This window comes from Schistocerca serialis, chromosome 1, assembly GCF_023864345.2.
Source record: "Schistocerca serialis cubense isolate TAMUIC-IGC-003099 chromosome 1, iqSchSeri2.2, whole genome shotgun sequence".
In the NCBI taxonomy this organism is placed as follows: Eukaryota; Metazoa; Arthropoda; class Insecta; order Orthoptera; family Acrididae; genus Schistocerca; species Schistocerca serialis.
This window is the reverse complement of record NC_064638.1, coordinates 1166092871-1166234279: the sequence shown is the minus strand read 5'-3', so window position 1 is coordinate 1166234279 and position 141409 is coordinate 1166092871. Positions and strand designations below refer to the sequence as shown.

The 141409-nt window shown below is 40.4% G+C and overlaps 2 protein-coding genes and 1 long non-coding RNA gene across 3 annotated transcripts; 2 read left to right on the top strand and 1 right to left on the bottom strand.

Moving 5' to 3' along the window:
* Window positions 1-22605: 22605 nt before the first annotated feature.
* On the bottom strand, window positions 22606-85285 carry LOC126418252 (probable cytosolic Fe-S cluster assembly factor CPIJ010948). The gene is made up of 9 exons (XM_050085178.1): window positions 85079-85285; window positions 84887-84982; window positions 83349-83507; window positions 64936-65044; window positions 62063-62218; window positions 48910-49158; window positions 43165-43384; window positions 34925-35082; window positions 22606-22924 (listed from the first exon to the last, which is right to left on the bottom strand). Exons 1-9 carry the CDS (start codon window positions 85142-85144, stop codon window positions 22683-22685), a joined length of 1455 nt encoding a protein of 484 aa, XP_049941135.1. The 5' UTR covers window positions 85145-85285; the 3' UTR covers window positions 22606-22682.
* A 38-nt stretch (window positions 85286-85323) lies between these two features.
* Window positions 85324-107483, top strand: LOC126418358 (EEF1A lysine methyltransferase 1). Its single transcript, XM_050085186.1, has 4 exons — window positions 85324-85654; window positions 93892-94036; window positions 99472-99681; window positions 107305-107483. The coding sequence occupies exons 1-4, from the start codon at window positions 85505-85507 to the stop codon at window positions 107454-107456; spliced, it is 657 nt and encodes a 218-aa protein (XP_049941143.1). The 5' UTR covers window positions 85324-85504; the 3' UTR covers window positions 107457-107483.
* A 13523-nt stretch (window positions 107484-121006) lies between these two features.
* On the top strand, window positions 121007-121664 carry LOC126418418 (uncharacterized). Its single transcript, XR_007575847.1, has 3 exons — window positions 121007-121059; window positions 121218-121328; window positions 121501-121664. It is a non-coding gene; the product is annotated as an uncharacterized LOC126418418 (long non-coding RNA).
* The last annotated feature ends 19745 nt before the right edge of the window (window positions 121665-141409 follow it).

The window sequence follows — 141409 nt, the reverse complement described above, 5'->3', positions numbered from 1 at the left end:
GTTTTACTGTATTGATACAAAGCCACTTGAAAAGTAATAGGCAGGAAAAAAAATATCCAACAGAAATCACATTTCAAATTTCGGTTAGCAATCAGTTTAACCTTTTACCTGAAGTGGGAGTAGACCTCAGCCAGTTTTTGAACTTAATGGGGTGCAGCAGACTCATAGGAATTACTTCAATGCAAGGTTTTTAAAAAAAGTCACAAAAGATTCTTGCTATTAGAGAGTAGTTATAGGAGAGGTGTAGACCGATTGCTACAGGAAAAGCTGGGCATGGAATACCAGGTCACAAGCATAATGAAAAATAGTGCCAAGCTTAGGCAGGTGACAAAGAATGCAGGTCCTTGTGCAGAGATACTAATCATGGCCTGCACGTGAATGGGGGGGGGGGGGGGGGGAGGAGGAGGAAAGATTAGCTGAGCACCTTGCAGAAGGTGAACAAGTTACAGACAGAGGGTGTTGAAAGAAATGGCAGAGGGCAGAAAAATAAGATAGAAGTGTTTATTGTATGCCTAGAAGATGTCGGAAATTCTGAAGTGATAGATGTTCTGTGCCTCTCTGAACACCATGTAACCACAGGGATGAAGAAGTTAAATATCAGGGATTATAGGCTTGCATCATTTACATGTAGAATTAACATGGAAAAGAAGCTGCAACATATGTAAAAGTTGGACACAGGGTCAAACAATTGAAACAAATAACTTTTGTGTTGATCAGAAGCTATAACCATGTGCTTGTGAGTTGGTACCGCAGAGTACTTTTCTGACAGCTGTAATACTCTACATATCCCCTGTAGGAAATTTTCAGCTATTTATGAGGAATCTAGATGCATTATTGAGCTACCTGTCGGACAAGAAGAAACACTAGTTGTGAAGATTTCAGCGTAGATACCAGAAAAGGAACAGACAGGAAAATGAACTAGAATCATTGTTTAGGTGTTTCAATCTAATTTCAATAGTCAATTTTCCAACTCGTGTGCAGCAAAATAGTAGGAAATCGATTGATAATATTTCTATAGACAGTGCTCAGGCTGAAACAATTAATGTGTACCCAATAGCCATTGAACTAACTGATTGTGATGCAAAATTAATGGAAATAGACAGTATGGCACCTTACAACCCTGAGACAGGTTCACACAAAGCAGTGAATTTTATTGATGAGAACTGGATACAATGTTTTAAGAGTAAGCTAAAAGGAGTGCTATGGGATGAGTTACATATAGAAAGAGATGCTAATGTCAAATTCAATTTATTCTGTAGAAAACTTGTGTCAGTACCTGAATGCTGCTTTCCTAAAAAATTATATAAAAAAGTAGTAAGCTGTGGCTAACTAAAGGCCATTAAAATCGCATGTAAGAGGAAGAGAGAAATTATGTATAGGACAGACTGAGTCCAGATCTAACTTTAGTTGCATTTTACAAAAAAATATTGTAATATTTTAAGAAGAGTTGTTAAAATGTCCAGAAGTATGGATACCCTGACAGAAATAAATGATGCAGAAGATTAAAACTAGATGGAGCATTGTCAAACAGGCGGCAGGACAGCCACCAAGTTACAAGATTCCATAACAGTTGAACTAAATGACAATGTTGTGATTGATAATTCACAATTGCAAGTACTTTTAACAATCACTTTCTAAGGGTAGCGTGAAATATGGTTTAGTTGAAGAAGCAAGAGAATTCATTAAAAATGTCATTCCACCAAACTTCAAGCAACTAGAAGTGGCACCAACATCCTTCGCTGAAATTAATATAATTCTAAAAAACAAAAGCGCATGTGGGGTTGATGGAATGTCAAACAGAATTCTGAAAAGCTGTCCCAACTTGATAAGTAATGTCCGTAGTAATATTTGTAATGTGTCCTAGGCACAGGGAATTTTTGCAGATAGGTTAAGTGTACAATTGTCAATCTTCTTCATCAGAAACAAGACAGACTTAAACAGTTATTGTCCAGTTTCCTACTGACATCTTTTTCCAAAATATTCTAAAAAGTAATGTACTCAAGAGTAGTTGTACACTTAAGTGGAAACAATGTACTTACCATACCACAGTTTGTATTCCAGAAGGGTTGCTTGACTGATAATACTATCTGTACATTCACTCATCAAATAGTACAAGCTCTAAATGATAATATATCACCAGTTGGTATTTTTTGTGATCTCTCCAAGGCTTTCAGTTGTGTAGACCATGATACTCCCTCAGGAAAACACAGATCTTATGGAATTGATGGCTTTATGAACTACTGGTTTGAATCATCCTTGACAAACAGAATGCAAAAGGTTCTGCTGAATAATTCAATATTGTAAAAGTAAAAAATATAAAAAATTAGTGACATTGAGAGGGGGGGGGGGGGGGCAGAGGTCTCAAAGAGAGTCCACACTGTGTTCAGTTTTGGGTCCACTCCTATTCACATTACGTAAGTGAATGAAATTGTCAGGGGCATTTGACTACTCCCTGGAGCATTGTGGGTTCATTTTATGGCTTGGGAGACGGGACTGAAGTTGTGGGCAGCTGCAGAGAAACAAATGGTGAACATAAGCAGATCTTCATTAATCCATTAAACTTAGACAGTCATCTGAGTCTTTCCTCATCTCTGGTGCAGTTTAGTGTTGGCTCATAGAATTCCCACTTGCAGTGCCGGTGAGGCAGAGACAGTGTGCAGTGTATGCATGCTGCCTGTGTGGTGACATGCTTAGCTGGCTTTGCTGGCACACAGGAGTTGAGTCGATAGTTGCAGCCGAGCACTGGACACAAACCCGCTGCAGCACAGGGCAAGGCAGCAATGTTTTCTAACTGTGCTAGCGTTCCACCAGCAGGTGATGGTGTTGCCTAGAGTCAGACTCTTGATCAATGGCCGTAGAGCAATGGCCTCGACGTGGAGCTATGTGGTTGTCTGTTCATGCCTTGGCCACGAGATGACAGCAGGTACATTGACAAGCAGTCTTGAGATAGAGAGCCTAGGTAGTCAGGTAGAGATCTCTGGTTCATGGCCTGGCAACACAGTTACAGTGTAAACTCCAAGGCTGCATCATTAAAACTCATGGTGACAAATGACACTTGGCAGACATCATGCATGGCTCTGCTGTGCTGATTGTAATCTACTCGATGAGGCTGGAGTTTAAATGCAGCTCTCCAGTGCTGACTGCTGCAGAAGAAGCCTCACTTCTGGGTTGCATCAAAATGTTTTGAAATGAGCCAGTGTTCTATGTGTGGGTATTGTCAGGTGGGAGGAGGCTGACATGGATGCAGGTGCATGGCGGGTGGTTGCAGCATTGGCAGATCACTGACAACTGCTGCTGGTGGCAACAGTGGCCTGTTTATGTCTCTGGACTGTGGCAGAGCTTTATTCTACATCTACATCTACATTTATACTCCGCAAGCCATTCAACGGTGTGTGGTGGAGGGCACTTCATGTGCCACTGTCATTACCTCCCTTTTCTGTTCCAGTCGCGTATGGTTCGCGGGAAGAACAACTGTCTGAAAGCCTCCGTGCGCACTCGAATCTCTCTAATTATTTTCTAAGGACTCTCCCAATGAATCTCAACCTGGTACCCGCCTTACCAGCAATTAATTTTATATGATCATTCGACTTCAAATTGTTCCGCACGCATACTCCCAGATATTTTACAGAAGTAACTGCTACCAGTGTTTGTTCTGCTATCATATAATCATACAATAAAGGATCCTTCTTTCTATGTATTCGCAATACATTACATTTGTCTATGTTAAGGGTCAGTTGCCACTCCCTGCACCAAGTGCCTATCCGCTGCAGATCTTCCTGCATTTCGCTACAATTTTCTAATGCTGCAACTTGTCTGTATACTACAGCATCATCCGCGAAAAGCCGCATGGAACTTCCGACACTATCTACTAGGCCATTTATATATATTGTGAAAAGCAATGGTCCCATAACACTCCCCTGTGGCACGCCAGAGGTTACTTTAACGTCTGTAGACGTCTCTCCATTGATAACAACATGCTGTGTTCTGTTTGCTAAAAACTCTTCAATCCAGCGACACAGCTGGTCTGATATTCCGTAGGCTCTTACTTTGTTTATCAGGCGACAGTGCGGAACTGTATCGAACGCCTTCCGGAAGTCAAGGAAAATAGCATCTACCTGGGAGCCTGTATCTAATATTTTCTGGGTTTCATGAACAAATAAAGCGAGTTGGGTCTCCCACGATCGCTGTTTCCGGAAACCATGTTGATTTATACAGAGTAGATTCTGGGTTTCCAAAAACAACATGGTACTCGAGCAAAAAATATGTTCTAAAATTCTACAACAGATCGATGTCAGAGATATAGGTCTATAGTTTTGTGCATCTGCTCGGCGACCCTTCTTGAAGACTGGGACTACCTGTGCTCTTTTCCAATCATTTGGAACCTTCCGTTCCTCTAGAGACTTGCGGTACACAGCTGTTAGAAGGGGGGCAAGTTCTTTTGCGTACTCTGTGTAGAATCAAATTGGTATCCTGTCAGGTCCAGTGGACTTTCCTCTGTTGAGTGATTCCAGTTGCTTTTCTATTCCTTGGACACTTATTTCAATGTCAGCCATTTTTTCGTTTGTGCGAGGATTTAGAGAAGGAACTGCAGTGCGGTCTTCCTCTGTGAACCAGTTTGGAAAAAGGTGTTTAGTATTTCAGCTTTACGCGTGTCATCCTCTGTTTCAATGCCATCATCATCCCGGAGTGTCTGGATATGCTGTTTCGAGCCACTTACTCATTTAACGTAACACCAGAACTCCCTAGGATTTTCTGTCAAGTCGGTACATAGAATTTTACTTTCAAATTCACTGAACGCTTCACGCATAGCCCTCCTTACACTAACTTTGACATCGTTTAGCTTCTGTTTGTCTGAGAGGTTTTGGCTGCATTTAAACTTGGAGTGAAGCTCTCTTTGCTTTCGCAGTAGTTTCCTAACTTTGTTGTTGAACCACGGTGGGTTTTTCGCGTCCCTCACAGTTTTACTCGGCACGTACCTGTCTAAAATGCATTTTACGATTGCCTTGAACTTTTTCCATAAACACTCAACATTGTCAGTGTCGGAACAGAAATTTTCATTTTGATCTGTTAGGTAGTCTGAAGTCTGCCTTCTATTACTCTTGCTAAACAGATAAACCTTCCTCCCTTTTTTTATATTCCTATTAACTTCCATATTCAGGGATGCTGCAACGACCTTATGATCACTGATTCCCTGTTATGCACTTACAGAGTTGAAAAGTTTGGGTCTGTTTGTTATCAGTAGGTCCAAGATGTTATCTCCATGAGTCGGTTCTCTGTTTAATTGCTCGAGGTAATTTTCGGATAGTGCACTCAGTATAATGTCACTCGATGCTCTGTCCCTACCACCCGTCCTAAATATCTGTGTGTCCCAGTCTATATCTGGTAAATTGAAATCTCCACCTAAGACAATAACATACTGAGAAAATTTATGTGCAATGTATTCCAAATTTTCTCTCGGTTGTTCTGCCACTAATGCTGCTGAGTCCCACTCCAATCCATAGAATGCTAGTTTTGTTTCTCCGATGACGGAGAAACATGGGTATATGAGATCAGTAAGGAGGAGCAAATCCTACTGAAAAAGATAGATGATAGGAAGGCGCAGTATAAGTTAGTACACCAAATTGTGTATAGAATAAGAGATCTCATCTTTGTCAGATCCCACATTCAGTCAAAGAGGTCGGTAAAAGGAGCCAACTATTAACCTAGCTCGGTTGTTGAGTGTAACCTCCACCCATAATAATTCACAGGAACTATCCACTTCTACTTCACTACAGGATAAACTACTACTAACAGCGACAAACACGCCACCACCGGCTGCATGCAATCTATCCTTTCCAAACACTGTCTGTGCCTTTGTAAAAATTTCGGCAGAATTTATCTCTGGCTTCAGCCAGCTTTCTGTACCTGTAACGATTTCAGCTTCGGTGCTTTCTATCAGCGCTTAAAGTTCCGGTACTTTACCAATGCAGCTTCGACAGTTTACAATTACAATACCGATTGCTGCTTGGTCCCTGCATGTCCTGACTTTGCCCCGCACCCTTTGAGGCTGTTGCCCTTTCTGTACTTGCCTGAGGCCATCTAACCTAAAAAACCGCCCAGTCCACACCACACAACCCCGTGTAGCCGCTTGCTGCGTGTAGTGGACTCCTGACCTATCCGGCAGCACCCGAAACCCCACCACCCTATGGCGCAAGTCAAGGAATCTGCAGCCCACACGGTCGCAGAACCGTCTCAGCCCTCATCTTTTATCTACTTGATCCTCTGCTGCCTTCCTATTTCGTCTCTCAATGCTACCCATTCTTCTTCTACTATATTCCTTTCCCCTATTCTTGTCTGTTGTTCCCTAATGCCCACTATGAAACTCTCTACAACCTTTGGTTCTTTCAGTTTATCCAGGTCCCATCTCCTTAAATTCCTGTCTTTTTTCAGTTTCAATCCACAGCCCATAACCAGTAAATTGTGGTCAGATTCTACATCAAGCCCTGGAAAAGTCCTACAATTTAGATTTTATTTCCAAAACATCAATACGAAACCTTCCAGTGCCTTCAGGCTTCTTCCACATATACAACCTTCTTTTATGATCCTTAAACCAAGTGTTAGCTGTGATTAATTTATTCCACCAGGTGGCTTCCTCTTTCATTCCTTTCCCATGGGCCATATTCACCTACTATTTTGCCTTCTATGCCTTTTCTTACTATCGAATCCCAGTCCCCCATGACTATTAAATTTTTGTCTCCCTTAACCATCTGAATAACTTTTTTTATCTCATCATACATTTCTTCAATCTCTTCATCATCTGTGGAGCTAGTTGGCATATAAACTTGTACTACTGTGGTGGGTGTGAGCTTTGTGTCTGTCTTGGCTACAAAAATGCATTCACAGTGTTGTTCGTAGTAGCTCATCTGTGTTGTTATTTTTGTATTCATTATTTAAACTACTCTTGCATTACCTCTATTTGATTTTGCACTTATAACCCTGCACTCAGCTGACCAGAAGTCCTGTTCCTCCTGCCACCGAAATTCACTAGCTTCCTCTATATCTAACTTTAATGTATCTGTTTTCCTTTTTAAATTTTCCAACCTACCTGCCTCATTACGGGATTTGACATTCCCCACTCCAATCCATAGAATGCTAGTTTTGTTTCTCCGATGACGGAGAAACATGGGTATATGAGATCAGTAAGGTGGAGCAAATCCTACTGAAAAAGATAGATGATAGGAAGGTGCAGTATAAGTTAGTACACCAAATTGTGTATAGAATAAGAGATCTCATCTTTGTCAGATCCCACATTCAGTCAAAGAGGAAATCATGTTTGCAAAGGTCCAATAAGGATGTGGAAAATTCAAATACCCTGGAACAGGAAAATGTGTGAAGAAGGAGAATTTTTGGTAGAGAACATATAGAAAATGCCTGTGAATGTTATACAACAAAAAAGAAGAGGAAGGAGATGGCGAAAGGCTCAACAATGATACAATCAACGATGATGTATGCCAGCAAGAAGACTGAGGTATTTACAATAACAGAACTGTCAGATATTCATGAACAGGGATTTACCCGGTATTTCATATTTTCTCTGTTAATATACTGTATATGTGTTGTACTAACAGCATTATACACTATTGTTTTATTGAAAAGTGGAGCTTCCTTTATTTTGGCATTTTGTGGGTGTACATTTTTAACTTTAGGAACTAGCATTGAAGGAGTGTTAACATCTTGCACATATTTAGCTTTCTTGTCATGGGTATAGACGCTAAGGTATGCTATTGTTTACTGTACATATTCATTTCATGACTGATGTCATGGAATGGAAATTCAGCACCACTGCAGTTCATTCCCATTCCACATGTAAGCTCGCTGCAGATGACAGGTGAGAGATGGGGGCTACGCATGTGTAGAGGAGCTGCATGCTTGTTCTGTTTACTTATCTTCAGCCTCGCTGCTGCTCACTATGCAACAATTTATGCCCATCACGCTCTAACAGTGTTCTCAGCAGTAGAAAAATGTCTAAATCAGCTGATAAGAGTCACCTGTCAGTGAATGCTCATGTTGCTTAAATTGCCGTGTGGCAAAGTAAAATGCCAAACAAGCATGTGTTTGAGCCTTGTTTCAGTAATATGACTTTCAACTCATATTAATTGTATTTCTTGATGTTTTTCAACTGTAAATACATTTTCTGGCTGTCTTACATTACTTACAAAAAAATAATTCTTCACCTATTTCTTTATGTTACGTTAACCAATATTCTTGAACTATTATTCTGCTATACATAATGATCACATGTTGTTTAGAAATAACCATTTTCGATTTTTTTGTCTCTGTGCCTACGAATATCGCAATGTGCAGTAAAACCCTTTGATTGGAAGTATTATATACTTGTGGTTTTTTTCTAGCTTCTGCACTGACACAACCACAGTAATTTATTTGAATTCACTTGAGTAATGATACACTGATGTACAGTTTTGGGGTAGTTTACCATGTTAGCTATCAATTGGTAACAAACTAGCTATCAGTTTAATAAATATATATGTTTTCTTGATTGCTTCTACTTACTGAGCTAAAGTTATACAAGGTGTCCCAGGAGGAATGGTCAATATTCAGGGATATGACAGAAATCATCATTCAAAGCAAAAAAGGTCAGTAAACGTGGGTTCTACAATGCATACCTTAAGAGCTATGAGCCCTTGTTAATCTTCGCTACTGTGAAACACATCTCTTCTACTGAATAAGTACCTGTAGTAGTGATGAAGAGTAGGCTGAAGTTCAAGACATTAGTCAGGAAGAATCAATACGCAAAGAAGTGGGATACGGAAGTACTAAGGAATGACGAGATACGTTTGAAGTTCTCTAACGCTATAGATACAGCAATAAGGAATAGTGCAGTAGGCAGTACAGTTGAAGAGGAATGGACATCTCTAAAAAGGGCCATCACAGAAGTTGGGAAGGAAAACATAGGTACAAAGAAGGTAGCTGCGAAAAAACCATGGGTAACAGAAGAAATACTTCAGAAGATTGATGAAAGGAGGAAGTACAAACATGTTCCGGGAAAATCAGGAATACAGAAATACAAGGAATGAAATAAATAGGAAGTGCAGGGAAGCTAAGACGAAATGGCTGCAGGAAAAATGTGAAGACATCGAAAAAGATATGATTGTTGAAAGGACAGACTCAGCATACAGGAAAGTCAAAACAACCTTTGGTGACATTAAAAGCAACGGTGGCAACATTAAGAGTGCAACTGGAATTCCACTGTTAAATGCAGAGGAGAGAGCAGATAGGTGGAAAGAATACATTGAAAGCCTCTATGAGGGTGAAGATTTGTCTGATGTGATAGAAGAAGAAATAGGAGCTGATTTAGAAGAGAGAGGGGATCCAGTATTAGAATCGGAATTTAAAAGAGCTTTGGAGGACTTACGGTCAAATAAGGCAGAAGGGATAGATAACATTCCATCAGAATTTCTAAAATCACTGGGGGAAGTGGCAACAAAATGACTATTCATGTTGGTGTGTAGAATATATGAGTCTGGAGATATACCATCTGACTTTCGGAAAAGCATCGTCCGCATAATTCCGAAGACGGCAAGAGCTGACAAGTGTGAGAATTATCGCACAATCAGCTTAACAGTTCATGCATCGAAGCTGCTTACAAGAATCATATACAGAAGAATGGAAAAGAAAATTGAGAATGCGCTAGGTGACGATCAGTTTGGCTTTAGGAAAAGTAAAGGGACGAGAGAGGCAATTCTGACGTTACGGCTCATAATGGAAGCAAGGCTAAAGAAAAATCAAGACACTTTCATAGGATTTGTCGACCTGGAAAATGCGTTCGACAATATAAAATGGTGCAAGCTGTTCGAGATTCTGAAAAAAGTAGGGGTAAACTATAGGGAGAGACGGGTCATATACAATATGTACAACAACCAAGAGGGAATAATAAGAGTGGACGATCAAGAACGAAGTGCTCATATTAAGAAGGGTGTAAGACAAGGCTGTAGCCTTTCGCCCCTACTCTTCAATCTGTACATCGAGGAAGCAATGATGGAAATAAAAGAAAGGTTCAGGAGTGGAATTAAAATACAAGGTGAAAGGATATCAATGATACGATTCACTGATGACGTTGCTATCCTGAGTGAAAGTGAAGAAGAATTAAATGATCTGCTGAACGGAATGAACAGTCTAATGAGTACACAGTATGCTTTGAGAGTAAATCGGAAAAAGATGAAGGTAATGAGAAGTAGTAGAAACGAGAACAGCGAAAAACTGAACATCAGGTTTGATGGTCACGAATTCAATGAAGTTAAGGAATTCTGGTACCTAGGCAGTAAAATATCCAATGACGGATGGAGCAAGGAGGATGTCAAAAGCAGACTCGCTATGGCAAAAAAGGCATTTCTGGCCAAGAGAAGTCTACTAATATCAAATACCGTCCTTAATTTGAGGAAGAAATTTCTGAGGATGTACGTCTGGGGTACAGCATTGTATGGTAGTGAAACATGGACTGTGGGAAAACTGGAACAGAAGAGAATCAAAGCATTTGAGATGTGGTGCTATAGACGAATGTTGAAAATTAGGTGGACTGATAAGGTAAGGAATGAGGAGGTTCTATGCAGAATCAGAGAGGAAAGGAATATGTGGAAAACACTGATAAGGAGAAGGGACAGGATGATAGGACATCTGCTAAGACATGAGGGAATGACTTCCACGGTACTAGAGGGAGCTGTAGGGGGCAAAAACTGTAGAGGAAGACAGAGATTGGAATACGTCAAGCAAATAATTGAGGACGTAGGTTGCAAGTGCTACTCTGAGATGAAGAGGTTAGCACAGGAAAGGAATTCATGGCGGGCCGCATCAAACCAGTCAGTAGACTGATGACCAAAAAAAAAAAAAGTTCTTGAAGTATGCATTTAAGATCCCTTACTGGACACCTCTCACAGTGTGGGAAGCAAACAGCTTGCAGTAGGAGATTTATTCCACAGTATGGCCATGTGTGTGTGAATCGTGCTTGCATTGATGTGTGTGTGTGTGTTGTCTACTATAGAAAAAGGCCTTTTGGCAGAAAACTCAGATATTTAGCAGTCTTTTTGGTGTGCCTGTCTGCGACTCAGCATCTCCTCTATACAGTGAGTAGCAATCTATTTTTCAAAACATTGTCATTATACCATCGTGCATTTTACATTGTTTAAACTTTCCATACCATTAACCATTGGCTGGACAATTCTTGTCACACTGCAGGAGCACTAGGACTACTCGAAATACATGCTGCATGGTCACCTCATCAATAACTACCACTGGGATAGGATGAATTCCTCTTCCAGGTGCACTTGTGTTTTCGAATGTTATCATCATCATCTTTAAACCACTTAATGATATTGGGCCTCTCCTCAGACTTTGGGCTGATCATACTCTCTCAATGTAGCACAGTCATTCCTACCATTCACATAAAACTGTTTCACTAACAGCGCAAGGTCTCACTTCTCAAAAGCCAGACTATTCACTCATGTTGCACTTGTCAAATGACAGCATGGACGTCACAGCTAAATACAGTGTGCAGTAACAGATTTGCACCTGGTGGCCAAAATTGGAACTAATTTGTTTTCCGATATAAGTAAGTTCCATATTAACGCATTAGCATATCTACCAAGTTTCACTGCCACAGAGTACTTTTAGCCCACACTGGACTTTTATGAGTAGCTGTATTTTAATTACAACCATCTGATATATTCTTTGTCTACAGGTCACTTATATAAACATACACAGATTGTAAATTTTGGTCTAGGGTTGAGAGAGTGTGAAGTTCGCCTGATATTTTTATAGTATTATGGTAAGATGACTCAGGAGGGAGCCATCACTGGGTTGCTTGTTGGTGTGCGATTTTTTGATTTTTGGGGATCTTGTTGCTTGTTTAAAATTTTCTTTTGAGTTTCCAAAAAACATTTTGCTGTGGGTTTTTGAAAAACAAATCCTACTGGTGGGTGAAAGTAGTACTGCTGTCTGTGGTGTTACAATATAGTGATATTGTACTCCTTACTTATTGCTGGCTTCTGGAATTTTTGAAGCTGAGCACACTTTTTATCTGTTGGTGGCAATGTCTTGCTGCTAAACATCAACAATGGCTAAGTGCTACTGATCAAGTGCTGAGCATTTGCGCAGAGAGGGTCACTGTTTGGGTTACATACCGAGCAGCTGGATGAAGCCACATCACACGAAAAGAGTATGAAGACTTTGATGGAGGGTATAATTAAGTATTGAAAGTATTACTTTGGTTCATAGGATAAAAGTATGTTTGTGTAATTTTGTTTATTTGCAGAAAGGAGCAAGGAATTATTTAATGAAAGTTGTGGATGAAATGGCTCTGGATTTGTTAATTAGTAACTTTGTTATTGGAATTTATAGCTATACGAACAGATACAAAAGGCTTTTGTGATCAGTGATTACCATTAACTAACGAAGAAACATAATGCAGCAATAGTTATTTCAGTGTGAGTATGAAATGAGTTTAGCTGTTAATGCAAGAGTGAATGGGTTTACGCGTTGTTAGGGAAGTGCATTATGCGCTAAAGACATAATAAAATGAAGTAATATTAATCTGTACTGTTATTATTTTAAACTGACGTTTTACATTTCAAAATTAAAAAACTAACATTTACAAAGCATAAGAGTCAAGTGTTCATATCAAACATGTGGTCACATTATTTAGTAACGAAGCTTGTTCTCTCAGTAAAGCTACTACCAGGTGTAGATGTACAGTATGAAACCGGAATTTGGTTGTAATAATTATACTTCTGTTGTTTGAAACTGATAAACAATATTTTATTCAAAACAATCTCCATTGCTACTTATATATTTCTTCCACCTCTCTGGCAGGCTATGAATGCCATGCCAAAAATACAGTTCTTCTTTTGAAACAAACCAGTCAGTGAGCCATTTTCGTACATTTTCATACGAACTAAAGCATTGTTCAGTGAGAGCATCTCCCACTCATGCAAATAGATGATAATCGGATGGAGCCAAGTCTGGAGAATAAACTGCATGCCCTAGTATTTCCCAACTGAACGTCTCGATTGTTTCCCTGACCCGTTTTGCTGTGTGTGATGGGGCGTTATCGTGGAGCAATATGACTCTGTGTTGCCTTTTTCCACATTCTGGTCATTTTCCACGTAATGCTCAATTTAAATAGATCATTTGCTGTTGGTGGCGATCAGTGTTAATGGTTTCACCTGGTTTTAGCAGCTTAAAATAGATGACATCTTTCTGATCCCACCACACACAGAGCATTGTCTTCTTTCCAAAGTGATTTGGTCTTGCAGTGGATGTCGATGGTTTACCTGGATTCACCCATGATTTACGATGTTTAGGATTCTCAAAATATATCCATTTTTCATCACCTGTCACTATTCAATGGAGAAATGACTTTCTTTCGTACCTAGCGAGCAGCATTTCACAAGTGGTCTTTCAATTTGCTTTCTGTCTTTCACTCAGTTCATGTGAAACCCATTTTCCCACTTTCTGCACCTTCCCCATAGCTTGGAACCAAACAGAAACGGCTTTCTCCATCACATTAAATTGTCCCACAAGTTCCTGTTCAGTTTAAGTATCATCTTCATCCAATAAGGTGTGCAATTCATTGTCTTCGAACATTTCCGGTGGTCTCCCACACTTGTAGTTTCTCATGTCAACATCACCACTTTTGAATTTTTTTAACTACATGAAACGCTTTTGTTTTCCCAACATCATGTTCACCTAAAGTTTTGATAAGCATTGAATGTGATTCTGTAGCAGTTTTCTTCAAATGATAACAGAAAACCAAAGCTGTCCGCAAATCATAGTTCGTAGGCACAAAACTCAACACATTTATGGGTTTGGAACTGATTCCAATGTATGGAACGCGGGTTACTGCATGTTGACATTCGTCGTCAGCCATTACAGAAAGCAGATAGTGCTGCAGACACGGTCTCACGGGCCCTACACTGATGGCTAGCACCAACTATAGGGAAATTCCGGTTTCATACTTCTACACCTAATGAACCTGAGTTGGACAGCTGCAAAAATACAACAAACTACTGTGACAAGTGACACTGTTCATAATTTCTTTACGAAACAGTCTTTTTGAGATGCCATGACCAGTGTCATTTGAACTGTTCTGTCAGAAGAGTCAATTTGGAGTTGGAAATGCTGGTTAGGTCAGCTGCATGATCGCATATCGGTGTGTTTCCTGTTGATTCTGTCAGTAGATGGTATCATACCAGGCATGGCCTTCACCTCAACAGGAAAGGGAAAAGTAAACTGGTTGGGCTATTAGCAGAAAATTTAAGAGGGGGGGGGGGGGACACTGTTAAGAGTGGTAAAATGCCAGTGTTACTGGTGTCAGAGGAACACCTAGGAAAGACACAAAGAAGTAAAGTTTTAAGAGTGATCAGGACTGAAGCAGACCTTCATTTTGAGAAAGAAATTAAGCAACCTAATTCTGGAATACTGCATCAGCACAACTGCTGTTGGTCATAAATTTTCAGTAATCAGCAGAAATTTTACTTCCTCCCAATTTTATCTCAGTCAGTGTGAAATGCCGGCAATGTTTATTACAACAAAATATTTGAGGACCAAGTACTAAATTCAATGGACAACTTATCTGCATTGACAAACCCAGTTGACATACTCTGCCTCTCTGAACATCATGTGGCTACTGGGATAGGCATGTTACATGTTAAGGTTTTAAGTTAGCATCTCACTTTTCTAGTCCAGAAATAGAGAAAGGAGGAATTGCCACACTCATCAGGAATTGTCTTAATTTAAGAACACAGACATTCATAAATTCTGTCTAGTGCTGCACACAGAAGCATGTTCAACAGAAGCAGGTTTCCGTAATTAATTGTTCATAATTATAAATGTATACTGAGCACTTGCAGATAATTTTTATCTGTTCTGAAGCTCTACTGGCCTACTCAGCAGCAAAAAACAAAGAAATACTGGTTGCTGGTGATTTTAATGTAGATTTACCTAAAAAATCTACCAGTAAGATTAATTACCACCAGTAACACTATTATTCAACTTAATTCATACTGTAAGCTTCACAGCTAGAGCAGCTAATTGCTCACAAACAGCCACTGATTAAATGTTTATAGAAAGATCTAATGAACAAAATTACATTGCAAAAGCAATAGTCAATAACCTCTCAAACATGACACACAGTTCCTTTTTTTAATGTTAATACTGAACAGTATATAAAACCTACTAAATCTGAGTTAAATAGAGTATGCAGATATTAAGACAAAAACTAATTATTTTTGGACACTCCTCAAAGAAGTGAACTGGAGTGATGTGTGCAGTGCTCATGGCATGAATTAAAAATGCAACAGTTTTACTAATAAAGTACTTACCTTAATTGAATACTGTTTTCCCCAAAACTAGCCCAGGTTAGATCAAAGTTTATAAACAGGAGATGAATTACCCAAGGGGTGAAGCTATTTTGTAAAACAAAAAGGAAACTGTATCTGTCAATCAGAAACAGCTCTGATGCTGATGGTGTAACTAATTACAAGATGTACTGCAAAATATTAAAAATAGTAATACAAACATCAAAACAAATGCTTTATGAGGAAACTGTTTGGTGACTGGTATCCCCTTTCTATAAAACAACTGCATGCATGTATTAATAGGGTTCTTTATTTATCAGAACAGAAAGCTATTTAATTTAAGATAATTGTTATGGTACAAGCTCTTCCCTAATAGTCCATGTTAGCCTCACTTCTGGTGAAGTACAAGTCCTGCTATGCACACTAGACTGGTCACTATGAGCTGCCTGAGACCGAGACTCTTATTGCGGCAGCGACTTCCACTGGGCTGCGACCGGTGACTCGACTCGGTGACTCACTGGATGACTGGATGCGTCCTCCGGCCCTTGGTGGTGATCTAAATACTGTCTGCTGAGAGGGCATTGGCAGTATGTGTCTTCTGAGTTTGTCTTTGGCCTTGCTCCTAATAGGCTCGCATGCTCCAGTGCTTACTATCGATCTTCTCACAATCTCTTTGCCACCTGGTGTGCTTACGCCAGCACAGATTAAGCTATCAGGCACCATGCAACATGGAACTTATTACATGTGGTGTCCCACAATGTTCCATCTTATGGCCCTTAATTTTTCTTGTGTATATCAATGACCTTTTATCAGTAACATTACCAGATACCAAATTTATTTTGTTTGCATGTGACAGTAACATTGCAACACATAGCAAATCAAGTATAGTATTAGAAAGATCAGTTAATCAAATTTTCATGCACATTATTAAATGGTCCCTTGCAAATTATTTGTCACTAAACTCTGAAAAATACCCTATATGCAGTTTAGAATTTTGAGGGACTTCCTGCCAATATATGCCTAAAATATGAAACGAGCAGATAGAAGTTGAAAGTATAAAATTCTTGGGATTACAGCTTAATAATATATTCAAGTGGGAGGAGCATACTGCAGAACTACTGAAGAGCCTAAACAAATCTCTATTTGCCACGCGAATGTTGTCAGATATAGCTGATATAAAAACAAAAAAAGCTTACTTTCATTCCATAATGTCACAAGGGTTTAGTGGTTATTTTTGGGGGTAATTCGTCAAGCCAAGCTTAAGCTTTCAAAGTCCAAAAATGTGAAACAGGAATTATGTTTGGAGTGCTGCAAAGGCCTGTTTAGAGTTACTGGTTCCCAATATGTCTCTTCAAAAAATTCTGGAACATTCGTAACTTTGCGCCAATGATGTGTTGGAGCGAAATATGGTTGGCATCCCGGCACATGCCTGTGTTTAATGTATAACTGCCAGACGTTTCACTATTGTATGTCTGTTAGTTATTGTTCAGTGCTGTATTGAGTGCAACATTGTGTTGCACAGTTTGCGAATTTCAAGGTGGTGAGTTATAGGAGCAATGCATCTGCATCAAATTTTGTGTGAAACTCAAGAAAACCTTTACAGGGACACAGCAAATGATGCATAAAGCCTACAGTGATGAGTGCTTGAGCCATACTTGGCATAACAAATGGTTCACATGGTTTAAAAATAGATGGACAGAAGTTAAAGATGACACTCGTTCAGTATGCCCTTCAACGTCTACCGATGACCATTACATTAGGAACGTCAATGAAACTGTTAATGCCAACTGAAGATTGACAGTCCAAGAGATTGCAGAAGAATACAACATTTTAGTTGGATCATGTCATTACCTCGCAAACTGTGAAGAGCATTTGGATCGTGCAAATGAGAATCAGATGTTCCTTAAGAGAATCATAACTAGTGATGAGACGTGGGTCGATGGTTATGATGTTGAGACCAAGGTTCAATCTTCACAATGGGTCGGGAAAGTTTCTTCATGGCCAAAAAAAGCTCATCATGTCAGGTCAAATGTCAAAGCCATGCTGATAGTTTTCTTTGACTTTGAAGGATTAGTTCATCATGAATTCATGCAACATGAACAAAATCTTAATCGATGGTACTATTTGGACATGTTGCAACACCTGCGAGAAAATGTAAGAAGCAAACGGCTTAACATGTGGTGAAGCAATTCAAGGATGTTGCTTCACGATAACGCACCTGCACACTCATTCTTGTTGGTGCTTGGCTATTGGACAAACAACGAAATCACTGTGCTGCCTCATCCTCTGTACTCTCCAGACCTGGCGCCCGCAGACTATTTTTTATTTCCAAAATTGAAAACCCCATTGAAAGGACAAAGATTTGCAATGATAGACGAGGTAAAAGAAACTTTGCATGATCCAGCAAGACACGTACTGAGACTGCTTCTGGAAGTGTAAACAGCATTAGGAGCAGCGTATCAGTTGTAGAGGAGAGTATTTTGTAGGAGACCATGCACAATAAGTAAAAGGTAAGCGTAGAAAAATTTTGTGGACAAAGTTGCAGAATTTTTTGAACAGGCCTCGTATATTCATTCTTTGATGAAATTTGTCTTTAAAAATATAGCTCTTTTTCACAGCAACAGCTCATTCATGCAATCAGGGTACTATATACAATTTGACTTGCATAAAAATTCAGTGCACTAATGCAATCATTGTAAATAAATCTCTTTTATGTATAATTTATTGGCATTTTGGATTAAAAATGAGTGTTGTAACATGGTTTTTCTATTTGATTATGCATGGCTACAATAGCCCAAGAATTATCATATGCACTTCAATGTACTGAACATTTGCACGATTTGTGACAAGTTTGTTGTTACTTTTTAAATGAAAATACATTAAACTTTTTTTTTTTTTTACTTATTCCTTGCCTAAGAGTATAATTTCACTTGGGCTCTTTGAAAGGTACATAAGCATATTTGTTTTTATTTTTAAATATTTATTGTGATTTCTGGTTCCCTGACATGTTCTGCATCCTGGAGGATCACAGTCCACACTTAGACCTACTTTAATATATGGCAATAAAAAGTAGTTATGTCCTACTGTTGAATATGACCAAGCAAAACTACAGATTTTCAAGGCAATAACACAGCATAAAGTTGTTGCTGCTAATCAGTAAGGATAATTCATCTACATGATTACTCTGCTATTCACAATAAAGTGCCTGGCAGACGGTTCAATGAACCACCTTCAAGCTCTCTCTCTTTGCCGTTCCACTCTCTAGCAGGGTGCGGAAAAAACGAGCACTTAAATTTTTCTGTGCAAGACCTGATTTCTCTTATTTTATCGTGATGATCATTTCTCCCTATGTAGTTGGGTGCCAACAGAATGTTTTTGCAGTCAGAGAAGAAAACTGGTGATTGCAATTTCATGAGAAGATCCCATCGCAATGAAAAACACCTTTGTTTTAATGAACGCCACTTCAATTCATGTATCATGTCTGTGGCACGATCTCCCCTATTTCGCAATAATACAAAATGAGCTGCCCTTCTTTGTACTTTTTCGACGTCATCCCTCAGTCCCACCTGATGCGGATCCCACACCGCACAGCAATACTCCAGAATATGGCGAACAAGCATGGTGTAAGCAGTCTCTTTAGTAGACCTATTGCACCTTCTAAGTGTTCTGCCAATGAATCGCAGTCTTTAGTTTGCTCTACCCAAAAACATTATCTTTGTGTTCATTCCAATTTAGGTTATTTGTAATTGTAATCCCTATGTTGATGTTGTTGTGGTCTTCAGCCCAGAGACTGGTTTGATGCAGCTCTCCATGCTACTCTATCCTGTGCAAGCTTCTTCACCACCTGGTACCTACTGCAACCTACATCCTTCTGAATCTGCTTAGTGTATTCATCTCTTGGTCTCCCTCTACGATTTTTACCCTCCACGCTGCCCTCCAATACTAAATTGGTGATCCCTTGATGCCTCAGAACATGTCCTACCAACCGATCCCTTCTAGTCAAGTTGTGCCATGAATTTCTCTTCTTCTCAATTCTATTCAATACCTCCTCATTAGTTATTTGATCTACCCATCTAATCTTCAGCATTCTTCTGTAGCACCACACTTCGAAAGCTTCTATTCTCTTCTTGTCTAAACTATTTATCGTCCATGTTTCACTTCTATACATGGCTACACTCCATACAAATACTTTCAGAAACGACTTCCTTACACTTAAATCTATACTTGATGTTAACAAATTTCTCTTCTTCAGAAACGCTTTCCTTACCATTGCCAGTCTATATTTTATATCCTCTCTACTTCGACCATCATCAGTTATTTTGCTCCCCAAATAGCAAAACTCATTTACTACTTTAAGTGTCTCATTTTCTAATCTAATTCCCTCAGCATCACCCGACTTAATTCGACTACATTCCATTATCCTCGTTTTGCTTTTGTTGATGTTCATCTTATATCCTCCTTTCAAGACCCTATCCATTCCGTTCAACTGCTCCTCCAAGTCCTTTGCTGTCTCTCACAGAATTACAATGTCATTGGCGAACCTCAAAGATTTTATTTCTTCTCCATGGATTTTAACACCTACTCCGAATTTTTCTTTTGTTTCCTTCACTGCTTGCTCAATATACAGATTGAATAACATCGGGGAGAGACTAAAACCCTGTCTCACTCCCTTCCCCGCCACTGCTTCCCTTTCATGCCCCTCGACTCTTATAACTGCCATCTGCTTTCTGTACAAATTGTAAATAGCCTTTCACTCCCTGTACTTTACCCCTGCCACCTTCAGAATTTGAAATAGAGTATTCCAGTCAACATTGTCAAAAGCTTTCTCTAAGTCTACAAATGCTAGAAACGTAGGTTTGCCCTTCCTTAATCTAGCTTCTAAGATAAGTCGCAGGGTCAGTATTGCCTCACGTGTTCCCACATTTCTACGGAATCCAAACTGATCTTCCCCGAGGTCAGCTTCTACTAGGTTTTCCATTCGTCTGTAAAGAATTCGCGTTAGTATTTTGCAGCTGTGACTTATTAAACTGATAGTTCGCTAATTTTCACATCTGTCAACACCTCTTTTCTTTGGGATTGGAATTATTATATTCTTCTTGAAGTCTGAGGGTATTTCGCCTGTTTCATACGTCTTGCTCACCAGATGGTAGAGTTTTGTCAGGACTGGCTCTCCCAAGGCCGTCAGTAATTCCAATGGAATGTTGTCTACTCCGGGGGCCTTGTTTTGACTCAGGTCTTTCAGTGCTCTGTCAAACTCTTCACGCAGTATTGTATCTCCCATTTCATCTTCATCTACATCCTCTTCCATTTCCATAATATTGTCCTCAAGTACATCGCCCTTGTATAGACCCTCTATATACTCCTTCCACCTTTCTGCTTTCCCTTCTTTGCTTAGAACTGGGTTTCCATCTGAGCTCTTGATATTGATACAAGTGGTTCTCTTTTCTCCAAAGGTCTCTTTAATTTTCCTGTAGACAGTATCTATCGTACCCCTAGTGAGATAAGCCTCTACATCCTTACATTTGTCCTCTAGCCATCCCTGCTTAGCCATTTTGCACTTCCTGTCTATCTCATTTTTGAGACATTTGTATTCCTTTTTGCCTGCTTCATTTACTGCATTTTTATATTTTCTCCTTTCATCAATTAAATTCAATATTTCTTGTGTTACCCAAGGATTTCTACTAGCCCTCGTCTTTTTACCTACTTGATCGTCTGCTGCCTTCACTACTTCATCCCTCAAAGCTACCCATTCTTCTTCTACTGTATTTCTTTCCCCAATTCCTGTCAATTGTTCCCTTATGCTCTCCCTGAAACTCTGTAAAACCTCTGGTTCTTTCAGTTTATCCAGGTCCCATCTCCTTAAATTCCCACCTTTTTGCAGTTTCTTCAGTTTTAATCTACAGGTCATAATCAACAGATTGTGGTCAGAGTCCACATCTGCCCCTGGAAATGTCTTACAATTTAAAACCTGGTTCCTAAATCTCTGTCTTACCATTATATAATCTATCTGAAAACTGTCAGTTTCTCCAGGCTTCTTCCATGTAATCAGCCTTCTTTTATAACTCTTGAACCAAGTGTTAGCTATGATTAAGTTGTGCTCTGTGCAAAATTCTACCAGGCGGCTTCCTCTTTTATTTCTTAGCCCCAATCCATATTCACCTACTACGTTTCCTTCTCTCCCTTTTCCTACTACCGAATTCCAGTCACCCATGACTATTAAATTTTCGTCACCCTTCACTATCTGAATAATTTCTTTTATTTCATCATACATTTCTTCAATTTCTTCGTCATCTGCATAGCTAGTTGGCACATAAACTTGTACTACTGTAGTAGGTGTGGGCTTCGTATCTATCTTGGCCACAATAATGGGTTCACTATGCTGTTTGTAGTAGCTTACCCGCATTCCTATTTTCCTATTCATTATTATTTTATGTTTATAACCCTGTAAGAAGTCTTGTTCCTCTTGCCACTGAACTTCACTAATTCCCACTATATCTAACTTTAACCTATCCATTTCCCTTTTTAAATTTTCTAACGTACCTGCCATATTAAGGGATCTGACATTCCACATTCCGATCCGTAGAACACCAGTTTTCTTTCTTCTGATAATGACATCCTTTTGAGTAGTCCCCGTCCGGAGATCTGAATGGGGGACTATTTTACCTCCGGAATATTTTACCCAAGAGGACGCCATCATCATTTAATCTTATGTAGTTGAATTTACAGACTTAAGATCTACGTGACTTATTGCATAATCGAAATTTAACAGATTTGTTTTAGTACTCATGTGAATAACTCCACACTTTTCTTTAGTCAGGGTCAACTGCCACTTTTCGCACCATACAGATATCTTATCTAAATTATTTCGCATTTCGTTTTGGTCATCTGATGACATGTACAAGAATTTGCCTTCACTAAATCTGATATTACTGCCTCAAATGATGAGCTCTGGCATGTCCTCTGTTATGTTGGAGTAATCGTTATGGTTTTTCAATGTATTGTGTAATCCTTCTAGGAAAGGGTCCACTTACTTCTTATTTCCTCAACTGTATATTGAAACAATGCTTCGTGAAAATCTGATCACTAATAATGCTTGGATTTTGTAATGTAATGAAAATAGCTTATAATGTTCGCCCATCATCATATGCATAGTACTGGAACAAACTCAACCATGAGAGCTGCTTCAAATAGTTTCCAGTTGCATGTCACAAACAACATCGATCAGAGTCAACAGGATCTTATAATAAATAAAATGGGAAAAAGTTACAGTACTCTGTATTTACAAATAAATACAAACATGTTTACATAAAAGGTATAAAGTATTGTAAGGAACAGTCACCATTTAATATTAAGTGGGGTAATAGTCTTTTCAACAGGATGGAAAGTAGTGTGCAACAGCGACTGACATCTACTGCTTCCTTTTCCACCGAGCCAGGACTCATACAGTGACAGAGCAGCAGTATTTTCATTAGGAAGTTGCCAAGGCAGACTGTGGTAGGCAGCCTCCAAACGCGAGGTCAGGTCTCGTACACTCTGTCCGTCAGCAGGGCGCACCTGGGCTCCGCCGTTCAAACAACCTTTTAAATGGTAAATTAACAGTAATGTTGAAATATTAAAGCAATTTCAAATAAACACTACAAGTGAGTGGAAGGGGAAGAGACATTAAATAGCAGAGGGGTGGGGGTTAATTACATGTTAACATGCATAAAACCCGTTAAAGGCGGAAGGCAGAAATATATCTTTATATGGTCATGAAAGTTCTGGTAGAATGTAAACAAATTGGGAATAAAGGAAACAACTCACCAAATTGTGAAAGCACCGAGTCATCAACAGGTGTGTGTGTGTGTGTGTGTGTGTGTGTGTGTGTGTGTGTGTGTTCCGTTCAGTACTGATCCATGAAATATCTACACATACAGTTATGAGCTTAGACAAAACCACTGGAACTCGACCAGAACCAGGGATATGAACAAATACTGTTTTATTACTAACAAGTAGTAACAAATAAAAATTTCTGTATTTAATATGAAAATAGATACAAATAGCTGATAACTGATTTTTCAGGGGAGGTAACTAGGAAGGAAGAGATGTAAAGATGTAAAGGTGTAAAGGATGTGTCAGAAAGGGAGAAAAGTCACTCAAGCACCGGTATGAAGAGAGACATTTCTGTTAGGGTGGATGGGAAATCAAACAAGGGGGAGGACTGAAGCTGTGGTAAGCTAATAAAAGAATGACACAGAGATGCCAAATGCAGGTGTTAAAACTTTGATACCAGCATTGGCAACACACGCTGCTGTATCGAGGCCTTGTGGATGCTCAGCCAGCAACCCACACCACAGAGGGGTTATGCAGGCACAGAACTCACAGGGGGCAGCTGTTCAGGCCGTGCTCTGTCCAGTCACCAGGTAGCAACCTAAGCAACACCAGAGGTCACTGGTCCTGCAGACCTTTTCTCCTCCGTGGACCACACAACCGAAAATAGTACATGCAGTATCCTGGGAACCGAGCATTATTTAGGTCAACGTCTGGGCTATGCTCCGGCAGTATACTTATTGCCACCTTGCTTCCAGCATGACGGAACCAGACAATGTCTCTCCTAGGCATTGTTACTGCGCCAGCACATGCAGTGCACCCAAAGATTCCTGCCTGAGAGGCTGCCAACCATATTCATATCGCCTCTGCAAATCTCCAACTGCCTCTCCCATTTCCAACTCCATTGTGAAGGGCTTCTGGAAGGTGCCCCTGCCATTCCAGCAGTTTGACAAGAAGATTGAGCCATGGGTGAACAGTGTTGCACACATGGAATGGCACTTCTTAGCCCACAGTTCACAAATAATATCTGGCAGCACGTCTTCGTTCTGGCATACATGGACCCACACATTTACTACCTCCTGCAATAACGTAACCCGGAAGACAAACCCCCACATTCTCCCCTGTGATGAGTTGAGGTCCAGTTTGTAAGAATACTTTCATTCCCAGCTGCACATGGTGGCAGCTCACCGCAAGTTTTTCAGCTGCTATAAACTTAATGAACAGCCTTACCTGAATGGATTACCCACCTCCATGGTTTATCTTGTGACTGTTTCCAGTGTAGTAACCCTCAGTGTAAGCAATCATATGTGGCTTTCTTAGTCTGGGATATGATTCTTGTATATGCAGCTGATGAAGGACTACACATGGATCTCCTTAAATTGAAGAGTCATTCCTTAGGAACAGGTCCCTATTATCGGAGCTTTTGAAGTCTCTAAGATCATCAGCCACCCTGCTGGACCCATTGCAAGTGTTTGTCATGAAACCAGCATGTCAACCTCAGCCCCAGTCATGCCACCCATTGAGGTCAGATTCACATGATGTAGGCAAAGACTCAGTGGCCAGATGCTGCCCTCAACATTTTCCTTCCTGCAGCCTGTGTTTTATTAGTCACCACAGACATAAAACCCATTACTAGTGTGCTAAGTACACCTCTTGCAGGAAATTTGGACAGTAGGCTGAGGTGTGCCAAGCTGCATTCAGAATTAATGCTGACAGTGCACATATGGCTCTCTTGGATGCAGCAGTGGACGACAGGGCGGACCTCTTACCAGACGTGTCCTACATCCCATCTGACCTTCCCCATTCAGAGGAATCTCTATCGCTCACAGCCATCAACAATGTGCCCCTCGAGCTCTAGATGGGCACAGGGTTCTCCACGACCATCATAGATTGGCATCTTATTATCACATGAGGTCTCCTCATCTTCAACATTTGGAGACCTCACTGTATAGCTACAGCAATGACATCACTAAAGTGAATGGCCAATTTACAGTGCACGTTCAGTACCATTTGACTGCCTAACAGCCACGATCTTGGTTGTCAACACTCCTGGAGCCATCAGTCTCTTGGGCCTGGATCTGTTCAGTGTTTTAGACTTAGAAATCCACGAGTCCACCTCCACTGTCAAGTCGCTGGGTGTGCCAACCTCTACCTGATAGAACTCTTTTCCAGTTTTAGTTCTGTGTTCACGCAACCCTCCTCCAGTGTCAAAGATTTCAAGGCACATGTGCCTCTTCTCCCATCAGTGACACTCAAGTACTTCAAAACCAGAAATGTTCCCTTCTCACTCAGAGATAAATTCTGACTGTATCTACAGTGGTTGCAGTATGAAGGTACTGTCACTCCCATTCCCCATGTGTAGGCAAAGAATGAAAGTACAGGAAAACAACTGAAAATTCCCAGCACGCAATGGACTAAACAAACAGATGAAGATTAACTGAACTCTGGAATATATTCTATCTTAAAATAATTGCAACATGCTTCAAAAAAAGTGGCATGGAGATCACCTAACCTACTCTTCGGTGAATTGAAACTGACCATACAGTAGTCTCTTATTCAAGCCACAAAGAAATTATGAATGTTCAAGTCAAAAAGACAGACTCAGACCTTTACTTGACAAGAATGAAATTACACTTCAGACCTTGGAGATTCATTAAAAACAAGACAAGACTGCAGTGCATGTGCAGCATGATTTCTGCAACCCCAGATGGAGACAGTGTCTCTATAAGGTCATCACACCTTGGCCCCCTGGGTCCTCAGTTGTGAAACTTAATTTGAGACTTGTGACCACGCTTGTTCTTGTTGTTGATGTTGATCGGTGAACCATTAAACCACATTTATTTAATGGCTGTGTGTTTCCTTGTGTTCCTAATTGGAACAACTACAGCACAGTAATTAAACCAGAATGTCTTTATTGAAAACTTACAATGAAAATGTTGAGAAAAAGGAATGCAAAATTGTAAGAAAAATTCTAGGCCCAACACTTGTAGATGAACAATAACAACTCAGAAGCAATCAGGAAATCAAACAATACACAAACATCCACAGTGACACTAGAAAATGCACTTTAAGATTCTATGGACACATTAAAAGAGTGAACCCAGACAACTTACAAAACAAATGGTCAATTATTTGATAACAGGAGGAATGCCAAAACGGACATGATGAAATTGGTTGGCAAGATCAAAACTGATCTGAAATTATTACAAATTACTCCAGAAGATGCCCAAAACTGCGAAATCTTCAGGTCCAAAATTAGCAAATGGCAAGCTGACCAAGAGGAAAAACCAGAGAACAATGACATCAGGCAATCTGTATTCAGAAATAATGATTACTTGATTGTGAATAGGTTCAAGCACATAGCATTCACTGCGTTTCACATCATTAAGATGATCAGTTTTGTTTGATTTACAGAAATTAACCCCATTTTTTACAAGATACAGCTGCTTTCACAGGTTGGCCTGCCTCTGATAGGGCAGGATATTCCTGTGAAAAGACTGGCGTATGATGTGCTCAGTTGGTGTTTTGGACAGGCTTTGTACTTGTTTCTTCCACAGGAGTATGATCCATGTAAAACAGGTTGGGAGAAGGTGTGGCATAGATATGGACTAGAGTATTTTGTAAATTGATCTGTGGCAGAATATCATTTTTGGAGGGCTGAGAAGGATTATATGCAGGATGTTCTTCATTTCCAGTCGCAATGATAAGAAGTAAAAGGCCTGGTAAAGGATCCAGATAATTAGATAAAAGTCACCAAAACTTTACTATGTCTACACAACTGGTTTCAGCCTTTTGCTTCTCTACAGCATAATAAATGAGGTCTGTTCAAAAAATTCCCGAACATTCATAATTTAGCACCAATGGTGTGTTAAAGCAAAATGCGGTTGGAATCCCTGTGCACACCAGTGTTTAATGCGTAGCTACCGGACATTTCATTGTTGTATGTCTGTTAGTTATTGTTTAGAGCTGTATTGAGTAGAATGTTGTGTCGCTCAGTTTACGAATTTCAAGATGGCAGAGTTAGAGAGACTACGTATCTGCATTAAATTTTGCACGAAACTCAAGAAAACCTTTACAGAGACACACCAAATGATGTAGGAAGACTACGGCGACGAGTGCTTAAGTCGTACTCAGTGTTATGAATGGTTCACACAGTTTAAAAATGACTGGATAGAAGTTAAAGATGACCCTTGTTCAGGATGCCCTTCAACATCTACAGATGACAAGCATGTCAGGAATCTCAATGAAATTGTGTTTGCCAATCGAAGACTGGTTGTCCGAAACATTGGAGAAGAATGTAACATTTCAGTTGAATCATGCCATGAAATCCTGACACAACATTTAGGAATGCATTGTGTTGCTGCAAAGTTTGTCTCACGGCTCATGAGTCAAGACCAGAAAGACCTTCACCTTGCAATCTGTGAAGAGCTTTTGGATTGCGTAGATGAGAACAAAATGTTCCTTAAGAGAATCATAACTGATGATGAGACGTGGGTATATGGTTATGATGTTGAGACCAAGTTTCAGTCTTTATAATGGGTCAGGAAAGGTTCTCCAAGACCAAAAATGCTCCTCAGATCACATAAAATGTCAAAGCCATGCTGATAGTTTTCTTTTACTTTGAAGGATCAGTTCACCATGAATTCGTACCTCAGGGACAAACTGTTAATCAATGTTACTGTCGGGACATGTTGCAACACCTGCGGGAAAATGTGAGACGGAAATGACATGAAGTGTGCTGAGACAATACATGGTTCTTGCATCACGGTAACGCACCCACACATTCATCCCTGTTGGTGTATGACTATTACACAAAAAACGAAATCACTGTGTTGCCTCATCCTCCATACTCTCCAGATCCGGCCTCTGCGGACTTTTTGTTACTTCCAAAGATGAAAACCCCTTTGACAGGATGAAGATTCCCAACGATAGAAAGACAAATGAAAATGGCGCTTCATGTGATCTAGCAAGAGGCATACCAAGACTGTTTCCAGAAGTGGAAATGGCAATGGAAGCAGTGTATCAATTGTGGAAGAGAGTATTTCGAAGGAGACCATGCACAATAAGTAAATGGTAAGCACAAAAAAATTCTGTGGTCAAAGTTGCGGAACTTCTTGAACAGACCTCGTACACTTGATAATGGTCTAGAGCTTGAAGTCCAAAACCAGCTGTGTGGAATTAATGAAGTTCTAATTAAGTAACTGGAGCAGGTATTTGTGAATTGAATGATAGTTGTGGAATCAGCATCATCCAAACTTGGAGAAACTAATAATATGGTTAACTTGTGCCAGTCGCAAGTGGTACTGAATTATAAGGAAGAGGAGGATGTTCCCTTTACAGTTGGTTCATGGGGGTGGTCTGTGGGTTAGAGGCATGAGTGGATATGGCAATGTAAATTTGTTTTCAGAGTAGGATTGGGGGTAATAACTATCTGTGAAGGCCATGTCATTTGCCCTCTCCCCTTTCTTCTCCATCACTTCATACCCACTCTACACTCACATCCTTCTCCCCAATCCCCATTACCCAAGCCACTCCCTATACACAACCTTCCTGCCTAAGGCCAGAACGGGCCCAGTGGTGTCGCATTCCTATCATATGCACCTGCTGCCTCTCCCTCCCAGAAGTCAGCCGTCCTTCTCAAACCTTACCTCACCTTACCCTCCTCCTTTCTTAACCTTGCCCTCTCCATCCGATGAGCTGCAGTGCCTGCACAATGTAGCCACCTGGGACAATGTCATTGTGCAGGTCTATGCATGTGTATTCTGTTACCTCTGAAGAAGGATTCATCTGAAAATTCAGCAACATTCTCTGTCTCACACTGAAGACTCAGCACCTCAGCGCTATGCAGCTACCTTCACTCCTTCAATTATTTATTTTTAATTAATTTTTGAATTTCCTAAGATTTTTCAGTTTCACGTCTTATATCTATTCTTATACTCCAGGTTGTCGCAGGAAGATTTCTTTCAAAAGCTAGTAAAGTTTTCATTCTCTTTTTTGTTGATGACTAAATGCTTCTGCTATTTGGTGAGTGGTCTAACTATATTTAGTTTCAAAATGATACAAAAAAATATTACACCACTAGAAAGTGCAAATTATTCCAGCTAAGATGGTATTCAAATGTTATAGTTTTGCCCTGATTTAATAGTGGCCTCCCTCCTCCAACCACAAAGTTGAGATATCTTTGTGATCAGTCAAAGACTCAAAGCATACTTATTAAAGGTTTTCAACAAAGAATACTATATTTGACCTCACTAAATAATAAATCATTCCTAAATAAGAAAAATTATCTCACTAATATGGTCCACAAGTTTACAAAGGCCTTTAATTGTGGGGATCATAAAATTGTAGTCAGTAAATAAAAATGTTATGGCATTAATGGCTCCCTCTTGCATGTACGGAGTTCTCCTTTCATAATGGAAAGCGTAGTGTCATTCTGACAAATTGCATTACAGCAGTAAAACTACACACATAATTGGAAAATATAAAATTTATGAATTCACAAGTTTTTGTGTTGGGACCACTCCTGCCCGTAACTGGAAATGATGTTAAGGATTCTTCAGTAACTGTAATGTTTGCCGATGGCATAAGTGTATTAACCCAAACACAACAATACCATACCAGAAATGGTCAAATAGGTCTACAATGAGTGCTTAGCAAATAGTTTAATCTTAACCTCACAGAAACTCAATACACAATTTCCAATAAGTTAAACAAACTTACTGATGCCAAACCAACCACATAGAATTCCAAACCCTCACCTGGTTCAGATTCAGTGATAACATCTTTGTGATCTGGAACAAAGGTGAGAATGCCCTACGCACATTGCTCCAGAACCTCAACACTTTCTCCCACATTTGCTTCACCTGGTCCTCCTCAACCCAATAAGCCTACTTGCACTTCAAGGATGGTTACTTCAGTACCTCCATCCACATCAACTACTACCAACACCTCCACCTCGACAGCTGCCACTCATCCCATCCCAAAAAGTGCCTTCCATACAGCCTAGCCACCCATGGTTGTCACATTTGCTGTGAGAAGCAGTCCCTCTCCTTGCATGGCAAGAGGCTCATTGAGCCCATCACAGAGTGAAACTAACATCCCAACTTTGTTTGGAAACATATCTCCTGTGCCTTGTCTCTCCAGTCTCCCCCAACACTTCCCAATGTCCAGCCACAAAGGAGCACTCTTCTAGTGACTCAGTACCATCCAACATGGGAGCAACTGCATCACATTCTGTGCCTTTTTCTGTCTACCTCTCATTCTGCCCTGAAATGAGGAATATCCTCCACACCATTTCCGCAGTGGTATTCCATCACACACCAATTTTGCCCAATATCCTTAGCCATCCCACTTCACCTCTGCTCCCAACCCCTTGCCTCAAGGCTCTTATCTCTGCAATGGAATCAGATGCCTCCCAGTAGCACCTACTCCAGTCCTGTGATAGGCTTCACCTACCCCATCAAAGGCAGGGCTATCTGTGAAAGCAGCCATGTGATCTACAATTTAAGCTGCAACCACAATGCCACTTCCTGCATAGGCATGGCAACTAATAAACTGATTGTCTGCTTGAATGATCACTGCCAAATTGTGGTCAAGGGACAGCAGGACCACCAGTTGCTGAAAGTGCTGCCCAACATGATGTGCTTCATTTTAATAACTGTGCTTCACAGCCTGCACCACCTAGATTATTCCTACCAACAACACGTTTTCTGAACTGGGCAGGAAGGAACTCTCCCTGCAACATACCCTGCGTTCCCACAACCACCCTGGCCTCAAACCTTCGCTAGTCCCTGTCTTACAACCACCTATCCCCCTTCCCTGTTCCCACTCCCACACTACACACGCTTTCTGTCCCACTCACACTCCTACTAGTCTTATTTATCTCCTTTCCCATCACAACCTCCCGACACTGCACCTAGCAGCCCCATTTTGTCCCCACCACATCCCTAAACGCCCCCACAGACAGCACATCATCTTCCCCCACCACTACCCTGCTGTCTCTCCCCCTCCCCACCTGGTGCCGTCTCCTTATCCCCAACACGCATCTTAACACACCGCTGCTCAAGTCAGACCCAGTCAGCCTCCATCACTCAGAGACAGTGGCCGTATCTGTTTGAGTTGTGCTTGTATGAATATGTGTGTTTTCTATTTCGGAAGGTGGACTTTGTCCGGAAGCTTAATATTTTAGCAGTATTACTCATTGTGCCTGTCTACAACCCAATGCCTCCTCTATGTAGTGAGTAGAAATCAATCCATTCTGTATTGTTGTTATTTCATCCAGGACATTTCATTGTTTAGTTTTGCTTATAGCAAAAACAGACACTGTTTGGCATACATTAAATGGGTCACTGTGTGTAATATTCATTGGTGTGTAGTCAGATCACAAGCTAAATCCAATCAGCATATTGATAATCTAATCAAAAATTCAGTCTCTCATATTGTTCACAAACAATTACCTCTCACTGAGCTGACTTATAAGTGGAATCACATACTTCCACTTCCCATTCTTGAAAGATCTAAACTTGTATGTAATGCATGTAAAGTCAAAAAAGTATTTATTCAGCAAGGGAAAATGATTAAAATTTTGTGGGAAGTAGAGAATAATTCACATCACGAGGGCTTCCACACGGGTAGTTACACTCTTTTACACATACATTTACTCCATGAGTTTATCTGTAGTTAATACTAAAACCAAGTTTCAGATGAACTATGATTTACACAGCCACTATAAAAGACTCAAAAATATAGTGTCCATATAGACTGTGACATAACGTAGATAAATCCCAGGTATTACCTTGTTGCCTTAATTGAGAACATTGATTCCCCTAGCTACAGAAATGTGTGCAGTCACATTGAAATTAAAAACGTGGAGTCACGATAACCATTCACCATATGAAGGAGGTATTGGTGAATAGACACAAACTAGAACGGGAACATTTCAGTTCACCAACCTGCATTCTCCATTATATAACAGGTGCACACAACCCACTCACCTGACCCTTCCCACTCTGTCCACCTTCCAACCACCCACAACTACAGTGTTCCAGGACAATGACGCTGAGAGTATATACCATACTTACTCAAATCTAAGCTGCACTCGAATCTAAGCCGCACCTGAAAAATGAGACTCGAAATCAAGGAAAAAAATTTTCCCAAATCTAAGCCGCACCTGAAATTTGAGACTCGAAATTCAAGGGGAGAGAAAAGTTTTAGTCCGCACCTCCAAATCAAAACAAAGTTGGTCCATTGTAACATGAGACACAATTTAGGTCAAATGGATGAAGATACAGGTACAGTAGTTTGGTTCGTGTCATAAGCTTAACAGTTAAACTTTACCAAGTAGCCATTGCTATGCGACAGGCACTCCGTCCATATTTATACGGGTACCCTTCCTTTCTCACGTTCTTCGTCTGGTTTGAATCGATTGCTTATTTTGCTTTGATCTGATAAATACCATTCTCTTTGTTATAGGTGCTTACGTCACTCTAAGCTGAAAATGCATTATTGTACTGTGTCATGCATTCTGATAATGAGTGTTTACGGACTGTTGCTGCTCGTGGCATGGCTTGCTTTTGTGCGCGCTACAGCGGCTTACAGTAAAAAAAAAAAAAAAGAGAGGAATTGTCTCATAAGCGAAACAATGGCAAGAGACTGCTATTTGTTGTTACTTACACTGCTGCTTTCTTTGATAATGATCAACAACAACCAAATAATAGACTGCATCTGATAGAAGATGTTCAGAACGAGAGTTTAGCGAAAATTTTTCTCTGTTTGAAAATCTTTGCAGATGCCTCTTTAGTACATTACATTCTGCACAGAAATTAGAGTCATCTTAGATTTAAAAATCTAGTCAGTTGCCGTGCTTCATTTCTGACTGTATCACTATTCAGCATAAGAATAATATGAACATAAACATGACATGATATATATATTCTTCTGCGTTTGCTGTTGTCTCACTCTAGTTTCGTAGTTTATTAGGCATACAGGATTTAAATGAGACAGCAGCAAACACAAAAGAATACATGGCATAATGTTTACATTCTTCTACCTTTTCTTTTAATTTATTTACTGACGCAGAGGTTTTGGCACCAGTATTTATCTTTGTGGCTGCAAGGCATGCCTGTGTAGCGCTACAAATATTCAAAGGTAGAAGTTAGTTATGGTGGCACCTAGCAACATTTTTCAGAACTTCCGCTTACTTTGCACTCGATTCTGTGCCGCAGGTGGTTTTTTGGATTACAAAAACCGGAAAAAAAAGTGCGGCTTAGATTCGAGTAGATACGGTATACACTATCTGATCAAGAGTATCCAGACACCCCTATGTAATGTGGAATTGACCACTAGATGTAACAGGAGGTTGAACCACCAGTATAAAAGGAGGTGGGAAGTATTGTGTTGCCAGTAGAGAAGCAGTAACAGAAGAACAGGTCTTTCAGGAGAGCTCGGTGACTTTATATGTGGACGAGTCACCAGGTGTCACCTGAGTAACAAATTCGTAAGGGACATTTCAACCCTTTTAAAATTGTCCACATCGACTGTTGGTGACGTGACTGTGAAGTGAAAACGCAAAGGAACAACCCCAGCTAAACTGTGACCAGGCAGACCTCATGAACTGATTGATAGGGGCCATTGAGAAGTGTGGAGGAGTCACATGAAGTCAGTGGAAGAAATCACTCCTGGGTTCCAAAGTTCTACCAGCAGTCCAGCTAGCACAATGACTATACATACAGAGTTAAAAAGAATGGGGTACACCATTTGAACAGCTCCTCATTAGCCACACAATTCTGTAGTCAATGCTAAGTGATGCTAAAGATGGTGTAAAGAGTGACAGCACTGGACAGTGGATGACTGGAAATGAATGACGTGGAGTGATGAATCATGCTACACCCTGTGGCGATCTAATAAAAGGGCTTGGATTTGGCAAATGCCTGGAGATGATTACCTGTCATCATGTGTAATGCTAAATGTGAAGAACTGAGGAGGTCATGTAACGGTATGATGATGTTTTTCATGTTTAGAGTGTGCTCTCCTTATTTAAGAAAATGCTAAATATGGAAGGATGTGAGTGCATTTTACAGCACTGTGTAGTGCATACAGTAGAGGAACAGTTTGGAGATTATGATTAATTGTATCAGTATGACAGTGCACCCCGCTATAAAGGAACATCTGTGAGACAATGGTTTGTGGACAATAATATTCCTGAAACGGATTGGCCTGCATACAGACCCACCTGAACTGAATGGAACACCTTTGGCATGAGTTAAGTCAACTTCGCTGTAGATCCCAGTATCCGACATAAATACATTCTTTGATTTTGGTTCTTGATGAAGAATGGCCTGCTATTCCTCCACATTCAGATATCCCATTGAGAGTGACCCAAGCAGAGTTCAAAAAGTCTTATATGTGTAGGGTGGACAGATCCTATATTAATGTTCACTAACAGGCCTCCAGATACTTTTGATCAATAGTGTATACATGTGTACTCTGAAGTAGAAAGCTAATTTTACATTGAGGTACTATGTTACAATTCTTGTATTGTGCCTATCCTCTACTCAGTGTCCTCCAAGTGGTTATCTTTACTCATTCCTTTGTCAGTCTACCATACTCTACTTTTTAATATCAACACTGAAGTTCAATAAAATGTAAATGGCACAAACTGCACATGACGAAATGAAGAGCTGGGAATAGGAGCATACTAAAACAACATACGTGCACAAGTATTCACAGTTCAGACACGATACTTTGTGCAAAAGTGTAATTATATCTACCTGATGGACAAGCCATTACTTCCACATAATGGTAATGTGACTTCCCTCGCTTCATTTTCTGGACTAAGTTCTGAATGTTGCGAAAACCATTAGTAATAGCAAAACGCAGAACCACTTTACTGTCCTTTTCTAAGGTAACCTCCTGAAAATCTGGATTTCTGAAAAAGAAAGTTAATTTAATATTAAAAACAGTGAATTTGGCAGAGATGACAAAGAAATTGAAAAAATAACTGAGAGGTTTGCAGAACAGTCTTCAAGTTTCAGCTTATTTTTAATACATTTAACATATACTGTCATTCTATATCTGGTATACAACAGGACGAATTAAAATTATAATTTTCCAAGTTGTGAACAATAAGCACTAATTACCACATTCATACATGCCCCATAGATCGCATATAACAGAGAACAACCCTCAGGTATGAGGAATGTTTCAAAATGTAGATAACCAAAGAGATACAACTAATGTAAACTGTTTTTGCAGTATACGTGAATACCTATCATTAAAGGCATGTGACTTTTATGAAAGACCAATCGCACATTGTACCCTACAGTAAACAAGGCAGCAAATTACTGTCACGCAAAAGTCAGCGAAAAAAAAAAAAAAAAACCACTACTAAAAAAAACTTGGTATTCCTACTAATAACTTGTCCCAATATCTAACAATCGTGTTACATACAGGCTGAGAGTAGGATCACAGAACACTGCATTTCTTTGTATATCACTAAGGGTACCACATCTACATATATGTGATTACTCTGCTATTCACAATTAAGTGCCTGGCAGAGGGTTCAATGAACCACCTTCAAGCTATCTCTCTACCATTCCACTCTCGAATGGCGCGTGGGAAAAACAAGCACTTAAATTTTTCTGCACGAGTCCTGATTTCTCTTATTTTACCATGATGATCATTTCTTCCTATGTAGGTGGGTGCCAACAGAATGTTTTCGCAATCAGAGGAGAAAACTGGTGATTGAAATTTCATGAGAAGATCCCGTCGCAACGAAAAATGCCTTTGTTTTAATGATTGCCACTCTAATTCACATCTCATGTTTATGACACTATCTCCCCTATTTAACGATAATGCAAAACGAGCTGCCCCTCCTTGAACTTTTTCGATGTCATCCGTCAGTCCCACCTAATGTGGATCCCACACTGCACAGCAATACTCCAGAATAGGGCGGACAAGCATTGCGTAAGAGGTCTCTTTAGTAGACCCATTGCAGCTTCGAAGTCTTCTGCCAATGAATCACAGCCTTTGGTTTGCTCTACCCACAACATTATCTATGTGATCATTCCAATTTAGGTTATTTGTTATTGTAATCTCTAAGTATTTAGTTGAATTTACAGCCTTAAGATTTGTGTGACTTATCGCGTAATTGAAATTTAATGATTTCTTTTAGTACTCATGTGAATAACTTGAATAACTTCACACCCTTCTTCATTCAGGGTCAACTCTCACTTTTCGCACCTTACAGATATCTTATCTAAATAATTTTGCAATTTGTTTTGGTCATCTGATTACTTTACAAGACAGTAAATGACAGCATCATCTGCAAATAATCTAAGAGGGCTACTCAGATTGTCTCGTATGCCATTAATATAGATCAAGAACAATAGAGTGCTATAGAAGAATGCTGAAGATTAGATGGGTTGATCACATAACAAATGAGGAGGTATAGAATAGAATTGGGGAGAAGAGGAGTTTGTGGCACAACTTGACAAGAAGAAGGGACCGGTTGGTAGGACATGTTGTGAGGCATCAAGGGATCACAAATTTAGCATTGGAGGGCAGCGTGGAGGGTAAAAATCGTAGAGGGAGACCAAGAGATGAATAAACTAAGCAGATTCAGAAGGATGTAGGTTGTAGTAAGTACTGGGAGATGAAGAAGCTTGCACAGGATCGAATAGCATGGAGAGCTGCATCAAACCAGTCTCAGGACTGAAGACAACAACAACAACAACAACAACAACAACAATAGAGGGCCTATAACAGGTCCTTGGGGAACGCTGGATATTACTTCTGTTTTACTCGATGACTTTCTGTCTACTAAGAACTGTGACCTTTCAGACAAGAAATCATGAATCCAGTCATACAACTGAGGTGATATTCCATAGGCATGCAGTTTGGTTAGAAGATGCTTGTGAGGAACGGTGTCAAAAACCTTCTGGAAATGTAAAAATATGGAATCAATTTGACATCTCCTGTCAATAGTACTCGTTACTTCATGGGTATAAAGAGCTATTTGTGTTTCGCAAGAATGATATTTTCTGAATCTGTGCTGACTATGTGTCAAACCATTTTCTTTGAGGTACCTTATAATGTTTGAATACAGTATATGTTCTAAAACCTTACTGCAAATCAACATTAGTGATAAGGGCCTGTAATTCAACGGATTACTCCTACTTCCCTTTTTGGGTACTGGTGTGACTTGAGCAATTTTCCAGTCTTTAGGTAGAGATCTTTCTGTGAGCGAGCAGTTGTATATAATTGCTAATTATGGAGTTATTGTATCAGCATACTCTAAGAGGAACTTGACTGGTATACAATCTGGACTGGAGGCCTTGCCTTTATTAAGTGATTTAGGCTGCTTTGCTACACCGAGGATATATACTTCTATGTTTCTCATCTTGACAGTTGTTCTTGATTGGAATTCAGGAATATTTACTTTGTTTTTTTTTTGGTGAAGGAGTTTCAGAAAACTGTGTTTCATAACTCTGCTTTAGTGGCACTGTCATCAGTGACTTCACCATTATTATCGCACAGCGAAGGTACTGACTGCGTCTTGCCACTGGTGTGCTTTATACATGACCAGAATCTCTTTGAGTTTTTTGCCAGATTCCGAGACAGAGTTTTATTGTGGAAATTATTAAAAGCATCTCGCATAGAAGCAAGTGCTATATTTCAAACTTCTGCAAACCTGACATGTTGGCTGCCCTACATGACAGGCATGTTGTGCTAGTAGTACTGGCATGCCTTTCGATGGCTACATGTGTCGATGGGCATGGCTGGGCAGAGAGAGGGGGGAAGGAGATGGATAGTGATAGAATGGAGGAGGGGGCAGTGGACAGAGAAAGGAGGACAGGAGGAGACATACAGAGAGGGGGAGGAGGAGATGGATGAAGTGAGGGGATGGAGGAGATGAAGAGACAGAGAGAATGGGGAGAAGGAGATGAACAGAGGTGGGAGGACGAGTTGGACAGAGAGAGTGTGGAAATTGTAGAGTATCTGAGTAGTCAACATCAGTAAAATTCAGTGTTGGCGATGAAGATGTGGAGCACAAATGGAAAAAAAGTCAAATGCATCATTCACTATGCCTTGCATATGTATGTTCCAAGCAAGGTCTTCAGGGATGGGAAAGACTAACAGTGAGTTAATAGCCATGTAAGAAAACTGCTACATAAATGAAGAGTGCTTCATCATAGATTCAAGAGAAGTCAAAACCTAGCTGAGAAACAAAAGCTGAACAAAGCGAAAATGAGCATAAGAAGAGCAATAAAAGAAACATCCACTGACTTTGAAAGTCAAATTTTGTGAACTGATCTGACTAAAAACCGTATGAGGTTTTGGTCTTATGTAAAATCAGTAAGCTCTTCAAACTCATCTACTCGGTCGCTCAGTGACCATAATGGCACCAAAATGGAAAATGAGAGAGAAGGCCAAAATACTGAATTGGGTTTTCTGAAATTGTTTCACCATGGAATATCGTAACATGGTCTCTCCTTTCAATCAATGTATGAACTTCGAAATGACAGATATCGAGATAAATAATCGCAGAATGGAAAAACAAATACAACAGCTTTATAGTGGAAAGGCTTCGATACCAGGTCAGATATGTATAAGATTCTACACAGATTGTGTGAAAGAACTTGCTCCCCTTCCAACAGCATTTCTCGTAGGTCACTGGAGCAACTGAGAACACCTAGTGACTGGAAAAAAGTGCAGGTCATCCCCATATTCAAGAAGCGTCGAGGAACAGACGTACATAATTATAGGCCTATATCATTAACATCAATCTGTTGTAGAATTATGGAACATGTGTTATGCTAATATATAATTACATTTTTAGAGCACGAAAATCTCCTCTATAAAAACCAACACGAATTTTGATATCTTGTAAGACTCAGCTTGCTTTGTTCCTCCAAGAGATCCATAGCACTAAAGACATTGCTGCTCAGGTTGATGCCTTGGTTCTCGACTTTGGGAAGGCATTAGAGACTGTCCCATACAGCCACTTCGTGAAAAAATCACAAGGTTACTCGAGTATCGGGCCAGATTTGTGGACTGTATTCAAGATTTCCTCCTAGACACAACTCAATGCATTGCTCTTAATGGAACAAAATGAGAGATATAAAGGTAAGTTTGGGGATGTCCCAGAAAAATGTGATAGGACTGTTGCTGTTTACAAGGTTTATAAATGATCTGGTAGAATGCGTTGGAAGTTCTTTATGGCTGTTCACAGGTAATGTGGTTGTCTGTGAGACGACAGCAAAGTCAGAGGGCAGTAATGATTTGCAGAAGACACTACAAAGAATTGATGAAAGGTGTAGGCACTGGCAGTTGACATATTGCTCATACACAGCAGAACAACTACACTATTAATGATAATTTGCTGAAAACAACAACCGTAAATATCTAGGGGTATCTATTCGGAGTGACCTTAAGAGGAATAACCACATAAAGCAAATACTAGGAAAGCAGCCACAAGACAGATTCAGAGGCAGAATCTTAAGGAAATGTAATTCATCCATTAAAGAAGTGGCCCACAAGGCACTTGTTCGATTGATTCTTGAGTATTGTTCATCAATATGGAAACCTTAACATGTACGACTGATGGAAGGGATACAGAAGATCCAAAAAGGGCGGCACATTTAGTTGGTGTGAGAGCATTACAGAAATGCTCAACGAATTCCAGTGGCAGATACTACAAGACAGGTGTTGCGCATCATGAAAAGGTTTACTATCAAGGTTTTCATTTGTATAGGAACACTTGAAAATGGATTTAAGATTTCAGCTTTTGCTTTGCTACCCTCAATTTCAGTCCCTGTCTCATTCGTTAGGAACTGGACACTAACTTCGGTGCATACAACCAAAATTTCTTTGGGTTCTGCGAAAGATCACTTGACAATATTCTGCTATGGCAGTCATTGAAGGCATCACGCATTGCTCTCTTGAGAGCCAAACACATTTCATTCAACATCTCTCTAGCTGTAGACCTACACAATGTTTTACACTTATTATGCAGTAATCATTATTTCTTTAGAAGTTTCTTAACAGTGACTGTATAATGTAGAGGCTCCCTCCAATTATGAACTGTTCTACTGGGTACATATTTAGCTAGTGCATGGTCAACTATTCTTTTAAACTTGAACCTGACTTCCTCTACTTGCTCCAGCCCTGTACTGTAAGTTTTGAGTTCTTCATTCAGATATGAAACTACTGATTTTTTTATCTATTTACTAAACATATGTATAGTCTGTCTGTAAACTCAAGAGCGAGCAGCGCTTTTGGTGGGGGAAGTGGCCTTTCCCGGAAGAACCCTGCCTCTGGCCTACAGGGCTACCCAAAATCAGTTGCCCATTACCTGTCCAGCGGCGTAGTTCGGCGTGCAGTGATATACGTCGTTTCTGTTTGTGGGATCTTAGTTGCCAATCTCAGTCAGTTAACTTTGTGCACTCACTGATATACTTCAGTATCCGGAAGTGATGTATAATCGCTCTGAATTACAAGAAAATGTGCAGAATACGAACAAGAGGAGATATTTGCAGAGAACGAGCGTTCGATCGTCTCTAACGTTATTACAGCGTGTGTTAAGGAGGCTACACAAAAGAAACTGTTGGCTAATATTATCAGTCCCCAATTGTTTATGCAAACGTCAGCCTCGCCACAATAGGACGCATAAGGAAGGAACGCCAAAATAAGGCTCATGGTTTACTGGAATAGTCGCAAAAGAAAACTAATAATTTAGGGAGGAAACCCATCGTTATAGACAGTTGCACAAAATTGGTCATTCGACAAACGATGGAGGACTTTTACATAAACCAAAAACTAGTGCCCACATTGCGGAAATTACTTACTGGCGTGAAACAAATATACAGTTTCCTTGCAGAAAGATGTTTTACACAAGACATTGCGTGAAATGGGATTTACCTGGAAACACTTTTCAGACATGTTTACGAAAACAGCGACAAAAAAAGCAGTGCAAATCGAACTAATACAACACACGAAATTATAAATGTCTGGTTACTTTTTAAACATTCTTCGTGTTGCAAGAATTGTTAAGTTTCAATGCAGCCCTTCAAAGAAAACTTCTACCTTTTAGTAGAAACACAAAGTAAGGAAAAGCCTTAAATTCTACAGACTGATTGCACTATATCTGGTTCGTCTTATGAATAGAGGAACATACATTCATATGAATAGGCATTTGGTTCTATGTTTGTAGTAGAATCCTGACTTCCGTTCTTATGTTAATATTATTTACTCTAAAAAGTTTTGTTTCGAAGAAGCTATCGTCTTTTGTTTTCCTTATACTCTTAACGCATTTGTCTAAAAATAAACGCAGCCGGGACGTATCTGTACACGACATCGCCACAGATTTAAAGCGCGCGCCGCGGCAGGGACTGTACTACGTTGTGAAACAGCCTGTAGAAGTGCCCTGTGACGTAGCAGGGTAGGCAGAGTGGGGACTCGTGCGCTCGCTCTTCAGTTTACCGACAGACTATATCTTTCTGCTTGTTTTAGTTGTCCTTTGCACTATGGTAATCACTGTCACCATGACTGCATCATGGTCATTGATACCAGTTTCAATTTGGACATCATCAAAGAGTTCAGGTATATTTGTTGCCATTAGAATCAAGATATTTCCATCATGAATGGTTCCTAACTGTCTGTTCTATGTAGTTTTCAGAGAAGGCATTTAGTGCTGTTTCACAAGATGTCTTATCGCTCCCACCACTGACAAAACTGTAATTTTCCCAATTGATTGTTGGGTGTTTAAAGTCTCCACTGATGATTACAGTATGATTGGCAAACTTACTTACAAGTTAATTGAGATTTTCTCTGAAGTTTTCAGTTACATCAGATGAGTCTGGTGGGCGACAGAAGGACCCCACCTCTGATACTGAGTCTTGCCCAATCAATCTCACATGCAGCTTCCATTTCTATCTCAACAGATTTGAGTTTTTTGTCTACTGTGACAAATACATCACCTCCATTTCCTATTCACCTATCCTTTCCATATACACTTAAATTTTACCCAAAAATCTCACTGCTATCAATTTCAGGTTTCAACCAGCGTTCTGTACCTGGTATTATGTGAGCTACAGTGCTTTTCATGAGCACTTCAAACTCTGGCACTTTGTTGCAAATGATTTGGCAGTTTACCGTGATGATTTAATGCTCTCACCTGTGGGAGGTATTTCTTTTGATCTTACACTGATACTTCTGGGTTTCCTACAGCTATTGTTATGTGGACTCGATGGAGAGACGCCTAACCTAGAAAACCCTTGTGTGCATCCCACACACAGTCAGCTACCTGAGTAGGAGCTCTGATATGTAGTGCACACCTGACCTATTCAGAGGAATCCTACAGTTTTCAATCCTATGGCACAAGTCCAGGAAGTTACAGCCTAGAGTTCTCTTGTTTAGTCCTTCCATTCAACTCAAAACCAAAGGGCCACAATCAGCTCTGGGGATAATGCAGCAAATTGCAAGCTTCATTGAAACTCAACATGCATGGCTGGTCTTCTCACCCTTCTCTGCCAGTTGTTGGAATGACCCAAGAATGACCTCAGAGCCCAGATGACACACATCATTTGTTTAAATGTGCACCACAATCTGCAGTTGGTTGCACCTTGTTCCCTCAATGGCTGACAGAATAGCCTCTTCAACATGTTCAATTATTTGCATCAGTAAAATAATATTCAAGGAATCACCAAATTTCCCTTGCCAATGCAAATGGAAGGAAACAATGGGTAGGATGAAACTTGTGGAATAAGTTTGTGGGTAGCTGATGAATTTGATTCTTGTAACGAATTCTCTACTTGGATATTAAAAAACTTTAGGAGTAGCACTTTGTTAATTATCTGACAATCTCAATTTCAAAGACTTTTGGGATATTATTTACTGTTTGGAACGGGCTAAAATTTGTTTATGAGAAATCTATTGTTACAGTATCTATTACGGATCAGCAGTTTACTTGAGTATTTGTGCATTATTAACAATACCAAGCAATTCTTACCTCAGAGCTTTGAACTCCACATTGGGATGTACATCAAACCCAAACAATGTTGACGCAGCATGAAGAAACACATGTTCTGCTAAACCTCCTGAGCCAGAGCCACGATGCCCCCAAAGGAAGGCCCCTGGTGGCCTCTCTATTTCCCATGGCCAGTCTAGTGGGCACGACTCTATATCTGCCAAGTCACAGTCTTTTTGCTGGAGCATCTGCTGCAGTTCAACTGTGTGGGAGAGAAATCCAGTTTATTGCATACTGTGCAAAAACTGCATGCTTGCAAACACAATGTAGTATAATCAACAAATTAATACAAAATAAAACCACACTGATATGTCAACATTTAAAAAAATAAAGACATTCTTGGTATTTTGATTCATACAGAATTATGTAAGAGTTGTTAACATTTGAAAGTACACTTTTCATGGAATAATATAAGTTCTTGTTGTTGTTGTGATCTTCAGCCCAGAGACTGGTTTGATGCAGCTCTCCATGCTACTCTATCCTGTGCAAGCTTCTTCATCTCCCAGTACCTACTGTAGCCTACATCCTTCTGAATCTGCTTAGTGTATTCATCTCTTGGTCTCCCTCTACGATTTTTACCCTCCATGCTGCCCTACAATACTAAATTGGTGATCCCCCAATGTCTCAGAACATGTCCTACCAACCGATCCCTTCTTCTAGTCAAGTTGTGCCACAAGCTCCTCTTCTCCCCAATTCTATTCAATACCTCCTCATTAGTTATGTGATCTACCCATCTAATCTTCAGCATTCTTCTGTAGCACCACATTTCGAAAGCTTCTATTCTCTTCTTGTCCAAACTATTTATCGTCCATGTTTCACTTCCATACATGGCTACACTCCATACAAATACTTTCAGAAACGACTTCCTGGCATTTAAATCTATACTCGATGTTAACAAACTCCTGTTCTTCAGAAATGCTTCCCTTGCCATTGCCAGTCTACATTTTAAATCCTCTCTACCTCGACCATCATCAATTATTTTGCTCCCCAAATAGCAAAACTCATTTACTACTTTAAGTGTCTCATTTCCTAATCTAATTTCCTCAGCATCACCCGACTTAATTCGATTACATTCCATTATCGTCGTTTTGCTTTTGTTGATGTTCATCTTATATCCTCCTTTCAAGACACTGTCCATTCCGTTAAACTGCTCTTCCAAGTCCTTTGCTGTCTCTGACAGAATTACAATATCATTGGCGAATCTCAAAGTTTTTATTTCTTCTCCATGGATTTTAATACCTACTCCGAACTTTTCTTTTGTTTCCTTTATTGCTTGCTCAATATACAGATGTAATAACATCAGGGAGAGGCTACAACCTTGTCTTACTCCCTTCCCAACAATTGCTTCCCTTTCATACCCCTCGACTCTTATAACTGCCATCTGATTTCTGTACAAATTGTAAGTAGCCTTTCGCTCCCTGTATTTTACCCCTGCCACCTTCAGAATTTGAAAGAGAGTCTTCCATTCAACATTGTCAAAAGCTTTCTCTAAGTCTACAAATGCTAGAAATGTAGGTTTGCCTTTTCTTAATCTTTCTTCTAAGATAAGTCGTAGGGTCAGTATTGCCTCACATGTTCCCACATTTCTACGGAATCCAAATTGATCTTCCCCGAGGTCAGCTTATACCAGTTTTTCCATTCGTCTGTAAAGAATTCGCGTTAGTATTTTGGTTGGTTGGTTGTTTTGGGGAAGGAGACCAGACAGCGTGGTCATCGGTCTCATCGGATTAGGGAAGGATGGGGAAGGAAGTCGGCCGTGCCCTTTCAGAGGAACCATCCCGGCATTTGCCTGGAGTGATTTAGGGAAATCACGGAAAACCTAAATCAGGATGGCCGGACGCGGGATTGAACCGTCGTCCTCCCGAATGCGAGTCCAGTGTCTAACCACTGCGCCACCTCGCTCGGTGTTAGTATTTTGCAGCTGTGACTTATTAAACTGATAGTTCGGTAATTTTCACATCTGTCAACACCTGCTTTCTTTGGGATTGGAATTATTATATTCTTCTTGAAGTCTGAGGGTATTTCGCCGGTCTCGTACATCTTGCTCACCAGATGGTAGAGTTCTGAAAGGACTGGCTCTCCCAAGGCCATCAGTAGTTCTAATGGAATGTTGTTTACTCCCGGGGCCTTGTTTCGACTCAGGTCTTTCAGTGCTCTGTCAAACTCTTCACACAATATTGTATCTCCCATTTCATCTTCATCTACATCCTCTTCCATTTCCATAATATTGTCCTCAAGTACATCGCCCTTGTATAGACCCTCTATACACTCATTCCACCTTTCTGCTTTCCCTTCTTTGCTTAGAACTGGGTTTCCATCTGAGCTCTTGATATTCATACAAGTGGATCTCTTTTCTCCAAAGGTCTCTTTAATTTTCCTGTAGGCAGTATCTATCTTACCCCTAGTGAGATAAGCCTCTACATCCTTACAGTTGTCCTCTAGCCATCCCTGCTTAGCCATTTTGCACTTCCTGTCGATCTCATTTTTGAGACGTTTGTATTCCTTTTTGCCTGCTTCATTTACTGCATTTTTATATTTTCTCCTTTCATCAATTAAATTCAATATTTCTTCTGTTACCCAAGGGTTTCTACTAGCCCTCATCTTTTTACCTATTTGATCCTCTGCTGCCTTCACTATTTCATCCCTCAAAGCTATCCATTCTTCTTCTACTGTATTTCTTTCCCCCATTCCTATCAATTGTTCCCTTATGCTCTCCTTGAAACTCTGTACAACCTCTGGTTCTTTCAGTTTATCCAGGTCCCATCTCCTTAATTTCCCACCTTTTTGCAGTTTCTTCAGTTTTAGTCTACAGTTCATAACCAATAGATTGTGGTCAGAGTCCACATCTGCCCCTGGAAATATCTTACAATTTAAAACCTGGTTCCTAAACCTCTGTCTTACCATTATATAATCTATCTGATACCTTTCAGTATCTCCAGGGTTCTTCCATGTATACAACCTTCTTTCATGATTCTTAAACCAAGTGTAAGCTATGATTAAGTTATGCTCTGCGCAAAATTCTACCAGGTGGCTTCCTCTTTCATTTCTTAGCCCCAATCCATATTCACCTACTATGTTACCTTCTCTCCCTTTTGCTACTACCGAATTCCAGTCACCCATGACTATTAAATTTACGTCTCCTTTCACTACGTGAATAATTTCTTTTATCTCATCATACATTTCATCAATTTCTTCGTCATCTGCAGAGCTAGTTGGCATATAAACTTGCACTACTGTAGTAGGCGTGGGCTTTGTGTCTATCTTGGCCACAATAATGCGTTCACTGTGCTGTTTGTAGTAGCTTATCCACACTCCTATTTTTTTATTCATTATTAAACCTACTCCTGCATTACCCGTTTGATTTTGTATTTATAACCCTGTATTCACCTGACCAAAAGTCTTGTTCCTCCTGCCATCGAACTTCACTAATTCCCACTATATCTAACTTTAACCTATCCATTTCCCTTTTTAAATTTTCTAATCTACCTGCCCGATTAAGGAATCTGACACTCCGCGCTCCGATCCGTAGAACGCCAATTTTCTTTCTCCTGATAACAATGTCCTCTTGAGTAGTCCCCGCCCGGAGATCCGAATGGGGGACTATTTTACCCCCGGAATATTTTACTGAAGAGGATGCCATCATCATTTAATCATACAGTAAAGCTGCATGCCCTCGGGAAAAATTACGGCTGTAGTTTCCCCTTGCTTTCAGCCGTTCGCAGTACCAGAACAGCAAGGCCATTTTGGTTAATGTTACAAAGCCAGATCAGTCAATCATCCATACTGTTGCCCCTGCAACTACTGAAAAGGCTGCTGCTCCTCTTCAGGAACCACACATTTGTCTGGCCTCTCAACAGATACCCCCTCTGTTGTGGTTGCACCTATGGTATGGCTATCTGTATCGTTGAGGCACGCAAGCCTCCCCACCAACGGCAAGGTCCATGGTTCATGGGGGGAGGATAATGTAAATAGAGAGGTAAATTTTGACACACAAGCCTTAAATTTCAACCTGTCAGTGTGATGGGTGCAAAGCGCACCAATATGTTACAGAATCACATCATCCCTAGCCTGCCTGATTTACACTTGCTGGAAGGTACAGCTTTCATGCAGGATGGTGCTCCACCTCATATTGCTACACGAGTGAAAGATCTCTTGTGCACATCGTATGGTGAGGATCGCATTCTCAGTTGCCACTTCCATCATGCTTGGCCTCCCATGTCTAGAGACCTCAATCTGTGAGATCATTGGTTGTGAAGTCACAAGTCTACCGCAGTTGTCCGCCCTCATTATGGATGCTGAAAAACAATATATGAAGGCAATTTTTCACCATGCCTACTGATATGCTGTACACATCATGTGTTCCTTGACTACGAGCAGTCTTGATGAATTATGGCCGACATGTTGAGCATTTGTTATAAAGAAATAGTCTTTGCTAAAAAACAATTGTTATCTTAATTATTACTTCTGTATCATATGAAGCACCATCTGTGGTCATTTTGTGTACTTTTTTGGTTTCAATAAAACCTCATTTTATTTCAAGCATGTGTGTCAACTTTTATTATTCTATGAAATATTGAATTTTCAAATGTTAGCGGATTTTTGGGTCACCTTGTACATTAAACATTTTAAAATGAGACAGATATATCACCACCAACTCTAATATGATTTCCAGTTTACATCTGAGGCTTTCAGGAGATATTACTTATTGTTTCCCTTCTGTTGTTATGGGGTTTTTGGCCAGGCATTCTCTTTCAGAGAGTTTGGCCACCTGGTGCAAGTCTTTTTATTTAACACCACTTTGGCGACTTATGTGTCGATAATGATGAAATGATGGTGAGGTCAATACAACACTTAGTCCCCAAGTGGAGAAAATCTCCGACTCAATTGCGAATCGAATCAGAAGCCCTTGCGTGACATTCCGCAATGCTGACTAATCAGCTACTGAGGAGGACTTCTGTTGTTATAACATACTTTTTTTTTACTCTCTCATTTTAGCACCTGTGTTACTTAGGTTTTTCTCTCCTCATTGCCTTAATATTAACACAGGTTTCTTGTATTCCCTTTTTACTAGAATTAGATTAGATTGAGTCCCTCAGATATACAAACTTCTATAAGTGCTGATGGTCTCCTTGAAAATTTCATACTCCATGATTCAGTTATTCATATTTCACCAAATGTTATTATTCAGTGCTCACAAAGTTGCTCTGTGGTTTCTAATGGTTAACATCAGTGTGGCCCTAAACTATAATACTCTTATGGTCCAAAGACCTTGACAAAAGAGTCAAATCATAAAAAGACACTCACAACCAGGCAGTGTTGCTTCATAAAATGCATATACTGCGTACTATGCTAGAAATTATTTCCATAACATGATGAGAATGTCTCAAAAGTATTCCCCATTTAGAGAACTTTGGGAAAGGGATTGGGTGCAAACTTTTGAGGAACAAGGGTTGAAATATACAGAGGATTTTATGTGACAGGATCTTACGTGGTGCCACACTGATGTAACAACCTGTTTTCATAAATAGAACTATTTTTTCATCAAGAATGACCCACAATCATCATACTGTAATTAAAAGCTGCTAGTATCACAATAGCTTAGTGTGCAATTCAAATGTCAAAATAAAGAGTTAATACAGAATATTATCTTCCAATTACTTAGAAGCTTTCCTTTTCAACTTGTAGGGTGCATTAATACCAAAAACTGGCATGAAGTGGAATACTCACTTGCAGTAATCACACAGTCCACATCATGCGCATCAGTTTCTTTATTGAAAAAGTCAGTCCTTGAGGCTTCCAGTTTTTTGTCATAGCATGGCATGATCGTCACATGATAAATTGAAGACGGACTTATCTTGAGTAATGTAGAGAGATGATCTTTAACCAAAGACCCCATTACTTGCTGTGGTGATTTTACAGATGACATGTATGGCAAAACAAGAGGTCCATGCGTCTTTTCTGCATAACAAACCCAACCTACATTTATGAGAAGAGAAATATATTTGTTAGCAGTAATTAAATGTGTTATATAATGAAATTATATCAGAGCTAAAATATTATTTACTGTTGCAAATTTCACGATAAGCTCAAATTATTCAGTAATCAGGAAGAAAGAAGTGTTCTAACAAAATCAGAATGAATGTGAATGTGTGTGTGTTTGTTTGTGTGTGTGTGTGTGTGTGTGTGTGTGTGTGTGTGTGTGAGAGAGAGAGAGAGAGAGAGAGAGAGAGAGAGAGAGAGAGCAGAGATTTCGAATTAGAAGAAGAAAATTTTACAGGAAAAAAGATTTCCTCAAATCATACTACAGAAAGTGCAAAATTACTAAAAAGATTGAGAGAGTAATAATTGCAATTAACTCTCCCAATTTACAGGTTGTCAATGATATCAGGTTCTGTGGGCTTTTGCTGAAGTTTCACTCCTGCTATTGACGAAGTATCTCTTCTCTAATGGCTGAAGGAATAAGAATTATTATTATCTACTGTAAAATTAAATTTTTAAATATCTATGTAGTGCCATTCACTTGCATTATTAAAACAACGTTTACACAGGCTATAAAACATAACAAAATTAGCAGAAAAGTTATTATTTTAATGTAAAAAAGAAATAATGCTTAACTGTACACATTATGTAGCTGCTGTTCATCTACTGTTGCTTGGTTAATAAAATGACAATCAATACATACACTTTCGCCAAAATGTACACCATTAGGTTACTTAAAAGACAATGCAAATAACTGCTTATTTTATGAATGAAAAGGCATTACTGTAGTAAAAGTTTGTGTCACTTACTACAAACTAATTAAAAAAGGATATTACATGGGCAGAACAAAAGATTCGGCAGTACAATGGTTGAGTAATTAGCTATGACAAGTAAGCCTAAGTAGAAATTTGAAATGTAATGTAGTGGTACAGGAACAGGCACAACAACGCCACAACAGAATGTTACATGTATATGGTTATATAAACAATTCACAGAAGTACAGTTATAGCGAGGTGTGCTTGAGGCGGAAGTGGTTTACATTTGTTCACCAGAGGCACTGAAAATCACCCAATGGTTCTAAACACCTATGAGAGTCTGTGATATTTAGCTGTAGTGCAGTGAAGGTCATATGTCTCATGGAGCTGATTTATCCAACACAAGTTGCTTTCATTTCAGACCCACACTGCCTCACAGATGGATGTTCCAGGTAACAGCAATTATTCACCCCCTGAACTCGCACTATTGTACCTTACAGGCAGATAATCTTATTCTTTAATTTCTTTTACACGAGATTTCTAGTTTCCTAATTATAATTTATGTTTTAGTGAGATTACTTAGAGAAATTTGGAGTGAATAACTGTTCATAAAATCACAACAACCAAATTATTTTTAATTGTGTGGTTTCAGTTTGCTTTAGTGTGGTTCTCTTTCTTTGTAACTACAGTTTTATTTGTTCAAATTTTTCAGCACATAGGCATGTACAGTACTTAATACAGTATCAATTTTAATTTAATTTATTATACATTATTCATTTTCCCATTGTTTCTTGGTTGTTTGCTAATTTGTGAAGAAAGGTAAATACTCTTTTTACAACCCTTTTCATTAATCACATTCAACAAGGAAGTTCCAGCATGTAGTGGTTCCTAACTGAGGCTTTTTTGAGGGCAATGATTGGCAAAATACTGGCAAATGTGTGTAACAGAAGCAGGCAAATTATGCAGATGACAGAGGAGATGTTTTCTGAAGACTCTGACTCTGAAGTTGACTGGTGATTCATAAATTCCTGTTGAAAATGATCTGCCAACGATACATGACACACGCTCAGAAATTTCCAAAAATGAACTGTATCAGAATATTTTGTATGAATAATTACTACTGATGTTGATCAGCATGTTCCTAATCAAAAGGAAGGAATCTCAATTCTGATGATAATGTGCCTTTTTTAATAACATGGAATGACACCCTCCAGATTCACCAAGTGTTCCAAATTCCTCTGTTAAGTTTATCTCAGGACTACTGAAGTGACTCTGTTTATTATTTCTGTATAGCTAAAACATTGCACAAGACTGACAAAATGTGTTTGACACAGATGAATTTCTTTCTGAAATTGAATAAAAAATTAAAATCTTTGAATTTCAATACTTCATTAACTTAAAATTTTCAGGTAAATCACAACATTCAAAAATGGCTTAATACATGCCAGAAAAAAGCCATATTCACCCCGCAGGTGGATCTTCAACTCTCTACAAGCCTCCCACGCAGATGTTCCCCAGAACAAACTGTAAAATCATGTTCCTATCTACGTGCTGTTATATAAATAATACTTACCACACTGAAACCACCCCTAGACACAAAGAAAAGGAATACTGCTGAACATTATGGATTATCTTAGTGCCATCTCATTGCCTTTGATAGAGAAATTGAAAGGATGAGATAATTATAACATATAGTGTTTCACAATAAAGAACTATCTGCAACATGAACAAGTATTGGGATATGTAAGTGAGAAATTACAGATGAAATGAAGGCATGTATAGCAAAAGTAAAGATAATTTTATTTGTTAATTCACCTACTTACATGCATGCCCAGAATACTGGAAATAGAAAGGAAATCTGGGATAAACTGATAGAAGTCTACACAGGGTCTGGACTATCAAGAAGAAGAGGCTTGTTGAGAACACCTTAATGACACGACTTGAAAACTGTTTGTCTGTGGAACACTATGTAACAAAGATAATTTCTACTTCAAACAAGTTGAATGGCTTAAGTTTCAGCATAAAAGATGAATAACTTGTTTCTATTGCATTCACTGGGCTACCTGACAAGTACAAGCTGATGATTAATCAGTTTAGAAGATTTGAATGTTACAGTCACTGGGGATTCATTTAAGATAGGGTCACTGGAAGAGGTGAAGACAATGTCTGCCATAAATCATCTGCCGACTTGGCTCTTCAGACTAAAAGGAGGGCTCATCAGAGTGATAAATGCCACATTTCCATAGGACCAAAATGCTACAGCTGGAATAAATACAGCCTTTTGGAAAACAATTTTCTGAGTAAAAACAACACTTACAGCAAGCTGGTGGTAAAACCAGCAACTGAAACCACACCACAGAGAGAGAGAGAGAGAGAGAGAGAGAGAGAGAGAGAGAGAGAGAGAGAGAGTGTGTGCGTGTGTGCGCGCGTGCGTGTGTGTGTGTGTCGTCTATTGTTGACGAAGGCCTTAATGGTCGAAAGTTTTACTTGTGACACTCTCTTTGTTGTGCCTCAGCACCTCTGCTATATGATTAGTAGCACCTTTACTTTTCATAATATTGTTACATTCCATCCTGGATTTTCCACTGTTTAATCTATGGCAATGGGTCATTTACATTCTGATGCAATGGAAAACTGGTGTAAAAGTATGGCCGAAGCAGGTGCGGCTTGAAATTAAAGGCTCTTAGTGGAGCCACCCCAAAATACACATTAAAATAAATTTCTCAGTAACATATTACAGAATTTAAATTATATGATTGCATTTCGCATATTTCCCACATGGTTTCAAATAGAGCCTGTCAAAGTTTTTGGGACTGTTGATATGTGATGTCATGATATTTTTCGAACAGATAGTAGCTAGTCTTAAGGCTGCACCTTGAAATTCCACTTAGCTCTATGAAGCAGAGGTTTGGAGGCATGGTTTCCTGGGAGTACAGCTCTTATGGGCGAGCCGAAGGCTCCACTGTTTCAGCCCAAGGGTGTACTATCAATCTGCACACAATTTTCACATTCCACTGCTTACATCAAAAGGGAATGAACAGAATTTCTGAAACTTTGCTATTGAATTCCTGTCTCTGTATATCTCTGTTATCCTTTGATGTGTCTTTAATCAACATTTAGTATTATTGTTTTGATAGGGTTTTAGACAGTTTTTCTTATTACTGTCACTGGCTATTCTATCCACCGCTGGAATAAGTTTGCAAACGTCCCGCCTGAGTGCAATAGAGTACGGTAACATAAGTTTCAACGCCTAGCGAGAGTTTCACAAATGATAAGAGGAATAAGCATGTGAAATATACCTTTTGCATGAAATATGTCCAGATATACTTTAATTTCCTTTCTTGCTGAATGAGGGTTGTGTGCGTTATTAGCAAGTTTCTTTCTGTGAGTTATGCACGAGTTTAGTGAGTTTTACTTTCTTGCAAATAACAGCAACATAAAACGAGTTCGAAAACAACACAGTATGAATTCAGTGTGCAATTTATCAGGTAAAATTTTGGAACATGTGGTTAGGATGAAAGTGAAGGAACTTGGTGTGCCCAGCCTCGAAGTAAAACACGAATCAAGAACAAAAACACAAACAGTGTAAATCCAGGCAACTTTAACACAGTGATGTACAATGCAGCTAAGTGGCTGTGTGCACTATATCACTCAAAATGCATATTTTTGTAACACACAAGTGTAAATACATTAAGTGCAGTTCCATGGCAAATTGAACAAGTTTTCATGTCGGCCAGTCACAGCACAAGCTCAGTGACGTAATGGAAACATCACTGTTCTGTCACTCAATTTCATAAACACTGCAGTTTGATTGTACAAAACATTAAATGTCTGAAGTTTAGAACCATAAGCATGCAATGAAGCTAATGCACACTGCATTAAAGATCTTTCCAAAATCCATCTTTTAAAATGATTTGTTGTGGTAAACTGTCGGGAAATGTGTTGTTGGGTGATAAATAAGCTACCTATAGATTTTACATTGGAGTTGGCTTTTGATGTTTTTTCGTATTTGATTATGAAACGGAAAGAACATACAGTACGTAAAAGTTTGGTTTGAGTGTGATATTGCCCCCCCCCCCCCCCCTCCTGAAGTCTTGGTTATGGTGACAAATTGATCTGTAGCATAGCTCGAGCTCTAGGTTAGTTTCGATCAATAAATGTCGCAGCCTTCTCCAGTATGGAGACCACGAGCTGCACCTGGGCCGAAGGTATCACATATAAAGGAGCTATGAACAATCCATAGTTCAGAAGGTAAACAGGCCAGATTCCCTGTCCAGTATTCTACCTCTCAAGTTCAGTGAATACTTGAATTATTATTCAGACCTGTGTGGACCAATGCCTACAAGGTTTTCTTACATCACCTAAGAATAATGATCATTCACCAGAAATCATTCAAACTTTTAAGGAACGTTTGATAACACACACTGTTAAAGGAGTCTCCTCATTAGATTACCAATTAAGTTTCTGCATAACATGATGCTTGAAGAAGCATGGTCAGGAAAGAAGCCAGATCCTTGGCATCTAGGAGATTCGGCATTACAGCGTAAATCCAAATTCCAAAGAACAGAGGTACAAATAGGTCCAAGAAAAGCAACTAATTTATACTTGTAGGGTACTGTGAAGAAATTACAGCATACCACATATTTGAACATTCCCACAAGAGATCAATAAAAGTAATTTTCAAGAGGAAATGGTTTACAAGGATTGAGTGAAATTAAGCACTTCTGGTCATTCACAAGAAAACATACCAATTGTTTATTCCGTTCATAAATAAAGGTTTGCAAGATATTGAAACAGAATGTGATACTACCAAAACAAGTAGTAATTTAAAAGACAACAACAACAAATGAAAGTAGCACACAAGAATTGAGTCTCAACAAAGATGCTCAGTCCACCAGGCGCATTCAGTCACTGAGAAGATCTACAATCTCATCTTAACTTCATTTCTGGCCCGAGCTGCTGGAGTTGGCAGTCGTGTGTGTGCGTGGCGTGTGCTTCGTTGCATGTATGACTGGTGTGAGTTTCTCTTTTGCTGATGAAGGCTGTGGCCAAAAGCTTTGTGTAAGTGTCTTATACTTGTACCTATTTGCAACTTAACATGTCGTCTTTATGGTAAGTAGCAATATATCTTTTCCTACATTGTTGATGTACCACAACTTAAAATTTCATAAAGAATTACTTGAACCAGCTCCATCAATACTGGAAGATGAGTTACGAATGGGAGATTCTGACAAACGACTGCGAGAAATACATGACAAAACAACTGGTGAAGTAAATGCACTATCAACTCATTGGTGACTTTGCAGTAAAAGTTCCAGCAGAAACAACACTGACTGGGATGTTCAAGGTTAAGAGTCTATGCCTGACTGTATTCTTATCTTTGGTGAGCTAAATGTGAAGCTACGAATGATCGGCTCTATATATCATTCTCTGTCTCGAATGTTCACTTTATTTGTGTGTTCACGGTAGGAAGCGTTAAAACGCTAATATTTGCCAAATTGGAAATGCCCTTAGTCATATACACAATGTGCACTGAGAGTATCCTTGACATGGCAAGTTATCTTCGGACCATGTAGACATAAGCCAAGAAAGAAAACACAGTTCTTCAATTTTCTTTATAAATTAAAAAGACTGTCACAAATAAGCTTTCCGCCAGCAAGGCCTTCATCAAAAATTGACCACACCCACACCCACACCCACACCCACAACACACACACACACACACACACACACACACACACACACACACACACACACACACACACACACACACGTCACTTTGAGAGTCTTGATAAGCCAGAGCTTCCTCCCGTGAAGCAAGGACCATTGGCAATGCCAAATGGACACCACCTCCTGACAGATGGCAACACAGAGATCATCGGAGGGAATATAGGAACTCGCTGGCTGAGGTATGAGGACTGCAGCCTTGGCAGTAGCATCAGCAGCCTCGTTTCCTGGCAGACCGACATGACCAGGAACCCACAGAAACATCACACTGCCTACATCAAGAGTGAGAAAGTGACAGTTTTCCTGGACCTGCTGCTGTACAGCGCATTTAGACTTTAAAGGGTGCTGAGTGAGTCTGAGCAGAGCACACAATTGAAAAGGCTGTGTCACCTGATGTACTCCATGGCATGATACAGGGCGAAGAGCTCGGCTGTAAATACTGAACAGTGTGCCAGAAGCCGATATCGAAAGACACGGGTGCTGCAACATCTGAATCTGGATGACGTCTGGCCCTGGGTCGGAGGATCGGGATTAACTGAGAGCATGATCTAGCTCCCTCATGGTAAATGTGGCATGCTCCCTCATAGTAAATGTGGCATTGCAGCACTCACGATTCAGAGAAGAGAACGGTATTGCCTGAGCCTCCACTCGTTTCCAATGGAGGAACATAGGATGATAGTGGGAAGAGCCCGAAACTTCTGCAAAATGGTGGCCCAAGGTGTTGGAGATAGCAGTAGGGTCCACGAGGACATCATCTGCTACTGTCATGCCAGAAATTGGGGAATGGATCTTGGTCCCACACAGCCATCAGGGGTTGGTCCACATGACAGAGGAAGGGGTGGAACTGTTAAAAGAACTAGTGAATGAAATCCAGCTAGCTTTTCTGCTGTCTCGAAGAAAGCGAAGACACTTTGCACACATCTGTTTATAATGAATGCAGTTAGTCATCACCGGCTGACGGTTAAAAACACGGAGAGCACGTCTCCATGGGTGAATTGCATCGCGGCATGCCTCAATTAACCAAGGAACTGGGAGATGACATGGTAAAGAGGAAGTGCGAGAAATGGAACGTTCTGCAGCAGTAAGGATAACGATTGTGAGATATTCCACCTGGTTATCACAACTGGGGAAATTTTGTTCTTCGAAGATTTCCAGGGAGGAGTAAAGCTGTCAGTCAGCCTTAGTAAGCTGTCATTTGGGCGTGCAAGTGGATGGGGTAGGAGTTAGCAAAGAGAAAATACATGGTAAATGGTCGCTTGAGTAGGCGTTAGAAATAACGGACCACTCAAGAGGATGGGCAAGCTGGGCAATGCAGAAGGATAGGTCCAAATGGGAATAGGTGTGCGAGGAGTCGGAAAGGAAAGTGGATGCTCCAGTGTTAAGGCAGAAGAGGCTAAGCTAGTTAAGAAGGTCAGCCAAGAGGGCATCTCTCTGACAGGTCCTAGGAGAACCCCAAAGAGGATGATGCGCATTAAAGTCACCGAGTAGCAAAAATGGGGGAGGCAGCTGCTCAGTAAGCTGAAGGAAGTCTGCCCTTGTGACATCGAATCACGGAGGGACAAAAATGGTGCACAGGTAAAAAGTCAGGTGGGGCAAGAAAAGGCGAAATGCAACAGCATGAAGATGGGTAGTCAGGGAGATGGGTTGACTATGAATGTCATCCTGTATGAGCAATATGATGCCTCCATGAAATGGAATGCTGACCTCTGGGGGAAGGTCAAAACAAATCGGTAGGAAATGTGAAAGCTCAAACCGGTCGTGAGGGTGCAATTTCGTTTCCTGAGGGCAGAGTACAAGGGAACACTGCAATGCTAAAAGCAACTGCAAATCCTCATTGTGGGACCGAAGACTGCGAATGTTCCATTGGAGGAAAGTCATGATGAGGAAGAGCTGTAGGGCTGTCACCTCGCTGGCTGCCGAGTGACAGCCAGTGAAGAGTCACTACTACAGGGCACACAAGCAGGAGGATCCTACTCCATGGAGTCCACAGAAGCATCAGCTTGGTTGTGTGGTTGGTCTGTGGAGTCCAATGCTGAAAAACAGTTGGTGGCCAGCACCAGTGACATGGAGGCCACCCGGGTTGAGGTATAATGTGACGACACCGTCGAAGAGGATTTTCGAAGACTTGGCTGTTGTTTGGCTGGAGGGACGGAGGAAGTCTTAATGGGAATACTCCTTCTGTCCTTTCCGGCCTACCAGTTGTGTAGCCGATAACTTTGCCCCTTGAGACAAGAGTTTGACGGCTTGTTGCACAGCTGGACATGAGGTGCTGATGCTACCTTGACACTGGGCGATTTCACAACCTCAGAGCTGAATGGAGGTCACACATCTGCGTGGCTATGTCCTTCATGGAGTGAGGGGTAACAAGAACGGAACTATAGATGCCAGATGGGAGAATGCAGGGTTTGCGACTAGCCAGTAAATTGCGAACTACTGGGTAAGGCACTTTTTCCTTTACCAGATCTCTTGGACAGCCCGCTCATAAAGATACATGAGAGGAGGCAGCCTGGCAGCCATTGCAGTTGATACAGCGGGGAGAAGGAGGTGGACAATCGCTCTCGTGCACATCCCTACCACAGGTGACACATTTTGTTGGGTGTCGACAAGACGTTCTAGTGTGGTTGAAATGATGACACTGGCAGCAGTGCATCGGGTTCGGAATATACGGCCAGACTGTGATAATTTCATAGCCTGCTTTGATATTTGATGGAAGCACCGCTCTATCAAAGGTGAGAAAAAGTGTGCGGGTGGCCACTAAGGAGGAATCTACCTTTTTCATTACATGATGGTTGGCAAAGACACCCTGATCACAGGGGTAAGGTTCGATTTCGGCCTCAGTTAGACCATTGAGCTGCCTGGTGTAAATTACACTATGGGAAGAATTCAAAGTTCTACGGGCCTCGACACGAACAGGGTAGCTGTGGAGGAGCAAGGCAGCAAACAGCTGGTGTGCTTGAGAATCAGAAGTAGTCTCCAAAAGCAAAGTATCATTCCATAAATGAGAGCAGGATTTCACTGGGCTGACAATTGCATCAACACCTTCCTGAATAAAAAACAGATTTACCATGGCGAAGGACTGACTGTCTTCAGTATATGAGACCACGAGGACCTGTGGTGCAGCAGGAGGGGTCTTTGAATCATTATGCTCATTACATTTCCGTTTTGTAGACATTGATTGGGAAGATGATTGACTCATTGCGAGAAGATTCCCCATGACTGCCAGTATCTCCGGTGGCGCACTCCTTCCAACTGGTGCCCCCTTCACAAGGGGGCGCACCTGCCTTAGGTGACTGTTCACTCCTCAGGTCACACCTCCCGAACACCTGCCAGAGGAACCAATTGCAATTGGAAATTTGGGAAGGTTGCAGCTCAGGCAATTGCTCCTCCCTGGACCTGACCTGTACCAGGGGGTACGTGCGAACCCTACCTGTCGACCCGGGGCTGGGAATTATGCGTTACCCAGTCACCTGTTACGTGTCAGACGCATGGGCCGGCCTTCAGGAGCGCACAGGGAGGAAGAAGAAAAGAGGAAGCTCAAACGCCAAAGCGGAGGAACGAGAGGAGGAAGGAAACAAAGAAAAGAAAAGGGAGTGAAAAACAAAGGTGAGACTGTCTTACGAAAGCGACAAACGATGCAGAACATTCCCAATAACATCCCAGACATGTTCCCAAACTGAGGGGCAATAGAATAGCAAGAGGATAGACATGCAGCACAGAAGGGAAAATATGCTGCAAAGGCTGGGGCCCCTTGGTAGCCAAGCACAAACCCGCCAAAGAGTGGCGAGCCCCCTGGAAGGAGAAAAGCTGGTGTAGGTGGTAAGGATCCATATGGTACAGGCTGTGAAGCAGTTATTGAAATGAAGGATGTCGTGTTGGGTAGCGTGCTCAGCAACAGGGTGGTCCGCTTGTTTCTTGGCCACTGTTTGTCGGTAGACATTCATGCGAACAGACAGCTTGTTGGTCGTCATGCCCACATAGAATGCTGAAAAGTGGTAGCAGTTTAGCTTCTAGATCACATGACTGGTTCCACAGGTAGCCCTGTCTTTGATAGGATAGGTGATGTTTGTGACTGAACTGGAGTAGGTGGTGGTGGTGGGAGGACGTATGGGCCAGGTCTTGTATCTAGGTCTATAACAGGTAATGGGTTCAGAGCAGGGATTGTGTAGGGATGGACAAGTACATTGTGTAGGTTTGGTGGATGGGGGAGGGTTGGGGAGGATAGTGGCCAGGACATTTTTCATTTCAGGGCACGACGAGAGGTAGTCGAAACCCTGGCGGCGAATGTAATTCAGTTGCTCCATTACTGGGTAGTACTGAGTTACGAGGGGAATGTTGTTCTGTGGCTGGACGGTGAGACTTTGGGAGTTGGTGGAAGACTGGAAAGATGAGCTACGAGAGATTTGCTTTTGTACAAGGCTGGGAGGATAATTACAGTCTGTGAAGGCTTCAGTGAGACACTCGGTATATTTTGAGAGGGACTGCTCATCACTGCAGATGCAACAACCACGGGTGGATAGGCTGTATGGAAGGGACTTCTTGATATGGAATGGCAGCTGTTGAATTGGAGGTATTGCTGGTGGTTAGTAGGTTTGATATGGACAGAGGTACTGATGTTTCCATCGTTGAGGTGGAGGTCAACATGGAGGAAGGTGGCTTATTGGGTTGAGTAGGACCAGGTGAAGCAAATTGGGGAGAACCTGTTGAGGTTATCGAAGAATGTGGATAGGGTGTCCTTACCCTTGATACAGATCGCAAAGACGTCATCAATGAATTCTGGGTGTTTAGGAAGGATTCCTCTAGATGGCCCAAGAATAGGTCACCATAGGATGGTGCCATGTAGGTGCCCAAAGTCGTAACCCAGATTTGTTTGTAGGGAATGCCTTCACAGGAGAAGTAATTGTGGGCGAGGATATAACCGGTTATGGTGACTAAAAAAGGAGGTTGTTGGTTTGGAATTCGTCAGGCATTGGGAAAAGTAGTGTTCAATAGCGGTAAAACCATAGGCATTAGGGATGTTAGTGTAAAGATACGTGGCATCAATAGTGACGAGCAGGGCACCATGTGGTAAAGGAACAGGAACTGTTGAGAGTTGGTGTAGTAAATTGTTGCTATCTTTTATATATGAGGGTACATTCCGTGTAATAGGTTGAAGGTGTTGGTCTATGAGAGCAAAGATTCTGTCAGTTGGGGCACAGTAACCGGCCACAATGGGGTGTTCTTGGTGGTTGGGTTGGGTTGACTTGGGGGAGGAGACCAAACTGCTAGGTCATCGGTCTCATCGGATTAGGGAAGGATGGGGAAGGAAGTCGGCCATGACCTTTCAAATGAACCATCCCGGCATTTGCCTGAAGCGATTTAGGGAAATCACGGAAAACCTAAATCAGGATGGCCAGATGCGGGATTGAACCGTCATCCTCCTGAATGCAAGTCCAGTGTGCTGACCACTGCACCACCTCACTCAGTAGGGTGGTTGGATTTATGGACTTTAGGAAGCATGTAGAAGGTAGGAGTGCGAGGAGTGGTAGGTGTGAGCAAGGAGATGGACTCCAGGGAGAAGTTCTCGGATGGGCCTAAGGATTTGAGGAGTGACTGGAGATCCTGCCAGATTTCTGGAATGGAGTCATTGTGTCAAGGTTTGTAGGTGGATGTATCTGATAGCTGGCACAGTCCATCTGCAATGTAATCCTTGTGGTTAAAAACAAGTGGAGGAGCCTTCGTCCGCAGTTAGGATCACAAGCTCGGGATAAGTTTTTAGATGATGGACTGCGGTTCCTTCTGCGGATGTAAAGTTAGTTTGCATGTTGAGGGGTTTGGGGAATGATGGTGAGGCAAGATTCAAGGTTACGAAATTCTGGAAAGTTAACAGGAGGGCGATTTGGGGGCAGTGGGAGTGAATCACGGCTGGATCGAGGAGCACTAAGCCGTGCAAGCTACCACAATTCCAAGATGTTCTACCATTTGCTGCTACTCGTATATGGCAATGGCACTGTTTTCATCAAAGTTTAGCCAATTTGCACGAAATATTCATAAATCGTGTACACAAACCTTTCTTGAAAATCAGTATATCTATTAGTGAAAACTGTACCAAAATCCTGTAGTTCATGAGATTAGCCTGATCATACATACAGAACAGCAGCAGGTAACTGCAATTTATATATCTACTGAAGATAGATGGAAGTAAATAGATGTAATGACTGGAATGAAAGAAATTGGACAAATACTGGCATATACTGAGGACAGCAGTGTCTCCAGAGCTACAGGATTTTTGGACCAAACAATTTTTAAAAAGAGATGGTGTCAGTATTCTACAAAGGGAAGGGGAGAGCTGGAAAAGAATGGATCGTGCATGAGGGGGTGAGTTTGAGGGAGAAATGGAAGTATGGAGTTATTCAGTACACCACTGAAAATGTTAATCTTACCAGGGCACGTTGATGCCAGAACAGGGAGGCATTCAGAGGTACCATTCTCTGCCTTTTTATACCGATCAATAAATTCTTTTTGGCTTTCTATCAACACTATGTCCTCAGCTAATCTCATATCCAGCACAAGGTCAGCCCCTTGTGATTTGAAGTAACCTGCAACAGACAACAGTAAACATATTTCCTTTGTACTCCAGATTCCACCCAAATATGCAAAATTCCATTATCTGGGAATTCATTCTGATACAGGTGACAAAAGCGTATTTATTTATTATTTTATATTTAGGTGTGAACACAACTTAAGCTAATGCTTTAGTATACTCTAATGATTGTGAATATTCTGAAACTAACACTGGTATACATGACTGAAATTGACTTTATACCACAGATTAAGGACATGACAATATACAACTGATTAGGTGTACATAACTGTAGAATGGTCTCCAAAAATTCAGTGTGCTCATTAGCAATATCTTTATTATTACCTCTACCACAAAGGCTCTGCTTGAAACTGGAAAGCCATTACATTGCTGATTCAAGGCATGATGCCACAGGATGGGCAATCTGCAACTGTTCAGTACTGAGGAAATTTGACTTTTTTATGTTGTGTCAGTCAGTTGCAACGGTAAACACAAAGGGTAATATCAGTTAGAGTACTTGTTGCTATACTGGAGCTATTCATGCCTTTTGGCACCACCTGTATGACTAGTTACACTTAATAAAAAGGTGTGTGGTTTGAGAATGGTTGCGTCACCCCAAAACCATTAACCACTGCACCAAAAATTGTTTATCAATGCAACTGAGATTTGGGGGGGGGGATATCCAATTTCTTCCAAGCCCTAAGCCATTACATTGTTGCTAGAATGATACATCAGTGGCACTCACGGAATTCACCTGTAATAAGTGAAAGTTCTGAACGACTGCTTTCTGAAGTTCAGTAAAAGATACAAAACCATTATCACTCTTTTTTTATTTTATGTTTATTAATATAGAACAGTTTCACACTGAACACCAAATATCCCCCTACTAATAAACAAAAATGAGGAAATACAAACACTCACAAAGAGCTGATTGTCAACTGCAGCACATAATTCACACATGTAATGGCACAGAGATGTTACAACTAACCGAGAAGCATCTTCTACATCTACATCTACATCTACATCCATACTCCACAAGCCATCTGATGGTGTGTGACGGAGGGTTCCCTGAGTACCTCTATCGGTTCTCCCTTCTATTCCAGTCTCGTATTGTTCGTGGAAAGAAGGATTGCCGGTATGCTTCTGTGTGGGCTCTAATCTCTCTGATTTTATCCTCATGGTCCCTTCGCGAGATATACGTAGGAGGGAGCAATATACTGCTTGACTCCTCGGTGAAGGTATGTTCTCGAAACTTCAACAAAAGCCCGTATCGAGCTACTGAGCGTCTCTCCGGCAGAGTCTTCCACTGGAGTTTATCTATCATCTCCGTAACGCTTTCGCGATTACTAAATGATCCTGTAACGAAGCGCGCTGCTCTCCGTTGGATCTTCTCTCTCTCTTCTATCAACCCTATCCGGTACGGATCCCACACTGCTGAGCAGTATTCAAGCAGTGGGCGAACAAGCGTACTGTAACCTACTTCCTTTGTTTTCGGATTGCATTTCCTTAGGATTCTTACAATGAATCTCAGTCTGGCATCTGCGTTACCAACGATCAACTTTATATGATCATTCCATTTTAAATCACTCCTAGTGCGTACTCCCAAATAATTTATGGAATTAACTGCTTCCAGTTGCTGACCTGCTATTTTGCAGCTAAATGATAAGGGATCTATCTTTCTATGTATTCGCAGCACTTTACACTTGTCTACATTGAGATTGAATTGTCATTCCCTGCACCATGCGTCAATTCGCTGCAGATCCTCCTGTATTTCAGTACAATTTTCCACTGTTACAACCCCTCGATACACCACAGCATCATCTGCAAAAAGCCTCAGTGAACTTCCGATGTCATCCACAAGGTCATTTATGCATATTGTGAATAGCAACGGTCCTATGACACCCCCCTGTGGCACACCTGAAATCACTCTTACTTCGGAAGACTTCTTTCCATTGAGAATGACATGCTGCATTTTGTTATCTAGAAACTCTTCAATCTAATCACACAATTGGTCTGATAGTCCATATGCCCTTACTTTGTTCATTAAATGACTGTGGGGAATTGTATCGAACGCCTTGTGGAAGTCAAGAAACACGGCATCTACCTGTTAACCCGTGTCTACGGCCCTCTGAGTCTCTGTGGTTGTATGTGAGAGAGCGTGTATTTAAACTAAATAAACAGTGGAAGCTCAAACGCTAGTACTGTCCCGTGCTGAAAGGGGAAAAGAGGGGCAGCGGGGTGGGGTGGGGTGGGGTGGGGTAGGGTGGGGTGGGGTGGGGTGGGGTGGGGTGGGGTGGGGTAGGGTGGGGTGGGGTGGGGTGGGGTGGAGTGGGGTGGGGTGGGGTGGAGTGGGGTGGGGTTGGGGGAGGGGGAGGAGAAAAAGGAAGATTAATGTTTAACACCACATTGATGAAGAGGTCATTAAAGACAGAGCACATGTTCGGATCGGAGAAGGCAATCAGCTGTGTCCCTTCCAAAGGGCTCACCCTGGCGATTGCCTTAAACGATTTAAGGAAATCATGAAAACCCTAAATGTAGATGGGCTGACAGGAATTTGAACCATTATTGTCCCTCTGGAACGAATCTTATTAGATCTCAACATTTGAGGTGCCAACTGGTGTCAGATAAATAAGCAAAAGTTGTGGAAGGACAAGAGAAGTGGAAGAAGTCATATCCAGTTTGCTGCAGCAGAAAAATGATGATGATATCTGTAGCTAATATCATTTCACTTACCAGTAAGTTTTCGAGCAGCATCTTCTGGTTCTATGTGGAAAGCTTCAGCCAAAGACAGAACTGGCTGAACTGAGAGGGAAATAACAATAAATTTGGCTTGACCTGACCCCTGGAAAAAAATTTAGAAAGTATATTAACCATTTTCAAGAAGTTAACTTAGATGAAATTAACTTCATGTTCAGTTGGTATGAAAAGGAAGGAAGGACAATTACGGATCGATTTACCGTTGACATCAAGGTCATCAGAGATGGAGCACAAGCTCAGATTGTTTCAAGGATGGGGAAGGAAATTGGAACCATCCCAGTATTTGTTTGGAATTATTTGAGGAAATCATGGAAAACTTAAATCCGAGTGGTCATACAAGGATCTGTTCCATCATCAATAGATATGACACTTGATAATACATTTATAACTTCCAACGACATATTTGGAAGAAATGCACAGCACAGTAGGCTGCTGTTATTATCTTTATTGTTGATTTTAGGGTGCTGAATAGCAAAATTATCAGTGATTTTGCTGCATATGCACGTATAAATTTCATAAAACGAATACAAAGTCATTTTTCACAATCAATTTTACTGTGCTATTCCACAGACACATATTAACATTTTTAAAGAGTTTGTGGAAGTGCCAATGTTTGTGAGAACAATGGGAGCTGCCCTCCACAATATTTCCTTATGTCGCTGGGTAGTCCACAGGGTAGGGTGGAAGAATTCCTAGATAGTGAAAGAATGATTCAGATAAGTGAAGCGTAAAACTGTTTTCCAAAGATCACCCCTCAGCCTACTCTCCCAGCCCCCATCATCATACACCCTGCATGTCCTGCTGTCACAGGGTTGAATCGCTTCATAGCATTTCCTTTCATTCTAGAATAAAACAATGACCAAAGAATGAGGTTATGAATGTTGAAATATAATTACATAAATATGATCCTATGAAATGGTATTTGGGAGTGGCAAATAAAAAAGTTTTCTACATAAAAACCCTACCAAACAACAATATCACTACTATATTGCCAACAATTATAAGGTACATACATCGACAAGCCACCTTAGCATGTGTGGAGGTGGGTGATTTTTGTTCTACAGTGAAACCTCACTAATCTGACCTCTGAATGTCTGACTTCTCTCTTGGCCCAATCATCGCATCTCTGGTGCTTTATACATTACAATTTTGTGTATGATTTTTTTTGTGTGTGAACAATTTCTTATAATTTTGTTAGAGTTTTAACACGGAAACAGTATTTCAGACACTATTTCCAACTGAAAATTAAAGTTGTGCTTACTCTATCGTGATGTTATGGGTCAATGTAAGTGTTCCTCTGATAATCTGACCTCCTCGACATCTATATCTACATGGTTAATCTGCAATTCACACTTAAGTGCTTCGCAGATGGTTCATCGAACCATTTTCATACTACTTCTCTACCATTCCACTCACGAAGAGCGCGTGGGAAAAAGGAACACCTAAATCTTTCTGTACGAGCTCTGATATCTCTTATTTTATTATGATGATCATTTCTCCCTACGTAGGTGAGTGTCAACAAAATATTTTAGCATTAGGAAGAGAAAGATGGTGATTGAAATCTCGTAAATAGATCTCGCCACAAAGAAAACCGCCTTTGTTTCAATGACTGCCACCCCAACTCGAGTATCATATCAGTGACACTCTCACTCCTATTGCACGATAACACGAAACAAGCTGCCCTTCTTTGCACTTTTTCTTTTCCATCAATCCTACCTGGTAAGGATCCCATACCGTGCAGCAATATTCCAGTACGGGATAGACAAGTGTAATGTAGACTGTCTCTTTAGTGGATTTGTCGAATCTTCTAAGTGATTTGCCAACAAAGGGCAGTATCTGTTTCGCCTTCCCCACAATATTATCTATGTGGTCTTTCCAATTTAAGTTGCTCGTAATTGTAATTCCTAGGTATTTAGTCGAATTGACAGCCCTTAGATTTGTGCGATTTATCGTATACCCAAAATTTATCGGATTTCTTTTAGTACCCATGTGGATGACCTCGCACTTTTCTTTGTTTAGTTCCAATTGCCACTTTTTGCACCATACATTTTGTAATTGGAATTGATCATCTGATGATTTTACTAGACGGTAAATTACAGCATCACCTGCAAACAATCTAAGGGGACTGCTTAGATCAGGCTGTTCCAACCGAGCTCCAGGGAGCCGGAGCACTCCGGAGCGCTCACTTCGGCAGCTTGGAGCCCGCGTGGAGGGGGAAAGCGGACTCACTGCCCCCTGGCCACATGCAGCCGCAACTGACACACTAATCCGTGTTCAATGACAGCTATGACTAGCCGCGGGAGCCCAGTACCTCCATTGGAGGATACCTTTCTATTCATTGAGAGGGATGGTCGTCCACAATGTCTTATATGTCATAAAGTATTTAATTCTGTAAAGAGGTACAATATACGACGACATTATATACGTCTTCACGCAGCGCACTAAGATCAGGTAGAAGGCGTTGCACGCAGAGAACTGGTAGCGAGGCTTAAGAACGACATACCAGGAGACGTAAGTTCAAAAACGGTTCTGTAATGCGTTTATTATTTTCAAGTGAATGAGAGCGGAGAAAACACTACTGAATCTGCAATTCGACTAAGCTACAGGGTCGTTCACATCATTGTGACAAGTGGCAAGCCATTTTAGGTGGGACCACTCGTAAAATCGTGCACGGTAGCAGTTGCAGAATGTTTGTTTCCAATGGAGGTGCAGGCAATTGAAGGGGTTTGCCTGTCGAAGCAAACAATGTCTCGTCGAATCCTGGACATAGCAGCGGATTTAGAGACCCAGCTCAGGAAAAAGGCGGAGAGCTTTGTTGCATTTTCGCTAGCACTTGACGAAAGCACCGACACATCAGACTGTGCTCAACTTGCAGTCTTTGTGCGAGGTGTCGACATGGAGCTGCAGGCAACTGAAGAACTCTTGGATGTGGTACCACTCGATTACACCGCAACAATACGTGACATTTTTGAAGCTGTTTGTGAATCAGTGGACAATATGAATTTGCCGTGGGAAAAGCTCCATTCTGTAGCGACAGACAGTGCACTACAAATGATCGGGCGTCACCAAGGTTATCATTTGAAAAATAAACTCAGGGACGAATTCAGGAAAGACATTTTGACTCTTCATTGTTTTATTCACCAAGAGGCACTGTGTGCTGAAACAGTAGAGCTAGGTGGCGTAATGAAAGACGTCGTGAAGTGTGTGAATTTTGGCGGCGTCACAGCATGAATCATCGCCAGTTCAAAGGATTCCTGAAAGATATGGAAGAGGAGTATGGGGATATACCTTACCATAGTACAATTCGTTGACTGAGTCGGGGAAAAGTTCTTGATGTTTTCTTTGTCATTCGTGAGGAAATATCCCCTTTTCTCGAAATGAAAGGGGAAGAAATGCATTGTCTGAAAGATATAAAATGGATATCAGACCTGGCGTTCCTAGCTGATATAACTATGCATCTGAATACTTTAAATCTGTCACTGCAGGGCAAAGGGCAGCTAATCGTTGACATGCACGACCAGATCAAAGCGTTCATGTAAAAGTTACGTTTGTTTGAGAGGCAGATGAGTAATGGACATTTAACGGTCTTCAATCGTCTTGCTTCTTTAAAACTACCTGAAGGTACTACTTTCGGGGGTTACCAAGCAAAGTTAAAGCAGCTCATCATGTTGTTTGAAACACGATTCCAAGACCTCACTAGTTTGGAAATGGAACTTAAGGTGTTCAGCACTCCTTTTTCATTTTCCCCCGATGACTTGTCACTGTCTCTTCAATTGGAGATAATTGATTTGCAAAATTCAACTTTGTTGAAAGAGAAGTACTACAACACGTTGGATTTGTCACGATGGTATCGTTCATTACAGCAAAAAACATTTCCCAAGCTTCACAACAATGCCGCTCAGATCATGTGCATGTTTGGGTCTACGTATTGTTGTGAGCAGCTTTTCTCAGCAATGAAAAGAGTAAAAAATAAGGAACGATCATTTCTTCAGGATGCAACAATGAAGGCCATCCTCTGCATTAACGCTGTGAGCACTTTGACGCCTGATATTTCTTATTTATTTCCTGAACATCGTATTTCCTGGTGTAGCATGTCACCACGTCTTAGCAGCTAAGAGTATGAGGTTGTCGATCTTGTAAGACGCCGCTGGCACGTCAAAATGCTTGCCTTGCCGCCTGCCTCAGCCAGCCGTGCCACGTGCCGGCCCACTTGAATGGTCACAGCGAGCGATGCGGCTCCCTGGAGCAGGGAGCGCTCCACGGCTCACAACGGAGCCGACGAGCTGGAACAGCCTGGTTTAGATTATCACCTAGATCATTTACATAAATCAGGAACAGCAGAGGACCTATGACACTACCTTGCAGAACACCAGATATCACTTCTGTTCTACTCGATGATTTACCATCTATCACTACGAACTGTGACCTCTCTGAGAGGAAATCACGAATCCAGTCACACAATTCAGATGATACTCCATATGCATGCAATTTGATTAATAGTCACTTGTGAGGAATGGTGTCAAAAGCCTTCTGGAAACCTAGGAATATGGAAGCAATCTGAGATCCCTTGTCGACAGCACTCATTACTTCATGGCAATAAAGAGATAGCTGTGTTGCACAAGAACAATATTTTCTGAATCCCTATTGGTTATGTATCAATAAGTCATTTTCTTCGAGGTGATTCATAATGTTCGAGTACAGTATATGCTATTACGACTTCTGCACCACTTGTTAGCTGCAGACACAGTGGCTGCGCCAAAGACTGAGATGGCATGGAGTTTTACAATTATTTATTGAACTTTCTTTACAATTTCTCCCTTGTCATCGCTGCCCAGCCCTGCGGATCCCTCCGCCTGGCTGCTGCTGTGTAGATTCTCCGACAATGCGCGCAACGCCTGCCGCTGATCACACTCGGGAGCCTCAGGTCACCAGTGCTCTGCTGAAGCCAGGATAACCTGTGGTTGAGATGAACTCATCGCCGCTCAGTTCCTCAGTATGGGCACGTCCACGGAGCTGCGCCGCCATGAGGTCAGCTGGTGCAGTGCAGCAGGCATCGGCAGCTGGGAAGCCGTCAGTCGCGATATCCGCGAGGTCCCGGCATGGACGGACTACGCGCCATGGGGCCAGCTGCCGACGCCTGCTGCACCGGCGGCCGGGACGCCATCAGTCGTGATGTCTGCGAGGTCCTGTCATGGATGGACCACGCGCTGGGGGGGCCAGGTTGCCATGAAGTGCGGGCATCAGCCCTGGCGGCGCCTGTGACCAAGACTGCGCTGCGGCCAGTCCTGCTGGAAGTTCTCGCTGTGGTTAGTCTGCCATGGTGCCAACTGAACTCGGGCCAACCTCCAGAACTGAAGTTGACATCTGGCGGTGAACGGATGACTCCTGTGAGCTGGAACAGACTTCCGGAATCGTCACCTACGAAGATTGAACATTCGGACACAGACCACGTCCGTCCTCAGATCCGAACTGCTTCCTAATGGCTTCTGTCTGTTGCTGACTGCACTCCACTATTTATATCTGGCAGGAGGAAATTTTTACTCTCGGTGGTAGCTTTTTCTTATTACTCCTGCAGTATATTGCAGCGTAACCAGGGTGTATACGTGGACAAAAAAAAAAAAAAATCCCGGATTTCTCCCGGATTTCCCAGTTAAATATACACTTTCTCCCGAGTGGAAACATAGTTTTTCCCCATTAATTGACAGTATATTTTCTCTCAGAGCTGTATAACTTATCAATTCTTTGAATGGTTATGGTTTTATACATGGGCATAGAATTTCCCGGCACTTTGGAAGACGAAACACCTTTTGGAAAGATGTTTGATGTGCAGTAACATGTATGCTGCACATTTTCGTATTACGAAAGTATAAATTCGAATTCCACCAAACACCGCATGTTACTTTCCGAAGCATTGAAATCGAGATTGCGATGAGTATTTGTAAGCCAGTCATAGCTCATGTCACGTGATCTCACCAGCCGATGACAGCGGATATTCAGAGCTTCGGACACGTGGTGTAGTCAGCCAATAGCAACATCACTGTTAAGTAGCGCGAACACACGAACAGGAAAAGTTAATGGTTTAAATTAATATATATAATGTTGCTACAAGAAAAACAAAGCTTTCACATATAATATTGGTCTCCAAGGCCAATATGCTGCAAGAGAAGCTAAGCTTTCACATATAATGTTGGTCTTTTATGCACGTATTAAATTTTAAGATATATCAGACAAATGTGCCAGTAAATTTTTTAATAACGACATAAAAGTGTGATCTTCTGGGCTATAAATTCTTCTAAGTGGCTCGTCATCAAAGAGCTGATTTTTAAATGAGTCCCAGATTCCCAGTGAAGTAGGCATCGACCTAATATTAAGTTTTTCAATTTGATTTCGGAATGTAAATTTCCTTGGCTACCAGTACTTTGTTATCTCATGTCTGGTTCTTTGTTATGGTATAATGCCATATGTGCTAGAAGATGAAAACGTACACTTGAAATGCACCAAACAGTTGAAACTAGTCAATAGTTTGAAATTAAACCCTTTGTTTCAAATATATTGACTGTCTCAGCGGAAAAGATTAATAAAAGAAAATTTCTTCAGCAAACCAATAAATATAACTTCATTGTTCTGCGTGGCAATTAATGCTTGACTGTCAGAAAGGTGGAAATAAAATAAAATCTGAAACTAATAACATATTTTAGCCTTCCATAATTATGTGAATGTATTTTAATTCACATGATAGCTCCCGGCCAAAGAAATCAATTTTGTTTTCATTTGACGTGAGTGCAGTAGACAAAGAGGAAACAGCAAAATCATTAAATGTAAACACGGGTCACAAGGAGACTAGCCGCTTCCCTATTATAACTCAAGACTGCTCTGCGCATCAGACCCGTATCTACGGTATTTCCGAACTGGGGCAATAGTAGACAGTGGTGTCCTTCGAGCGTTTGAGATAGGACGTCAAAAATTTAAAAACAATCGAATTTTCAAAAATACGTTCATTTTGTATTGCACATCTTTCTGAAGACTCTGATACATAAAACATAAGTGTCCGAGGAATTGTAAGACATGTTATCTGATCTTAAGTGTGCCAAAGTGCAGTACCACACCTCTTCACACAGCGTTCTTCTATCGCACGTCACTGTATTTCGGTCTGTGGAATTGAAAATTGTATATTTTGCACCGGATGCCATTAAACTATATTCAGGACAGCAGAAATTAAAATGTCCTATGATGCCTCTCCTGCTTCCAGTCGGCCGAAGAAACTCTACCAGTTTTTCCATTCGTCTGATAAGAATTCGCGTTAGTATTTTGCAGCTGTGACTTATTAAACTGATAGTTCGGTAATTTTCACATCTGTCAACACCTGCTTTCTTTGGGATTGGAATTATTATATTCTTCTTGAAGTCTGAGGGTATTTCGCCTGTCTCATACATCTTGCTCACTAGATGGTAGAGTTTTGTCATGACTGGCTCTCCCAAGGCCATCAGTAGTTCTAATGGAATGTTGTCTACTCCCGGGGCCTTGTTTCGACTCAGGTCTTTCAGTGCTCTGTCAAACTCTTCACGCAGTATCTTATCTCCCATTTCGTCTTCATCTACATCCTCTTCCATTTCCATAATATTGTCCTCAAGTACATCGCCCTTGTATAAACCCTCCATATACTCCTTCCACCTTTCTGCCTTCCCTTCTTTGCTTAGAACTGGGTTGCCATCTTCTCTCCAAAGGTCTCTTTAATTTTCCTGTAGGCAGTATCTATCTTACCCCTAGTGAGACAAGTCTCTACATCCTTACATTTGTCCTCCAGCCATCCCTGCTTAGCCATTTTGCACTTCCTGTCGATCTCATTTTTGAGACGTTTGTATTCCTTTTTGCCTGCTTCATTTACTGCATTTTTATATTTTCTCCTTTCATCAATTAAATTCAATATTTCTTCTGTTACCCAAGGATTTCTACTAGCCCTCGTCTTTTTACCTATTTGATCCTCTGCTGCCTTTACTACTTCATCCCTCAAAGCTATCCATTCTTCTTCTACTGTATTTCTTTCCCCCATTCCTATCAATTGTTCCCTTATGCTCTCCTTGAAACTCTGTACAACCTCTGGTTCTTTCAGTTTATCCAGGTCCCATCTCCTTAATTTCCCACCTTTTTGCAGTTTCTTCAGTTTTAGTCTACAGTTCATAACCAATAGATTGTGGTCAGATTCCACATCTGCCCCTGGAAATGTATTACAATTTAAAACCTGGTTCCTAAATCTCTGTCTTACCATTATGTAATCTATCTGATACCTTTTAGTATCTCCAGGATTCTTCCAGGTATACAACCTTCTTTCATGATTCTTGAACCAAGTGTTGGCTATGATTGAGTTATGCTCTGTGCAAAAGTCTACCAGATGGGTTCCTCTTTCATTTCTTGCCCCCAACTCATATTCACTTACTATGTTTCCTTCTCTCCCTTTTCCTACTGACGAATTCCAGTCACCCATGACTATTAAATTTTCGTCTCCCTTCACTACCTGAATAATTTCTTTTATCTTGTCATACATTTCATCTATTTCTTCATCATCTGCAGAGCTAGTTGGCATATAAACTTGTACTACTGTAGTAGGCATGGGCTTTGTGTCTATCTTGGCCACAATAATGCGTTCACTATGCTGTTTGTAGTAGCTAACCCGCACTCCTATTTTTTTATTCATTATTAAACCTACTCCTGCATTACCCCTATTTGATTTTGTATTTATAACCCTGTAATCACCTGACCAAAAGTCTTGTTCCTCCTGCCACTGAACTTCACTAATTCCCACTATATCTAACTTTAACTTATCCATTTCCCTTTTTAATTTTTCTAACCTACCTGCCAGATTAAGGGATCTGACATTCCACGCTCCAATCCGTAGAACGCCAGTTTTCTTTCTCCTGATAACGACGTCCTCTTGAGTAGTCCCCACCCGGAGATCCGAATGGGGGACTATTTTACCTCCGGAATGTTTTACCCAAGAGGACGCCATCATCATTTAATCATACAGTAAAGCTGCATGTCCTCGGGAAAAATTACGGCTGTAGTTTCCCCTTGCTTTCAGCCGTTCGCAGTACCAGCACAGCAAGGCCGTTTTACTTAAGCTGGCCTAAAGTCTCTGTTAAGATATTCATCTATAGAGTAGAAAGAGTTGCCTATCAAAAAGTCTTTAAAACTCTGTTTAAACTGTGCTTTATCAGAAACCAAGTTTTTAATGGTTGCTGGCAATTTATTGAAAATGTGTATTCCTAAATATTGAACCCCTTTTTGGACCAGGGTACGTGATTTTAGGTCTTCATGTTGATTGTTCTTATTTCTATTATTAATCCTGTGTGTTGAGCTATTAGTTGGAAATAGAGATATATTACTTGCAACAAATTTCATTAAGGAATAAATATACTGAGAAGCAGTGGTTAGAATACAAAGATCCTTGAACAGGTTTCTACAGGATGTTCTTGAATTTACACCACAAATGATTCTTATTACATGCTTTTGCATGCGAAAAACTGTCACTTGGTTAGATGATTTACCCCAGAATATGATCCCATATGACATAACAGAATGAAAGTAAGCAAAGTATGCAAGTTTTTTTTTTATATTTATATCTCCTTATCTGACATCATTTTCACTGCAAATACAGACTTGTTTAGGCACTTAAGCTACAGTCCCATGTGGTAAGGACCAATACTTGAATATGAGCTGAATGATGATTTTGTAAGCTACCTTATCCCAGGATAGACAACATGTCCTTTCAGTGAATTTCAGTTATTTGCCTTTCCTATAGTTAGTTTTACAAAGTTGTTCCATTTTAAATTGTACTATGTATATACCTCCAAATATTCAATTATTGCGACTTTTTAGTGATTGTTTAGCAATCATATAAGCAAACAAAAATAGGTCGCGTCATCTATTTACGAGCAATACATTAGAGCTGATAATGTTGTGAGTCAGTTGACAGCCTGAACATATATTTATATGCCTTTTTTTCTAGTCTTGAAATGTGTTCTCTCTGATAAGAATGTGGGATAATTTTTTTAAACACCCTGTGTTAAGTCATGACCAAACAAAAGCCCTGTGAAGCTGCAGGAATTCAGACCTGTCAACTTCCCAAGTTCATTTGCTGTGACACTTAAAAATGTTAAGTTGTTTGTGGTACATAATCTTCAACTCTTTGAGACGTAGTACCCAAATAAATCTATTATTAAGAAGCAGATCCAAAACTCAAATTGCATAGTTAAAATTTAAAGTTTTATCACATATGAAGAGTTCAGATACATTAAAAAGGCAATATGCATAATCAAAATCTAAGCAGATGTTCTTTTCTAGATGTGAGGGAAAAAAGAAAACATTTTTTCTCTGTCCACTGATACAGCAGTTGTGTATTATTGCATGTGTCCCCCCCCCCCCCCCCCCTGAGCCATTATCGGAAACACACAGTGATGCTAAAGTAAACAAGTACACAGTGGTTACTAAAGAAACACATCACGCTGTGAAAGATTTAAAGACAGCTGTGCATATACTATCAAGTGGTTCAGCATCTCCTCATGAAACAGCACAATGAAAACTCTCAGGATAAGCCAACCAAAGCACCCTCACTCCCAGGTGCAATAATATTGGGTAGTTCTCTTCATTCATTACAATGTTGGAATTCTACTTGGGATTTTCCATTATCATGCCGATGAGCAAACACCATCTTTATGTAATAAAAGCAGAAATCAATACTTTTCCTGAGTGTCAGATGTACTTTGGTTCAAATGGCTCTGAACACTATGGGACTTAACATCTTAGGTCATCAGTCCCCTAGAACTTAGAACTACTTAAACCTAACTAACCTAAGCACATCACACACATCCATGTCTGAGGCAGGATTCGAACCTGCGACCGTAGCACCTAGAACTGCATGGCCACCACGGGCGGCCTCAGATGTACTTTGATGAGTTTGAAAGTAGATATATGATATACTGAATGACTACATCACTTATGGATTTCAATAATAATATTCCCTAAATTATCAAAAGATTGGACATCGATGCTTTCCATAGAAGTTTTAGGGACACTGGTTTCTAGAGACTAAAGGAACATACACAGCAAAGCTGAAATGTTAACATAAAGATTATCGGACTTCTATTTTATGAGAATGAGGGTTCATTTGAAAGTCCCTGAGTATCTCTCAGTGCCAGATAAAACATACAATATTTTGCAGCATTTACAGCCATTCTATGAGATGGTTTGCTGCCAGCAAGCACATTTCTGAACCATACATGATTGTCACAAGCAGAAAATAAAAATATATACTGTGGGTAGGGATTCGCAAGATAACAACATTGGCTAAAAAATCAGATGGGGTGATAGTTGAGGATACAGCTCCAAGCAGAGGAGGGAGACTAGGACAAAAAGGGGAGGGGGATTGTCTGTGTAGGACTAGTAAACAATGCAAGCCGTATATGTTTTGGTGTGTGATGGTATATGTTACATAGATTATGATGGGCATGTTTTTGTTTTATGTTTCAGATGTATAGATGTCAGCAATATTTTTTGTCTGCAATACGTTTATACCCCATGTTCTTTAATAAGGCAATACAGCTCTAATGAATATGGCAATCTGGTAAGAGGAATGATGTACCAAACCATGCTGTCAATTACACCTATTTATGTTCCTCCAGCCATGGTTGCAATGGCGGACTGAATTTAGTGTAGCCCAAAGTCTATATTAGGTTGCAAGGAGATACTCTGGCTCCGAGTTGTTGAAGACAACAAAAGAGCCATTTTTGTAAAATGACGTTTATGGTTACAAGTTGCTCTGTAGTGTATCCTTAGGCCTAATTTAGGTTGGAAAGTGACAGTGAGCCATGAATGTGTAACAATTCTTTTTTATATACTTTGTACATCTATTCCATAACTATATGGTCAACTGTAGTTACATTTGATTCCTTGATCAAAACCACTATTTTCCCCACTGCAGTAAAATATTCAAGTTTTTAGTATGATTGTGGGTGTTGATAGCAAGGTTATTCTTGGCCCAAATCAAATCACTCCGCCCCCCCCCCCCCCCATTTCCTGTTGAGGGTTTGTTTCCTGGATTTTGTTTTGTTAATGAGTTTGTGTTGTTAATGACATAAACCACTGGCCATTTATTAAAAATCATATTAATGATGTCACCAACTTATCAGTGCAATACTGCACTGATACCAATCCTGTTTGTGTTACATGCAAGTAACAAGAAGTATTAGTTTCCCCGTTAAAAACCACTTGCTACATATTGGCATGTGACAAATTCATTGTAACTTCACTAGTCTTTAATTCATCAAATGCATTCATAAAAAATTTTAAGACACATTGGGCTACCTGTGGGCACTATTTGACTCAATGACACTGTTTATTGGACATCCATATGTGCTTGGTTTCAGAAATGGTGTACAGCCGTTTAGTTAGTCTCATCATGTTCCATAGATCATTTGTGTGATAAATGTTAAAGATGTGGAAGGAGCCTTTTACATTCAAATAACAAATTAATTTGTAAATATGATTACATGCTGACAATGCTGCAGAGTATAGATGTTGATGATCAATATTTTTGGTTGCAGCATAGTCCACCCCCCTTTTATGCTAAAGACAACCTTAATGTAAAGTAATGACTGTTATTTTTTTCTTCTGATATTGAAATTATGCACATTATTGTTCCTTTTGAATTGAAGTGGATTATTTTATTTATTTATTTATTTATAAGTCAAGTTCCATAGGACTAAATTCAGGAGCAAATCTCCATGATCATGGAATGTGTCCATACATGAAATCACAACATAAAAGTAATGAAAGATAAAAATAAAATGCTTATGAACCCAAAAAAAGTCAAGCCATAAGTTTCAGTAAACTCAGTCAACAATATAACATAACTGTCTCCTCCCGCACAGGCCACGAAGACCCAAAGGTACAGACTGGCCGCTGTGTCATCCTCAGCCCACAGGCGTCATTGGATGCAGATATGGAGGGGCATGTGTTCAGCACACTGTCTCCCGGCCGTAAGTCCATTTCTGAGACTGGAGCCGCTACTTCTCAATCAAGTAGCTCCTCAGTTTGCCTCATTAGGGCTGAGTGCACCCCGCTTACCAACAGCGCTCGACAGACTGGATGGTCCAAGTGCTAGCCCAGCCCGACAGCGCTTAACTTCGGTGATCTGATGGGAACCAGTGTTACCACTGTGGCAAGGCCGTTGGCAATATAACATAAGAATCAGCTTAATTTTTCAAGGGACTCCTCAACAGAATAGCAGTGACCCATGAGGAAACTTCAGTTTCGATTTTAAAGTGTGTGGATTACTGCTAAGATATTTGAATTCTTGTGGTAGCTTATTAAAAATGGATGCAGCAGTATACTGCACATCTTACAGCACAAGAGTTAAGGAAGACTAATCCAAATGCAGGTTGGATTTCTGCCAAGTATTAACTTAGTGAAAGCTGTTTATTCTTGGGAATAAGCAGATATTGTTTACAAGAAATGACAGTAAAGAATATATACGAGGTGCGGCTAGAAAAAAACCGGACTGATGCTGGAAAAAACATTTATTTACAATTATTTACAATTTCATGTTATCTCCTTCAATGTACTCTACTCCTCGGTCTCTACACCGCTCCATACGAATTTTCCACTGTTCATAGCAATGCTGCAGATCATTTTCGGTAAGTCCATACATTACTTCCGTCGCTTTTTCTTTTACTGCTTCAACAGTCTCAAATCTAGTTCCTTTCAAAGCTGACTTGACTTTAGGGAAAAGAAAAAAGTTACAGGGGGCCAAATCAGGTGAGTAGGGTGGATGATCTAAGATGGGAATGTTGTGTTTTGCCAAAAACGTCTTCACTGACAACGCACTGTGAGCTGGGGCATTGTCTTGGTGAAGGATCCATGACTTTTTTCTCCACAAATCGTTCCGTTTTCTCCGTACTCACTCACGTAGGGTAGCCAGGACGCTAATGTAGTAATGCTGATTCACTGTTTGTCCCTCTGGTACCCAATCAATGTGCACAATCCCTTTGATGTCAAAAAAAACAATCATCATTGCCTTGAATTTCGAGTTTGACATTCGTGTTTTTTTTTTTGTCGTGGAGAACCAGGAGTTTTCCAATGCATCAATTGGCGTTTAGTTTCGGGATCGTAAGTAAAAAACCACGATTCATCGCAAGTAATAACATTTTGTAAGAAGGTGGGATCACTTTCAATGTTTTCCAGGATGTCAGGTCAAATCATTCTTCGGCGTTCCTTCTGTTCAATTGTGAGACACTTTGGAACCATTTTTGAACACACTTTGTTCATGTTGAAACTTTCATGAAGAATCTGCCTAACACTTTCCTTGACAACTCCTGTTAACTCAGACACTGCTCTGATTGTTAAACGGCGATCTTGTCGAACAAGTTTACCGATTTTTTCAATGTTTGCATCAGTTTTTGCTGACAATGGTCTGCCAGTGTGAGTGTCATCCATGGTGTCTTCGCGGCCATCTTTAAATCGTTTAAACCACTCAAACACTTGTGTTCGCGATAAACAATCATCGCCGTACACTTGTTATAACATTACAAACGTTTCACTTGCAGATTTTCCTAGTTTGAAACAAAATTTGATGCTAACACGCTGTTCTTTCTGTACACTCAACATTTTCCGACGCACAGACGAAACGTCAACTACTTAAAACAGACACCACGGGCAGACTGAGTGCAGGAGGCAGATGAAACTCGAGCAGTAGGCGGAGCGAGAGTCACGTGACAGGCCACGCGACTTTCAGCTTTATTGCATTTGTTTTATTGTTTCACCAGTACTAGTCCGGTTTTTTTCTAGCCACACCTCGTATATTGAGAGGCCAATGTCAAAATACCCAGACTAGTGAACACGGGTCAACAAGAGGCTCGTGAACTTACACCATGTATTGCCCGAACCGCCCATTTCTGAGCCAAAAATATCCTATTAGAATCGGAAGAGTTACTCCAAAATATAATACCATATGACATAAATGAATGAAAATAAGCAAAGTAGACTAATTTCCATGTCGATCGATCACTTACCTCAGATACCGTTCGAATAGTAAAAATGGCAGCATTAAGTCTGAGCAGATCCTGAACGTAGGCTTTCCACGGCAGTTTACTATCTATCTGAACATCTAGAAATTTAAACTGTTTAGTTTCACTAATCATATGCCCTTTCTGTGAAATTAAAAAGTCAGGTTTTGTTGGATTTTGTCTTAGAAACTGTAAAAACTGAGCCTTGCTATGATTTAACATTAGTTTATTTTCTACAAACCATGAACTTAGGTCATGAACTGCATTGTTTGAATGTTATACACAACATCCTGTACAACCAAGCTAGTGCCATCAACAAACAGCAATAATTTAGAGTTGCCCGTAATACTAGAGGACATATCATTTATATAAATAAGGAACAGGAGTGGCCCCAACACTGATCCCTGGGGCAACCCCCCATTTGACCGTACCCCACTCAGACCCCACATCACAGCCATTCTCAACAATGTGAATAATGACCATTTGCTGTCTGTTGCTAAAATAAGAGGTGAACCAATTGTGAGCTACTCCCTATATTCCGTAATGGTCCAACTTTTGGAGCAATATTTTGTGATCAACACAATCAAATGCCTTAGTAAAATCAAAAAACATGCCTAGTGTTCGAAACCTTTTGTTTAACCCATCCACTACCTCACAGAGAAAACGGAATATAGCATTTTCACTTGTTAAATGACTTCTAAAGCCAAACTGCACATTTGATAGCAAATTATTTGATATAAAAAATCAATTATACTTACATACACAGCCTTTTCAATAACTTGAGCAAACACTGATGGCATAGAAATAGGTCTAAAATTGTTTACATTATTCCTTTCTCCCTTTTTATAAAGCGGCTTTACTACTGAGTACTTAATTGTTCAGGAAACTGACCATTCCTAAAGGAAAAATCACAAATATGGCTAAACACAGGGCTAACATGTGCGGCACAGTACTTAAATATTCTGCTAGGCACTCCATCACACCCATGAGAGTCCTTAGTCTTCAGTGATTTAATTATTGACTCAGTCTCTCCCTTGTCAGTATCACAGAGGAGTATTTCAGACATCAATCTTGGAAAGGCATTTTCCAAGAGAGTTGTATGACTCCCTGTAGAAACTAAATTTTTATCTAATTCACCAGCAGTGGTCAGAAAAGATTGTTAAATACTGTACATATATCTGATTTATCAGCAGCAGAAATATTTTTACTATGAACTGACTTCATATTGTCAACCTTGTGCTGCTGACCAGACACTTCCTTCACAACTGACCATATGGTTTTAATTTTATCCAATGAATTAGCTATTATATTTGCACACCACATATTCTTTGCCTTCCTAATAAAATTTTTAAGCACCTTACAATAATGTTTGTAATGGGCAACTGTAGCTTGATTCTGACTTTTCTAACATTTTGGTATAATTCCAGCCTTGTTCTACATTATATCCTTATCCCACTAGTCAGCCACCCAGCCTACCCTTTATTGCCATTAACCCGTTTAGAATGTACTAATGGAAAGCAACTCCCAAAAAGCATGAGAAATGTGTTAAGGAAAGCATTATATTTGCCAACCTTATTATCAGCACTATAAACTTCATGCCACTCTTGTTCCTTGATGAGGTTTAAATAATTCGTTGCCACTGGATCAACTTTCCTACATAGTTTGTAATTATATGTGACATTTGTTTGAGTACAAAAGCCTTTTAATGTTAAAATTTGTGCACCATGGTCTGAAAGCCCATTCACTCTTTTAATAACAGAATGCCCATCTAGTAATGAAGTTAATGAATAAAAGTATTGTCTATGGCTGTGCTACTGTTACCATGCACCCTACTGGGAAAAAACACAGTCTGCATCAGATCATATGAATTTAGATCTATCAACATCCTTTTTCTTGCACAATCATATACAAATTAATACTGAAGTTACCACATATAACTAATTTCTGGTACTTCCTATAAAGTGAATCAATAACGGTCTCTGGCTTGAGTAGAAATGCTCTGAAGTCAGAGTTAGGAGACCTATAAACAACAAACATTACAAGTTTAGTTTATTAAATTCCCCTGCCCCTGCAAAATATTCACATATCTTTTCACTGCCATGCTGTGCCATGTCTATGTACTCAAATGGAATATTGTTTTTTTTTTTTTATTTACGTACATGGCCACTCCACAACCCCGCAAGGAGCTCCTTGAAAAGCAGCCAGCTAATCAGTATCCTGGTAAAAGAAGCCCCAGAATTGTCAAATTATTTAAGTAGTGCTCCGATATACCAATAATTTCAGAGTCAACATCTATAAGCAGTTCACTAACTTTATCTTTACCACCTCTTATATTTTGATGACTATGCTAATTCCTTCTCTATTTGGAAACATGAAGTCCTCTGAAGGTGAGCCCTTAATTAGAGGGACTTCCTTCAAGCAGTTATACCTATCAGCTGACTTCAATCTAAAAAAGGTGCAGCTCTCACACTAACTACTAAAGGAATTTTTCCATGACTGATCCCACCACCCCTCACCACACTGTCACCTATAATCTTTGCCAGCCTCCCCTTCCCATACCTGTTGAGTTGCAGGCCATGCCTAGTGAAACCCTATCTATTGATAGACTCAACTGGCACCACTGCAATGTGACCCATGCCTTCTGCCATCAGTGCCTTCTCCAGCCCCATGTTAACGCACCTAACAGCTGCATTAAGATGATGCTGAAACAGTTGCATGAAATGCACAGTGGTGCCATCAGTTTGAGTAGCTATCTTTACACAGGTCAACACCTACATCTTACTCTCCGTCCTGATCAAGACTATTCCCTGCTCCATCCACTATCACTACCTGATCCTCCTCCATAAAATCCCTTCATAACTCCCACATGCTGTCAGTCACCTGGGCCTACCCTGCACTAAGCTTCTCGATGCTGGTGCCCTGGTACCCATTCCCCAACACTTCCTGCAATTTCTGGCCCACATCTCTACTGTGTGAACTACCTAGCAGCAGAACCTTCTTCGACAAATTTCATGAGGGAACAAATATACTGTGAGGCAGTAGTCAAACTGCCTAATAAATAAAACCACACCATAATAATGAAAACACTTATACAATATCCCCTCTTTATCAGCAACAAGTGTCATAATTATCCACAAAATGTACATCTTCAAGCCTTTTTTCTATTAGATGTTTTAAGTTTCTAAACTGTCATGAGATAAACAGCCTTTTCACGAGGAATATGTCTTACACTATAAAGACAACTTATTTTTTTCAATGCAATTCTTTTTTGCATAAACACAATAGTATCACATATAATATATCTACTATTAAATTCTGTGTATACCACCATACCGCTGCCACTTGCTCCCGCTTCTCAGTGAATATGCGTTCCAGCTCTTCATGGCTCTGTTGAGATATTAGAACACTCTCTGCCGATGTAATACATCCACTGCATGCTAAGCAGTCTGCTAGGGTGATTTCCACTTTTTGCAGTCGTTGTTCTGCTCCACCCTGAAACATCAGGCTTAATTCACCAATGACTTCAAAATTATATTGGTTTTGATAACCCTGAAAAAGACACTGTAGGTCAATATTGTTGCTAAATATCATTCTGCCACATCAGACGATCTCTAATAGGCCTATACTAAATCCATCCAAAAAAGCTAACTGAACTATTGTTGGATATACCTAATTGTGGATTCAGCAGAGTATTTTCAGAAAAATTAAAAACAGGATAGTAGTGCCGATATATTAGGATTACACAAATAACTGCAGTCCAATATCTTTAGTATCTGGCTTCTTGAAGTCATAGAGAAATGCAGTATTCTGATTCCTGCACTAACATGGTTCCCAAAAAGTGAAAACGACAAAAACAGCTATTTATAGCTAAACGTCATGATTACTATCTCAAGCTGCTGATAACATACAATGTACCTTTTCATGCTACAGCAGCAATCCAATGACTGGTGATGTAACATGAAAGAGTACACTGCCTAGCACAATCCATATACTGATGTAATTTACATATGAAGTGGCAAAAATATAGCTTTATTATCTGACATCAATGATTTTATATTCATCAAATACGCTGCTGTAAAAGCTTTTAGGAAACTGATGATGGTGTGTTGACCAAAATAGGTCGTTAAATAAAGAATATTATCAGCAGCTTAAGGTGGTAACATGACATTTTTCAAATACTTGTGAGCTGTGTGACACCACTACATGAAATGCTATTTATAGCCCAACAGAATCTGTAGATGAATTATGCAAAAGAAACTTGGCATCCGTTATATTTTTAGATTTGTCTAAATGTTTTGACACAATCACCCATTCTCACAAGAAAAAGGAAAGCTACGGGACATGTGGACATGCAGTGCAATGCATAGAGTAATATTTTGCCAAAATAAAACTGTATGCAACTGTAAAATTTAAAATTTCCCCAGCGTACTAAAGGTCGAAGATATTTCGGGATTGCAGCCAGTCGTTGTAAATTTCATTCCACGATATTTCAATTGGGCACCTGCCAGTCATCTTCGATGGCTCGCCCGAAGATTACTGGCAAGTGTCCAGATGAAATACCGTGGAATGAAGTTGATGAGGACCGGCTGAAGTACTAAAATCTCTTCAAACAAGTATGTGATTGCATATCTGAAACCTACGCACGTCCACTATTACTCAGTCTTTTTATAACTAATAACAAAGTCAGTCAGAGATGGAACAAAAGATGCAGTAATGACATTTGTAAATGTCCGAAAAAAATTTGGAAATGTTAAATAATGTGGTATGTTTTACTTGCTGTCTACTAAACATTAATACATTAGAGTGGGCTGACTTATCCTAAGCTTTCTCTAGTGTGAAACGGGATAAAATGAAAACCTATCAATTCGTACCTGCTGGATCTGTGTATATGCTCCATCGTCTTGGATTTTAATTTTTGCGCCGGTACCAGTATTTGTCTTTTTAATCTCCACAGGCTTAATGCATTCCTGTAACGAATAAAATAAATTTATGAAGAAACCACACGCAATCCGCCAACGTCAATTCAAGTTTTATTATTTTTTTTTATCATCGTGGCTGAGAACCTGGGACGGTGTGATATAGTCGTCTAGATTTGTTAATTGCAAAGCACCACTGAAGCGTGATGTCATATTATATCACAGTAACAATTTCCTATTGCCACTAAAAACGTCCAAGCTGGATACTTCAATAGCACTAGTTTCAAGTTTTAATTGTCGAATACGACAATGCTCCTTAAACTTGCTGACAACTCGCCTCCTCATGTAAACATTGCCAGAGATGTTTGATGTTCGAAGTATCACAACATAACCGTCCAGAGATGAGTACTTTTGTTTTGATTTCGTACTTGTTTCGCCCGCTGTAACACGTGAAAAAATGTGGAAAGGTGCAAACATTTAATGAAACTGTCAGTCAGTAACAGGGACGCGCATTAAAAGCCATACACAAAGCACGAGTGGATGTTTCTTTTTTCACGTCATAACTAACTTACCATGTCAGACAGTGAAGACGAACCGCAATTATCGGCACATGCATTAGCTGCACTGCAAGAATTCTACACGGAACAAGCTGTGAAGGAAGCAGAAGTACAAGATGTTCTGCGAACAAACAAAGTAGAAGAACTGAAACTCGATGAAAACTGGGTTAGTTTTCTTTAACACTTAATAACATTTATTTCAAGTTCCACACTTATTTTTAAAAAGTCCTATCATGTTGTAGGCCTCAGTTAAGCTGTGATATGTTTGAACCCTGCCTCGTAAGTGACAATTTTCCAACAACACTTGCCATGTGAAAACGACAAAGGCGTCAAATTCAGTTGTAATGCCTAGCCTTGATGGCACAGTAGGTTCAATCCCCAGATCTGTCCTGTCAAACATGAAAATCTCGTTTTATACACACACCTTTCTTCGTGTTTACATTTTTCTCCGTCTTGGTATTCATATTACACGTATTTTCAGTGTGTCTGTTTTTCAGTTGCTTGATCACTTTCATATACAAGATGTCCCGGGATGAATGGGCAATATAGAGGGATGATGATGGGGATGATCATTCGATCCATTACAGTGTAAGAAACATAGGCTCCATCGACTGAGCACAATGTAGGGAGACAGGCGTGTGCATGTGAGTGAGTGAGTGAGTGAGTGAGCGAGCGAGCAAATGTGTGTGCGTTTGTGTGCGTTTTTTTCCCTATATGCTTGTAAAAGGAAGTGCAGCCCGAAAGTTAGCCAAGCTCTGTATCTCTTGTTTGTGTGCCTATCAATGATACTGCGCTTCTGCCTTTCAGTGAGGTGTCTCCGTTATTCCTAAATAATTTGTATTTGAAATGTGCTGTGTTTGCAGAGGGTGTGTTGTATTATGTGGTGGTATGCTCTATTCATGGTATGTTTATGTTTGTAAGTGTTGTTAGTGTTATTGGATTCTGTGTGTGCTGTTTATAATAGTAATATTGGAAGAATTTGTGGTGCTTTTAGCCAGTTGTTTTGGTGTTGGCAGTTATGGACAATAGATTCATTTTCGGATTTGGAATTATTAGTGTGATGCGTTGTTTATGTTTGGAGATTTAATTTTATGTTTTTTTAGTTATGGAAGTGACTATAAAGTTCACAAGTAGGTGCCTGTATGTCACAGTGGCAGACAGCATATTGAGGACGACTAAAATCCTAAAGTTGTTCAGTTTAATTGCCGAGTATCTGAAGTGCTATGATAGTGGAGAAGGTATGAGAGTGGCCATAGCGGCTGTATCTCAGACCTGGCACCAGTGTATGTGGAATTTCTATGCAACAACATTGGCGTTTTATGCGGAGAGTTTCCTGGTTTGAAAAGTGTAGGCTTACCATTCGAGAGACTGTATTGACGGCACATAGATTTGTGTGTCAGCTGACATTTGTTGGTAAATATGTTTTTATAGTTTTATTTTTTTTATTGTAGTGTGTATGGTATTTGTGTTTATGTGTACAATTATATGTTTCTTGTAGATCAAAATTGGTGTTATGCAGTTTTGTAGGAATTTTGTGATTGTGTTGTTGGTTGTTTGTAATTATGTTGTATTGTGCGTAATAAGTATGGAGTTTGTTTTACCTCTGTTGGTGAGGTTAAGTTTTTGATGTTAGTTATATGACTGAGTTTTCGTTTTATGATACTTTGAACAGGTCGACCGAAGTTGATATCACCCTTGTTAATTTTTACAATTATTTGCTGTGTGTATCAGTCTCACTTTTGTCACAGACAGGCATAGTAAAAGAGAGTGCTAAACATTTAAGCTTTTGGATAAAATAATCCTTCTGAAATAGAAAACAAACACACAATTGTAACTCACACAGCACATGGCCACTGTCTCTGGGCAGGGGGCCCAACTGCGACTGGAATCTGCTTGGGTGAGTGTAAGGAGAAGGCATGAGGAGGGGAGGGGGGTAGGTGACTTGAGAGACAAGGCATAGGTGATCTGTTTCTGGACATGATGGGAGGTGATTTCAGTCTGTGAAGGCCTCAGTGAGACTCGTGACATATGTGGAGTGGGACTGCACATCACTACAAGTGGAATGACCTTGAGTGGCTTGGCTGTGTTGAAGGGACTTATTGGTGTGGGATGGATAACAGCTGTTGAAGTGGAGATAGATTTGATGTGTATGGAGATAGTGATGTAGCTATCCTTAAGGTGGTGGTCAACATCAAGGAAAGTGATTAGTTGGGTTGATGAGAACCGTGTTAAATGAATAGGGGATAAGGTTCTTTCAGATTGCTGGTATGGCATCCTCACCCTTGGTCCAGATCATGAAGATATCAACAATGAATCTAAACCGTGTTAGGGGTTTGGCATTTAGGGTGGTTAGAATGGATTCCTCTAGATTCCAAACGAATAGATTGCCGTGCAGATGCCCATTGTCATACCTCGTATTTGTTTGTATGTGATGCTTTCAAAGAAGTAGCATTTGTGCCTTAGGGTATAGGTGGTCATGGTGACCAGCAAGGAGGCTGTATGCTTGGAGTCAGCTGGGTGTTGGAAAAGGTAGTGTTCAGTAGCAGCAATTTCATGAGCATTGGGGCTGTTAGTATAGATGGAGGTGGCATCGACAGTGATGAGCCGGGCATCATATGGTAAAGGAACAGGAACTGTGGAAACTCGATGGAGGAAATGGTTGGTGTCTTTTAGGTAGGAGGGTAGCTTATGGGTAATAGGCTGAAGGTGTTGGTTCACAAGAACAGAGATTCTCTCTGAGGGGCACAGTAACCGACCACTATGGTTGATCTGGCTGATTGGGTTTATGGAGTTCAGGTAGTATGTAGGAGGTAGGAGTGCAGTGGGGGGTGTGGGGAGAGAGAGAGAGAGAGAGAGAGAGAGAGAGAGAAAAACTGACTTAGAGGGGAGTTCACAAATGAGCACTCCTCTTGGGACTCAGTACCACCCAAGACTGGAGAAACTGAAGCACATTCTCTGCCCTGAAACGAGGAATATCCTTTCCACTATACTCTCGAACCCTCTCTGCGGTGGTATTCCAACCGACCTTCAAATCTACAGAAAATCCTTATCCTCCATACTGTACCTCTGCTCCCAACCCCTTGCCTCATGGCTCATATCCCTGTGATAGACCTAGATGCAACGCTTGCATCATACATCCTCCCATTGCTACCTACTCCAGTCCTGTCACAGGCATCTCCTACCCCATCAAAAGCAGGGCTACCTGTGAAAGCAGCCACATGCTCTACAAATTAAGCTGCAACCATTATGACACTTCATGTATGAGTATGATGACTAACAAGTCGTCTGTCCCGCATGAATGGCCAGTGCCAAACTGTGACCAAGAGAGAGCTGGACCACCCATTTGCTGAATGTGCTGTCCAACATGGTCGGCTTCACTCCAGTGACTGCTTCAAAGCCTTTGCCTTCTGGACCCTTCCTACCAATACCAACTTCCCTGAATTCCACAAGGGGGTACTTTGCTTACAACATATCCTTCATCCCCCTAACCTCTAAGGCCTTCCAATGGCACAGCCTTCACTCGTACCTGTCCTCCACATATCTTATCACTTTTGCTGTTTCCACTCCAGCACTACAGATGCCTTTTATCCCACCAGTGCTCCTACTAGTCTTTTCCCCTTTTCCGATGCAGTTGAAATCTGGAGACGGGCTCCAGTGCCCGGAGACAGTGGTCATGTGTATGTGAGTTGTGCTTGTATGAGTGTGTGCTTGTGTTTTTTCTGTTTCGGAAGAAAATTTTTCATGTCCGAAAGCTGAAACGTTACTCCATCTTTTTCATAGTGCCTGTTTGTGGCACAGCATCTTCTGTACGTGGCAAGTAGCAATCCATTGTTTTCATTTTATCGTTATTCCATCCTGGACTTTAGATTGTTTGATTTGCTTTTTGGCATTTTGTAATGCAATCTGTTTTAGTATTTTTGTAGTAGTATTGGTCTACAAGTTGAGCTATATAGCTCAGTCAATGTTTTTGATACCTGTTACAGCAGGGATGCACAGACTGTGGCCACATGTGGCTGGCTCCACCATTGATCATATGGTGGCCTGTACCTCATTGCTCACTCTTGCAACTTTTTTTTTCCTGACTCTAACATCAAAGCCAGTCGTGAAATTAATGGTGTGCCATGTTTCAAATTAAACTGTGTAGATAATGTTTCTGTAAAATTACAGTGCTGCAGTTCTTTTTGTTAAATAAAATGAATATTTGCGAAACAAATGGTGTGATGTTATTATTTACAAGGTATTTTTTTTTTCTTTTTCTTGCACCCCTTAACTAGCCACAGCGATGGATTTGCAGTCTGCAATACTGGCAAGTCAGTACACCCCTGAATTACAGTTTATGTGATTTTATACCCACTTTTTGCTGATTTGAAACTACTGTTTTGTCTTGTTTTTCATTGTTGCATTTTCTTTACTTTATTATTAATGTCATTTTGTGGATCTTTCCCACAGTAGTCTTGTTAGCTTCAGTGTTTATTATTAAGAATGTGTGTGATTTGCCACCTTGAAACAATGTTTTTGTTGCATCTTGGGGTTTTGAGTGATATCATTGATCAAGGCTGACAGGTGGTATCAAAACCCTGGTTATCCATTAATGCAGTATATAGATTAAGTTTCTATGAATTGGTTGTCTTTTGTTATGTATACCTTGACTCATTCCACACCCAGGGAGGTTCTCCTCCTTGATGAGATTTACATAACACTAATTAATTAATGTATATCATTAGTATTGGCTGACCCGGATGTAGAGAGGTGCCTGACATTGCTTGTAAACAACACCAGTAAAACACTTTAAGCGTGTGACAGTATACAAAATTACACTTAAAAAACTCATTCATGCAGGAGGATTATAAGACATATCGTTGCTTGACCGTCACACAGACTCCCGTATTGAGGCATCCCTGGTGTTGAGCAGAAACTGAAAGAGTTGAAAAGAGTAAGTCATCAGGTCTGGCTGGGATCCCATTTCAGTTTTACACAGAGAAACCCTTCAGCATTGGCAACTTATTTAGCTTGCATCTATCGTTTCTGTCACACCCAGTGTAAAGTTTCAAGTAACGGGAAAGAAGTGCAGGTGACTCCAGTTTCAAAAGGATAGAAGAATAGAGCCACAAAATACAAGGACTATTCAGAAAGTAGGGAACATTTCCACCTGGCACCACTAGGCGTGCACCGATCGCATATATGTGCGTGCTTGACAGTTCAGTCAGCATCCGTCCATGACAGTGAGAATGTCTCTGTGCATCTGTTTTATTTTATTTTTTTTTTTTTTTCGATATTTGAATTTGAAGTGTGCGCTGCAATCCAAAATCCCACCAGTTGTGAGGTGCGGTCTGTGATATGGTTTTTGTCGGCAAAAAAACCTAAAACCTATAGAAATTTATCGTGAACTGTGCGAAGTGTACGGAAACAATGTAATGAGTGAATGTTCCATTCGGAAATGGAGCATTCGGTTTAAAAATGGCCGAACCAACGTTCATGATGAAGAGTGGACACTCGAGCATTGTGACCGACGATCTTGTCACTGAAGTTGATGTAACGATTCGTAAAAACTGTCACTTCACAATAACGGTGCTTTAACTTTCTTTTCCACAAGTTTTATGGACTTTGTTGTTTGAAATTGTCACTCAAAAGCTAGGCTACCACAAATTTCGTGCTTGATGGATGCCCAAAATGCTTACAGAGCCCCATAAAGAACAGCGAATGGGGGCAATGCTGACTTTTCTAGAGGCCTACCACAAACATTACTGGATCAGGTCATAACCGGTGATGAGACTTGGGTGAAACGTGTCAATTGTGAGACAAAATTACAGCCTATGGAGTGGGGGCACACAAGGTCCCCCCAAAAACCAAGAAAATGTTTGCAAACCTTGTGAGCAAGGAAGTTGATGGCGACAGTGTTTTGGGATAGGCAAGGTTGATTTTCTCAAACAGTAGTATGTCAGTCACAAATGTATTTCTTGAACTTAGTTCTTTAATTTTTAAAGCCAAAACATTGCCTACTTTCTGAATAGCCATCGTATGTAGACTAATATCATGAACATCAGTTTGCTGAGTGTAGTCTTAAGTTTGAATGTAATAAATGTCCTCGAGATAGAAAAGCTTCTGTCCACAAATTAGCACAGATTTAGAAAGCATCACTTTTGACAAAAGTCAGCTTGCACTGTTTCCACATGATATTCTGCAAACCATGGATGAAGGACAACAGACAGATAACATATTCCTAGACTTCCAGAAAGCAGTTGACACAGTGCCCCACTGCAGACTGTTAACAAAAGCTGGGGCATTTTGAATGGGTTCTCAAGTGAGTGAGTGGCATGGAGATTTCTTAAGCAAAAGAACCCGTTACATTGTCCCGGATGGTGAGTGTTCGTAAGAGACAAGAATGTCATCAGCAGTGCCCCACAAAAGTGTGATAGGACTCCTCGTACAAAAGTAAATGACCTGATGGATAGGTTGAGCAACAATCTGCGACTGTTTGCTGATGACACTTTAGTGTGCAGGAAAGTCTACCCACTGAGTGACTGAAGGAAGATACAGATTGACTTGGGGAGAATTCCTGTTTAGTGTGGTGAATGGCAGCTTGCTCTAAATTTGGAAATATGTAAGTTAATGCAGATGAGGAAGAAAAATAATCCTGTAAAGTTCGAATACAATATTAATGTTGTGCTCCTTGACACAGTCATGTCAATTAAATATCTAGGTATAACGTTGCAGAGTGATATGAAATAGAATGAGCACGTAAGAGTGGTAGTAGGGAAGGGGAATAGTCGACTTCGGTTTATTGGGGGAAATCTAGGAAATTGTAGCTCATCGAAAAAGGAGACCTCATTAATATAATAGTGCAGCCATTCTTGAGTACTGCTTAAGTGTTTAGGATCCAAACCATTTCAGATTAAAGGAAAACATTGAAGCAAGTCAGGGGCATGCTGCTGTATTTGTGACTGGTAGGTTCGATAAAACACGCGAGTATTACAGAGATGGTCTGAGAAGTTTAGAGTATTACAGAGATGGTCTGAGAAGTTAATGTTCTGTTTGTGAAAGACTATTGAGAACCAGCATTTGTGGTTGACTGCAGTATGATTCTACTGCCAACAACGTTAATTGTACGTAAGGACCATGAAGACAAGGTAAGGAAAACTAGGGCTCATATAGAGACGTATGGACAATCATTTTTCTCTCGCTGCATTTGTGAATGGAATAGAGAAGAGAATGACTTGTTGTGGTAGAAGGTCCCCTCTGGCATGCACAGTGTGGAGGCTTGCAGAGTATGTTTATGGTGGTTGTAGGTGAAAATATCTGGAGCAACTCTGTGACAGGACAAGAGAGTGCAGAATTTTACAATCTCATTACAGGTAAGGAGAGTTAAAAGAAGAATTAAATAAGAAAAAAAAACTTAAATAAAAACTATTAAATATCATAAAAATAAAAAATTGCATTATCAGAAGTGAGAAGACAAAAACAAGATGACCAAAATAATTAAAATCAGGATGTATGTTTTATTAGAGAGGAACAGGGTGGGTGGATGCTGTATAAAAAACAAGAAAATCAGTAGTAATATTACATACAAGATATATTTTTTAAGTAATTACCTTCTTAAAATATATAAAAGCAACAACAACTTTATTTTTACATTTTTTGTTGATGAGTTTATTAACTTTGGTTTAATAATTTTAGCAAATGACCTATAGGTACCACTAAGTGTAATAGCTTTTCAGTACTCAGAAATATGTTTTTTTGTGAAAAATCATGTCTTTGACGGGTTTAATGCCTTCCTCCATGTCTTCAAACTTTGAATTATCTGATCTTTCAAGAGGTCTCCTGTTCCTTCTTTACTTTTGGCCAGAATGACTACATCTATGTAAATAACCATTGGTATCAACTTACCTTGCTCTTTCCTCCTCCTTACAGCACTTTCTCTTACTCTCTCCCTCCTTCCCCCTCCCCCCCTCCCCCCCCCTCCTCCCTCCTTTTTCTTTTGCATGATAGTTAAAAACAATGGTGATAAGTTATGATTCTGACTCACATCCTTCTTCATATAGACTTTTATTTCTTGATCAGCCTCACATATTGCTTTTACTGAGCTGCTGTAGATTACTTATTCTTCACTTTATTTTTACCTTGTGTTTGAGGATTAATGACGTCTTATTTCACCTTACATTGTTGACCATTTTCTCTAGGTCCACAAATAAAAGTCGTAACTGCTTTTCATCAACATTTTCCTTTTCAAACTTTTTGACAAAGCACTGTTCTTTTGCTGAACTTCAGAGAATGTATGAATTGTCGACTAATGTCTTGCATTAACTGCTAGCGAAATCTTTAGATAGTGTAAATGTTGGAATATTAAAGTTGTAGTTTACTCTTACTGAATGATCTTTCTTGATTGTTATTCTTCTCCTCTTACAGCAATTAAGTCAGTTCTGGTATGATGATGAAACCACTAGTATCTTGGCAGGAGCAGCAGTGAAGGCAGCTGGTGAGAGTGGAAAAATTGCTTTGATTTCCTGTCCAACACTATTTCCCATGATCAAGAAGACCCATAGATCAGTTGGTAAGACATTTGTGCAAGCAGATAGTGTGAAGTCTGAAATTAGCAATAACGACAACTTAGTAGTTGATCAGTCTGGAGCTGACACTAATAGAACTGTTGAAATAAAGGTAAGATAAGAGAAATGATTAATTTTAGGGAGGTTCCTGTAGTAGTGCAGAAAGAAAAACACTTACTCAGGACCTTGTGGTACACGGAGTACCTTATTTATTAAGAATATGCAGCTGTTAGGAGATTTTTGTTATCTGTTTTTGTGTGTGGCAAGTGTTCAGGGGACCCCTGCTTGTCTTCAAGGTGGGGTGGTTGGAGCCACAGAATAAGTGTGTAACAATAAGGCTTGACATCAGCACAAAACAGAAGAAGACCTTTGAAATGTCATTCTAATATAAAAACTTGAGGTGGATATTCATATAATGTTCTCTATCTTGTAAAGTATTGAATGGATAAAGATTTTATATCTTACTGAACAACATATGAAATTTGTTACACAAAAAGTGCTTTGTATATTACTTTAATAAAGTTCAGTGTAGGTTGAAGCATATCACTTTCAGTATAATGAAGACTGCATCACACACACACACACACATTTTTAAAGGGGAATGATACATAACAGGTGCAGTAAAGATACTCAGTTTTTTTAAACAGTTCTTTACAAGCAGCCCAACTTCAAATTCTGATTATTATTGTTATTATTATTATTATTATTATTATGGCCCTTTTCTACGGTTTAAAAATTGTGTCCTTGTTTTATGCCTTCAATTCCCAGAAAAGAATCCTATAGCTAAGAAAAGAAAAGAGTAGTATATCACAACAAGACTTCGGGTCTTACAAACTGGTGATTCAGCTCTAAGAGTGAAACATGCTGATGACATTATTGTACCTGGACCTTTGTGTTTATTCCATGCTAATCAATATTCATCTGTAAAAACTTTGTGTTTGCTACACGATCTATAGATTTATCATCTACGCTTAATGTGACAGAATTGCTTTCCCTTGTTATGATGAAATGCATACTATTTGTTTCTTTTCTGTGCATTGTTAATTTATTATGTAGGCTACTGCCCACTTGCAAAAAATTCTTGAGGGTTTCATTTCCTTTCTGTAATAGGAGTTCTCATGTTTTATCAGTGGCTGTGTCACTGCTGTCATTAGCAAAGAGAATTTTTTCTCTGTGTCTTGTACTGTCTGGAAAGCCATTATTGGATCCTGTACACTACTATAAGGAACATGTGTGTTTATGTGTTTCTTTGTTTTACTAAAAATTTATCATCAGCAGACATGTGAACGTATAGCAACCTGTTTTCCAAGTGAGACTGAAACCATTTGTTGCCTATTCCTCTGACATCTAGTGCTTTTAGCTTATTAGTAGTATTTTATGTTTAGCAGTGTCAAAAACTGTGGACAAGTCCAAGAGTGCATCTGTAACACAGTCATCCTTGTCAAGAGATTCAAGTACCACTTCTACGAACTCTGTAATGTCTGATATTCTAAGTTTCCCACTTTGGAAACCAAACGTGCTTTGCTAAAAATTTTGTCTTTCGTCACATAACAGATTAGTCTGTTATGACTGATTTAACTATTTTGAGAATACTGACAATAGTGAAACTGTTCTGCAGTTTTCTGTACTTTCTACATTACCTTCCTTTAGTAACACCACAACTCATGTGTGCTTTAGATACTCTGGAAAAATATGAGGTGTGATCAAAAAGTATTGTGAAATTTTGTTTTTCTTAAACAATATGTATTCATCAACAACAACTTAGTCCCCTTCAGATATAATAAACTTGTGCAGTCACTTTTTCCTTTCTTGAAAGCACGTCTATAACTCACATTTCATTATGATGTTCAGCTCCTTTGGCAATTCTGTTTTTATTGTATCAGTGATAGCCAAACGACGTTCTTTCATGGTTTTCTTCAGCCTCAGGAATAGAAAGAAGTTGCTGGGGGCCATGTTCGATGAATGTGGTGGCTGAAGCACCATAACGGTTTTGTTTTTAGGCAAAGTAACACACAACCATTGAGGTGTGAATGGGAGCATTATCGTGATGTAATTTCCATGAGTGGTTTCGCCCCATTTCTGGTTGTTTTCTACAAATTGCTTCATCCAAACAGTGCGTAACATCCAGATAGCATTCCTTTTTGACCATAAGACAGAAACTCATGATGTATTATCCCATTGTAATTGAAGAAAACAGTGAGAAGAACCTTTTGATGTGATGAAACTTGTCAAATGCTCCTTGGGATGAATGATGTGTACACAACATTGTTTATGGTCAAAATTCAACAATTTAAGAACAAACTTTGAGGCTACACATTTAATGCCCAAAACATCTGAAAAATTGCTTGCCATGAGCTAAGGAATATACCAACATCATCAGCAACCTCTCCAACAGGGATTTGATGATTTTTCCAGAACCATTGTCCTTACTTCTTCCACATTGTCATAAGTAATTGATGTGCTGGGGGTCCATTTGCTGTCTTCAACATCTTCTTGATCCACTTTGAAACGTTCAAACACTTGTAAACTTTTGTTTTACTCTTAGTAGATTCACCAACGGCCACAGTCAACATTTCAATTGCAGTGATGCACTTCATTCCATTTTTCAAGCAAAATTTGATGCAGATTCTTTAATCCATCTTTTTCGAATGTAAAAATTCACTTAGCACTCGAAAACATCTATAAACTTTTTGACCCATCAGAAATAAACGAAATATTCAAAATTCCTCTTACTTTTTGATCACACCTGATACCTGAACTAAAGGACTCATTTATTGTGTTTGATAACGGTGTTTGTATGCTGTCTGTACATGTCTCCAGAACAGAGACTAGACCATTCTCCATGCCTACTGTCTTTTTATTTTTTACTTTATGAAGTATCTTTATGACTTCATGCTCTTTTGTAGGCAACATCATCATTGTGCTTGCAGTGTAATTCATTGTCAGTGCTACATATGTTTTAGGAACATACATACAAAATTTTCCAACTGTAGAGGGTTTTCTGCTACTCAGCCCTCATCTTTGATTTGTTTGTTGTTATATGTGTCTGCCTTTTCCAGTTTCATGTATTATGAAATCCCGTACTACTTTGCTTTTATTATATGCATTACATGTTATTTTTGTCATTGGATGGTTTTTTTTCTGCATCAAGTATCCTCCTGTGAATCTTTTTTTACCTATGATAGTCATCCAAGATCTGTGGATTAGTGCAGTGCTTTTGTAAACAACTGAGAAATTATATGCGTAGGAGGACTTTATAATACCCCATAGTTATCCATTAGTTTCCATATCTGCTATTGAAATGGTTACTTTTGAAAATGTTTCCTCTGAATTAATTTAAACTATATGCAGAATTTAGCATAGTACATTGTTTTCCTCTCCTGCGCTAACCTTCTTGTCTCAGAGTAGCTGTTGCTACCTACATCCCCAATTATTTACTGGATGTGCTCCTATCTCAGTCTTCCTCTACAGTCTTTACCCTCTACAGTTCCCTGTAGTACCATCTTAACAGATGTCCTGTTATCCTGTCCCTTCTTCATGTCAGTGTTTCCCATATATTCCTTTTCTTGCCGATTCTGCAGAGAACCCCTCATTCCTTACCTTATCAGTCTCATGGGTTATTGTGCTGCCTAGTTAGCAGAATATAATGAATATAATTCATATACTTTGTGATCACCAGTCCTGATGTTAAGTGTCTCGCTGTTCTCATTTCTGCTATTTCTCATTACTTTCATCTGCCTTCAGTATAGTCTCAGTCCATATTCTGTACTCATTAGACTGCTCATTCCATTCAGCACATCTTGTAATTCTTCTTCACTTTCACTGAAGATAGCAATGTCATCAGCAAATATTATCATTGATATCCTTTCATCTTGAATTTGAATCACATTCATGAACCTTTCTTTTATTTCCATCATTGCATCTTCGATGTACAGATTGAACAGTAGGTACAAAAACTACATCCCTCTCTTATACCCCTTTATTCCGAGCACTTTGTTCTTGGTCATCCAGCCTTATTGTTCTCCTTTGGTTCTTATACATTTTGTGTATTACCCGTCTTCCTCTATAGCTTATCATATTTTTCTTTTCTTAGAACTTCAAACATCTTGCACCATTTGACATTGTTGACTGCTTTTTCCAGGTCAATAAATCCAATGATCATGTCTTAATTTTTCTTCAGTCTTATTTCCATTATCAAATGCAACATCAGAACTGCATCTCTGGTGGCTTTGCCTTTCCTAATGCCAAACTGATCATCATCTAACAGGTCCTCAATTTTCTTTTCTACACTTTGTATATTATTCTTTTCAGACACTTGGATGCATGAGCAGTTAAGCTGATTGGGCAATAATTCCCACACTTTACAGCTCATGCTATCTTCAGAATTGTGTGAGTGATGTTTTTCCAAATGTTTGATGAAGTATTGCCGGTCTCATACATTCCAACATTAATAGTCTTTTTGTTGCCACTTCCCCAATTATTTTAGAAATTCCCATTGAATATTATCCATCCCTTTTGCCTTATCTGATCTTAAGTCATCCAAAGCTCTCTAAAAATTCTGCTTCTAATACTAGATCTCCTATCTCTTTCCTGCCGACTCCTCTTTCTTCTTCAATCATGTAATCAGACAGGTCCCCCCAATCATAGAGGCCTTCAGTGTACTCTTTCCATCTACCCATTCCCTCACCTGCATCTAACAGTGGAATTCTCATATGTTACCACCCTTATTTTCCATACACACTTCACGGATGCCCCAGAAGAAGTATGTATTTTGCATTCTGAGAAGATAGTTCTGTAGGCATGCAAATTTGTTGGTTTACCAAGCCTGTCTTTATCTTTATAATCTGACAGTGATGATAAACCACAATATTTTACAAATGCTTTAAAATTTTTTCAGTTGGTTTCTGTAAGTAGAGGGTCTAAGACTGATGCTGAAATTTTTTTTTTACCCTAGAAGCATGTTTACTATTTACGACAAGCCTAAAGAGTGCAAAATGTTCAGGAAGTCATTATTAGTTTCACACTAACAGCTTTGTTAATATTCACGTTTCCAGTATTAATATGTTAGTTTTGGTGGTTGAGAGCCTTTCCAGGACTTCGGTTAACGTGTTGAAGAAAGTCTCTCCACATTGCCACCAGGTGAGTGGTACATGCACAAAATATTAGCTTCTAATGGATGTCTAGCTTTGTTAGTTCTACAGACACCATTTCAATTTTTTGCCTTATTTTTCTCAAATATTTGCTCTAGTCTTTTGTTTTGCTTTGGTTGTACAAAAACCAGTTAGTTTTTGCGTACTGTCTGTTAGCGTTCTTGTCAGTGCTGCACCAAATAGCCTTAGTTTGGTGACTTTTTTTCTATTTTGTTTATAATTAAAAGTATTTATGCCTTCCTACTAACCTACTTTGTCAGTTCTTCAAGTGTGTGTTCTTCTTTTTGCAGTGAAGCTGTTTGAGTATGATCGACGATTTGCATTATATGGGGATGACTATATTTTTTATGATTACAAGTCTCCATTACAAATTCCAGAATCATTTCAGCATTATTTTGATGTCATTGTTGCTGATCCACCTTTCTTGTCAGATGAATGCTTATCTAAAACTTGTGAGACAGTTAAGTTTTTGACAAGGAGTAAAATAATTCTGTGCACTGGTATGTATCAACAGTGATTTGTCATTTGTTGTTTAAGTTCAGTTATAGAACCATGTAACTTATCCATTTTCTTATGCATACAGAACTATTATGCAGGTTTTAAGATCTTCAGTACATGCAACTGCTTCACACTGTACAACTGCTATTAAAAGTGAATGCAACCACATTAGAAAGAACCACATTGAATAAGTATTCGATGTTACACTTATCCGATCAGATGGCTGATGAGTTGGGAGAAAGGTTGCTGTTCCAATAAATGTGAACAGCTGAAAGACTTAATGAGACTGGGATGATGATAACAAAGAATGAGGGAAAAAACTGTTTCTTAAATAAATTTGCAAATAAGTAGCTTTGTCTGAAAGTTACTTTACAAACCTCAGTATTACTGGGCTCCACTGTTAGGTGTTTCCAAATTTTTGTTACTAATAGAGGATATAGCAGACAAAAAAAATGCTAAACAAGCATGCAAATCAGAATGCTTAAGAGTTATTATATGAAGAATAAGGAGAAAACCCATGTAATGGAGAAATATTCAGTGATGAGTATTTTTGTGTTGCACCGTTTGAAAACAAAACTATAAAATATAGCAAGATTGGAGAGTGGTGTTTGGAACCTAACAGAAGTCATGTTTGTGAAGTAATGTGTTACTAGCGATATATTGACAAAGGAAAGTCCAAGTAGGAAAATCACCAATGTAGGAAAATTATCTAGAACAGTTAGTTGGGAACCCCACTCAAGATCGAAATATGTTGGATCTAATGGCAACAAATAGACCTGACCTCTTTGAGGATGTCCACATTGAAACTGGTATCAATGATCAAGACATGGTTGTGGCTACAATGATTACCAAAGGACAACCAGAACAAGCAGAAAAAAATATGTGTGTTCAGTAAACTGGATAATGAACTTGAAACTTCAACACAGGGCAGGGGCATGTAGAGGAATTCTGGCTCAAATTTAAAAGAATAGTTGACCATGCCCTGGATAGATATGTACCCAGTAAAATAGTTCATAATGGGAGGGAACCTCCATGGTATACAATAGCATAACTGGGTGTAATACTTTGTGAGGATATGAAATGGAACAATCAGATAGGTCCAATCATGGATAAAGGAGGTTTATTTGTAGAATACTGGGGGAAGTGCAATCAGTCTACAAAGGAGATTGCTTACAAATAACTCGTGCGACCATTTATAGAATATTGCCAGAGTATGTGGGACATGTGCCAGAATGTATGCAGAGAAGGGCACCCACGTATGGTCACAGTTTTGTTTAATACATAGGAGAGTGTCACAGAGACACTGAAGGAACTGAAATGGAAGTCTCTTGAAGATAGACATAAACTGTCCCGAGAAAGTTTATTAACAGAAATTCAAGAACCAGCTTTAAATGATTCTCCTAGGAATATGTTATGACCTCCTATGTATTGCTCACACGGGGATTGTGAGAATGAGGTTAGAATAATTACTGCACACACAGAGGCATTTGATCAATCATTCTCCCCGCACTCTTTACATGAATGGAACAGGAAGAAACTGTAATAACTGGTACAATAGGATGTACCCTCTACCATGCACATCATGGTGGTTTGTAGAGTGTAGATGTAAGTGTAGGAAAAGGTAGGTCCTTATTTATGATAAAGAAGACATGTTAAGTTATAGACAGGCATAATTAAAAGACACTTACATAAAGCTTTCGGCCAGAGCCTACATAAAGCTTTCAGCCACAGCTTTCAACATTAAAAAGAGGAACACACATCATTCATACACACAAACAAGCACATCTCATGCACACATCACCACAAACACCGGGAGCTTGGGTTGCCCAGCATTCTGGCTCAAGCTGCTGGAGTTGGCGGTCATGTGTGCATGAGGTGTGCTTGCTTGTGTGTATGACTGGTGAGCATTTCTCTTTTGCTGATGAAGGCTGTGGCCAAAAGCTTTATGCAAGTGTCTTTTAATTGTGTCTGTATGCAACTTAATGTGTCTTCTTTACAGTAAGTAGCAATCTATCTTTTCCTAACACTGTTAATGATATATTGAATTTACCAAGAGGGGGAAGGATGCAAGTAAGTGGGTGTGTGTAGAGTAAGAGAACCAAATGTATTAAATATGCAAAGGAAGAAAGACAAGCATTGGAATAAAAGTGGATTTTTATCTGTTTGCATCTATACATTGTTTAAATAGATTTTATCAGTACTGTGTTTGGATGGAATTTTATGGGCATTGCATCATATGCTGTACAATTCATTAGTTGTATGAACTGACATTGGAGTTTATTGTGCACCTCTATAATGTTTTTCCTCCGACCATATAAACTTGCAAATAGTGCTGGTCTTGTGAGAACTTAACTCAGTTTCTTTAGTGAATATGCGTCCCAGATGATCATTGATAGACATTGTCTCATGAATGAACTCATTTTCCTGAGTGAACTCATTTTCCTGAGTTTTGACCAGCAGTTTTCAATTTCTCCAATCAGTTGCTGAAAGTTTCATTGACACACTTTACAGCTTTAGTATACACTGTGAATTCTTATTTGAAAGTGCCATTGTCCACAGGAAACATTATGAGAGTGTAGATCTCCCTTGATGTAAAGCACTTTTCCTTGTCTTTAGCCATACATGTTACAGCATGATCTCCCCATCACAAGTAGGGTTTTATTTATTTTCTTTTTGCCTGTCTCTTTACCAAAACACTGCTATGTGCGTGGCAGAGGATACTTCCCATTGTACTGTTTATTAGGGCTCCTTCCTATTCCATTCATGCATTGATTGCAGGAAGATTGCATAAATGCCTCTCTGCATTCTGTAATTAGTCTAATCTTGTCTTCATGATGCCCAGGGAGGTGATACATAGGGGACTGCAGTGTGTTCCTAGATCCCTCACTTAAAACTGGTTCTTGAAACTTTGGAAGTAGACTTTCTTGGGATAGTTATAGAACCCAACATGTTGTCCTTGCAAGTGTTCATTAGAGACAAGGGTATCATCTGGAGTGCTCCAGGGAAGTGTGGTAGGACTGCCATTATTGTCTAGATACATAAATGGTTTAACGGGCAGGATGGGCAGCAATCTGTGGTTGTTTGCTGACGATGCTGTGGTGTATGGTAAGGTGCCGAATTTGAGTGACTGTAGGAGGATACAAAATGACCTAGACGAAATTTCTGTTTGGTGTGATGAATGGCAGCTAGCTGTAAATGTAGAAAATGTAAGTTAATGCAGACGAGTAGGAAAAACAAATCTGTAATGTTCGGGCCAGCCGCGGTGGTCGTGCGGTTCTAGGCGCTCCAGTCCGGAGCCGCACTGCTGCTACGGTCGCAGGTTCGAATCCTGCCTCGGGCATGGGTGTGTGTGCTGTCCTTAGGTTAGTTAGGTTTAAGTAGTTCTAAGTTCTAGGGGACTGATGACCACAGCAGTTGAGTCCCATAGTGCTCAGAGCCATTTTGTAATGTTCGGATACAGCATTAATAGTGTCCTGCTTGACACAGACACATTGTTTAAATAACTGGTTGTAATGTTCCAAAGCGATATGAAATGGAATGAGTGTGTGAGGGTTGTTGTAGGAAAAGTGAATGGTCAATCTCAGTTTACTGGGAGAATTCTGGGAGGGTGCGGTTCATCTTTAAAGGAGACTGCACATAGGATGTTAGTGCAACCTATTCTTGGTCACTGCTTGAGTGTTTGGGGCCCATACCTGGTTGGATTGAAGGAAGACATCGAAGCAATTCAGAGGCAGGCTGCTAGATTTGTTACTGGTAAGTTCAAACAACACGCAAGAGTTATGGAGATGCTTCGGGAACTCAAATGGGGATCACTGGAGGGCAGATGACTATTGGGAAAATTCAGAGGACCAGAATTCGAGGCTGAGTGTAGAATGATTCTGTTTTCTCCAACATACATTGTGTGTAAGGACCACAAAGATAAGATACAGGAAATTAGGGCTTATATGGAGGCATATAGACAGTTGTTTTTCTGTTGTTCTGTTTGCACATGGAATAGGAAAGGAAATTACTAGTAGTGGTACAGGGCACCCTCCATCACACACTGTAAAGTGGATTGATGTAGATGTAGACAGTTTGTGTCTATCTTCAAACATCTGCTAGTTCAGTTTCTTCAGCATTACCATGACACTGTCCTATGTGTCAAACAAACCTGTACCTTTTTTTTTCTATATCTTCAGAATCTCGTTTTTGTCCTACTTCATATGGGTCCCACACACTTAATAAATTATCTATGACAGGTTCCATAAGTGTTCTGTAAACAGTCTGTTTTGTAGACTGATGGAATTTTCCTAGTAGCCTATATGTGAACTGAAGAAGTGTGCTACCTACTTCACCTAAGGCTGAGCCTTCGTTACCATTCCGTTTCACTTATGTACAAATTGTTACACTAAGGTATTTGTATGGACTGTTATTGTTCGATAATACAGTGTTCCGCCTAGTTTAGCTCCACTGTTCGATATTCAAGCTTCGTCTTAACTATTGACAATGATGCAGATGTCTGAGCAGCCAGAGACTTCAGTCCTGTATGTTTGTGTTCTGTTATCTCTGATAAAGGCCTTGTTGGCTGAAAGCTCATTTTCCAACAGTCTTTTTGATGTACCTGTCTGCGACTCAGCATCTGCACTATACGGTGAGTTGCAACTATCCTATTCATAACATTGTTACTTTCCATCCTGGATTTTCCATTGTTGAATGATGCAGAGTGAGCTATTTTTATCTATTTCAAAGACCTATGGGCTTTTGATATTACTTAACTGTCAGTGAATGTGGTGTGCCCAACACAAAATGATTATTTGTTTATTGAAACATAGGCAATATGACTTAACAATACTTTAAGTGAGTATTTCCAAGGAAAGAGTTTAGGATGAACCATGACCTTTTTGGTGACTACAAACAGAAATGTAGCTAGGCATCTTATTACAGAAGTTGCAAGTAATGTCTTCAGCACATCCACTACTATCCATCATTGCAAGCAGTTGCAAAGATTAACAAATTGGGTATAATTATTGTAGTACGCTCATTAATGATCCAAAGGTTCAATATCATGCTAAATTCTCCTTACTACTGCAGCCGATTTTTTTAAATTCAACCAGAACTTTCCATTGCCACAGAAATAAATATTCTAGTCCGCAATTGACCATGTCTGAAACAGAAGGGAATAAAATGTTAAAACTACTTTTTGAATAGGAATAACAGAACTGGTAATAGGAGTAACAAACACACAAATAAGAAAATGCCAACTAAATCTAGCTTCTGAAATTTTTTTCTTTGGGTAAAAGTAATAACAATAAATAAGAAAAAGCAATGCCTTGTTGGAGATATTAGAAGGAGGTACAGAAATGAACACTACATAAAAATTATGCAGATCAGTCACTTGGGAGAGGGAGCCAGCAAAACAGCATTAATAATCTTTATAGAAAAAAATTACAGATATAAAAAAAATCTTTAAATTTGTCAAATAGAAAAAGTAAAGAAATTCAAATTTTTGGGAGAAATAATCCAGAAAATAGTTTTGAAAAATCTGTTATAGAGTGACGAATCCACAAGATGGAATAAGCTTATGATATTACAAAGAACATTTATAACAAAAAATAGTTATCTGAGAACCTTAAAATAAAACACTGAGCACAGTGCCTGTATGCCAATGAAGGTGTAACACTGAACTGCAAATTGGATGAACTAGAAACATTGGGGGCAACAATTGTAAGGAAAAGACTGGGTTTACTGAAAATGACAGACCCATGAAAATTAAGAAGCAATGTCAAAATAAATCAGAATTTAATAAATATAACAGAAACAATAAGAAGAGGAGAGCTGATATTCTTTGCTCATTTGTACAGCATGGATAATAATAGATTACTGAATTGATCCTCAAATATCTATGGCAGAAGAGATCTACAAGCTGTGTTAAACAGGTCAATAAAGAGTTACAAAAAACTACATAACAGAACAAGAAACAGCAGGGGCAGTTTCACAATAAAAGTCTTACAGAAGATAGTATTCCAAGACAGGGACAAAACAGACTGAGGTGATTAGAAACCAACAGTGTGAAACGATGAGAGGTACGGTTGAGGAAGATGAAGGTGGTCTTATTCTTTGGTACTATGTAGTCAGGGAGGGAAATATCAGAATTGTTACAGGAGTCTGTGGGAGATGGTTAGCAGGTAACCAGTGTATTAAGCCAAATTCAGGGCCTGTGATTTAAAGTCTCTGGTGAAGCATCTTGGTAGGGACGATCAGGTAATTTGTAATTGGAAGGGCTGGCAACAGTTATTGCCACAAAACAGATCTTGTTTACTGATAAATAGGCTTGAAACATGGACACACCACCATATGTCTGCATATTAGATACCTTCATGGTGAGTGGGAGCATGTGTTTTGAGGAAAACGTATGAAAAATAAAGTCTTTGTGGAATGGGTGCCAGTGAACAAACTTTATTGCTATTACAAACTGTGAATAATTTCCACAACAACCACAAATCCAGGAAAGCCATGATGAGATCTTTTTCAACTTACTTCACATGCCATATTTCATAATGATTCTGGATATGATTTTCAGAGTTACAGAGCCTTATTACAAATTAACCAGAATGCTGCACCTTCTTAACACTGCATTTTCTACTGCTTGCCAAAACAGTCCATCTGCCAAACATACCACAAGCTAAACTTGTTTCAGACAGATTGTTCTGTACTACAGTGTGCCTGTATTAGTTTGAGACTTAAAGTGTTATTTGACCATTGACTGCTGGGAACTTTATATTGTTCATGATGACTGCTGTCCTGTATGAATATGTTTTACAATCTTCGTGATTCAGATTCTCTATGCGAGCTGTATTTTAACATAAAGAAGCGTTGAAAAACTTTCAGTTTGAAGGCATACAATCCAGATTCGGTATGCCAACCATGCAAAATCACTTTGAGCATTGAAGTAATCATCCCACCAGCACAACAGGTTGAAGATACATGGTTGGTAAAACACTGTATCCTGCTGCATGAAGTAGTTCGTAACTGCTGGCTGTGCATCCTCACCTGACAGGAGTCGCTGACGATTCAAGACCAGAGGTGTGATAATCGTATGGGAAGAGATCAGGACTATAGGGCAAGTTCTTGAGTGCCTCCTACTTGAGTCTGCACAACTTCCGCGTTATAACATTGGCTTCCTCGATCGATCAACGTGGGATCGACATGGAATTTGGCGCACCATTCAACAATGGTTGTTTTCGGCAGACATGCTGCCCCACACACATTCTCCTTTCTCCAGTGGACATCTACCAGTGTTTGTCCATTGGCAGCCCAGAAAAGAATAACCGCACACTGTCCTGTGTGGATGCATTTGGCAATAACATTGCCTTAGTTCACATTTCAGCATTTACTGTACACATGTCAGAATGACACAAATACCTCCCTAATGTCTTGGCTTCTTATCAGTGCTTATATACCCACAAAGGTGTTGCGCTACATTGCATATAGGCTGCAGCAAGGCACTCAAACACAAACTTTTTGATTGCTCGTCATAGTAGTAGTAGTAGTAGTAGTATTAGCAGTAGTAGTAAAAAATAACACTGTGTATCAATAACATTGTCATAGTAAGTTCATAAACCTGAAATATTTGAAAAATTTTTTAGGTGCAGTTATGGAAAATCTAGCTTCAAGACTATTGGATGTAAGGAAAAGCTACTTTCAACCAAAACATAAAAACAATCTGGCAAATGAATTTTCTTGTTTTACAAACTGTGAGGAATTGCTGGACAAAGACTCTCTCAAATCTTTTATTTAATGCTGTGCAATAAAAATATTTTTTGTACTTTGTGGTTTTACATTTCCTTTGTTTCTCTCCTGCAAGCGTTCAGATTTACACTCATTTCAATACAGTTTCTCATCTCCCACATGAGATTGAGTGGTGTGTAAGTAAGAAGGTGGATGACTAAAACATTCTGCACAGCAAGGGGTTAGAGTACTTCTCAAAGTCACTAGTTTGCCCTCTGCATGCTGTCATTTCACCACTAGACAAGGACTGGGTATAACCAGATGTTTGTGTACAGCAATATCATTATTGGTTAAAGTTTCATCATTCCAATGGAAATGCTGTGCAATTAGTAAGCTGTGTAGTACTACTGCTTTTGTATACAGTGCAGTAGTTAGTTATCCTGACAACCATCTGATGGCTCTGGCATGTATGCAACAAATAGCCTCCCTGCTATTGAGGGACAGAGTTGCCAAGCAATCAGTGGCACTGACGTGATCACTCTGGAGCTTCATGATTTAACTGTTGTTTCAGTTTACAAACCACTGAACATCCAGGGACCCACTCCAGGCTTACCATTTGTACCTCTGCCATGTATATACTTCGGTGATTTCAACAGACATCACACAATCTGGGGTTATAAAAACAGTGATGAAAATGGGGAGGAACTGGTAGAATGGGCTGGAGAAGAAAAACTGATGGAAACACACTTCCAGTGAGCTATAATAGAAAAGTCCTGGAAAGCTTCCCACGAACCCAGCACCACCGTAGAACAAGTATCATAAATTCCATTACAAGCCAAGTTGGAACTTTAGGAAAGCTATCTGGGACGAGTGTACTCAGGAGGTTGACCGCAACATTTGTTGGATAGCTCCAAAAGTAGAAAACTTCTAGAGATTTGTGGGAGTCATCGGTGCAGCCAAACGTAATATGGCCCAAGGGTTCAGGAAACATCACACCCATTGCTGGGATGACACAACAGAAAACATGTACGCTGAATTCCGAAAGACTGAAAACCCCGATGCTGGTAAATGTTTACTAGAACAGTTAACACAGTGAGAAAGTGGAAATGGTTGAACATGACTTCCAGTTTAAATTTGAATCATTCAAGCACAAAGATATGGATGTTATTAAGGAAACTTGGCACTACAACATTGCAACTAGTGTTTGCAAACTGCAACTGAAGATAAGACCATCAGAACTTACATTACGTATAAAATCAAGAGCTGAGAAGTTCACTGTAGACTCAAACACCAGAGAAAAGATAAAGGATGAACTGAATGAAATCAACAGCTACTTTCATGATAACACCACTTTATCGGATCCCTTTAATAAAAGTGATGTAAATGAGGCTATCAAAACACAGAAAATGAGGAAAGCAGCAGGACTGGATGGCATATTCCCTTAATGTATAAAACATATCGGGGAATGCGGAAGAACTTGGCTGAAGGGGTTGTGTAACGATATACTTGAGACGGGAAAGTACCTCAACATGCCAGACACTACTAGCAAAACTTTTTACCATAGCCATACAAACCAGCACAACCAAGGAAGGAGAAAATAAATTGTCTACAGACTTAGAAAGTCTCAACATGTAGTACAAAGCATAGTGACTCCAACAAAATGCAGCCAAGGAGAAGTCTGCACATTCCATCTGAACAACAGAATTGCAAAACAACAGCTCAGTGTGAACTTCTGCCAACAGATGATTAGACACTATTTCCAGACTAAGTGCCTAGGTGTCACACTCTGTCAGTCTTTGACACATAAAAGACATCTGGAAAACAATAGCCAAAAGCTAAAGACCCAAAATAACATCATAAAGAAACTGGCTGGCAGGATGCTGAAGCATCCACTCTGCGGGCTGCAGCTTTGACACTAGTATACTCAGTAGCTGAATAATGTGCTCTAGTACGGCACAAGGAAGCTAGGCATCCATCTGACAAATCAATAAGAATTATTACGGGTACACTAAAATCCACACGAATCCCTTGGCTGCATGTCATCAGTAACATTCCATCACCTGCAATGCGACAGCAGGAGGCAGCCAATCAAGAATGGAGGAAGCTACATCACTCTGACTGCACCCAAAAACCTTCCAGTTTGTAGTGCCGATGAGGTCAACACCAGCATCGATTTGAGTATCGTCTTTGAACTAAACTAAGATTATCTTTGAACAAAACCGCCATGTTAGTTCTTTGTAAGCCTTGCTTGTGTAAAGAGGTGAATAAATGAACTATTGCAAAATAGGAGTATTGTTTGATGTAATCGACCCGAACTTCTGCCTCACTTGTGACCCCGAGTTGTAACGTCTTCCGTTTTCCCCATTTTACTGTGTCCGCGGCCTCTGCGTCGATTATGTTCGTGTGTATTACTTCGACACAGCATTCGAACAATGACTTCGGCCCAACGCCTAACGCCGGATTTTGTGATCGACATGCATCGTGTTGCAGGCGATGTACACCCACCAGGACTGCAACACGATGCCTCTCACTCGACGATTTCGCCCAACGTTTTCGAGCCTGCAACAGGAAGTGAGGTTAGGAGTGTGCATCACTCCGGTTATCTGACACCTTTGTTCCCACCACATTTGCCCTCCCTCATCGATAGTGCAGTTACCTCTTACGGATCTCCGTGCAGTGCGGGACCAATGCCGGTTTCTGCAAATGCTTCGTTGGACAACCTACCACTGCCAGGACAACGATTTGCCACGCTGCAGTCCGTGCAGTACCACGCAGATTCCTGCCACGTGGCCGGAACTGCTTTGTTCACAGGTCAACCTCCTCAGCATCCAACCATGCTCGCGTCTGCCTCGGTTAAGCATCAGCAAATGCCTTCCTGCTTCGATACCTCAGTCTGCAACAGGAACAATAACTTGTTATCTGTGCCTGACCTCCATCTCTGTCCCACTGCTACGCCTCAGTGTTCTGTACCATGACACTCACCTTATTCGCATTTTTTTTTTAGTGGAGTGACTACGAACAGTGAACATTCACACATTCCGTCCGATGTTCGACGTCATTTTCCACACTGTGCTTCTGGGCAGCAGGCACCAGTCGAGCTTCTGCTACTGTTCTTGGCACATCCTCCGAACACAACCGCAACGTGTTGAGCTTCCGCAACCGCAATCGACATATTACGGTGTCTCACCCACATCGGCCTTCAGAGTCGTGACGGATCGCACTCAACCACAACGCGTCTCCTTCACGCTGACACCCGACCAGCCGTCGTCACCACACTCCCTGGAGGCACACTCTCCTGGAATACTACAGCAACAACAGCTTGTTTCAGGCAGTGCCCCAACGAATTCAACTCAGCCTGTTCTTCCGAACATCTACAACGCTTACCGACACTGCCGCCATTTAATCCTGACAGAGCAACAACTTGGTTCAAAATTGTGGACAAAGTATTCAACCATTACAAACTAGACGAGTCAGCCAGATTTCTGTGCCTCATCACCCACCTGCATGGCCAGGAGGACTTGATTGCTGACTTGGTCGATGCCCCGGACTCATCTACCCGGTACACTCTAGCCAAAGAGACAGTTCTACGTCGTCTTGCATGCTCAACTGAGGCAGCAATATGGCAAGTGCTCCACATCGAGCAACTAGGCAACAACAAATCTTCCCAGCTCTGGAGACGGCTTCGCACCCTGGTCAGTGCCGATCTACCCTCTGACACAGCTCTCCTCGCCATCTGGTCAGATAAACTATCTCCTCACATCCGCTTTGCTCTGGTTCATAGGCCTCCCGAACCTGTAGAGCAATCAGTGACAATTGCTGACAAGCTACATGATGCATCACTGCTCTATTTCGCCAGCCACTGCCTACCTGACAAGTCTCAGGTTCAGGCTGCTCATCCTGCGACCGAGGCCGCACTGTGCCGACCGTTCCGCTCGCTCCAGAAAGCAGTAAACAAGCTACTGGGACGTCACCGGCTCCACCTACGGTCACGCCCCCTCCTGGAACTGAGCCTGCTGCGGCCACCGAACCTCGGCCACCGCCACTGGCAACGAGCGTTCCACAGGAAATGCAACCGCACCACCCGTACTGTTACTTCCACACACCGTTTGGTGAGACGGTACGGAACTGCAGACCACCCTGCTACTTCCCAAATGCCTACTGCGCACAACATGACAGGCGGCCCCCCCCCCCCCCCCGGGATACCTTTTCCTAGTGGACACAGGCGCCAATGTTTCACTGCTGCCCTTGTCCTTAGCATCGTCGAACATCTGCCCTCATCATACTTCAGTGCAAGCCGTGAATTCAACTAAACTACAATTCTCGGGTTCAACTTCACATGTCATCTCACTCTTCGCAAACTGCAAACTCAAGTGGATTTTTTAGTGTGCAAAATTGACGAACCTATACTAGGCATTGACTTCTTGCGACACCACAAACTTCCACCAGACCTAGTGCAAAACACCGTGTTTCATCACCTGTCAAAGACTCACTTCCCCGGTGCTCTGTCGAGCAAACCCCCCCGTGATAAATCGATCTGGGCTCATCTCATCCGTACATGCCCGTTTATGTCGACGACGTTATGAGAAACCACGCATAAGTGCCTTGTCAAGCTCGAAAATGGCGTTCACCTATGCAAGGAAAACTTTGAGCTCTCCCTTTGGCTCCACGAAACTCAGCTCCAGCTCTCCTACGCAGCAAAGGAATTACAAACACTGCAGCAAGGACAAAGGAGGTTCAGTAAGTGCACCGAATCTCCTTGCAGTCCCAGAAATCGAGCCTCCATGTGCTTACCTCCCGCTACCCCTTGCAACTGTGTACTGACAGTTCCACAGGACCACAGCCCTCTAACATGGCAGCATTTGACACTTGGCCGGACATGAGAGTGCATGTGCGACGAGCGTCACATGTTCCCGAACTGACGGCTTGTTCCCCTCCCCTCGTGGACAGGACCTCAAACTATGCAACTTCGGCTCCCGCGTGGCGCCATCCGACCGCCACTGACAACACAAACAGTGCACTTGTGCCTTACGCTTCGCCCGCAACCGCGCTGCCACAGGCCACGCCCTCGGACAATGGACTCACTAACGCTTCACGAGCTCAACCGACCATGGTGCCACTGCTTTGGGCTGGCGGTCATCTTGGCACGTTGACTCCTGGGACACTTCGCCGCCTTGGCTCCCGTTGGATCTGCCAAGTGGCTCCGAACACCACGACCACATCTTGCCTGCCCCGCCCGCCACACATTGTAAACAATCTGCCTCCCGTGCCGCCGGCAACATTTCCGTCGTCACCAATGGCATGGTTCACAAGCTTCTCCTCATGCCAGGACCCCCGATCTCCAGTAAACCACTTCGACTTTGTCCCGAGCCCCTCTCTGACCTTAAAAAACAGATATCTGAACTACTAAGCTCCAGCGTCATTGAACCCTATGCCAGTAGCTGGTCTGCACCCATACATATGACACCCAAGAAAAATGGGTCATGGCGCATGTACGGAGACTACCATCGACTCAATGCACGAAAAATTATGGACACCTACCCCATACCCAACATTGCTGACTTTACCAGTTCCTACGCAGGTGCGACCACATTCTCTGTCATTGATTGCAAACGGGCCTACCACCAGGTCCCCATGGCACCTGAAGACAGCAATCACCACCCCGATCAGGTTATTTTAGTTTCGATTCACGCCCTTCGGTCTTAAAAATGCAACCCAGACCTGGCAACGCTTCATCAACGAAGTGCTATTTGAACTAAAATTCTGCTTTGCACATCTTGATGACATTCTTGTGTTCAGCTCCTCCGTCGAGGACAACATTCGACATGTGCAAACTGTTACGAACACTCTCGCGGCAGCAGGCATCGAGACCAACCAGGACAAATTGCAGCTACATCAACCCACTGTCACTTTTCTTGGTTTTCGGGTCTCTGCCGACAGAATTTCACCGCCCCCTGAGAAAGTACAAACAATACTAAACACACCCAGACCTTCGTCATTCAAAGAGCTCCGGCACTTTCTGGGGATGGTTAATTATTATCGCCATCATCTACCTTGGGCTGTGGAGATTCAGGCTCCACTGACGGACACCTTGGCAGGCACCAAGACTTCTGGATCTCAGCCCGTTCCATGGACCCCTGCTATGACTGACTCTTTCACTGCCCTCAAAAATCTTCTTGCTGAGGCCTGCACCATCGCACATCCTCATCCCAATGCGCAATTTTCATCATCACAGACGCAAGCGATACTGCCATCGGCGCTGTCCTTAGCCAGACAGTCAATGGCCGAACCTCGCCTCTGCAGCTCTTCTCGCGCAAGCTCACCAGTGCACAACGGAAATATTCCACATTTGACAGGAAGTTGCTTGCGGTCTATGAAGCGATCAAGCATTTTAAGACTGACATTGAGGGATGCCCTTTCTATGTTTTAGCAGACCACAAACCCCTGGCTGCGGCCATTACAAACCCGCCAGCTGACCTGCCTCCTCGCCGCTTCAGATACATGGACTTAATATCTCAGTTCACCACTGATGTCAGACACTTAAAGGGTGCTGACAATATAGTCGCTGATTTCCTTTCACGAGTCGATGCTGTTCATTCGCTGTTAGACCTCTTTGAACTGCCTAACCTCCAACCCGCAAACGAGGACACGCAGAACCTGATTTCAGACTCAACCTCTTCACTACACTTTGTCCGCATCACTTTCCCTGGCATTTCTGGTGAGATCTGGTGTGATGACAGTACGGCCATGTTACGCCCCCTCATCCCAACCATGCTCCGTCGAGCTGTCTTCAACGCACTGCATAATTTAGCCCACCCTGGTGTTCGTGCGTCTGCCCGCCTCGTTGTGGAGCGCTTTGTGCAGAGAAATGTCAACAAGAACTGCCAGCAATAGGCACGTTCGTGCGTCGCGTGCCAATGCTGCAAAGTACGCAGGCACACTTCACCCCCCCTTCGAGCCTTTTCGACCCCTCCTGGGCATTTCCAGCATATTCATATTGACACTGTCGGCCCTCTGCCCCCCTCTAACGGCTTTCGTTATGTCTTCTTATCTGTCGACCGAAAAACTCGCTGGATCGAGGCTGTCCCCCTCCCCAATATTACGGCAGAAACTGTTGCTAGAGCTTTCGTCGAGTCATGGGTATCGCATTTCGGATGGCCAGCTATCATCACGACTGACTAGGGCAGACAATTTGAGTCAGCCGTGTTCAACAAGATTTGTAACATCTGCAGCATCCAGCACATCCATACCATAGCATATCACCCACAATGTAATAGACTAGTTGAATGTTGGCACCGCACTTTCAAGGCGGCTCTTCGATGCCATGACTCTCTATGGACTGAGGCCCTTTTCCTTGTGCTACTCGGCATTCATGCGATCTATAAGGAAGACCTCAAGGGCACAATAGCCGAGTTTGTATACGGCCAGAACATTGTTCTCCCTGTCGAACTTGTGAGCCCTTCGGCTTCTCTCCCTCAGTCTGACATACCTTCCTTCGTGGATCGCGTCAGACGTCACTTCATCAACCTCCATTTTCCTCTGCCTGCCAGCCACTTCCGCTCTAAGGTTCACGTCCCAAAACCTCTGGACAATTGTAAATACGTCATGCTCCGAGATCACACTGTCCGTGCTCCCCTCCAACCTTCATATACTGGTCCATACTGAGTTCTCCGGCGCTCAGCCAACACTTATGACATCCAGATAAAAGATTCAGCTGTCACAGTCTCTATCAACAGACTTACACCTGCTCATGTCGAGCCTTCTTCTATCCCCTTCAGGCCACGACCACGCCACTTATTGTCATGGATCATGATGTACCGACCACTCCCTCCAGGTCAGACTTACGCACTCCGTCGAGTGACCCCATGCCCCCGACATCGAGCTTATCTAAGATCACACCCTCGCCACCGGGCCCTTCTCCGGTCCCTGCGACCTCCCCCCCGTTGCCTGCCTCACCCTGTCGAGGTTTCTCACGCCCCCCCCCCCCCCCATCTTGAACGTGCCCTTGCTCGAGGTGTTTGTGCCTGTCCCCCCGGACATAATCCACAACATCTCTATAAACTACGTGATGACACACTGTTTGTCGTATGTTACCCTTCATCTGGTGCTCATGACACAACCTCTGCCATTCCCTGTCACTTGGTGAAATGTGTTCCCCACTCGCCCGACGTCGAGCTGGACATGCTTCGTGTGTTCGCCACGACCACCGGAGACATCGTCATCGTTTCTCCGTTCCACCCGCAATCCGCCGGCCTCCCTGTCGCCGCACGACCAGCACGCCCAGTGCGATGCCTGGCGCGCTTCAACGACTTCCAGGTTCAGTGGCCAAACCTTCCTTCACATCAACTACTGACACAGCTCCCTGACGACGCTGTCGAGCTGACCGTGGTCTGGCTCCCGTGGACCAACCGTGCCGGTGCCATAGTCACCCCTCCCCCTCCCCGGCCTCTGTAGAGTGCTCTGTACCATGGGGGGCGGCTATGTGGCGCCGATGAGGTCGACACCAGCATCGATCTGAGTATCGTCTTCGAACTAAACTAAGATTATATTTGAACAAAACCGCCATGTTAGTTCTTTGTAAGCCTTGCTTGTGTAAAGAGGTGAATAAATGAACTATTGCTAAATCGGAGTATTGTTTGGTGTAACTGACCCGAACTTCTCCCTCAAGTTTATAGAGTCTTAAATGATGTTCCTCCAGAATGCTTATATCAGGCATTCCACTGTGGCATAATGGAAGAAACAACAAGAAGTCTGACATTAAAAAAGATTGGTGCAAGAGATGGAATGCTGCAACAATAAAACATCAAGGTGTTATGAGATCCGAGATGGAATGCTGCAACAATAAAACATCAAGGTGTTAAGAGATCCGTCTGCCAGCCTACCAGGATTTAATATGAAGAGAAGTGAGTGGACAAGACCGAATAGGATAAGGCCCTGTCACGCCAAGTGAAGTGCTGTGATTGACAAGTAGGGACTCAAACGCTCCAGTCTTCCATTGTGGGATCCAAGAACTAACCATTCAGCATGTTGTCTGAGGCTGTCCTCTGAGAAAGCACCCAGAGACATTCATGGACTTTGTTAATGCTGCTCACTGTGCTATCAGCTGGCTTCATTCACTAGATGATGAACTATGATTAAACATATCTGTCTTAATTAACAGTCCTAATTCTATAGTTTAAATTTTCTTTTAGTATTATTGAATTATTAATTTTCAAAATTTAAATATATTAACTTTGTGCCTAAATTATTAAAAGTATGATTGTAAACTACATACACACATCAAAATAAGTTTTGTATAACCTTGGTTCCGACAGTTCCGGAAGCTGTACAGGAAATTGGAATAGGGATCAACATAAACATGATTTCTGCTCTTTTTATCACTCATGAAAACAACACATTGCATGCTGTACAATCATACTGCGAGACCTTCAGAGGTGCTGGTCCAGATTGCTGTACACACTGGTAACTCTAATGCCCAGTAGCACGCCCTCTTGCATTGATGCAAGCCTGTATTCCTAATGGAATACTATCTACAAGTCCGTCAAGGCACTGTTAGTCCTGATTGTCCCACTCCTCAACGGCGATTTGGCGTAGACCCCTCAGAGTGGTGGATGGGTCAAATCGTCCATAAACAGCCCTTTTCAGTTTATTCCATGCATTTTCAATAATGTTAATGTCTGGAGAACATGCTGGCTACTCTAGACAAGTCATGTCGTTATCCTGAAGGAAGTCATTCACAAGACGTGCACGAAGGGGGCGGGAATTGTCGTCCATGAAGACGAATTCCTCGCCAATATGTTGCTGATATGGTTGCACTGTCGGTCGGAGGATGGCATTCACATGTCGTACAGCTATTATGGCGCCTTCCATGACCACCAGCGGCATACGTCGGCCCCACATAATGCCACCCCAAAACAGCAGGGGACTTCCACCTTGCTGCACTCGCTCGACAGTGTGTCTAAGGCGTTCAGCCAGTGGCGGATTTACATATAGGCACACTGGGCACAGGCCTAGGGGCGGCACCTTAAGGGCGGCAGCATTTTTTGCTTTGTATTCATTTTAATTGTTCACGTTTTAAAATAACTGATTTTGCTAGCCTTAAGAACGAAATTCGACAATACAAGCTTGGAAATACATATAGTTTACTCGGTGACTGAATGGAAATTTAACATTGGGTTTCTGTCTGTATCATCTCCACAATTGTTCAAAATATTTTGAAGCAAGCTGTCAGGATGGCAATCTACAATACAATGTTTGAAACATTATTATTTCCTAGAATGTTGTCGGCTTCTACTTAACCCTACCATATTTTCCCTGTGAAAATACTGGGACCCTGAAAAGCTGTGATAAACTAATGAGCAGTTTCTTAATATAATGTGTGGGCTTCAGTATGTAAAACCCAACTCTACTTAAATTTCTTGTAGAAATTACGGGGAAGTATCAAATCAACCCTCCATTACTGTAATTAATATCAAAGCTCTGTGGTCTTCAGTATTTGAGCTTTGATTTAATGACACTTGTTTAATAAAACACGTTGATACCGGGAATGTTTTACATTTTTAAACACATGTTTATACGAACGAAATATAAGCAGAATATCTAATAATGTGCGAACTACACTTCACAACAGTTAAAAAAATTTTATCTTTATTTATGTAGTTACCTTTTTGGGGTCTAGTGCAGCAGGGGATACAACCCGTCGGCTTTGAACAATGACGTCATTCCTTAGTCATAGATCGTAATGTCTTCACTTCGAGGCATAGATAATAAAGCAGTTCTGTGTTCTAATAAGCACTATCATTAAAATAATTGAATGTTAATCTAAAAGCGATCGCTTGATATTCGGTACATCATTAAACGTGTGATTTAATTAACTTAATTGTTTGTTTTTTATTCGGCCGGTACTTAATATTTATTTCACTTTCTTATTCCACCAATATGTGTATTTCCGTGTTGCGAAGTACATAACAGAAATTTGGGAGCTGGCGATCTTTTTTCGTTTTCCAGCTCTAGTATCAGCATGACATTTTCGAATGTGTACTTCCGAAACCCCCATCACAACAACATCCTTCACTTCGCCTTTACACTGACGACACAACTATAATAAACAATAATAAAGCTGTTATATTTTAGTTTCGTTTCTTTACTGATTGCTTAACGAAATAGGATCAGTTTATTCTATCTCGTGAGATTTTTTTTTTAAAAAAGCCAAAAAAACTCTTATTACGTACTGAAGGGAGCTAGAACACTAAGAAGAATCGCTTCTCGGCTTTTGACAAGATATTGCTTAATAAAGTAGGATCAGTTTATTCTATCTCGTGAGATTTTTTTTTTTAAAGCCAAAAAAACACCTATTAGGTACTGAAGGGAGCTGCTTAATAAAGTAGGATCAGTTTATTCTATCTCGTGAGATTTTTTTTTTTTAAGTCAAAAAACCCTTATTACGTACTGAAGGGAGCTAGAACATTAAGAACAATCGCTTCTCGGCTTTTGACAAGATATTGCTTAATAAAGTAGGATCAGTTTATTCTATCTCGTGAGATTTTTTTTTTTAAATTCAAAAAACACTTATGCTTTTGGCAAGACCAATGTTTATCTCTCTCGCATTCCTTTGTTTCTCAACATTCTCCTCAGCTCTTTCATCTCTGTAATACATGCTCTCTGGCGACTTGTGACGTCATTGTTCAAAGCCGACGGGTTGTATCCCCTGCTGCACTAGTCCCCAGAATTTTAGCTGGGACGCAAATATGTTCTGACACTCTTTCTAATTTAAGAAGCAAATAATTTTTGCAATTTCTTGCAGTGAGGTGTGCTGGATCGAATCTTATCCCATTTATTCTTATAACGTTTTAGCGGTTTCTGTGGGCAGAGAAGACAGACTACAAAGTTTAAGTGGTCTTGTTGGCAGTTGATGTGGTGTGCTGTCATTTGTGTGAACACTGGTGTCATGTGTAAATGCACGTTTTGTTCCAACATAAAAATAACCTTTCCTCGAAGAAAAAAATCTTAGTTAAGAAGTTTAATATAAAATTTGCAGTCCCACGTACTATTCGATTACACAGAGTGGCTACAGTGCAATAAATGAGACAAACGAAAATTGGTTTCTTCTTCTTTTTTCGGCCCAAAAAGGGGGACTAGTGCAGCAGGGGATACAACCCGTCGGCTTTGAACAATGACGTCACAAGTCGCCAGAGAGCATGTATTACAGAGATGAAAGAGCTGAGGAGAATGTTGAGAAACAAAGGAATGCGAGAGAGATAAACATTGGTCTTGCCAAAAGCATAAGTGTTTTTTGAATTTAAAAAAAAAAATCTCACGAGATAGAATAAACTGATCCTACTTTATTAAGCAATATCTTGTCAAAAGCCGAGAAGCGATTGTTCTTAATGTTCTAGCTCCCTTCAGTACGTAATAAGGGTTTTTTGACTTTAAAAAAAAAAATCTCACGAGATAGAATAAACTGATCCTACTTTATTAAGCAGCTCCCTTCAGTACCTAATAAGTGTTTTTTTGGCTTTAAAAAAAAAAATCTCACGAGATAGAATAAACTGATCCTACTTTATTAAGCAATATCTTGTCAAAAGCCGAGAAGCGATTCTTCTTAGTGTTCTAGCTCCCTTCAGTACGTAATAAGAGTTTTTTTGGCTTTTTTAAAAAAAAAATCTCACGAGATAGAATAAACTGATCCTATTTCGTTAAGCAATCAGTAAAGAAACGAAACTAAAATATAACAGCTTTATTATTGTTTATTATAGTTGTGTCGTCAGTGTAAAGGCGAAGTGAAGGATGTTGTTGTGATGGGGGTTTCGGAAGTACACATTCGAAAATGTCATGCTGATACTAGAGCTGGAAAACGAAAAAAGATCGCCAGCTCCCAAATTTCTGTTATGTACTTCGCAACACGGAAATACACATATTGGTGGAATAAGAAAGTGAAATAAATATTAAGTACCGGCCGAATAAAAAACAAACAATTAAGTTAATTAAATCACACGTTTAATGATGTACCGAATATCAAGCGATCGCTTTTAGATTAACATTCAATTATTTTAATGATAGTGCTTATTAGAACACAGAACTGCTTTATTATCTATGCCTCGAAGTGAAGACATTACGATCTATGACTAAGGAATGACGTCATTGTTCAAAGCCGACGGGTTGTATCCCCTGCTGCACTAGACCCAAATTCTGGTGTTTCGATAAACAGAAACCAAAAAAGAGACTGTCCCATTTTCTTCACGAGGCGAATTCCAGCCAGCAGGTGTGCTTCTTCTGTTCACTGACAACAGAGAAACAAGCTACAATGAAATTAAATTATTCTGCATTGTCATTCTTTCATAGCACAGTTTAGTGATGGGCTAAACTGCGATTTTCCGATATCAGTGATTTCTGTGAATACTACTTTTCAGTATCTGTTATTCTTAACTGTGATTTGTCGCAGTAAAGAGTCGCAGTTAAGGAGCCTACGTCGTGTATCCCTCCGCCACTGCTATTTCTGCGATTTCTGCTACTTCTGCGACTTCTGCTACTTCTGCGATTTCTGCGACTTCTGCGATTTCTGTGATTTCTGCTACTTCTGCGATTTCTGTGACTCCTGCGATTTCTGCGACTTACCACCGTATGAAGAAGTTACATCTGTCCACACAGAAAATTGCATCTCAACAAACCTGTCATTGGTAAGTATGTTTTACGTTTGTTCTTCCGTTGGCTTTAATTTTGTATTGAAGAAACAACTGTGAAAATATTAATAGTGTAATTAATATGTAAGTAGCCATACAGTAGCGTAATAGTTCGTGTTTATAAAATGAATTCTAACATATTGTTATGTTCACAGGTACGCGAACTGCATTTTAGTCACTCAGTAAAGTGATAACTCAAAATATCATTGTCAACAGATCTGGAGAAATTGCCACTGCGTCTTTAGACCGTTTTCGTCAGACGAGAGGTTAGTTTCTAAGTATGGACTTAATTACTTCAGTGAGATCGTTCTTGCAAATGCGAAATATAACCCATTGAGTGGCTTTCATTAGAGGAAATTTTAGCAATCTACTCTGTCAATTATATTACTTGTAATTAGTGACAGCAAAAATTGTTTAATAATCCTTGTGATTTTGCAGACACAGTTCTGACTATGATTACTGGTTGCTGTACGTATCTATCCACATTAAGGCTGTTGAAAGAGACTCGAGAAGATTCAAGACAGCTCTTAGAAGATTTTGCAGTTTAAAAGTGACGTAATTGTGAAATAAGTGTGCAGATGAGTGATTAAACTGTGTTTTATTGAAGTTGTTGTGCGATTTTAAAGGAATAATAAACGTTAAATACAGTGAGTGAATAATGAAAATCTCATTTTCCACATGTTTAAGCCGTCCTATACCCGTAATTTTCCGCCACTTATTACTTATTTACTGGTAAACACTAGTTGGAGAGTGACATGCCCCCCACCCCCACTCACCGTCTCCACAATCTTGGTGTGACACTGACCTGTAACATATCCCAAAGTCTACAATATGCATTTTGAGGCTGTTGATATGAAAGTGGGAAGTACAGATCTTCCATTTAAATCAGGAATAGCTTAAGTGCATTACTTGAAAGTAACACAAGAAAAGCTTACTTATGTAGGTGGTAGTAGTGTAGGCAAAAAGTTCTTGTGTGTGAAGTTGCCATGTAGAACACCAGGCGTAAAACTTTTATCCCGAGTCTTGAACTATGTCGGAACAAAAGTGAGGTATTCATATGACCCAATAATAGTGTTTTCATTTCACTACACTTATACAGATGTCTGATTTCCTCTGTGTTAACATTGCAAAGTCCTGTAGGCATGTGGAGTAATAAGCAAAACTGTCATATTGGAAGCAGAATCAAACACATTTGTTACGTTACTTGATATTTTCAGGAGAAAAAGGCAATGTTGCTTCTTATTAATATACTTTCAGAGTCACAGCTGTGTTTGACCAACAATAACTGATGCTGAATGTACATGTCGTCATATAATGTGAAGGGCTTATTTCAATAGTGGTACAAGTCCATTACCTCCACTTTTCTGTCTATAATGCCTCTGAAATTAATGATCCAAACAAACATAAATAAAGGTTCATCTCTAGCAAGAAGCCATATGCTTGAATATTTCTGGTATCTCAACTGCAGATTTTTCAGCGCTCATTTAACTTTACGACTCTGTATCTCAAAATGAACAAAAATTGACTTGTACCACTAATGAAATAAGTCCTTCATATGCAAACACAGCATACCGATCTCGTGAGGCACAAGGCTCTCATAACGAAGTACGTACGTCGGTCAACAGATGGCAGTAGGAAAAGAATGTTAACTGCTTTTTAGTTGCTACTTGCGACTCTTAGTTGCGATTTGTCACAGACATCGTAGTTTCTCGGTAGCGAATAGCGTAGTATGAACTTTGCTCAACAGATGGCACTGTTAACTGCGCTTTTTAGTTGCTACTTGCGACTCTTAGTTGCGACTTGTCACGGAAATCGCAGTTAGACTCGATATCGTATCGAAGAGATGGACGTAGTACGAACATTCGCCAACAGATGGCACTGTTAACTGCGCTTTTTAGTTGCTACTTGCGACTCTTAGTTGCGACTTGTCACGGAAATCGCAGTTGGACTCGACTGCGAATCGCAGAGACGGGCGTAGTACAAACTTTGGCCAACAGATTCCACTGTTAAGCCCGGTCCACACGCAACGATCTGTCTGCGCAGACATCGGCGCAGATGTCTGTACATGCAAAAGATCGCTGCAAATGTGGTGTGTTCACACGACACAAACCCCAATCTACTACTCGCCCGCCATCTGTCGGTGTAGAAAAGAAATATCAGTGGCAAGCGACTACGCTCCCCGAAAACGTCAAAATTTAATTCAGTTATTTTGAAAAATAGAAATGGAGGAAGTTCTGTTGTGGTCTGTGTTCGCAACCTGTGTTGCAAAAAAACATTCAGACCAACCGCAGGAAACAGAGAAAGCGGTCAAAATGGTGCAGACAGTGGCTGCTAAAGCGAAAGCAGTTTTGTCACGTAAATTTACTGCGAGAGTTGCAGGCCGAACCTGTTTTGTTTTACATAACCTCGTGTTCCATTTCCTCGCACATTGGCACTCCAATTTCATCTTCAATTGTACTCCTGCTTGGTTTTGGCGTTTCTTGATCACTAAGAAAGCCAAGTAGATCAAAATACCATAACGTTGGCTGGTATACTTGATCTACTCCTACACCAGATCTTCTAGATTTCTGAACTTTGGATAACTCTTTTCGGTAAACAGTTCGCTGACAGACTAATTTACTTGACTTGCCTTCATGAACTCATCTTTCAGGAAAGCGTAAATAGCTTCACATGAGGGGTTACATGCTTTAAGAGATAATTATAAGTTTCGACATCCATCCGCAAGTAATTTCGCCAGTTCGCAACGAAATTATTATTTTATTACCGTTTCTCTGTTTGCCGAGGCGCCAACTGCCCGCAATTTTTCAATTAGAGCATTGTATGCTGCTGTCTTTTTGTCTCTGCCACTATATTCTTTACTTTTAATCTTCCACAAACATGGGTGGTTTCTGTATATTTCAATGAATTCACTTACAAACTCTCGAGAACACTGACGATTATCAGCCATTTTAATGCCCTGTGCACACAAATACAAACACTAGACTGAGCAAACAGCTGTTTCGCGCCAGATTTGCGACGATCTCCTATCCACACGCTCCAACTTGTCTGCGCAGATGTGGTTTGAACCGACAGATTTGAGAGGTTTCGCTCAAACCTCCAACTCCAACTTCCAGGTTTGTACACACCTCAGGTTGGTGCAAATCTTCTGTTCACACGCAACGATCTGTCTGCGCAGATGTGATGTGCGCAGACATTTGCGCAGACAGATCGTTGCGTGTGGACGGGCCTTTAACCGCGCTTTTTAGTTGCTACTTGCGACTCTTAGTTGCGACTTGTCACTGAAATCGCAGAAAGCAATCCTAAATTCGACCAATAGATGACTCACGTCTTTGAATGTGAAATACTACTTGCGACTGCTAACTGTGACTGAAATCGCAGTTAGATTCTGTAAAGTTGTTATTGTGAAATCTGCGACTTCTCAGTCACTGTGATTTCTAACAGATACGCGATTTCCTGCCCACCACTAGCACAGTTACTTCAAGTAATCTGAGTTGGTCAGTTCATCACTTCGTGTTTAAAGGAAAAATCTTTGTGCTCAAGTGCCAAGTTTAAAGTAAAAAGCTTTGCGGTCATGTGTGGTGTAGTACGATTGGAACTGCATACAGTCTTTCTTTCTTTCCTTTTACAATTTTTTTCTTTTGTTTTGACTGTGGGTTGACAATTTTGCAAGTGCCTTAACATGAATAACAGTGAAAAAAGCAAACATGCAAAATTAAGTGGAGCAGCATTTCGGGAATTACCGAAGGAAAGGCGAGAATGAGAAGTCAATGTTATAACAACACTTGGCAGAGTAGATAAATGTTGCGAAAAAAATGTTGCTGGTTCGACTTCCGAGTTCAAGTAGTACAGATGATATTTCTGGCACTGCAGCTGTTGTAAAAGAAGTAAATACAGACGAAACAAAAGTAAAAAAGGAAGAAAAACAAATTGTTCCTGATTTCGAGATTCACGAAAAACTAAGTATCGAGTCAGACATTACAAAAAGAAATAACCTCATTAGTGATAATCCTGCAGAATGAACCAACAATCGACATTCTATTACAAAGTGGCATTAATCAAAACTCTAACAGTGATTTTTTAATTCAAGATGATCAATTGGCGATAAAACCAGATATTTGAACAAAAATGTATTTTACCGTAAACTTTTAAATGGTGAATCAACTTTATGTGATTTCTAGGATACTCCTGTGGCACTGGTGCTGTTTTTTGTGCATTCTGAAAATTGTTCAGAGGTAAGGCCGCCAATGCTACTGATGGTATGTCATCATGATAATTCACTTGAACACAACAATTCTAAGTCATCACTCTTAACAAGAAAAAAGTAACTTGGAACAATAGATAAACATTTCAAGTCATATGTTGAGAAAGAAAAAATGTACTGCAGCAGTGTGTTGAAAAGGATATTTGCAATAGTAAAGAAGCTAACAAGTCATGGTCTTCCCCTATGTGGACATATTGAAAGATTACATTCATTACATAATGGTCAAATTATGATGTCTCTTGAACTTACAGCCGAGTTTGATCCTTTTCTCGCAGAGCACGTTGAATGATATGGAAACCCAGGGCAGGGGTATACAAGTTATCTTTCTTCAACAATTTGTGATGAAATAATAGAGCTTCTTTCTGAACGAATAAAGAGAATTATCGTAAGTGAAATAAAACAGGCCAAATATTTCTTTATAATAGTAGATTCTGTTGCAGACATTTGACATACTGATCAATTATCTTTCATATTAAGATATGTGAACGATAACGGTGAATCTGTTGAATGTTTTCTTCTGTTTTTACCAAACCTGGTGTTACAAAGCAAGCTGAGATAATTTTAATTCCCCTCTTGTTTTGGCATCTGCCTCCTTAAATTCATTTCGGTATTTTTAACTATTCACCATTAGCATACGTGAATATAATCTGTATTTTCACAAAAGAGAAAGGTTGGCCCTCGATTTTAAATAATATAACACCAGATCTAATTTTGTGCTTAGTTTTATGTATTTAATTGATTTTATAATGTATTTCAACTATTCTTAGTTAGTATCTTTCATTATAGGGTGAAATCAGTGATTGTTTCGTAACTTAATTCTATTGTTGACGTATAAACAAATATAAATTCTGTACCAATTACAAACATTTGGAAGATGAACTACTAGTAACAAAGTATCTATTTGGCTCTATTCGAAAACATATTACCAAAACCAGCCCTGAATAATTCCAAAGTAATTAACAGTTTTGTAAAAGTATTGTTTACATAACTATATTCGTTAATTTCACAATTTAAATAAATAATTTGTCCTTACTTGTAGCAGAAGAAACTGTTACAAACGCAGAAATTTTTGATGTATTCAGTTAATTTAATGAGTTAAGTTTTAATTATAATTTCTGTAAATTTAACTTCGAACAATGTGTAGTTTCAGTACCTATTATTGTGAGGATATATAAGGGTCCAATTTTAGGTCAGGAGACAGTAAGTCCATGGCCGAGTTTCAGATGAGAAAACTGTGTTGTTTACAACTACAACAATGCTTCAACTGGACCATGGAATAAATATTAAAAATTAGGCTGTGTGTAAAAACAATAACAGTGTCTGCTCCATATGTACCTGATTATTCTTCAAGAACTGTGAACTTTGTGGTTAGGTTTTTATTGCTCATCAATGTTCAATAGTAAGCTATTGTAGCAGTATGAGGTGGTTTGCCTGCAAACTATTAATGAGGATTATCGAAAGTTAAACAATTGTGCAATGGCCATATAACTGTGTACTATGAATATATGAATGGTAGCAAAACTTCAGATTCTGTCGATTAGCTCAAAATGCTTTTCCACTAGATGTTATTGTGATTGTAATTTGCCACATCTTTTAATTAATATGGACAGAGCAGAGACTTCATTCCAGTCTACGTCATGAATGAATATAGATGTGTCACTGTATAATGCTACACAAATAAATCTTTTGTACAAACGACTATTCTGACTATGTTACTAGGGCATTCCCCATCATCTGATAGGAAATGATTCCTTCCTTCACACCAACCATGTGTCAACCATGAAACATGTAATGCGAGTTGTTGAAAGAATAATTTTAGTGCGAAGTAACACTGTGGCCATTGCTCCAACGAATAACATATCTGGAATTAATGCATATGAAGTGTACCGCCAGTGCGACCATTGTATTGAACACCGCCCTGCGATAAAACATGAATGTTCTTCAGCTGTGTGTATACTGCTACTGGTTAACATAATGCATATTACACCATGGCTTTGGAGCCAACAGATGACTTATTATTGGACTTTGAACAAGATTCTACAGTGGAAACACAACAGTGCACATAAAATCAAAAAGCAGAACTTAGTTCACTCATTGAAATGCCTCAAAAGTCTTCCGTGAAACACGCACATAGATGATGGCACCTGATCTGAGGGAGCGCTCTGAAATTGTTGTCTTACCGGCTGACAAAGGCAATGCTACAGTTGTTGTCTCCCATAAGAACTACACTGATAAGATGCAGAGCCTGCTAAATGACGATTCCTACCGGAAGATCAGCATTGACCCTACAAAGAAGGTGGAGAACAAGACGAAGTCGCTTCTCAAGGACGCAGATTTACCGGAGGGTGACGCTAAGAAATTGTTACCCCAAGGTCTGGTACCGCCTAGACTATATGGACTCCCGAAGGTTCACAAAGAGGGGGTACCATCATGCCCCATTGTCAGCAACATCGGGCACCTACATATTTGTTGGCCAAATACCTGATGGGAATAATAAGTCCTTATGTGGGTAAATGCCCTCATCACATCCATAATTCCGTGGATTTTGTTAAACGCCGTGATAGCTTCAGGTTGGATGAGTCAGATATCATGGTGAGTTTTGACGTCATTTCCTTGTTTACGAGGGTACCCCTGCGAGAGTCACTAGAATTGATTAGTCAGAAGTTTGATGAGAAGACCACTGAACGTTTTAGGCATGTCTTGACTTCCACGTATTTTCTTTTTAATGGAGAATACTCCGAACAAACGGAGGGAGTCGCCATGAGTAGTGCACTCTCACCGGTGGTAGCGAATGTGAACATGGAGAACTTCGGGGAGGAAGCCCTGTCGTCATCCGAATGGAAACCTACTTGCTTTTTCCGTTACGTGGACGACACGTTCGTCATCTGGCCACATGGTATGGATAAACTCCTTGACTTCCTTACACATCTAAAATCCATACACCCCAACATCAAATTCACTATGGAGACTGAAACGGAGGGTAAATTACCTTTCCTTGACGTCTTGGTCAAGAGAAGGGCTGACGGCACCTAGGTCATGGGGTGTATCGGAAGACAACGCACACTGATCTGTATTTGCACGCAGACAGCTGCCACCACCCTTCACAGAGGAATGGGGTACTTAAAACTCTAGTACATAAGGCACGCACTATTTCTGATGCAGAGAGTCTACCCCAGGAATTGGAACATCTGAGAACTGTATTTCGAAAAAATGGGTACTCAGAGTGGCAGATTCAACATGCTCTCCGCCCAACCACTGCAGCACAATTTGTGGAGATGGATGAAATCACGAGGGAGGAGGTAGGCACTGCGTTTATTCCATATACAGGCGCACTCTCGGGGAAAATCGCCCGCATTTTGAAGAAACACCGGGTCGGAACTGTGTTTTGTCCTCCGAATAAAACTCGTGCACTGGTGGGGAGCGCCAAAGATGACCTCGGTTTGAGGAAGGCCGGCGTGTACCAGATTCTGTGTCAATGTGGCAAGTTATATATTGGTCAGACGATGCGTACCGTCGATGATCGATGCCGTGAACACCAGAGACACACTCGACTGATGTATCCGAGCAAGTCGGCGGTCGCCGAACATTGTTTGTCGGAAAATCACGCTATGGAGTATGAACGCACGAGGATTCTGGTACAGACGTCGAGATACTGGGACAGCGTTGTTAGAGAGGCCATCGAAATTCGCACCAATGACGACCTCATAAACTGTGACTGTGGCTATAATCTTAGCAAGGCTTGGGAACCAGCGATTTGGTTAATCAAGAGTAAATCGAGCAAACGTATAGTTGTGACGACCACGGCGGACAGAGCCATCACACCGACGTCATCTCAGACGCCGTCGCAATCTGATCCACCGCGCGACCGTGGCGCAGGGCGCGGACGGCGGAGGGAGTGCGCCGCGGGCGGAGGTTATTTAAATCGACCGCCGCCGCGAGCGAATCAGACGACCAGGCCACACAAACGGCCTGGCCGAAGAAGTTGACCATCGGTCGAGCCATACAGGTCTCGTCAGAAGGCACGGGAGCACTGGGAGCACGTCAGGACCAAAGCGTCCAAACCAAGGAGTTCGTCAACCACTGGAAAACCCTAGTGGACAGCGAAATCCTGGACGACACCATCCCAAACTTGGCCGACCGAGATGAACATCAAATGAGCTTCCTGCAAAGCAGGGAGCCCATAAGAAGAAAGGAGGAAGCCCTAGAAGAGCAGTTCCGAAGACAGAGAGACGAGCAAGAGGCGGAGCGTGACAGAAGACGCGAAGCCCGCCGTGATCGCCAGCGGCAACGCTGGCAACACGGAAAGTAAAGAGAAGCAAGACACAAGCAGTTCTGGCCGGGTTTTGCAGGTTTTCCTTGGCCGCTAAGGTAAATACCGGAACTGTCCCCTATAAACTCCTGCAAATAAATTCCCAATTGGGAGAAATGCCCCCCCCCCCCTTCCTTGCACCCCAGCAAAAAAGAATAAACAGAGCCAAAGCAGAATAACCAAACCAAATGGCTGAAAAGAGCATCGCGCGCTCTCAAGCAGCCCGCCCTTCTCCATCTGAGAAGGGAATGAAAAGTGCAAAAAAAAAAAAAAAAAAAAAAAAAGCGAGCGAATCCAGTTCCCCCTTAGCAGCCATAGCGTACGGATCTCCGTACCGGCACGTTCACAGGAACTCAGTCCGTCAGTTCACCTGATGATGGCGACATGTATGATCGCCGAAATATTGTGGCCGTTGGACACTGTAGACCGGCGATACACCTGTGGATATTTTGATTAATAAGTGTCTCGATCAACTGCTTGAATCCAGGCTATGTTCTCAATGTGAATACCGACTGTGGAAACAAGAGTAATGATGGCACCTATTAATTACTAATAAAGTAAGATTAATTACTAATAAAGTAAGATGGCGTCTAGTGTTGTTATTCATAGTGATCAAGCGAAAAAAAGTTACAGTTTTGCCCTAAAAAAAGGAAATTATCGGAAGTGTGACAGTGAAATAGCGAAATTAAGCGAACGCATTTCAAGTATACAAAAAATCGTGTAAGTCCTAAGACTCGAAATTTCGCAACTAAGAAATGAAAATACCGAGCTGCAGAAGGTGTGTCGCGTTTCTAACGATAAAACTGTAAGTAAATTGCAAACTGGAGCTGTAGAGAATCCTGAGAAGCGGAAAGGATGTGCAAAACATGTATCTAACTTTGTAAATGATATTGTGTTCGCCGAAATAAACAGACTCACAGTACTGTCGACAAATAGTGACGGACGCACTAAGAACAATGAACTCCATAAACAGCGAGTGAGTACCAAAACAAAACAGGTAGAAAAAAAATTGCTACATAAATCGAAGCCCTGTAACAAGGTAGTGAAACGGTCCACACAAGTGGGAAGAAGACAGTTAACAAGATAAACAAGCCCAATAAACTGCGCGATGATAACTGTAAATTCACTCCGAAATCCAATGCGATGTGCAATAGTCTCTTGCTTGCTGATAGCCACGGAAGAAAGTTTGCGGAAACCCTGCAAAGTGTAAACAATAAAATCCAAGTAAGCAGCGTGGTGAAGCCAGGAGCAAGAACCAAAAACATCGTAGCAAATGTAGACTTAGAACGCAAAATGTTGCTGGACAATGATTTTATTGTATGTATAGCAAGCGCAAATGACGTGGCGTTTAATGAAGCTGAGACCTGTGTCGAAGGCTTGTCCATGTTTCAAGAACAAAACAAATCTAAAAATACTGTTATTGCTACCATTCCACATCGGCATGATTTAACATTTGTACCATTCGTGTGTTAACAAAGAGATCAGAAAAACAAATGCAAAGATTAAACTGCTTTGTTCAAAAAAATATGAAAAATGTTCGATTTTGGATATAGGGAGATTAGATAAATCCATGCATACTGAACATGGATTACATTTGAACTATGAGGGAAAGCAATTTTTGTGTGAAAGATTAAACGAACTGATTACAGAAAAGATCGAACTAAGTACCCTAATTTACGAAAATAGTTCGTTCTCAACTGATTTGCCAACTCACTTAAGTACTGTGTCCTGTGCCAGCAACATACAGAGTGTTCAACACACCAGCCAGACAGAACCATTGGAATCTCCAGCAGCGACCATAAAAGTGGTGAAGCAGTCAAGAAGAAAGATAACTTCCAGGCTCCAGGAGGATTTTTGGTATCATTCAATGCAGATGAAGAGGATATAACAGAAGTTCCGAAGCTCAAACCAACAGTAGGCCTACATGAACACAGTGAAAGTACCCTGATACCAAGTAAGCCTAATCGTAAAAATGGCACAGACTTAAGAAAGACTAAACCACTCACAATTTTCTATCACAACATTGGCCTAAAAGGACTTAAAAATTCACTAGACCAGCTACTAATAAACATAAATGGTATTGAAAGAGAAAAGCAACCAGATATGCTATGCTTCACTGAACATCATGTTACTTGTGGTATTCAGATGTACTTAGATTCATTTTATCATCTCAATATTGCAGATCCAACATGGAGAGGGGTGGAACAGTGGTTTATGTTAGAAATAATGTAGTATTTAGAATTCTTGATGTAAGCAAATTTTGTATTGAGCAGCACTTTGAAGTGTGTGGTATAGAACTGGCAACGAATAGTGTATCAGTAGTCATATTATCAATTTATAGAGCACCTGCAGGGAATCTTGGAATCTTTCTCAAACAGATTGAGGCAACATTATCAAAATTGTATAGAAAAAACATTTCAGTCATAATACTAGGCGACTTTATTGTAAATTTCCTGAATGAAAGTTATGAAAGAATGGAGCTGTAGCAACTAATGAGCTGTTACAATCTAATGGAAGTAGTTGAATTTCCCACTATGATAACTGATCACTCCAGTACTCTAATTGATAATGTGTTTGTTGATAAGTCTAGGCATAGTAGCTTGACAGTCGGTCAAGTCCTAAATGGGCTGTCAGACCTTGATGCTATACTTCTGTCAATCCCCCGTTTAAATCTTAACAGAAAACCAAAAGCTATCTGGGAAAATGTGAGACCAATAAATAAAGAAACAATGGAGACATATAGGCAGAAGCTACAGTTAGTTGACTGGTCTGAAGTATTCAACTCAGCAGATGTCAACATAAAATTTAATGTATTTATTAATTTAACATCAAATCTCCTTGAGGAGGTGTTTCCAAATAAAAGAGACAGAGAAAATCAATGTAGCCCTGCATTTAAGCCATGGACTACCCAGGGCATCAAAATTTCATGTAAAACAAAAAGAGAATTGTATGCCTCAGCCAGACGGTCTAACAATATTGCAGTGATGGGGCAATATAAAGTGTACTCTAAGATATTAAGGAAGGTGATCCAGAAATCTGAAAGTATGTATCTAAAAAAGGAAATTGACAAATCAAATAACAAAATGAAAACCATATGGAAATATGTTAAAAGCGAGGCAGGGAAAAGCTTATCTGCCAAAGAAGTGATTAGCTTAAGAACTGGGAGCCTTTCGGTGGATGCTCCCGAAATGGTGGCTAATATCTTTAACAATCATTTCCTAACAGTCACCAACCAAATGGGATGCCAGGGTTCTGTAAAGAAAGCTACAGAAATCTTGCATAACACCTTAACTAACAAAATAGAGGAGGTGTATCTTCAAAAAACTACAGTGATAGAATTAGAAAAAATAATTGTGTCTTTAAAATGTAAAAATTCTGCTGGAATTGACATTTCCAGCAAGTTACTGAAACACTGTTGTAAAGAAATAAGTACAGTCCTCTGTCATATTAGTAATACATCATTGGAAGGTGTTTTTCCCGACAGGCTAAAATATGGGCTTATACGACCAATTAATAAAAAGGGAGAAAAGACTGAGGCTACAAACTATCGACCAATTTCATTACTCTCAGTTTTCTCCAAGGTACTAGAGAAATCGATGCATAGCAGAATGGTTGAGCATCTTAGTAAATATAACATCTTCAGCAGTAGCCAGTTTGGCTTTCGGAAAGGGGTATCAACTGTGGATGCTATACATACCTTTGTTGACAATGTTATGGAAGCCATAAATAATATGATGACAGTTGGAATATTTTGTGACCTGTCAAAAGCTTACAGTGGCATCAAGATTTTTAATGCCCTCCCACTGCACGTTAAAGAACTGGTTGGAAACATTACAAAGTTTAAAGAAAATCTGAAGCAGTTCCTTTTAGATGAATCTTGTTACAGTATTGATGAATTTCTTAGAAAAAAGGCATAGACTCTCTTGTTTGTGCTTAAACCTTACTTCGTGACCTCTACAATTGATTAATCATACTCTGTAAGTACAGTGTAACTTAATACAATACCCAAATTTATGTATGTCTGTGTATGACGCCTGTATAACTTAACAACAATACCCAAATTTATGTCCCATACCTTAACTAATATGTAAGGATATGTGCTAAACTTCACAGTTTTTTTAATCTAATGATAAGATCAATGTATCTGTGCACAAAACAATAATCTGTAAAAACCTTGACTCGTTCTATATCCAGGGATATTTTCCCATACGGATCTATGGAACACGAAATAAATAAATAAACAGATGGTAACTCTAAATACACCACATTGCACCTCTATTCAGCTAGAGCTCAGTGATTTCATTTCAAACGACATCACCATCTAGCTTGCCCATAACGATCTCTGCTAACAGCTTGTGACAATGACATGCTTCCATGCGACATTACAAGCATTCGCCGCCACACTAACATGTACACTCTCCCGAGTGACATTGACTACACTTCCATGTCATCACACTTTCTACAAATGGCATCCAAACTATTACCTGTCCGAGAGTCCTCTCACTTAACCACCTCATGACGGGAGGAAACCCACTGCAGAAATGACTCTTGTATCTTCTTCCCCCCCCCCCCCCCCGACATACCAATGGTGTCCAGGTATGGGACCACTAAGTGCCTCTTACTCCTCCTGCTTCCCAACAGCTCTATGACATCGGCATCACACACATCACAACTCTGAGAAACGGTCCAGATGTGCTTTGCAGTGCAGCCAGCCACGACGCAGCTGATCACGCACCTCTTTATAGACCCGCCCACTCAAACGACGTTGCAGCATGTCTCTCCTTCACAACTCCGCACTAAGATGGGGGCGGCTCAGCGATGATATCGAAAGCAACATACATCGCTGTCGAGCAAAGGAAGGTTTAGCTTTGGACAAAGCAGAGACTTCAGTGTGTTTTGTGTCATGACTGAGTGTGGACGTTTCATTATATCGCGCTTTACAAATAAATATTTTGTACAATTGACCGTTCTAAGTTACTGAAGCTTTCCCCTTCACCTCACAGGGAACGTTCCTTCGAGCAGTGCCAGCCCGAACAAACTCAGCGCTCTAGGCGAATTACTTCAACGGTGCACATTAAAAAAATCGCAACAAACAAATCATTAACGTAAAATACACAGAGCACCTTTTTTATTCAAATGGTGATCACGACATACGTACTATATAAACATACTTTCCAATTAAAACTCTACAGCCACAAAAAACACAACACACCCTTTTATAAAACAGTGTTACTATTTCATCTTTTATTCATTCTGTCTTTTAAAAAGTTCTGGTTTATAGTTTACAAAAAGTGATATGATTGTGAGCTTCGTTTTCCTTGCCTTGGCTTTAGCTAAATCGGAGACGATCTCCTTTACATCAATTGTTTCTGCTGTTTCTTGTTCTATCGATGAAGTTGCCAACCCGAAAAATTTTCTTAAGTCATTGTAGAACGCAGAAACGTTTCCATTATTTTTAATTTCGAGAAGCTGCGCTCACTACTGGACACAGACACAAGAGCACACCCTTAGCACAGTAACCACAGTGGGTATACGGCCTCTAAGCCCATTTTTACAAATACTGTATAATTCAGAACTTCCAGTGGCCTTGAGCTATTAGGTACTCTTACAGCAATGGCCTGTATTTCATTGCACACATCAGTTGCTTACCAATATCCTTCGAGTCTCTGTGAGTTAGGGACTCTTCCAAATTTCTTCGAAAACAACTTTGGAAGTTTTATTCTGTATCTCATGAATGTTATAGACACAGCCAAAAGCACGAATGACATTTTTAATGAAATTAAATCCCTCTTGAACTTAACTTATTGCGATATCCAACACTGCAAAAAAAATTAATTTTGAACTGATTTTGCTTCACAACCAAACTGCCTTTTCTTGTGTCCAGCTAGTTAATAACGTAAAGGACGCAATGCATCAATCTACTTTCCCATGCAGTATCACTCAGTGGTTTTAGTGTCAGAACAGAGATGTGGCACAAAAGGACATCCTAACGATAAGTTGAAGCAGAAAAACACACCTAAATCGTTCGGATCAGGTTGAAGAAGGACGTGCCAGCGAGTTTTCTCGGGTGATGTTACATAACAGGATCAAATAAAGCCAGGTGGGGGAATTACACGCATGTGGGTAATCCCATGCAGGCTGATTTACACAGTATGAATGTCGCAAGCTGTTCCCAGTTGGTGCTACACCCTTCCCGCAGGAGTAACAACTACGATGCGGCTTATGCCAGCAATTTTCCAGTGGCATTGTTGGAGCAGTGAAGTATTGTTTATTTTCGGCGTGTCTCATGTAATATTGGTCAGCTGTATTTTGCAAGGTAAGTTCTACTATCAGTTGCTTTAATGTAATTCTTGCGTATCAACTAGCCCTAGATGAAACCTTTAATTTAATTGTAGATTTGTCCCGCTATTTGAATTAGGTGCCGAGTAATGCTTAGGTTAGTCATCGAACTTACAGTGGGGTAATGCCACGCAGCTGTTGAAGTGCATGGTATTCCCCCTTGCAGGTTATATTTTCAATACTAACGAGGTTTTTAATCTCAGATGGGTAGATATTATAAAAGAAAAACCCAGAAAGCAAAATGGACGCACGAGCAGCTCTGTAAGGCTCTTGATGCCATCAAATCTGGAAGAAAAATAAGAGAAGTATCAAGAGCTTTCGGGATTGATGAAGCTACTCTGCGAACGAGAATGAACTTTAAAAATACAGAGGGTCCAAAACTTGGAAGAAACCCAACATTTTCGACAGAACAGGAAAATGAGATTAGGGATCATGTTATTACAATGGTATTACATGCATCCAGCTGCGAAAGATTGCATTTGAGTGTGCAGAGGCTAACAATATTGCAAACAATTTTGATAAGTCATCTAGGTTAGCTGGAAAAGATTGGCTAGCTCTGTTTTTAAAAAGAAACCCAAGTATTAGCATGAGAAAATCTGAAGTAACTAGCATTAACAGAATACAGGCATTTAATGAAGAAGAGGGTAATGCATATTTTAAAAACTTAGAACATGTCTTTGATAAATATTCATTTAAAGGGGGGCGAGTGTTCAACGTCGATGAAACGGGCATAAATACTGTACAAAAGCCCGAGAGAATTTTGGCTCCTAAAGGTGTTAAACAAATAGGTGGGGCCACGTCTTGGGCAAGGGGTAAAAACGTGGCGATTTCAGAAGATGTCTGTTTAGTTTGTAGAGAGTTTGGGAAGGATGGAGAACTATGGTACCGATGTATTTCTTGTAGCAGATGGAGTCATGAAGAATGTAATGGCTGGAACACTCCAAAAGGTTACAAGTGCGATCTTTGCTGTATGGTATGAGAAAATGAACTCTTTTCACATAAAAAAATGTAAAAAACGAAAATTACAAGAGATGTTTGGAGAATTACATTATTTCGTTCTTAAATATACTGTTTACTATTTGTAGTAACTAATAAACAAATAAAAATAGCAAGTATTGTACATTTTTATGGTTTGTTTGTTTTACATGTTATTACCCAGTACTTTGCGTGTCATTACCCTCAGGGGTGGGCAATACCACGCATTTGCACTTTTTTTATTTTAATGTTCAAAATTAAGGTACTGTTTATAAATATTTATAGACGATTGGAATATGTGGAGAAATTTCCATTGTATGGTATGTACTTATTTTCGTAGGTTTTAATGACGTAATGAATGGTTCACATCGATTTTTTCTTAGGTGCGTGTATTTCCCCCACTCTCCCCTATTCAACTATTTTTAAAGAGTTTCCACTGTCATGCGTTCCACGAGAAGGTAAGCTTTGACTTCCTAGAACTCTCACCAGCGCGATTAACCTCTCCAGAATCGTTTGCCAGTATATTTCCTCTTCCCTTATTAAAGGCACATTTTCCTCATTGGTGGTTTTATTTACCTTCAATCTAAGATGTAGCTCTTTCCATTCATGGTAAACTCACAAGTGACTACTGTTTTTCTCATGAGTTGATAGTGTTATAGATATATTTCTCCAGTCGTTCACCCTTTTGTTACGGTACATAAAGGTACTTACCACCTTAAGAAAGCTTACAACAAAAGTAGCATGCTGCATCTCTTGAAATTGAATATTGTGTTCACAGAGGAGATACACTTCCACTGTTAACTAGATTCCTTTTGTAGTGTACTGTAGAATACTTTCTTCTGTTGTTGTCAAATAGGAAGTTGACATTTTTCACTTGGTCTGAGCCATGTTCTTCAAGAAGTAACCGCACATGATCCTTAGAAGTATCTCAGGTAGCAGGGTCGCTGAAATTTAATACGGCCAGAAATTTTTTATTCTTACTCGTTCTCCTTTCCCAATTTTGGGGGATGCTTTCTGTTTCGGAAATCAAAGGCGGACTCTGTATATTACAGGTTTCTGTGTGAGAATTGTTTGCTTCTTTTGTCACATGATTTTCCTGATTTCGGTTGTTGACGATTTGGACGAAGATAAATCTAGAATGAGCCTGCTTGCTTTGGTAATGACAATTCTTTATCCAACTGCCTTTTACGAAATCGTGTTCTGGGTAATTTTTTTCTCTCAGCTGCTGTGTCTCATGAATTAACCAAAGCTTAATTAAAAGAAAAATGATTTAAGTACATATCAATAAAATTGGAGGCCAATTCAAATTTTCAGCTTTTTATGTTTGTAGCAAACTAATTTACTGGTTATGTCAAACTTCATACTTTGCAATATTCTTTAACACTCTTTAATTTCAAGGCAACCACATTTAAAGTCCGTGTACATGCATCAATCACATTAGGTTTGAAGATATTTGTAGAAATAAACGCAATCCAGCATATCAGAATATTTAATTAAAGAGTGCTCCACCTAGCGTCTTTTTTCCCTTCAGGATGACACCTATCGAGATAAATCTGGAATGTGAGACAATAGCTAAGTACAAAGTTTCACGTAAATTGAAGAAGCTTTTACTGGAGCACCAGTGACCAAGAATTGCTCGCTTAACACTATCATTATTATTAAATTCAGAATATTGTTCAGAATCACAGAAAATTTCTCGTAGTTTAACTAAAAAAAAAAAAAACTAATGCAAATTTGAACTTTGCACCAAACATGAATCGTCGATCATACCTTTAGCCACTTAATAGTACAGTCGTATTAAAATTTCCCTATGACTTGACGTTTTAGCTACATGGTGGATGGAGACCAGGGAGGACTCAGGATTTGCTGTGTTTGAAGTGCTGTCTTTCACTGAAACTGAAACTGAGGCAGTGGGACTTACTTCACCTGTTTTATGGACACCTGTTTCGTCTAGTGTCAAGAGGAGGCAAACACAAAAGGGTAGGCGTCTATTAACCGTTGGCGTTTTAAACATACGGTAAATGATGGTACTCCATAGACAAATGGCAGTAAGGGATAGGAAAGGACACCAGGTGCACTCGGTGTGTATGCCTGGGAGTTTCATTCAGCATGTTGAAGAGGCTATTCCAGCAGCCACTGAGGGAACAGGGGCAACCACCTACAGACTGTGGCACACGTTGGAACAAATGATGCCTGTCATTTGAGCTTCCAGGTCATTCTTGGGCAATCCAGCGATTGGCAGAGAAGGCTGAGAAGACCACCCTTGCACATGGAGTTTCAATGAAGTTCACAATTTGCAGCACTGTCCCCAGAACTGTTCGTGAACCTTTGGCTCTGAGTCGAGTGGAAGGACTGAACCAGAGACTTCGAAATTTCTATGACTAGCTAGGATGCGACCTTTTGGGCTTGCACCATATGGTTGAGAACTGTAGGGTCCCCCTAAATAGGTCAGGTGTGCACTACACATCGGAGACTGATACTCAGATAGCTCACTGTGCATAGGGTGCACACAAGGGTTTCTTTAGATTAGTCGACTCTCCATCAAATCCAAGTAACGGGAGCTATAGGAAACTCAGAAGTACCATGTAAGATCGAAAGAAATGACTTCCACAGGTGAGAGTATTAAAATCCCAATCGTAAATTGCTGAAGCATTCACAACAAAGTGCCGGTGTTTGAAGCACTCATGAAAAGCAGTGAAGCTCACATAATACTAGACACAGAAAGCTGATTAAAACCTGAAATTGACAGCAGTGAGACTTTTGGAGAAAATTTAAGTATATGTCGAAAGGATTTGCTAATGGGAAATGGAGGTGGTGTTCTTGTCACAGTACACAAGAAACTCAAATCCACCGAGATAGATTTGAAGCTGCATGTGAAACTGTTTGGGCAAGATTCAGTATTAGGGGTGGGCATAAAATGATAATTGGATCTTTCTATCGCCCACCAGACTCATCTCCTGTTGTAACCAAAAACCTCACAGCAGATCACTTGTACCTAACTTCCCAGTCATATTGTAATCGTTGGTGGAGACTTTATTCATCCAACAATTAATTGGGAAAATTACAGTTTTGTTAGTGGTGGGCATTATAAGACATCCTGTGAAACTTTACTAAATGCCTTCTCTGAAAACTACTATGAACCCCACTCATGATAGAAATATATTGGACTTATTGGCAACAAATGGACCTTATCTTTTTGAGGATGTACACTTGACAACAAAAAAAGTGGGTCACTTCTGAATACAACCAACATAACGTAGCTGTGTTGCAGGTCCTCTAAACACCAAAACCCCATGGGGTACAGTCGTTTGATTACACACAATGGGTACCGCAAGAGACACTACTAGAGACCAAAGGTCTTTATGGCAGTCAGTCTAAGCGTCAACTAATATCATCATACAAAATATATTAGAAAACACGTTCTTAATGATGAGACACCCCATAACACTCATAAACTAACCTTAATTACAACAAGTGACATTCTAAAAGTTCTGAGAAAACGGATTATTTTACATATATCGTATAGTAATCCTTAGTCAAAACTAAGTACTTGAGACAATATATGGAGTTACAAAGCTCCAAAACTGTACGGCAATTGGAAAAAAGTTTTTCGCCCTCGAAAAGGTTTTCCATCCACGTGCTGAACGTCGTTCAACGGCGAGTGGCTCTGGAAACTAGATGTTGGACGAACCGGTAAAAAAACGCGATTAATGGCAACAAGCACTCTACGGAAATCTCAACATTACCAGCGAATCACCAGTAACATCATTGTTCTCATAACACACCAACAGCTACGTGTACACAAATTTGAACTTTAAATGACATGACCGACGTCGTCGGTCTGGACCTGGATTCAAACCCAGCACCTATAGTCATTGCTAACTAAGTAAGCTTTGTTTGTGCCTTAGTGAGACCCAATAATTAGGCATAAAGAGACGTGAAGTATAGACGTTTGCACCAGTATCAGTTATCAATTCAGATCCTGAAAATAAATGACGAAAATGTTTGCACTGGACTGGGAATCCTGTCATAACAGTTACCTTCCTGGGAACTACCCCAACAACGTTTAATATGGTGTCATTCACAAGGAACAAGGTATGCTCATGTTTAAAATTGAAATGCCACCATGTAAAGCTTGTGACAGGGATGCAAACCCAGCACCTAATCGGATTGTTAATGAAGTGTGTAAAATCAGAAGTTAAATATCAAATGTTTTCACCAATAGCGAGATGTTGGAACCTTAAAAGACGATAGAATTGTTTTTGCCTGACTGGGATTCGAACACAGCATCTAAGGCCGTCGTTTTCTAGCCAGGAACAGACGATAAATAGCTATTGTTGGTTCACCAGTAGTGAGATGTGCGCATGTTTAGCTAGACATCAGGCGACGAAAAGTTTTGTGCTGAATGGAATTCAAACCCCGCACACGTGATCATAAAGACACTTTGACTATCAAATTCTTTT

Excerpts from the sequence above, each read along its gene's own strand:
- LOC126418252 (XM_050085178.1), bottom strand. The coding sequence starts at position 85,144 with ATGACATCACGCTTCAGTGGTGCTTTGCAATTAACAAATCTAGACGAC. Across the intron at positions 65,045-83,348 it reads AGCGGGAGCAAGTGGCAGCG|GGGTCAGGTCAAGCCAAATT; the intron begins GTATGGTGGTAT and ends ATTTTTTTCCAG. Across the intron at positions 35,083-43,164 it reads GTGGAGTTCAAAGCTCTGAG|AAATCCAGATTTTCAGGAGG; the intron begins GTAAGAATTGCT and ends TTTCTTTTTCAG.
- LOC126418358 (XM_050085186.1), top strand. The coding sequence starts at position 85,505 with ATGTCAGACAGTGAAGACGAACCGCAATTATCGGCACATGCATTAGCT. Across the intron at positions 85,655-93,891 it reads TGAAACTCGATGAAAACTGG|CAATTAAGTCAGTTCTGGTA; the intron begins GTTAGTTTTCTT and ends CTCCTCTTACAG. Across the intron at positions 99,682-107,304 it reads TAAAATAATTCTGTGCACTG|GTGCAGTTATGGAAAATCTA; the intron begins GTATGTATCAAC and ends AAAATTTTTTAG.